This window comes from Castor canadensis, chromosome 2 (assembly GCF_047511655.1).
Source record: "Castor canadensis chromosome 2, mCasCan1.hap1v2, whole genome shotgun sequence".
Classification (NCBI taxonomy): Eukaryota; Metazoa; Chordata; class Mammalia; order Rodentia; family Castoridae; genus Castor; species Castor canadensis.
Genome location: NC_133387.1, coordinates 166,985,706 through 167,129,021, shown reverse-complemented (window position 1 = coordinate 167,129,021; position 143,316 = coordinate 166,985,706). Strand labels below are relative to the sequence as shown.

At 43.0% G+C, this 143,316-nt stretch overlaps 2 protein-coding genes, 2 non-coding genes and 1 pseudogene across 10 annotated transcripts; 2 read left to right on the top strand and 3 right to left on the bottom strand.

Annotated features, from left to right (window-relative positions):
- Positions 1 to 17,821: 17,821 nt before the first annotated feature.
- Positions 17,822 to 17,891, bottom strand: LOC141420958 (U4 spliceosomal RNA; annotated as a pseudogene).
- A 5,861-nt stretch (positions 17,892 to 23,752) lies between these two features.
- On the bottom strand, positions 23,753 to 23,825 carry Trnat-agu (transfer RNA threonine (anticodon AGU)). The gene has a single exon. It is a non-coding gene; the product is annotated as a tRNA-Thr (tRNA).
- Positions 23,826 to 25,767: 1,942 nt separating this feature from the next.
- Aplp2 (amyloid beta precursor like protein 2) lies at positions 25,768 to 83,045 on the top strand. 4 transcript variants are annotated; one of them, XM_020166972.2, is made up of 18 exons: positions 25,769 to 25,956; positions 50,909 to 51,082; positions 51,879 to 52,002; positions 57,042 to 57,154; positions 58,019 to 58,215; positions 58,624 to 58,862; positions 59,903 to 60,070; positions 63,286 to 63,416; positions 64,391 to 64,465; positions 66,016 to 66,174; positions 67,408 to 67,536; positions 71,546 to 71,645; positions 73,885 to 74,037; positions 75,503 to 75,538; positions 78,745 to 78,830; positions 79,651 to 79,722; positions 80,298 to 80,453; positions 81,627 to 83,045. In XM_020166972.2, exons 1-18 carry the CDS (start codon positions 25,876 to 25,878, stop codon positions 81,726 to 81,728), a joined length of 2,295 nt encoding a protein of 764 aa, XP_020022561.1. In that variant the 5' UTR covers positions 25,769 to 25,875; the 3' UTR covers positions 81,729 to 83,045. The 4 variants fall into 4 exon arrangements, with proteins under 4 accessions (XP_020022564.1, XP_020022561.1, XP_020022565.1 ...); XM_020166975.2 differs by lacking the exon at positions 59,903 to 60,070 and having other exon boundaries at positions 25,768 to 25,956; XM_020166974.2 differs by lacking the exon at positions 75,503 to 75,538 and having other exon boundaries at positions 25,770 to 25,956.
- LOC141421179 (small nucleolar RNA SNORA76) lies at positions 79,250 to 79,394 on the bottom strand. The gene has a single exon (XR_012445839.1). It is a non-coding gene; the product is annotated as a small nucleolar RNA SNORA76 (small nucleolar RNA).
- A 20,697-nt stretch (positions 83,046 to 103,742) lies between the features above and the next one.
- Positions 103,743 to 140,665, top strand: St14 (ST14 transmembrane serine protease matriptase). 4 transcript variants are annotated; one of them, XM_020166960.2, is made up of 19 exons: positions 103,743 to 104,009; positions 121,870 to 122,029; positions 122,301 to 122,428; positions 122,648 to 122,718; positions 124,038 to 124,195; positions 124,380 to 124,415; positions 124,666 to 124,906; positions 127,022 to 127,161; positions 127,452 to 127,549; positions 129,508 to 129,617; positions 129,715 to 129,845; positions 131,389 to 131,493; positions 131,846 to 131,956; positions 132,065 to 132,178; positions 132,432 to 132,554; positions 133,669 to 133,855; positions 138,690 to 138,964; positions 139,750 to 139,886; positions 139,972 to 140,665. In XM_020166960.2, the coding sequence occupies exons 1-19, from the start codon at positions 103,929 to 103,931 to the stop codon at positions 140,131 to 140,133; spliced, it is 2,568 nt and encodes an 855-aa protein (XP_020022549.2). In that variant the 5' UTR covers positions 103,743 to 103,928; the 3' UTR covers positions 140,134 to 140,665. The 4 variants fall into 4 exon arrangements, with proteins under 4 accessions (XP_020022549.2, XP_073922431.1, XP_073922433.1 ...); XM_074066330.1 differs by having other exon boundaries at positions 129,463 to 129,617; XM_074066332.1 differs by lacking the exon at positions 103,743 to 104,009 and adding an exon at positions 104,051 to 104,820 and having other exon boundaries at positions 129,463 to 129,617.
- Positions 140,666 to 143,316: the final 2,651 nt, after the last annotated feature.

Genomic DNA, 143,316 nt, shown 5'->3' with positions numbered 1-143,316 from the left:
TCCTTGGGTTCCATCCCTAGCGCTGAAAAAAATAAATGAAAAGAAATATTATGTTGCCACAACAAATGGAAAATCAGTACCACATGTCGTAAGTAAAATATAATGTGAAAAGAAGGACAAAGAACTAAATAGTCTTGTTTGTAGATAGACATTGCTGCCTTAGGAAAGGGGGCTCTCTCTAAGTGGAGACAAAAAGTGTCTGGGTGACTGAAACTAGCACAAGGGAGAATTTCTCTTTGATATCATTATGACTGGGGACAGGGATGCAAGACTAAGAACAAAGAAGGTTTCTGTGCTCTCACCTTCTGCACAGGGCTGAAAACAATTGGGCCATGATACCTCCTTAGGGCTTATCATGGGGCAACTGAACCTGCTTCTGTTGCTTTTTCATAGAACACCATAAAGCAGATGCCTGGAGATGACTAGGAGAAGGCTAGGTCCTGGCTCATCAGGCTTGGTCAGGCTCCAGGTAGCATGACTTGGCAGTTCAGAGCTAAGAGCAGCAACGAGAAGAAAGACAAGTGCAGGTAGAGTGGCTCAAGTGGTAGAGCGACTGCCTAGCATAAGGCCCTGATTTCAAGTGCCAGTACCGCCAAAAAAAAAAAAAAAGAGAGAGAGAAAGACCCTGTTCTCTGGACTGGAGACAGTGTGCCTCAGGGGAGCCCCGTGTGTGCCCCTGGAGTTTGGATATGTATGTGACCCTAGTTGTAGGCTCTGGGAATGGAAGTTGAGTCGGCACTAGGCCGACTCTCCAGAGCAGGGAGCTACACTGAAGGACTAGCCCTGCACTAATGTGACCATCTGTACTTGGATGCCTGTGGACAAGGGAGCATCAGGAGCTGGTGAGAGCCTTGCAGGCAGGAGAGGTTGCACAGCATCTTTCTTGGAAGAGAAAAACATTTATGGAGGTGCATTTGTTCCCATTCCCTGGAGGAGAAAGGAACCTACAGGGATGGGACAGGCATAAGGCAAACATTAATTTGGATATAAGATTACAGTCTTAAACTAGGAGCTAGAGTGTTTTCCTATCCTATGTTTTCTTCTTAGCACTATTGATACTACTACCACCAATAATAATAGTAATAAATTAGACTGGCTTTTTCTTATAACTAAAAGTGATCAGACATTTATGGCCTCTGCTCAGGGCATAGTCGAGGAAAATTTACATTTTCTCAAGTAACTGACTTCCCAAGCATATGGGAAGTATTGACAGTGAGAGAATAGTCTTTGCTTCTCTGGCTAAGGGAAAGCCTGACGTGGCAGAAGTGACAATGAAAGAAAAAAGCATTTCATTTGGTTCTTTACTTGATTCAGACTGTTCGATAAACTGGGTAGAGAAGGACTAGAACCATTTCAAAAAATCTCACTTTCATACACGGCTTTTCAACTAATATCCATCTCTGAAGTGTCTAAAGTTATCTTTGGTGCCTTCTGTATTCTGGCAGACTCTGCTCTAGGTGACACGAAATCTATTCTCAGTCCCACCCTCCAACCCTGGGGCTGTCAACAGGGACACTGAAAGATGTGTGGCCAGAGGACATCTGTGTGTTTCTCCTCTCAGTTTTCGTAAACCTTGGTCTATCTTTTCCAAACTGTGGACATCCAGGGAAAAATTTAGTAATCCCACAAATCTGACCAAATGACTGTTTTCTCTTCATTTATTTTTTTCTTCTGTTTTCCACATTTGCTCTACTTTTCTTCCCTCTTACTCATTTCTTTTCTTCTTCTTTTATGATGGTACTGGGGTTTGAACTCAGGGCGTTGTCCTTGCAAAGCAGGCACTCTACCACTTGAGACACATCTCCAGTCCCTTTTGCTCTGGTTATTTTGGAGATGGGGGGTCTCACAAACTATTTGCCAGGCTGGCCTTAACCCTTGATCCTCCCCATCTCAGGCCATGATTACAGTTGTGGGCCACCAGTGCCTGGCTTACTCATTTCTTTTTTTGAGACAAGGTCTTGCTGTGTTGCTCAGGCAGGCTTGAGCTCTTGAATTCAAACCATACCTTCTACCTCAGCCTCCGGATGCATCACCATGCTGGGCCCTTGTCATTTCTTGACCCAGGCCTTTCTTTGATATGCAAGGACAATTCTGTCCAGCATTTTTGATCTCCATTGGAAGCTCATAGTGGAAAGGAAGACCCTTGACTAACCCAACTCAGGGCTTGAGCTTTCCAAGGCACTGTGGAAGTAGGTACGCAGGGATGCAAATACCACCTGAAGAGGTCAAGGTGTGGCTTCAGAGTCTGCCTCTTGGTCTTACTATGTTGCCTAAATGGGCCTCATCACTGTGCTTAACTAAGTTCCTAAACTTCTTGCACAATATTTCCTTATCTAAGTGGGACTAATAATAACTGCTTTCCAGGGTTGTTGTGATGCTCCAGTGATGTAATCTGAAAACACACACCATAGGGAGTTTTTAATTTAAAAATGTTTGGTTTTTCTTCCTGATGCTAGGGATCCAACATGCTAGACAAATGTTCTAGCACTAAGCTATATCCCCCGACCCCAACAGAGTTCTATAAAAATATTCCTTTTATTATTGTGGTAGTAGTTTTTGATGGAGCACCTTTTCCAAGATAAATTTTCTAATTCAGACATGTATATGTGTTTCAATGTTTCTCAGAAATATAAATGAAAAGGGTAGTTTGCAAAACCACATGCAATATAAGCTTTTTGGCTACAATCCCACCTATTGTAAAGGCCAGCCTGGGCTACATAGTGAGACCCTCATCTCAAAACAAAAAAACACAAAAGTCACCATAACCCACATTTGATCCTTCACTGGGAAATTTAAAACTATGGAAAACATGTGTTTTACATATTGCTAATGAATGTATGCATATGTAAGAGAGGTATTTAAAATGAGTGGGAAAATATTTCTAAATTCATTCCAGCAATTGCTCCTAGGGAGGAAGGGGCCATTGGCTCTAGCGATCATGTTTTATTTCAGAGAGAGAGAGAGAGAGAGAGAGAGAGAGAGAGAGAGAGAACAGGTTGAAGACAATAATAACTACCACAACCTAAAATAGCAAATAACCAGTACCATCACTTTTTGGTATATGTAGCTGGTATCTTTTTAATTCATTTATACATGCAAATGTAGCTGAAGAATAATTGTATAACTTTATTTTGGGAAACTTAGGTTGCTTGCTGGCAGCTGGGTTGGATTGCCTTCAGCCGAGGTGTCAAACAGCAGCTTTCATACAAACAAAGCCATTCCTGCCCCCTTTCATTATTGAAGCTTCTGGCTCATAAACCTGCCCTTTACAAAAGATCTGCTGTGTAGCATGTAAATATTTAATTTAATCCACATCCACTTAGGCCTGCCTGGTGTTTGTTTTTCATTTATATTTCACCATGTTATATAACACCAAATTAGTCTGCCAATTCACTCCATTCCATTTATAAAAGAAAGGAAAAAATCAGAATAATCTGTTGGTGGTGTATAGATTTCAGCTGTTTGGGTGATCAATTACATTTTTCCTTTTTATCAACTCGGTTTGTGATTGTATATAATGTGTTTCTCCTTTTACCTTGTACCTTTACTTTGGGTACAAACTCAAGGTCAAAGTTAAATTTTGAATTTGCAATGATTCAAGAAATCTGGGTATGGTGTCTGATACCTGGAAACATCACCTGAAAGTATAGAACCGTCCTGTCCAATATGGTAGCCAATAGCTGCAAGTGGTCATTTAAGTTTAAATTCATCAAAACAGCTGCTGGGGGTGTAGCACAGTGGCAGAGTGTGCTTCCTGGCATGCCCAAGGCTTTGGCTTCATCCCCCGCACTCCAAGATAAATAAATAAAATTTCAAATGTGTCACACAAGACACATTTCCTCTTCTTTTTTGGGGGGGGGATGTGGTGGTGGGATTGTTCCTGGGGCCTTGAGCATGCTCCCCCATGTGCTCCACCCCTGAGCACAGATGTGCCCACACAAGGCACATTTCCAGTGCTCAGTGGTGACATGTGGCCAGTGGCTCTGGTTGGTAGCACAGAAACAGAACATGTACCTGTTTCTATTGGATAATGCCAGCTTGCAATTAGGTGGCGGCAGCCATGGTCATTTTCGGCACTGTTCAAATTTCCCACTTTCATCTTCCTGGCTTTGAAATCTTCCACAGGGCAACTGTGGCCAAGGAAACAGCAGGTGAGAAGTGATGAAGGTACAGCTTATCAAAGGCCCCTCTGCTCCTCCCTAGAGTCTATTTTGTACTTTGATTTTGTGGTGGTGTGGGGAATCTAGCACACAGCTTAGGACCTGGAGCATGCTAGGTAAGTGCTCTAACTCTGAGCTGCACCACCAGCCCTTTGAATTCTGAATTTTGATCTTTTCCAGGCTAGTAATAGATGGCATGATCTTGTCTTGTGCCTCTGGGCAGCTCCCCATCAGCCAGCCCGGATGCCAGGAGGGGAAACAGCCAACACTACAGTTTACCCTGCTGCTAAGCTAGGGTGTTCTGTAAGCTGGGTATATTAAACGTGTTCTTCTGTTGGGTACTGGTGGCTCACACCTGTAAGTTTAGCTACTTGGGAGGCGGAGATCAGGAGGATAGTGGTTCAAAGCCAGCCTGGGCAAATAGTTCATCAGACCCTACCTGGAACATGCTCAACACAAAAAAGGGCTGCTGCAGTGGCTCACATGATAGATGATCTGCTTAGCAAACCTGAAGCCCTGAGTTCACCCCATTACCACCAAAACAAAAACGTAAACGTTTTTTTCTTTTTGAGACAGGGTCTCATCTGTGGCCCAGGCTGGCCTCAAACCCATTATCCTCCTGCCTCAGTTTCCCAAGTGCTGGGATTACAGATATGCACCACCATGCCCACTTTTAAATGTATTTTGATTTACGATTTTTTTTTGCAACGTTTTTTTTTTGAACCTGGGGTGTCACACATGCTAGGCAAGCATATTGCCACTAACTGAGCTATACCTGAAACCCTGTCTTATGTTTTCAACTTACAAAGACCTATGGGGACATAACTCCATCATAAGTCAGGAGCATCTGTAGTTCCTTCTTGGAAAGAACACTATTGGTAATTTATAAATGCAGAGTATGGAAAGTAGGAAATTAGCCAGTAAGTACAGGGCTCTTTAAGTGGACGCAGCTCAGAATGCGTTCTACTTTACAAAGGACAAATTCTCCTAAAAGATAGGATAATTAGATTTAACAATTACTAAGCTTTGCATAAAGAAAAAAAACCAGCAAATGAAATTTCTGGTGAAAATACCTTTCCAAAACTCAGGAGGGGTTGGGTTATTGCTCCTTGGTAGGGGGCTTGCTTAGCGTGTGCAAGGCCCTGTGTTCAACTTCCAGCACCTAACAAAACCAAGCACAATGCATGAGGCTTCTCTTATGATTCTCTCCAGTGTTTTTGTGATCTTGTTGCTTTCCTTCTTTCTCTGGATTTTTCTATTTGGCTTTTACAGTGGTAGGCTCTGTACTATTCTAGAATGACTCAATACACCATTTAAACCTTAAATCACCCATTTTATTAGAACACCTATAAAGTATTTATCATTTCAATTAATAAAAGTATGTCCTTTGCAATAATTGCCTTGGGCCACAGCACAAAGTTAAAAATGCTCAGGAAGTTATGTAAAACTATAAAAGCCTTCAGCAGATGACAAATGTGTGCTTTAGGCATTAAGCCATTTCAAATAATTTGAAAGCTGCTTTCACAAAATACACTCATATGGAGAGGTCAGCTGAAGAAGGAAACGGCTCAGCTCTGCAAGAATCCCAGCCGAGGCTTCACTGGAGTGGAATGAGCAGGCAGTTATGTAAACAAGGTTGTCCAGGGTGAGGCCTGTGCAGTTTTCTTTTCTCTTCCCTAGATGGAACTTGGGGACTGAAAGTATATGTGTCCTCCCAGATCTCAGAGGGCTGCAGTGCTGCAGAGGGAGAAGGCTGTCACTGGGTAACCAAATCCCAAACCACTGAGGTCTAACAGACATGGTCAACGCTTAACAATTCTCCCTTGAAGCAATGGCAGCTTGTACACCCCTCCAAGACAGCTTTGGCCTCAAACTCTTGGAGTTTCGAAGGTAAAGGAAATGAATTTGATTTATTTTTATTTGAGCTAACGTCTTCCTTTGAATGGTAAGCAAGTATTAGCATGGTGTGCTGTCACCATTGGTCCCTGGTGGACTCTCTAGGGGCCAATCATCACTCCAAGCTCCTCATCTTTGCCTCTTTGGATTAACAGTAATGAGCTCACATAGAGGATCTGAGAAGATGCTGATTTTAATCAGCCATACAGAGTTACTAGTTACAAATAACCTTGCTTGTTGTTGAATATATTATTTAGGGAAATGCTTAGATCACTGAATAAGAATAGTTGCATGCTTTAAATAAATAAATTTTTAAAAAGCATATTCCTGGGTTCTACCTAAAACCCAGTGAAACAGAATCTTTATAGAGAGGTGCCGGGAATCTGAATTTTAATAAGTTTTCTCTGTGATTCTTCGGCACATTAAAATCTAACATCCAATAGATGGAAAACAAAAAAAAAGTTTTATATGCTTTTTACTATGAAAACAATCAAGTCATAAATTCAGTAAAATCTCTGCGTCAGAATAAAGAAAAATTGATAATTGTATAATACCTCAGGGCTGAAAGAAGAAGAAAGAGAAGGTGAAGAAGAATTTTAAAGGTATTAGTACTTCTGAGGAATTCAGTGACCAGGGAAGCCTTTGATGATACACCTCTTGTTTTGCAAGCTAGCATCAGTTTCCAACATTGTATCTTATAGGTTGCAAGTTATCCCAGTGGTTAGAGAGCTCATCTAGCACACTCAAAGCTCTGGGTTCAGTTCCCAACATCACACCAAAAATAATAAATAAAAACATGTGTTGAGATCATCAATCAGTAAGTGCTTCTCTCATTATTTCCATTTCTCATGTGTAAAATGAAAACAGAAATTTATCTTATGTACTACACAATGTTTTTATTTATTCATTTATTTTTGGTTTGCAGAAGGATTTTTTTTTTATTGTTGTGTTGGGTGGGGGTACATTGTGGCATTTACAAAAGTTCTTACAATGCATCAAATTTATCATACTTGAATTTACCCCCTCCATCATTCTCCTTTATCCCCCCTCCTCCCATTTCTGGAAGAGTTTCAACAGGTCTCATTTTTCCATTTACATCCATGTGTACACATTATTTGCACCATGTTCACCCTCCTTCGATGTCTCCCCACATCCTTCCCCTCTCCCACTGGTGCCAACCTCCCAGACGGGACCTGTTCCGCCCTCCTGTTCTCTGATTTTTACTACTCGGTTTTTATAAAGATAGATCAAATAAGATAACATGGGAAAGTGCTTTATAATCATTAAATCCAATTCAATATTCTCCTTTGCAAATGAGGGCCATGTCTTTGAATCATGAGTGAACTGTGCTGTGGCACGATCCATTCATTGTTGCAGTTGAGTTAACTGTTGTAATTTACACCAACTGTGGAGACATTCAGATAAGTTACTGAGGGCTCTTCAGGACTGGAGACACAATTTAAAGCCTTATCCTTCTCACCATTCTTCTTCATGTTGTTTCTTTTCTTTTTTATCATTCATCTAAAATTATCTATTTGTTTTTCTTTTCTTTGTGGGACTACAGTTTGTGATTGCAAAGCAGGCTCTTACCACTTGAGTCACACCTTCAGTCCTCTTTGTTTCTCTTAAATTCTTAAATAAGTGATATATTTAAAAGAATAAGAAAGCATATAAAGCTATAAAATAGATATCACTTTCTCCCTCTATGACTGATCCATCTAGCTCCCACCTACCCATTAGAGGCAATCACTGATATAGATTTCATGCTTAATGAAATGCTTAATACTTTCAGTTCTCAAAATGTATAGCACTCCTTTTTTTTTTTTTTTTTTTTTTGTGGTCTTAGGAGCTGAACCAGGACCTCAAGCATGCTAGGCAAGAGCTCTACCACTGAGCTACATCCCTTTGTCCATCTTTACTTTTTTTTTTTAAATAAGAGTTTCACTATGTAGCTCAGGCTGACCTCAATTCATTGTGATCCTCCCGTATCAAGCCTCCCCAGTGCTGGAATTATAGGCGTGTACCACCACACTTGGCTCTCTCTTTTTACTTTTAAACATGATAGAAGTATACTACATACAAGTTCTACATCTCACTTGATTTAGTTAGCAATGTATCCCAGAGACCTTTCCATAACAGAACATAAAGATTCCTCAATCTCTTTTTTCTTTTTGGTTTTTCGAGATAGGGTCTCACTACATAGCTCAGCCTTGCTTGGAACTGGCCGTGTAGGCCCAAGCTGCCTCAAATTCTAGACCCTCCTGCTTCCAGTCTTCTGAGTGCTGGGATTACAGGTGTGCACCACCACACCTGGCTCTTCAATCTTTTTTATAGCTGCAGTGAATCCATTGTATAGATGTGCCATCATTCATTTAACCAGTCTCTTGTTAGTGAACTTTAGATGAATTCCAGTCTTTGGGTATTATAGGTGGTAGCATAACAAATAAACTTGAGCTTTCATTATTTCCCATTTGTGTGAGTAAATCTGTACAAGAAGTTCCATGTGGCTTATTTTCTAGCTGTTGAATGTGTTGGGACTATTCCCAAGTTCTGCACATCTTTCTTTTATTAGGGAAACAAAAATTGTACTCAGTATTATATGAAAAATCTTTCCAGTGCTGAACATAGCAGGACCATGTTCCTTTCTTCTTGCTCTTGTGAAGCAGATATATGCTAGAATTGTAAACCTTTTTAAAAATAGCCTAACAACTGTTCCAAAAAGTAAAGTTTATTAAAAACAATGATCTAGCATGGGTGATAAATATTAAATATCTGAGAACCATAATTTCCAATTATTTTGCTGATACTTAGTTTTAGATTTCTTTTAGTCTTTAGCACATGTTATTTGTTTTGGTTTCCATCTTAATGGAAGTATTTGATTAAGGCCAAAGCTGCCTAATACACAATAATGAAAGTGATTATAAACAGGGAATGGAATAGGAAAATAACACTTAGTTGTCCAGAATTCATGGTGGTTAAATGTTCTGACTTTAAATGTATCATCTCATTATCAGATCTGTAAATGAGTTTTAGCTTTAGAAAATGAAATCACCATGCAATACAGATTATTTTTGGTCCAAAATTTGGTAGGTATAACCTGTCAGCATTTAAGGGGTCAACAACTGCTTCAGAGTTTACAATTTTTTTTTTAATTGGTGGTACTGGGGCTTGAACTCAGGGCCTTGAGGTTGCTAAGCAGGCGCTCTATTACTTAAGCCACTCTGCCAGCCCTTCAGTTTTCTTCAATCTTGATGAATACTCAGTGATTCAAAGTGACTTAGCAGTAAGCCAGAAATCATTACTAACTCTAAGGAAGTTTTTTTTTTTATTGTTTTATTATTCATATGTGCATACAAGGCTTGGATCATTTCTCCCCCCTGCCCCCACCCCCTCCATTACCACCCACTCCACCCCCTCCCTCTCCCCCCCACCCCCTCAATACCCAGCAGAAACTATTTTGCCCTTATCTCTAATTTTGTTGAAGAAAGAGTATAAGCAATAATAGGAAGGAACAAGTGTTTTTGCTGGTTGAGATAAGGATAGCTATACAGGGAGTTGACTCACATTAATTTCCTGTGTGTGTGTGTTACATTCTAGGTTAACTCTTTTTGATCTCACCTTTTCTCTAGTTCCTGGTCCCCTTTTCCTATTGGCCTCAGTAGCTTTTAAGGTATCTGCTTTAGTTTCTCTGCGTTAAGGGCAACAAATGCTAGCTAATTTTTTAGGTGTCTTACCTATCCTCACCCCTTCCTTGTGTGCTCTCGCTTTATCATGTGATCAAAGTTCAATCCCCTTGTTGTGTTTGCCCTTGATCTAATGTCCACATATGAGGGAGAACATACGATTTTTGGTCTTTTGGGCCAGGCTAACCTCACTCTGAATGATGTTCTCCAATTCCATCCATTTACCAGCGAATGATAACATTTCGTTCTTCATGGCTGCATAAAATCTAAGGAAGTTTTGAAGTATTTATTGAATGTACACAAAACATATGGCATTGAATTTGTTTTTGGCAAAAAGTAGACCTCACATAATACAGAGCCACAAAGCAGCCGCTAAAGTTCACTTTCATGAATTGTCTCACAATGATTTTCTGTAGGTCTCGCTGTCTATTCCTTCCTTTCCTCACTTTCAAATGCCCTTTTACCAGGGTTGCTCAAGCAGAGGTAAAACAGACTTAAAAAAAAAAAATCTGTCCTTGCAGCTCCTCAAGGAATAAAGAGGGTGATTGGGTTGAGAAACTAAGACAGAGACCTTGGACAACCCATAAGTACATGGATGGCTGAGAGCTGACTTGTTTTCATCAGACATTGCTACACTGAAATTGGGACTGGCACATAACTAACTGTGTGACAGAAAACAACAGACGTCAGGATCAAACATCCTAGAAACTTTTGTAAAGAAGCAAGCATATTGGCGTACAGATGAAGAATTAGGTGCAAACTGATTCTTGACCTGTTCTTGAAGGCAGAAGTCCTTAAATCTGTGGGCCCCATACTCTTTGTCACTGTAAATTCCACCTCATAGATCCTGAAAGCTTCAACCTTAATCTCTCTAGGGCAGCAGCCAAGAGCCAAAGAATTAAAACAACCACTGGAATAATAACTTCTTGCAAGAAAGGGCTATTGCGCCATACATCAGCCTTTATGACTTGAAAAGTGTTACAATCTTTTTATTTGTTGACATGAACTTGATCTTGTGATATTTAAGTGTCACTTATCCTCACCTAATATTTCAGCTGTGCCTTATAGTTTTTTACAGCACTTCCATGCAAGTAAATTCTATCAGATTTGCATATATCATCAAAGAGGGATTTTTTTAAAAAAACAAGTATGCATTTTTAAATTACTTGCATTAGCTGGGTGCTAGTGTTTCATGCTTATAAATCCAGCTACTCAGGAGGCAGAAATCGGGAGGATTGTGGTTTGAAGTCAGCCCAGGCAAATAGTTTGCAAGACCCTATCTCAAAAAAAATCCATCATACACACACACAAAAAGAGTTGGTGGAGTGGGTCAAGTGATAGAGTGCCTGCCAAGCAAGTGTGAGGCCCTGAGTTCAAACCCTAGTACTGCAAAAAAAAAAAATTACTTGTATTAAATATTCATTTCTCCCTCTTGACACCTCCTCCTATAAAGACAAACTGTTACTCTTCTGTCAGCCCTAAAAACTATTATTTATTTATCATTTTTGCAGTACTGAGGTTTGAACTCAGGGCCTACACCCTGAGCTACTCCACAGCCCTTTTTTGTGAGGTGTTTTTTCGAGATAGGGTCTTGCATACTATTTGCCCGGGCTGGCTTCGAACCATGATCCTCCTGATCTCTGCCTCCAGAGTAGCTAGGATTATAGGAATGAGCTACCAGTGCCAGGCTTATTTAAATTTAAAAAAAAATTTTTTTTGTGGTACTGGGGTTTGAACTCAGAGCCTCATACTCTAAGAGGCAGGCAGAAGCTCTACCACTTGAGCCACTCCACCAGCCCCTACCACCCCTAAATATTTTTAGTATGCATCTCAAAGGGGAAAACAATATTTTATTCTATAACTATAACACATTATCTCATCTAACAAATTTTTAAAAAACCTCTAAAATTGAGTCTTAAATGGGGGAGGGGAATAAAGGAGAATGGTGGAGGGGGTGAATTCAATTACAATATATTTGACATATTGTAAGAACTTTTGTAAATGCCACAGTGTACCCCAACCCAGCACAATTTAAAAAAAAAAGACAAGTCTGTATAATTTAGAGTATGAATAGCACCAGAGTTATCAGTTTTCTGAAAAGATCTGGAGCAAATGTGGAGGTTCCGAGATTAGTAATATCTGAAGGCACAACGTGGTATTAGTCACCCCTTGGTGACGAGTGCCTTGTCTAATTTGCAACTCACCCAAATACAGTGAAACATTGCTTACTGCAGTAGGTCTGGACACAGCTCAAGTCCTCTGCAGCCTTCATCACGTAAAATGTACTGAGGGATTTCAATGCTGATGTTAGAGTATGTTTCTGGACTGATGGATGCAGAACTCTTTTTAATCTCAAAATAGTACAGGCATCATCAAAAGTCCCTGCAGGGCAGGCATCCAGGGGCTACTTTGAATGCTGCTGACTGTGCTTCTAAGGAGGCGAGCCAGAAAGTGTGACCCGGAACCAGTTCTCCTAAGAAATCAAGAGACAGAGCCACATACAGGGCCCTGCAGAGTTTGGATACAGGTCGCCATTCAAGAATAAAACTACTGAGGTTTAGAACTGCTGTTTTTCAAGTAGCCATCTGCAGAAATAATGGTATTGTGGGTGAAAATGCACGAAACACTCACTTCCAACAAATCGACAGCAAAGTATTTGATGGCATTTAGCAGCCTGTGTCTGGTCTAGCAGTAAAGGAAACAGTTCTGGAAAGAGGTAGACAAATTATGTAGTCTAAGCCTCAGAGAGTATAAAATCAAGAGCTAAGTTTTCAATTTCTCAGAAACTTAGACATTGGAAAGGAATTCCCCAAGTATCTAGTGTGAGTATTTGGGTCTCCTGAAATCTGTAACTTCTTGTTGGGTTCTGTTTATCTTCTAGTTCTCCAAGGCAATCCCTGAATCTCTTTTGAGTTTAGCTACCTTGAGATAGTTTGTTTTGTGACAGGGTCTCATTACATAGCTCAGGCTGGTCTCAAACTTGTGATCATCTTGCTCAGCATCCCAAGTGCTGGGATTACAGGCATGTGCCACCACACCTGCCTCCAAAGCATAATTTTTAATGCCAGAAAATAGAAACACCTGAATGCCCATCAACTGCTAAGGGAAAATTTTAATGTGGTATACACATAGAATGTTATTTGGCAATAAAAAGTGTGAAATGCACAGGAGGTGTGGCTCAGCAGCAGAACTCTTGCTTAGCATGTGCAAGGCCCTGGGTTCCAGTATGGTTGTGGGTATGAAACATTGATATATAGCTGGGCACTGGTGGGTCATGCCTGTAATCCAGGCTACTCAGGAGGCAGAGATCTGGAGGACTGTGGTTTAAAGCCAGCCCAGGCAAATAGTCTGCGAGACCCTATCTCAAAAAAACCCCATCACGCACACAAAAAAAGGGCTGGTGGAGTGGCTCAAGGTGTAGGCCCTGAGTTCAAACCCCAAACTGCAAAAAAAAAAAAAAAAGTATATATATATATATATGATTCAGTGGGTTTTAGTATATTCACAATTATATAGTCATTACTCCCAATCGATTTTAGAACATTTTCATCACCCCAATAAGAAGCCCTGTGCCAGCTGGGCACTGTTGGCTCATGCCTGTAATCCTAGCTACTTGGGAGGCTGAGATCAGGAGGATTTTAGTCTAGGTCAGCCCAGGCAAACAGTTCTCGAGACTGGAGGTGTGACTCAAGCAGTAGAGTGCCTGCTTTGCAAGCCCTGAGTTCAAACACCAGTCCCACCACCCCCCTCAAAAGAGAAGCCCATTAGCAATTTCCCAACAATCCCTCTCCTCCCAATCTTAGGCAAACAATAATTTACAGATTTGCCTTTTCTAAACATTTCATATAAATGGAATTATAGAATATGTGGTCTTTGTCATAAAGCATAATGTATCATATATCAGTATTTTGTTGTTGTTGTTTTGTGCTAGCCCTTTCTTGTGAAGGGTTTTTTGAGATAGGGTCTCTTGAACTATTTGCCTGGGCTGGCTTCGAACAATGATCCTCCTAATCTCTGCCTCTTGAGTAGCTAGGATTACAGGCATGAGTCATCAGTGCCTGGCTCACTAAATCATATACTTTAAATGTGTGAGTTGTGTGATATGTGAACTATATCTCAATAAAGCTGTTATCTAAAAAATAAAACAAAAACAAGACAAAGACAAAAACAAGCTAGGAATAGACCTTGGGGTCCCCAACCACCTCTTAGCCTGTGAGGCTTTGCCTCAGAAGCTGCAGGGCTTACTCTCTGACAGTTTAAATAAAACCAATGAACAAATACTGCCAATATAAACCAAAGAAGACATGTTGGCCCTTCCTACACTCTAATCTCAATTTTCAAAGGAATCTAAAGCTGAGGATTTCCATCAAATCTACTTGATCAGCATACATTAAATGACCACAGAATAATAAATAGGGAACCAGGGGGCTGGCAGAGTGGCTGTAGTGGTAAGAGTGCCTGCCTTGCAAGTATGAGTTCAAAACCTAGTACCACCAAAAAAAAAAAAAGGTAACTAGGACTGGGATGTAGTTCAGTGGTAGAACACTTACCTAACAAGTAAAGAACTAAAACCAAGAATGCCAGAAAGAACATTTGAAAAAGAGGAAAGATGAAATGAAATGTGTGGTTAACCTGGCAGTAAGGGCCACACTACCTCAGTAATCAGCACAATCTGTTGCCTATTTAGCACCCTTTCCCTAATTTACTGGCCTTATTTGATTTTCATTTAACTACCCACCCCTCCCCAACACTGACCCACCTCCAATTCCTGAGAGGTCCTGGATGGCTTAAGATATATTAAGATACATTTTTTTTTCACTCTCTTCTCCCACCCCTCCCCTGGTTATTGATTCAGGGTTAGGTGTGTGCTCTAAGTTGTTGAACCAGAGAATCTCAGGACTCTTGTTTGGAAGGTAGGGTAGAAGCTGTCTTTGTGTGGATATAGACTAGGACCTGAAACTGCAGCAAAGGACTCACTGTCAGCCTGCTGGTGAAGGTGCTACCTCAGGAGGAACAAGAGAATCAGAGACCTGAGCTGATGTTCTGACTGGAACCAGGCCTGGTCTCTACCCTTTCATGCTTATTTAGACTTTTCCACTTAGAAAATGGATACCATTCTTGTTCAAATCAGTTTGAGTAGACCTTTCTATTATTTATAGCCAAAAGGGCTGTCTACAATTCTGTTGAATTCATTCCAAATGAGTAATTATCTAGTAATATGCTTAAGACAATGTCTGGAATGTAGGAAGTTCTAATAAGAGTTATAATTATTATTATTGATAGAAGTTTTAGTATTTTAAAATGGAGTTTATAATGACTACCCTATCTACTTAACAAGGTATTGTTAATAAAGAAAAACAGAAGAAGTGAACCATTACTCCCTACATTATAAAAGTAATACAGGAAGGTGGTGCCAGTGGCTCACACCTCTAATCCTAGCTACTTAAGAGGTTGAGATGGAGAGGATCACAATTTGAGGCCAGCCTGGGCAAATAGTTCATGAGATACCATCTCCAAAAATTAACCAGAGCAAAATGGACTGGAAGTGCCACTTAAGTGATAGAGTGTCTGCTTTGCAAGTATGAGGCCCTGAGTTCAAACACCAATCTCACCAAAAAAAAGAAAAAGAAAAAAAAAGCAATACATATCCATTATAGAAAATTTGGAAAACACAGAAATATATTAAGACTGAAGCAATTATTTATAATCCCACTATCCAGAAAAATTATATGTTGGTTTATCTTCTTTTTTTCTCTTTATTTATTTACTTTAAATACATAATTGAAATTATTCTATATATGAAATTTACATATGATTTTTAAAAATTTATCATATCCCAAATGCATGTTTCATCATTTATTCTCATTTTGGATTATTTTCCTAAAATGAGTCCTGGAAGTGAAATAAGTGATCCTTACAGGGTTCTTATGAAATGAGATAATGGATATGAAAGAAATTTTAAAACTGAGAAGCACTATACAAATATGAACTATTACTGTAATACTGTTATCCCTTCCCCCAAACCTGCTCCACCAACTCAACCAGCCAATCACAACTGCCGACTGTCCTGTGCTGAGCACTTGACTATGTGCTGAGCTAAACACGTAAGCACTTTCTCCATTACTATACTTAGCCTTTATTAGACCTTGCTGAAAGGTGGTATTGCCCTATTTTACAAAGAGAATAGTGACCTTTGATGAAGACAGAGTACCTAAGGGCACACATCCAGAAATGACATAGCCAGGATCTAAGCCCTGAACTGGGCTGACTCTGAAGTTCATGGTGTTATCTGCCCTCCCACTCTGCCTTCTGAGAGGGCTGTACCCCTGAGCTACACCCCCAGCCCTCACATTTCTTTTGCATCCTTCAAGACATGGAGCAGGGCAGTTTGTAACCCTCTTGCCACTCACATGACTACTTTCTCTGGCCTGGTTCAGGCTTGTATGTGGTTTTTCCTAGATTGTTCAATCTCCCCTGCTCTGGCCCATCTTTAATCTGTCCCCTAATCTTTCTAAAATGGACATCTGCCTGTCATTTAGTGGTTTCCTACAGCCATCAAAATAAATGACATTTTTGTCCCTCAGGATTCCTTTTTCTCTCCTGTTGTCTCATGCAGGGACATGCTGCTTCCACGTCAATGCTAGTATAGGTGACTTTGTGCTCAGTTTTGGGTTCTGGATTTTAGTAAGTTGGAAAGTATATGGAGATAAAAGGATGATCTGCACATCTGGAAATAATATCACAAGCAAATGGTCAAAGACGTGAGTATATTTACAGGAAAGAAAAGACTGAGATATGTGACAGAGATTTGCTCAATAGAAAGACAATATTTCCAGCCAATGGAGCTGTGAGTTTCTCCATCCTTCCATTATGGATATTGTAGCTTTAATATATATTATATATAGTTAATATATATAACTGAGATAATATATAATATATATTTATACATAGTTATATATAACCATAATTCATATACATACATATATATGAGATGTCTCTCTGTGTTGCCCAGGACAGTCTCAGACTTTTGGGTTCAAGTGATTCTCCTTTCTCAGCCTCCCCAGTAGTTGGAACTATAGGTATATGTCACCAAATCCAGTTCCATTGTGGATAACATAGAAAGGCCTTCTGCACAGAGTAGAAAAAATGACCCAAATACCTTCAAACTGTTTGAGTTGGGGTATCAAACAATTGAGTTATTTCACATCAGCTTTTCTGAAAACCATCTGTAACATAGAAATCACCAATAATAAGAACATATAGGCAGTTCCTGGGACTGTGGATTTTAATTATCACTTCGTATTTCCTGCACTGAAGGCAGAAGAAATCATTCCAAGAAAGACCAAGCAAGAGCACTGAAAAAATGAGGCATTACTACAGACACCTGAGAAATAAGCACATCAGGAAGGTAACGAAAGCAGAAGAAATGGAATGGCTTCTTTCAAATAAAATTTAGGAAGAGCAGTGGAGGAAGGAAGCCAACTGGGTGGGCTCACACATTTGTTTGCAGCCAGCAGCAGTTTTCTGCAGAATTACTGGGAGTTAAGTCCAGGGCCACTCTTCTGTCCCAGTCTCTTCCGTGGCCCCAGGGACCCCTGCATTCTCACTCACAATTGTCCTTACAAAACCTGTTTGCTTCAGGCCTGGAAACACTTTACCAGTATATGCATAGTGTGTGTAAAAGGGTTTTGTTTTTGAGTATATGACTTCAAACATCCCTACATACCTAGATTATACCTAGATTCTAATCAGTTCAAGCAATATTATCTTTGAAAACAAACAATATTTACATGCATACTCTAGGGCCTTCAATTTTGGGGGCTATGCATTGATATTTCTGTCTACTTGCTTGATAAATCCTTGTTTTAGTTCAGCAGGAGTTAGAAGATAAGCTTTGTGAATTAAAATCTTTAAATCTTAATTATCTATTCATGTGGTAAAGTATGACTCATGGAAAATTAAACCTGTTCTGTTTAAGCACTTCCCTGAGAAGTGATTACACCTGCTCAGCCTCAGAGACAGAAGCCTTCTAAGCAGGAGAGGAAGATGGGACAGCTAGATAACTTTCTAACTCCTGAGTCGCATTTTTAATTAGCAATTATCACACCTCAGAGAAACCTCATTGGCTGTGATTGTGTCACTGTGCAAAGCTATGAGTCACATTTTTATAGTGGCTTCTGTTTATTATTAGAAGTGTGATCCTACAGAATATCACAAAGTCATGTCAAAATAGAAGCAAAAAGAATAGCAAACCATTGATACACTTTTGTGTGTTTGTTGAGGGACTTAATAGACTATTTTCTGATGAATCATAACCAGAACAGGTAGCATCTTGGAAGAGATGATGGTATTTGTTAGGTCTGCTCGCTGAAGAACCACTTAAACCTTCATTCCCTACAAGTGGTTTTTATTCTTAGGAAGAAATGACTAATGACCAAGTTCCATGGTTTCCAAGTTCAGTGATCCTTTCTTAGTCCTTGTACTACTTGGCTTTTTCTAGTTTTTGACTCTAGAAATAAATATTGATTAAACAGATTCATAATATAAATGTGATAAATATTGATTAAATAAGCCGGGCAGCAGAGGCTCACGCCTGTACTCCTAGCTACTCAGAAGGCAGAGATCAGGAGGATCAAGGTTTGAAGCCAGCTGGGCAAATAGTTCTGTGAGACCCTATCTCGAAAAACCCTTCACAAAAATAGGGCTGGTGGAGTGGCTCAAGGTAAAGGCCCTGAGTTCAAGCCCCAGTACTAAATATATATATATATTGATTAAATAGAAACATAGCACAGCCTTCTGGATTCTTTCTACCTTTCTTCTTACAGTCCATACTGGTTATCTTATGGATTTAACTAACAACCTTTGGGTAGGTAACTCCCCCATTCTAATCTTGATCCCAGTCTTTCTCACACCTTTTCCCAAGTAATTCCCAAGCATGTCACACTGGAGATATGGGTGGAATATCATATCTCTACTTTTCTCTCATCTCCAAAGTCTTCATTTTACCTATGACTACAAATGACATCCTCATCTCCATTCTCTTGGGCACCAGGTTTAGACATTTGAGGTTCTTTTTATTCTCCTCCCTCCTTTCCACTGGCTCCCCAGGCAAGTGACTGCTGGAGATGATAGATTTCACCTTTGGACTTGTTTCCTTTCCAGTCTGACTGCATGTCTCTCAGATCTGCCCATATTTACACTTTCCCCAGGATCCCAGTAGACACCTCCCTGCCTCCAGGCTCTCCTTCATTCTTCATAGCTATCACTTTCATTCTTGCCTAAAGGTCAACTCTAATTATGTTCTTATCTATGCCTTCTTTAGGGAAACCCACCAACCATCCTATCTTAGCTGTGTTAAAAAACTCTCTTTGTTCTTTCCTGACACTGCTTATGCACATCTTGTAGCTGTTCCCAGAGGTACCATCTTCTTTCTTTTCTCTTCTTTCTTTCTCTTACAATCAGTATGCACTATTTTATTCAATAAAAGTTGAACAAAATTCCTTCTCTGCACTGGCATTTTAATTTGGTGTCTTCAACTGAAGCCTTTTCCCTTTTTTTTTTTTTTTTTTTTTTTTTTGGTGGGACTGGGGTTTGCACTCACAAAAAAGACGTCTACCACTTCAGCCACACCTCCAGTCCATTTTGCTCTGGTTATTTTGGAGATGGAATCTCTGGAACTACAGCCCGGTCTGTTCTCACAATGCAATCCTCCTGATCTCAGCCTCCTAGGTAGTAAGGATTATAGGTGTGAGCCACTGGTGCCCAGCTGCCTTTTCTTATTTTTAATACAATTGAAGGATTTTTTTCCTTCCACTTTTCATGTCTAGCAGTTTTACATGGGTCCCTTTCAACTTAAACAAAACTGTATCACAGAATTACGTGATTGCTCAAAATAGTGTAAAAAATGCTGTCATTTCCTGACTCACTCAAGAACTAGGTCCTTCATCTCAATTCTAAAATCCATACCCTCTCACAATAAATACATTGTTTAGGTTCCCACAACTCTCTCCACAGTCACATATACATTCCTGACTCCAAATCTCACGTTCATCAGTAGACTTTCATTTTGGCATACATATTCTAGAACACAGGAAGAAGAACCAAGGTCTCATTGGTAAACAGAAATAAGCAGTTTCAAACACCAACCTAGGAAGTAAGAGAGAAAATCTCAATTACACAGAAGGATTTCCGGGGTTCCTTAGGGATTACAAAAGGTCTCATTTGTTTCCTCTTACTTTACCAGTGGGAACATACAAGATGTGTCTGATCACTGTCACTTTTTAAAATCCTGGACCTGGAGCCACTGCTGGAATTTAAGACGCTTACATGGCAAGAGTCCAAAAAAATCTCCAAATTAATGCCAGTTCCACATAAAATTGTATTTGTCTCCTAAGCACCCCAATGGCCTTGCTAGATTTTACTCCAATAAAACTCTGTAAATCAGGAATATCTGCATATACCAACCTTCTTTTCTGTAAATCATTTCTACCATGAAAGGAGAGTAAGGTCCTTGCCATTTTCCTCTGTTTGCTTTTTGTTTTGTTTGTTTCTTTCTTTTTGGGGCAGTACTTGAGATTGACCAGAGTTTTTCCTGGGGATGCTGTCTGACACTGCAGGCTATACCTCCATCTCCAGCAGGAATTACATCTTTTTGTCCCAGCAGCCTTGGTCTTACCGGTTTCTGAGGGAGACTTTGTTGCTTTCCAGAGAAGCAAGGTGAGGCTCCTGGAATTGCTCTAGCTCTCCACACACCAATTCAGAGAAATGCGCCTAAGCAAGTGGTTCTGTAGGAAACCATACACTGGCAATCCTTATCTGTGCCATTTCCCATCTTCTGGGGTTTCCCTGAGTTCTCCTCCCAGCCTTGGTGGTCAGTGGAGGTCACAGCACAACTGAGGCTGAGCTCCTAACGGAGCCTCTCCCTGCTGGGTAGCTACAAGGGAGTCTCATCTCTTTTCTGATCCTTGCCTGAGAACCTCAGCACTAAAGAAATCAACTTTCTTTCCCCCGCCCCCCATACCTGAAAAACTTCAGTTTTCCTCTTAGGCCATTTGTGACTTTTCACCTCATGCTATACCTATGCAGGCTCAAGTTTTCTCCTCTCTGCCAGACTGTAAAGCTGATTCAGTTATACATTCATTCAACACTTTTTTTTTTTTTGGTGCTGAGGATGGAACCCAGGGCCTTATACCTGCTAAGCCCATGATGGTACCCAGTTATACTTCCAGCCCAGAAATATAAGTATATATATATATATATATATATATATATATATATATATATATATATATTTGTGTGTGTGTGTGTGTGTGTGGTACTGGGGCTGGAATTCAGAGCTCACACCCTGAGCCACTCCATCAGCCCTTTTTTGTGACGGGTTTTTTGAGATAGGGTCTTGTGAACTATTTGCCCAGGATGGCTTCTAACCACCATCCTCCTCAGTAGGTAGGATTACAGGTGCTCAGTTCAGAAATATTTTTTGAATTCCTATTAAACACAACTACTATGCTAGATTGGGAGGTAGTTCTTTTCAAGGAATTCAATGGGCCAGGCATGGTGTCCCACGCTTGTAATCCCACCTACTCAGGAGGCAGAGATTTGGAGGATCTTGGTTTGAGGCCAGCCTGGGAAAAAAGTTAGTAAGACCCTATCTCAACAAACAAGACAGATGTGGTGGTCTGCATCTGTAATTCCAACTACTGGGTGGCATAGGCATCCAGTTAAATTAAGGCAGGAAAATCAAGGTCAAAGCCAGCCCCGGGCAAAAATGGGAGATCTGATCTGAAAAAATTAAGCAAAAACCAACCAAACAAGAAAGCTGGGGACAATGGCTCAAGAGGTACAGTACCTATCCAGCAAGTGCAAGGTCCTAAGTTCAAACACCAGTACTACCACCACCAAAAAATAAATTAAAAAACAAAAAGGGACTCATGGTAAAAATAAATGATTAATATTTAGTTTGCAAATAATGTGATAGAGTTGCTCACAGAATGTCCTGAGAAACACAAAGGAGTTTTCAAAACTCAACCTAGAACAAGGAGAGGAAGAGCAGAAAATTCCCATGAGCAGATGACACCTGAACCAAGTCCTACACTGAACAGAGAAGAGGTGCTCTGGGTAGAAGGAAACAGCTGTTTCAAGGCACTTACTTAACTGATTCACATTTGTTTCCCTTACTGCAAAGATTCCAACACCTGTGTTAAACCAGGACCATCCTGTTCTGATTTATAATGAGAAAAACAAGGGCAATGTAGGGAGGTGTCAAAATGTTACATTTCATCCAAACTTTAAATTTCAAAATCATGATCATTCTTACTTTTTTTAATTGTTAACTGCTCTTTCTTTAATGAAATGGTTATTATAATATGGTTGTGTCTTAGTTTATAATTTTAAAAGTTTTTTTTTTGAAGGGTCTTGTTGTATTGTCCAGGCTTCCCTGAAGTGTGGGCTCAAGTGATCCTCTGGCCTTAGCTTTCTGAGTAATTAGGACTACAGGTACACAGGATACGAGTCTTAATGCTTTACCGGAGAAAAACTAAGAAAAATGGTAATTTTAAGTTAGTTGTTCCAATTAAAAATGTTTTTCCTTGTCCATAATATCCAAGAATTGAGCAACCACTACTGTAATGCAGTGGTTCTCATAAGAACTAGCAGGCTGGGGATGTAGCCAAATGATAGAGTACTTGCCTACTATGTATGCTTAAGGCCCTGGGTTCAATCACCAACACTACCAAAAAAAAAAAAAAGTATTAGTGGATTAGGGTTACCTAAAGAGCTTTAAAACTATATGCATAGGGCTGGAGGTGTGCCTGCCTAGCAAATAAGTGTGAAGCACTGAGTTCAAACCCCAGTACTGGCAAAAATACACACACACATTTGTGTATACATGTATATGTCTATTCATATACCAATTCTCTTAGAGCACCCCAGCCTTAGAGGTTTAGAATTTCTGAGGTTAGGGCTCTTTTTAATAAGCTCCTTAGCTGATTCTGAAAAGCACCCTGAACTAGGGACAACTATCCTAGCCAGCTTATTCCCTACCCCACTCCAATCCATACGTGTTGGGGATTAACACATGGGAATGTGAACTTTGCTTTTTTTTTTTTCTCTCGAACAAAGAGATGTGCATACCATAAGTACACACAAAAGATAAAACTGTTTTAGGAGAAAGTCTGACTCAACACAGTAGAAGAAAAAGGAGGTTGTTTTAAGGACTTTTACTTTCGTGCATAAAAACTAATTCTATGAAAACATAGAACTCTTAACCCTTGGTCACTGACATAAACATATTTGGGGTCAGGAAGATTTTTTTTTTGGTAGGACTCTGGTTTCAACTCAGGGATTCATGCTTGCAAAGCAGGCTCTCTACCCCTTGGACCACAACTCCAGTCCCATAAACGTATTTGGGATGAAAAATTATTGTTTGAGAATTGCAAGACTAGGTACATTCCCCACAGTGTCATTTAAAAAAAAGTGAGTAAGATTGTTAAGTCCAGAACACTGATGAATGGGGCAACCAACTCTTTATTATTAATCCTTCAGCAACCTGAAAAATGCAAATAAACTTCTTCCAGGACCTACCAAATTTTAAATTAAATCATTTTAATCTAAATCCACTTAAATCATTTTCCTGTATTTCCTATCTCCTCATGTTATCTTAGAGGTCAGTTCCCAAAGCATCCAGGCCACTGCTCTGAACTCAAGACAATTCCACTTGCTTTTCTCAGAGCATTTAGATTCATAGAAATTTAGAGGTTTCTGAGTTCAAGTCCCTGATTTTGTGGTTGAGGAAACAAGCCCTCGCAAGACTCCAAAACAGAACTGAGTTTTCCAGCCACGTGCTACGATTTTCATATAAACCTTCATAGAGTTGCACTTGGTAATGCATTGCGTCACCTCTTCCACCCCTAGGTTTGTCTCTTCATGCTTTCCAGTTCTGTACATCCATTTTTCATTGAATCACATAAGTTGATGAAATGAGATAGGTTTTAAATTTCTTTTTTGTTTTGTTTTTGGCAGTACTGGGGTTTGAACTCAGGGCCTCATGCTTACTAGGCAGGCGCTCTACCACTTGAACCATTCTGCCAGCTTTGAAATCCATAATTAGCCGAGAAGTAAATTCCAAGCAATGAAGGAACTTGCCCATTGTTACCCAACTGTATTAGTCAGCTCCAGCTTCTGTAACAAATATTTATATGCAAGGTGGCTTAAATAACAGGATTTTATGTCTCACAGTTCTGAAGGCTGGGAAGTCCAAGATCAAAGTCACACTTTGATTCTTCAGCCATAGTCCACTTCCTGGCCTGCAGATGGCTGCCACTTTTTGCAAATCTTTCACATGGAGAAGAAAAGAGAGGGAGGAAGGGAGGCAGGACAGAAGCAGAAGGAGAGAAAGGGTAGGAAAAGAGGGAGAAAAAGGAAAAGATATATATATATATATAGAGAGAGAGAGAGAGAGAGAGAGAGAGAGAGAGGGAGAGAAGGAGGGGAATTCTCTAGTGCCCTTGTCTTTGTCTCTTCTTACAAGGGCACTAATGTCATCATAAGTCCTGCCCCATGGCCTCATCTAAGCCTAAATGTCAGGACATTTGTTCAATATACAAATTTTTTTTGGGGGGGGGGCAAAATTCAGAACTAAACTCAGGTCAGTTCCAGAACTAGGATCGCTGGGGTGCAGAACACCGGACAAGCATTTGTTGAGGCCTCCACTGTGAGGAGTGAGTGAGGCTGCAGCATGCCACACTCAAGTCTTGTCAGTGGTATAGTAGGTCTGGAACCAACTGGAGAGCAAGAGCCATAGAGGGAAACGGCCCTCTGAACATTCTGAAGAGGAAGTGACATCTACACTAACAGAAGAAGAGCGAGAATGTTTCCAAGAGTAGGACACTGAAGGCATGGAACAGTGTCAGAAAGGGCTGGGTAAAATGGGAAGGTGCCGCCGTCTTTGGAGAATGAGGCAAAGCCAGTTTAACCACAGGGAACCGTTCACGTAGGCGTGTGGCGCAGAATCGGGCTGGAAAAACCCCTGGCTTCTTTTCACCTTCCCACTCTGTGGACCTTTTTCGTGGAGACAGGGACCCTGTTTTGTATTTAGGTTGAACCCAAAGAAACCAGTCCATGTCTCTGCAGAAGGTGGTTTATAAATCACAAGCTACTTCCAGACAAAGCCAGGGAGCCCTCTTTGATGGCAAGGCTGTGGTGCCAGTTGTGAAATGGGCAGCAGAACGCTTTCCCAGAGAGTGGAAATGCAGTGGAGCGAGAAAACAGAGAAAGGAGATCTCTTGCTAGTGAAGAGGAAAGAAACCAGGGGGTGCTTTCCTAAAACACAGGAGCTTTCAACTCAGTGGTTCTTGCATCACTGGTCTCCCAGGGCCGCAGCTATCTCGGGCTTGGCGGCCTCTAGGAAGGTTCAGGACCAGAGGTCAACAGCGTGGAAACACCGCCGGGTTCAGGGGCGAGGAAAGGGCGCTCGGGAGGGGGGGCGCGCCCCGTGCAGGTGTATGGACAGCAGGAAGGCTGCCTGTTTTAGTCCTTCTCCTGCCTCGGGGGACAGCCCTCAGTAAACAGCCCTGGACTCCAAACAATTCATCCTGCTTTTAATAAGACCATCTTCAGAACCCAAAAGAGGGCGGTACCCAAAGGAATCTGCAAAATACCCCGCAGGGGAGGGGGAGCGGAGTGTGCCAGAAACATCAGAGGCTGCAGGCCGATGGACCAGTGCCATGCAGACTGATAACCGCGCAGGTACTTCCGCCCCCACCGAGCAGCGGCTCCGCGGTCCACCCCGCGCACACCCCCGCGCCTCGCGGCCGCAGGGTCCAAAGCGGGGGCGGGATCGTCCGCGGCCGGGGGCGGGGCCGGGCGGGGGCGCACGGCTGGGCCAGCGGGAGGAGTAGGCTACTCCGTGCTCTGATTGGCTCTGGCCTGAGCAAGGGGCGGTGACTTAGAGCAGTTGTATGAACCAGCATTGGGCGTCGCAAAAGGAGGGCGTGGTTTTGTGAAGTCAGTTCCGGTTGGTGTAAAACCCCCGGGGCGGCGGCGAACGGGCTTCAGATGCTTCTGGGTCGCGGTGGGAAAAACGCTGCGATCCCAGTGAGTGAGCTTGGCAGCCCAGCGCTAGAGCGACTCGGCGAGGGATGGCGGCCACGGGCAAACTACTAATCCTGTTCCTGCTCGGACTCACGGCGCCTGCTGCGGCGCTGGCGGGCTACATAGAGGTAAGGACCAGCGAGCGTCGGAGCGCGGTCTCCTCCGGCCGCCCGGGGGGAGCGCGGCCTGCGGCCCGCGGGGGTCTATGGCTGGCAGGCTGGGGGCGCGGCGCGGAGGGGTCCGGGGCTGCGGCCGGGCTGGCGCACCCTCCCCCGCCCGTCGGCGCACCCTCCCCTGCTTGGCGCAGTGCTTAGCACTGGAGGTCGGGCTGTCTCTGCCGCCGCAGAGGCCAAATGAAAGGCGTCGGGGCTGCGGGTCGCGGGGGGCGTCGGGTCGCCTCGGTCACCCAACCCCCATCCCTCCCGCGGCGCCGCCTCATCCTCCGGGGACCCCGCGTCGCCTGGGCGCCCGCCCCGCCCTCCCCCGGGACAATGCGCGCCTCTGCCGTGCGCCCTGCGGCCCCGCGGGCGTTCGGGGCGCTTGCTGCCCGCCGGGATCCGCGCCACGGCTCCCTCCAGGGCGGCCCGCGCAGACCCCAGACTTCCTCCTGCGGGGCCGGGCCTGTGCCCCTTGGCTCCCACCTGCCCCCGGCTGTGTAGCCAGGTGGCCGTGTTGCGGGGAGGCAGCCGTGGCTCTGGCCCTTGGCGAGTGGCCGTCATGTCCAAAAAGCCAGCAGTGGGGTTCCCTGGTCCTTCCGCCGCCCCAGAGCGGGTGCCTTCGCGCTGGCTGCGGGCTGTGGTTGGGAGTTCCTACCGGGGCCCTTCACCCAGGCTTAATAAATCCGGGAAAGGCGTCTCCGGTGTTCACTTTGGCCCTTGTGTCGGGGGGCGTTCAGTCGACAGGGCAGGTGCCCCGAATACGGCCTCTCGATCACACTCTCCGGGCGTCAGACCCCCGCGAGCGCCCCGCATCCCAGGGGTTGAACCTGTAAATATCTCGGGCGGGGGCGGCCCGGCTCCCCGGCGGTTGGCGGGAGTTGAGGCGGCTGGAAAAGGCTCGGTGGCCTGAGTCGGTGGGGGCCGGCTCGTGTTGCGACAGCTCTGCACCCTGTCGTCTGTCGCCGAGGGAGCCGTGGGACCTTATTTTTACTAGTCTTCTCGAAATAGTGCTTGCACTGGTGACCTGGAATGAGTGTTTCGGGTGTAGTTTATTTCTTGTGCCCATTCGCTATATTTAAAATTGCTTCTGCGTATTAAGCTGTTTTTCTGGGAGAGGCGAGACTGGATGTGATTAAGTAGGCATTGCCTGAGAACTTTCTAACAGAAACCTCGACTTAGAATGCGTTCAGTTCTCCAGAACGTGTAAAAAGAAATCTAAGGAGGAAAAGAAACCTCTGGTGGAACGGCTTTGTATTCATTCTCCGAGGGGGAAAAGGGAGTTGGGTTTTAAGTTGAAAGAGTTAATGTTTCTATATGCGGGCTTTTAAATTAAGCTTAGTCTCCGCACGGTTGAGTAGGGCTGTGTCTGTGACCTCTGATAAGCAGATCACAGATACAGCTGCAGAGGTAGGATAGGAAGAGAAGGGGGGAAAGGATTTTGTACCTAAGATGGAATTTAACTAATGGATCAGGGTGTCAGAAACCATTGTTCGCAGTTTTACTTCACTTCCTAGTGTTATGAGAAACTTCACGCACTGGTGAATTCACAATAAAGGAATTACCTATTTTAAAGACTGTATTAACACATATGCTTATATAGAGAGAAAGAATAACTATCAGAATTAGTTGTGGATTACATTTGATTGTTAGCCACACGCTGTTCTTTTTTTTATTATTTTTATAAGAGTATCTTTTTTATTATTAGCATATTATAGTTGTACAGGGGAAACATTGTGACACACAAATGCTTACACTGTATCTTAATTAGATTCACACCATCCATCTTTCTTCTTTATCCCCCCACCCTTCTTAGAACAATTTCAACAGGTTTCATTTCTGTTTCCATACATGAATACAAAATACTTCCACCACATTCACCATCCCTTTTCACTCTTTCCTTATGCACTCCCCCTTCCACTGGTACCTACCCCTGGACAGAACCTGTTTTATCTTCCTGTCCTTCGTTTATTGAAAAAGAACATTTTTGCTAGTATATGAAAGCAATACAAGGAGGTTCATTATGACATTTCCATACATACATATTTTATACCTTAAAATGGATCATTGCCTCCATTATTATACCTCCTATCCTATTTCCCTTCTTATTGTGACTTTCCAACAGGTTTCAATGTTCCATATGCATATTTGCATAGAAAGTACATCAGCCACATTCACCCTCTTTCTTCATTTACTCTCCCCCTCCCACTGATGCCCTTCCCTTAACATGACTTCCTTTACATTTCTGACCATCATTGTTTAGGTGATCTGACCATCATTGTTTAGGTGACTGTTGTTCAGTGAGAATTTTGCATTGGTATTTTACCTGTAAATATGTGTCAGTCTACCCCCTCAACTACTTTTCCTCACTCTTTTCCACCTATCCTGTGTTGTTCAAGTTTTCAGTGTGTTTCCTTGTGTCCTGTTCCTATATAGATCTGTTTCATTATTATTTACTTTTCATAATTCTTTCCTTCTCCCTTAGTCCCACATTTGGAAAAATGATCTGTATAACTTTATATGAACATACAATGTTTGTATTTGTATTGGGTCTACCTTCCACATTAAAGAGAAAACATGACACCTTTGTCTTTCTGAACCTGGTTTACTTCCCTTAATATGATGTTCTCCAGTTCCATCCACTGTACATAAATACCATTTTCTTAATCTATTCATCACTTATAGAGCACCTTGGCTATTTCTGTAGCTTGACTATTGTGAATAATGCTGCAATAACCTTGGGCCACACGCTGTTCAATTGAAGTCTGGCTAAACAAAGAAGTAAACATTTCTGCAAAATGCTTTTAAAATGCTATTTTATGATAAGTCCTATTCTTTGAAACTATATTTTTGTCCACACTAAGTTATTTTTTTCAAGTGGTATTTCCTTTCGTCAACTAGCAGAATTTTTTTTACAGTATGTAATTTGATTTTGTTATTTGCTGTCAGGCAAAGGATTGCTCTTAAGCCTTAATTTAGATGAGAATGACCCCTAAATCAGGATGTATTTGGGAAGGCCCTGATTAAGATTAGCCAAAGGGATTCTGGCCAAATCCTGTCAAGTTGCTTGGCACAGAACTATTGACTGGAGAATCTTTAGCATTGACTAAATTAATCTCTTGCACCTGTTGTTTAAAAAAAAAACTCACCTACTGAGGGTCACTTCCGCTCTTAAATCCCAGAGGAGTTCAGTGTTCATGTTCCCATTTATGAATCATAAAACAATATTTGTGCCAAAACCCTACACTGTATATAATGGATTTTTGAGATTCAAAACTTGAATGTGTTCTGCCACATCTGAAAGAAGGCCATCTGATTGCCAGTTTTCAGAAAACTCAAATTAAGCCCAAATTAAGGCATAACAACTGAGGCAAGATAGAGAAGGCTTTGTGTTGGTATTTCTGAAAGATTGGGGGGTGGGGAAGGGGAACTACACCTGGGAGAGGTACTTGGGTCATGATTCTGTCATAACTGTGTCTGTGTTTTACAGTCTGTTCATAGTAGGATTAAATTTCATCAATCAAATTAGAGGGAATTTGTTGTGTTCCCATCTAGAGCTGGGCTGTTCCACATGGCTGTTGTGCTTACTGTGTGCCTGAGGAATGGGTTTTCATTTCATTTAATTTTAGCTAATGTAAGTTTACATTGAAAAACAGTGATGGGAAAATTTAACTAAGTAGAAATAGTTAATATTTAATGAGGGAGGGGATAAAGGAGAATGGTGGAGGGGGTGAATTCAAGTATGAAATATTTGATATATTGTAAGAACTTTTGTAAATGCCACAATGAACACCTATTCAGCACAACAATTGAAAAAAAATAATGTTTATATATTTGAGCTTTTAGATTATTTTAGGTCAAGTTTAGACCAAGTATTTCCTATGAAAAATTAGCTTCTAAATTGAGATGTACTGTAAGGTGTAAAACACATACCAAATTTTGAAGATTTAGTATGAAAAATTATAAAAGATCTCAATTTTTGATGACATGAAAGAGATAGTTTGGATATTTGGCTTTAAAATAAAATGCATGAATTTCACCTGTTTCTTTCACTCTGGTGTGGCTACTGGGAAACTTGATACTGTGTGGCTCACATACTTCTGTTGGACAGTGCTGGCTTCAGGTTTTGCTTACAGTTGGTCTTTTATGTGTTGTTAGCACAATTTTTATGTTGTTGTATTTTTCCCAGTAAAGTTTAGTTTGAAGTTAGTCTGGCATAATCTTAAGCTTTTTTTTTTTTCTTTAAAGGACAATTTTCAATATGTTAATTTTTTCCTTATTAACTTTTTCAGTTAAAATTTTTTTTATTTAGAAATAACTTCAAGCTTACAAATAATGCCAAAATTGTGCAAATAGTTCTTGTAGCACTTATCTTCATTCACTATTAACATTTCTCATATTCACAATTTGCTTTCACGGGCTGGGAATATAGCTCAGGGTTGCTAGTGTACTGGTCTTGGGTTCAGTCCCCAGCACTGTCTGCTCTACCCCCCAAAAAATTGCAGTATCTTTGAGCCTACTATCATTATTGTATTTTTTGCTGAACTATTTGAAAATAACTTACATTTATTATACCCTTTACCCTCAAAAACTTTAGCATGTGTTTCCCAGGAACCAAGGATATTCTCTCACATAACCTTGGACAATTGTCAACCTAAGGAAATTTAACATTGATAGAATACTTTCATGGAATCTTCTGTATATACATCCTTTTGTCACTTGACATAGCAGCATCCTTTATAAGCATTTGTAAGCATAGTTATTTTTAAAGTTAACAAGCTTTTGAATTTGTTGCTTAATTTCAGTAATATGTGAAAGGTTATTTATTGTATTTTCTTACTATAAAAATCAGATTTTTATGTTGTTTTGAAAGTAGGAAATCAAAACAATTTTTTCAAGATTCTTTGTATTTACTCTTTCTGAATATTTCAAGCATTCACACTTGTTTGAGACAGAGTCTACAAACTACATTGTATATATTGCTTAGGCTGGCTTTCAATTTGTGATCTTCCTGCCTCATCTTTTCTAGTTGTGGGATTGCAGGCATGTTTCCCCATTCAGCTGGCATTTTGTTATTGTTGTTGTTTTGGTGGTACTGGGGTTTGTACTCAGGGCTTTATGCTTGCTAGGCATGCGCTCTACCACTTGAGCCACATCTCCAGTTTGACATTTTCTTTTTAAAATAACAGAACAATGGGCCTGCCTAGCAAGTACAAGGCTCTGAGTTCAACCTTTGCCCAAAACCCTCCAAAACTCAAAAAAAAAAAAAAAAAGTAATGTATACTCACTGTAAGAAAAAATTTGAAATGCAAATAATAAATGAAAAATGACCTGAAATCATATCATCTAGGGAAATCTCACTGTAAACACTTTGGTGGTATATATCCTTTTAGATTTATTATATGCAGAGATTTTGTAAAAATGTTAAAACTGTATATTGAAGCTGGTACCTAACAGCTATTATTTTGAATTGTCATAAAGTGAACTTCTGAAAGAAAAGAACTGTTTTCTATGTGACAAAAGGTGAGGGTCAATCTTCCTACAGTAATTTCAGTTGCTATGGAGAGCCAATTGAGAGAGAATTCTAAATTGCCAGTAATTCAATTTTGGTGAGTTGTTTTTTAGTGAGATAAACTAGATTACTTTGAAACTTAATTAGATTTAGTGTACTGTACCTTGGTTAATGGGCTAAGATGAAAAGTAGAACATGTGGGTGCATTCAGATAGAAATGGGTTCCAATCTTGTATTAAGTACAACTAATAATTACTTTTGCTATAGGAATTTTTCTACATAACCATCATGAAGTATTTTATTCTTTTGCTGTGCTGGGGATTGATCCCAGGACCATACACAAGTACTGTATCACTGAACTACCCCTCCAGCTGAAGTTTTTTTATGTTTTAATAAGGTGTTCTTAAACATAACTGTGATTTGTTTTTTTAAAATAGAAAGCTGATCTCATTTGCTATTCATTTGGCTAGTATTAACCCACCATGTGGTTCTAGGCAAAACGGTGCAGTAATAAACATGGGTAGTGCTTTTCACTCTACAAAATCCTTTTGCGGATGATGCTTGTTTTCAGAAGTTTCCTAGATGACTAATGTGCAAGTAGAGAAAACTCAGAGCAGTCCCTGACAGTCTGATGAAGTAAGTATTTTTTGTGGGGGAGCTGAGGACAGAACCGAGGGCCTTACCCAGGCTAGACAAGTGCGTTAGGACTTAGGAACATCCCTAACCCCACCTAAAAAGGGAGCCAGCAGAGGCCAAGGGTTGAAGGTCACAAAGCTTAGCCAGGGATGAATCCGTTCAACCAGTCTAAGTCAAGTCCACTGCCCTTTCTTTCTGTTGGGTAACCAATGCTTACTCTTTGGTTGCAGATTTCTTTTCACTCATGTCTATTTATCTTTCCCATTGCTAAAAACTTTAAAAGAATATTTTATTTGAAAGGAAGTAATTTCATACAAATTGTAATACCATGAACCAATATATACCAGACTTAACAATGATTCTCTGGAGGATGTAATTACAAAGGACTTTGCCATTTTATATGTTCCACTGATTTAAAAAATTTTTGTCTTTTGGTATGATGTGCAAGTTCTCCTTAGTAAGCTTGTTTCACTCTTGTATTCTGACAAAAACATTTTAAAAATTATCCTCTGTGGGAAGTTTTATCAAAATCAGGGTATGGCATTACTTGAAAGAAAAAAGGCTGCTGGCACTGGATTTATTTTTTAGTCATTGGCCAGGGATCAGTGTGGTTGCGGCAAGGTTGAGGTCTAGAAAAAGTTAGTTTGGATTGGTCACCCTACATATGGTTGGTTAATTGAGCAACTTGCTGCCACCTTGCTACTCTGTCTTCCTCAGACTAACTTCTTCAGTGATTGCAGAGGGCCTACTCTAAGGTGGTGATGTCCAGAGGAAGAAGAGATGGTCTCCTTGTGTGTACTCTTTTAAGAGTGAAGAAACCTTTCTCAAAGTCCACCATCACAAAATCCCTTAAGTGTCACTGGCCAGAATTGTACTGTGCTCTTGTAGGCAAAGCCAGGCTCTGTAGGAGGCAGGGTCTTTCCCCAATAGCCTTAGATTCTTAATCTGCTTTTTGAAGCAGGTGGCAAGGAGGAGGAGCTTGCATGCAGCCTTGAATGAACTTGGGCTTTGTTTGAAAAGAGGACTGTGGATATTGGTGATAGCAACCCAGTGTTTGCTGCATCCGGCATTTGGGAAGTTACATAGCTCAGCTGGCTGGAAGAGAAAGAAGTCATTTCTTCTTACCTGAATTACCTCTGGGTTAAAAGTTAGCTATTGAAATTGAGGGGTTGGAGGAGCTTCTCACACAGTGCATGTGTTAGATCACTGCACTTCATTTTGAAGGGATAACACTATTCAGAACAAAATGACTGGAAGAATATAAAATTTGACTTGGATGAACTATAAAAGAGTTATTTAGCCTACAGGAGAAAAAAATGGGGGATTTAGCAGTGATGATGAAGAACATGGATATTTTTAAATATTTTATCCTTCTCTCTGGAAGGCTAAACTGGACTCAAGAGTCCAGAGTGCTCGCAATTACACCATGGAACCCACAAAGGGTTTGGCCACTTGAGCCACACCTCCAGCTTTTTTGTTTTGTTTTGTAGGCACTTGGGTTTGAACTCAGTGCCTCACGTTTGCTAGGCAGGCACTCTACCATTTGAGCGACTCCACCAGCCCCTCAGGAACGCTAAACTAACTTGACAAGGCAGAAGCAAGATTTTTACCTGGAGAGATGAGCTGATAGGCCTATGAGTATCTTTAACATAGTATGGTTAAATATCTCAAAAAAAAAAAAAAACTTATAGTCAGTGTCCAATATTGTTTAGTCTTAAAACACTTGCCAACACTTGGCAAGCAGAGGCAGGAAGATTAAAACTTAAAGGCCAGCCTGGGCACATAGTGAGACCCTATCTCAAAACCAAAACCAAACCAAATCAAACAAAAACACACATACACAGAAATAAAACATTACAAATAAAGACTGCTTTTGAACTTTGCAAAAGTAACTCTTGCCTTGAGTTGGGACTTTAGCGTTCCCACTCATGCTTTGTGAAACTTGCTCAGGCTTTTATTAGAGTTGTAGTAAATAATTTGTTTATCAACGAGGAGTGTTAATTATCTGAGCATACTGCGATGATTTCAGAAGATAAGAATGTGAAGATGCTGGAACTGAAAATCAAGAAAGTCCCTTACACACCACAGTCTAAGCACCCTGGCTGTCCTCCCTACTCAACATGGAACGAGCCCTTGAATATTTTTGAACTTTTTAAAATCTAAATGATACAAAAGAAAATAGCTCAGTTTATTTTCCATAAATCAAACATTTGTTTAATCACCACCAAGGTCAAGAAGGAGGACATGGCCAGTACTCCTTTCTGTCCGCCATAAGTAACTATTACCACAACTTTTATGTGAATCACCTCTTGCCTTTATAGTTTTACCATCCAGATTTCCTAAGTAAACACGAGTTTTCCCTTTCTTTTTTTAACTTTGTGTAAATGGAGTCCTACAGTATGTATTCTTGTCTGGTCTGTCTCACTAAACTTGTTCTCCAGAGTTGTTTGTATTAAATATAGCTGTGGTTTGTTTCTTTCCTTTGCTGTATTGTTTGAACAAACTACAACTTGTTCTGTCAGGACATTTGAGTTCTTCAGTTTGAGGTTATTAAGACAATGCTCTTCTCTATAGTTGGCCTTTTCACTATTTTCTTGACCCTAGGACCTCTAGCACACTAAGCACATACTGTACTTCTGAACTACTTCCCCAGCCCCTTACTGTTCTTTGTAGTGCTGTCATTTGAAGTTCTGTTTTTTCTATATTGATACCCAACTACCCCATTTATTGTCAAGGCTGTCTTTTTATCAGTTTATCACCTTATTGTAATTTGAGTACCTCTGTGTGTGAATCTCATTTCTCTCTTGAATTCCATGGATTTGTCTATCCTTGCACCAAGTATTGAGGTTTTACATTGACTAGACAAAGCCTTTTTGCCTGGGTTGCCTTCAGTAGTGTTTTGTTTATTCCTTACCCCTTTTTTTCCGGGATAAATTTGGCACATTCCACTAAAAATAGTTACCTGCTGGGTGCTGGTGGCTTACGCCTATAATCCTAGCTAGTCAGGAGGCAGAGATCAGGAGAATCAGGTTCAAAGCCAGCCCGGGCAAATAGTTTGTGAAACCCTATTTTGAAAAACCCTTCACAAAAAGAGAACTGGCGGAGTGGCTCAAAGTGAAGGCCCTGCATACAAGCCCCAGTACTGCAAAAACAAAACAAAACAAAACAAAGAACAAAACAGCTACCTGTTGGAATGTTGATTGGGATTGTGTTGGATTTATAGTTCAATTGGGGAAAATAGGTGTTTTCTAAGACTGGGTTTTCCAATCCAGAAAAGTAGCATATACCTTTGTTTAGGTCCCCTCTACACTCATTATTTTATAACTTTCTGAATAGAGATCTTATACATCAGATTTACTCAGGTATTTGATCTTTTCTAATGCTGCTGGAGATGGCATCTTTAAGATATTTTTATTGGTTGGTGGTGATAGTTTGTATGGTTGTAAAAATGCTGTTGACACTTTAATATTTTCTTGTATCCATCAACCTTGTTAAGTTTGTCTACTACTTACCTGTAACTTTTAATTTTCCTTAGTATATTCTGCCTGTGATTTGACTGTTTTCTTTCCATTTAATCCTTGTAGCTTTTTTTTTTTCTTGCTTTATTGCATTGGCTAAGACTCTAGTAAAATGTTTTATGTAGGGATACAGCTTGAGATGGCATAATATCTTTGTCTAACTCCTGGTCTCAGAGGGAAAATTTATGTTTAACACTTAATGGTATTTGCAGATGTCACCTTCTTTTGTCAGGTAAGAAAGCTCTTGCTTTTAGTTTACCAGAGATTTTTTTTATTATGAATGAATGTTTTTTTAATACCTTTTCCCCAACTATGATTATATAATTTTTCTCTTCAATTTTTTTTGTGTGTGTGTTTGTGTTGCTGAGAATTGAACTCAGTGCCTTGTCCATGCTGGACAAGTGTTCTGCAACTGAGTTTATACCCCCTAGCTCTGTCTTTAATTTGATAATACAATATGTAAGCAACTTGTCATTCCTGAAATGAACCTAACTTTGTTACTGGATTTGGTTTACTGAAATTTCATTCAGTAGCTTTGCTGCTGTGCCCAAAAGTGGGGTTGACTTGTAATTAATTTTTCTCTTCTGTAATATACTTGTCAGGTTTCTTTCAAAGTTTCTGGTCTCAAGAGTTTTAGTGAAAGGAACATTCATTGCCTTTTTTCTATTCTCTAGAATAGTTAATTTTAAGATTGGCATTATGTTTTTCTAAAATATTTGAACAAAAATTTGCTAATGAAATTACCTGCAATTTTCTTAGTGTAAGCTTTTTTTTTCTTTTTGGTGGTGCTGGAGTTTGAACTTGGTCTCACACTTACTGGATGGGTACTCTACCACTTGAGCCACACTCCTAGTGTTTTATTTTGTTTTGTTTTTGAGACAGGGTCTTGATATGTAGTCCAGACTGGTTTTGAACTGGAAATCCTCTTGCATCTGCCTCCCTAGTGCTAGGTTTACAGGCATGAACCACAATAAATGGTGTCAAATTGTGTTAACTAGTAATTTTCTTTTGATTTTGACAAGATTCATGGGGAATAGAATCTTTCATCATTTTACAAATCATATTCTATTCCAATATTGAATATTGTAAGTAACTTACTGGAGTAAGCTGTCACTATAGTTGTCACTCCTTTGAAGGTAATGTGTCCCTTTTTTTCTGGCTACTTGTATGGTTTTCATTTTGAATCTTGTTTTTAGCAACTTTACTATTGCATACTATTACATACATTTTTAAAAAATCTGTTCTGCTTGTGGAGATCTTTGAATCTGTAGTCTGATTTCTTTCATCATTTTTAGAAAGTGTATCTATTTAAATATTTCTGCTTAATTCTCTTTTCTAGTAGGACTTCAAAAAATATTTCAAGACATTGACATTGTATCCTCTTTCTCCTTCCCTTGTTTGGTGATTTTCTTTTGACACATCTTTCTGCTTACTGACAAATTGTTCAGCTATATTCAGTCTACTATTGAGTCCATCAGTTGAATTGTTTCAAGTTTTGTGGTTTTCAATTTTATAATTAAAAATTTTTTTCCCACTAGATCAACAACTGCAATTCTCATTCTTGTCTTTTGTATTTTTTAATGTGGTAGAAATAGTTGAAAATTCTATGTGTAAAATTCTGGAATCTGGTTATCATTTCTGCTGGGTTGTCATTCATGTGATTTTGTCTAATGGTTTGTCAAGTTATTTTTGATCGTGTATCAGACATTTTATTTATACGGATACCCATAGATTAATTTGAGGCCTAGGCTAACGGTATGCTCCAGAGACCATTTTCATTTGCTTCTGGAGCTTGAGGACACTAGCAATCTAGAATCATACCCTAAATTCATGGATTGGGTTGATGGAAGCTGAGTACAGTCTCTGTGAGGTCCTGTCAATTTCTTGTTTACCTTACTAATTCAGTCTGCTTTTGGGTATCATCTCTGAACCTTTATATTTCAAGTGTACTCCCTTTCTCTTTTCTCCCTTCAGCCCTAGATTCCAGGCTATTTCTCTTTATAGTCCTTTCATGTTGTCAAAAGTACTGCTAAGCTCCTCTTCAGAATCTTTTAACTTGTACAGAGAGAAAAAGCCCCACAAGTCAAGCTCATCTCCCTGAGCCCTCATCCTCTCCTAAGTAGTAGTTGGCCATGACTGGACATTAATACCCTAAAAATTAAATATTTGCTGGGCTGGCCTCAAATTTGCAATCCTAATGGCCCCAACTTCCCAAGTGCTGGGAATATAGCAGTGTACCACTGTGCCCAGCTTACATAACATCTTAACTTTCATCTGTTATTTAGGTTATTTTCATATCTCTTTTGTTTTTTGGAGCTGAACATTTAACCCAGGGGGTTGTGCTTGCTACACCAGCGCTCTGCCACTGAGCTACTTCTGTTTTCACATCTTGGTTATTGTAATTCTGTGATGAGTAAGGGAGTGCATATATCTCTTAGAGATCGTGATTTCATTTCCTTTGAGTATATACCCAGAAGTAGGATTGCAGGGTCATGAGGTAATTCTATGTTTTAATTTTTGAGTATTTGTCAAACTGTTGTACACAGCGGCTGTACATTTTATACCCCTCCCCATCAGTGTGTAAGGGTTTCAGTTTCTTTACATCCTTGCCAATAAGTCTTTCCCCTCAAAGTTACTACTTTGATAGTAGCCATCCTAATGGCATGGAGCAGTATCTTATGGTTTTACTTTGCATTTCCCTAGTGATGAGTGATGTTGAGCATATTTTCATGTTGACCATTTGTATATTTTTTTTGGAGAAATGTTCTTTCAACTCACCCCCTCCTCTTTTTTTTTGTGGTATGGAGAATTGAACTCAGGACCTTGCACTTACAAGGCAAGTGCTCTACTACTTGAGCCATGCCTCTCTCATTTTGCATTTTCACAGAGACTTGTGCTTTTGCCTGCATTGGCCTCAGGCCACTATCCTCCTATCTCCATCTCTGAATAGCTGAGCTTACAGATGTGCACCGCCATTACTGGCATTCTTTGTTTTTTAATTGATTGGTTTTGGTTGTTGAGTTGTAGTACCTTATATATTCTAGATATTAATCACGTATTTGAGTTGTCTTTTTACTCTCTCAATGGTGTCCTTTGATGAACAAAATTTTTACTTTTGTTATCTGTGGTTTTTATGTCAGTCTAGGATATCATTGTCACGAGGCTTTCCCCCCATGATTCTGAAGAGGTTTTTGTTTCTTTTTTTGTTGTGTTTTGTTTTGTGGTTCTGGAGTTTGAACTCAGGGCCTCTGCTTGCTAGGCCTCAGGTCTCTTTGGCTTAGTTATTTTTCAGATAGGTTCTCAGGGATTTTACCCTGGCTGCACTGAACTACCGTCCTCTCAGTCTGGTGGATGATGCAGCTGGGATTGCAGGCGTGAGCCGCCACACTAGACTGATTCGTAAGAGTTTTACAGTTTTAGCTCTTAAGGTCTTGTTCCGTCATTTTGAGTTCATTTTTACAGATGGTTTAAGGAAGGGTCCAATTTCATTTTTCTGCAGGTTGCTATCCAGTGTTCTTAGCACCATTTGTTGAAGTATCTGTCTTTTACATTGCATGGTTTTGACAATCTTGTCAAAATCAGTTGGCTGTATATGAGGGTTATTTCTGAGCTACCTATTCTATGTCTTTGTGCCATTACTGTTTCTTTGGTTTTTGAGTCAGGATCTTGCTAGGTAACCCAAGCTGGCCTCAAACTCTCAAGCCTCCTGCCCTTTTTTTGGTTACACCATTTTGATTGCTGTTCTTCTCTCAAGATTGTGAGATTCCATATATGCACATGGGATGCGATGTCCTTTTCTGCTTCTGAAGAAAATTCTGTTGGGATTTTGGTAGGGGTTATATTGAAACTGTAAGTTGCTTTGGGTAGTATTGTCATCTTAATTGTATTAAGGTTTCCGGTTCTCGCAGTGCCAAAAAGCTTTGTTTATTTATTTATTCATTTATTTTGGTGTTGGTTTGAACCTAAGGCCTCATGAATGCTAAGTGCACACTCTACCATTGAACTGCATCTCCAGTCCAAATGCTAAGATCTTTAACACTAATTATTATAATAAAATTTGTAATTGACACAATACAATCAATTTTAGTTCATGCTATGCCTTTTGGCTATTAGTATTTGGCGAATTTTATATTAACTGCCAACCCTCAGCACTGTGGTGCATGTTACATAATCTAAAGTTAAGGTAGAAAATCTGCAGCCTTTGGACCAAATGTGGCCTGTCCCTGTGTTTTGTTTTATTTTGTCCTCACCATGTTGGATTTCATTGTATTTTAAATTCAAAGTGCAAGGAATGAGTTTTAATGTAAAAATACCTCTCCAGGTTTTGAAGAAATGGGCAGAGCTGACAGTAAGTTTCCTTTATTTCGTGAAGAGACTGGTGTCTTCAAGGAGTCAGTGTGTGTTGCCACTTTTGTCTTAGATCCCCATCTACTCTGGTCTCTGTGTGCTATGTATAGGCAGGTGAGTTTTCAACACTTGTTGAAAAGGAAGGTAAGGGAAAGTTGAAGTGATCTCTTGAAATATTTTCCATAGTCCCCCTTATCTGCAAGGAATATGTTCCAAGACCCTTAGTAGATGTCCAAAACTGTGTAACTCTGAGCCCTATATACACTGTTTTTTCCTCTACCTGTTTGTAATAAAGCTTATAGATTAGCTACAGTAAGAAATTATCAATAAGAATAATAAAACAAAATTTTAACATTGCACTGCAATTAAAGTTATGAGTGTAGTTTCTTGATGTCTCATTAGTACCATACTTCCCTTGTGATGAGATGATGTGTAAGGTAAACATTTTATGTCTTCTCTTTGACATGCTTGAGTACCAGCATCACTACTGTTAAAAAAAAAATAAGGGTTGGGGGAACACAGAGTTATGGCAGTGCAGTAATCAGTTTGATAACTGGTTTAGCAGACTGGCAGCATTCACAGTGTGAATACAACAGAAAAGGGGTGATCCGTGTTCCACGGGGAGCGGAATGAGATTTCATCCTATGGTTCACAGTGGTACACAGTTCAAAACTTAGGAGTTTTATTTTAGAATTTTCCCCTTAATATTTTAGGCCACAGATTATTTTAGGGTAACTGAAACCATGAAAACAAAACCCCAAATACTTTTTATTCATGGCAATTTCTTTTCTCTTAACTCTTCTTTCTATTTTTTATCTTTTTTTGTGGGGCTGGGCATTGCCCAGGACCTTGCATATGCTAGGTAAGTGCTTAACTACTGAGCTACACTCTCAGCCCCATGACAAAATTTTAAGTGAACTAAAAATCGTATTTCATAGCAGAATCTTTGATCAATTGACTAGGCTCTACCCTTCCTCTGTCTCCTTTTCAAGAGGATTTTTGCTCAGTGATTTTTCTTATAGCAATCTTTTCTCCCTTCTCTCTTTCATACTAATTACTAATTTTTTAGTTTTGGGGTTTTTTTTTTTTTTTTTGGCAGAACTGGGGTTTGAATTCAGGACTTTGTGCTTGCTAAGCAGGCATTCTACAGCTTGAGCCATGCCTCCAACTCTACACTAGCTATTTAAAAAATGATTATTTGAATCTTTGTTAGCTTATTCAGGATCCACATTAATAAGTATCCTGCTGGGATATTGTTTTGAAAGATTAATCTTGTGAATTGATATAGGCCATTGAAACCAAATGCTGGTTAGTGTTGCTTTTAAACAATAGAAATAATCAGGACAGATTAAAAGCAGATAAAAATATTGCACTTAAAAGATTAAATACAAAGCACAGACTCAAACCTGATAAACTCCTTGTCTAGCAAAGTCATTATAGATACTTTTATGGTTGTATGCTGTGCATGTTTGTGTACCAGGCCTACTGGGTAAGATGAAGTTGTCACAGTCACAGGGATGTATGAAGCATGTTACAGAACATGTGGTGCCCATCTGGACAGATTAGAAATGAATGCCAGAATGTCGTTTTTTATTTTTATCTTTTTTGGTGCTGGGGACAAAGTGTATCATGTTGGTAAAGTGTGTATTTCAGAATACCAGAAATTGGGAAGATAGAAAAAGAAAATAGGCCTACACAAAGGATTAGGAATCAGATTGACTTTAGAGTTATCAACAGCGCCAGAAGTGAGAAGACCTTAAGTTGTCAGGGAAAATACTGTCTAACCTACAGTTTAGTGCTTATGCAAGTTACCAAAAAGGGGGTACATAAAATAAAAACTGTTTCGAGATCTGTCATGTTTGAAATTTACCGTGCATATGTCGTTTCTGAGGAAGCTGTGAGCATCTAAAACTGGAAGTAAGTCAAGAAAGAGGAAATGGTCAGGAAACAAGAGAAAAGGGGAAAGAATTTTCAGAACAGATGACTCAGGCCCAGAAAATAATGGGTCTAGATGAAGCAGGGAGTTGGAAGTCTGGAAGAAGGTTGTCTTCAATAAAGAAGGAAGTGAAACCAGCAGATCCTACTGCATTTGCACTGTGGGCAGTTCATAGGTCTTTTTGAAAATTTCAGGGAGAGTCAGCAAGCAGATAAAAGATACAGTTACTAACTAACTCTTAGGGGACAATTTCTAAGAAAGGAATTGTCATCACGGTGCTTATGTATGCTGTGATGGAAATAGGGAGTATTGATTTAGCCAACGGGGCAACCAAGGGAATGGGTGTAGTGTGTATAGTTTAAGAATTAAAACCTTTTTGATAGAAAAACAGTTTTTTTAATAGAAAGTTGATAATGTCTGGATTAAAAAAGATACAGAAATACAGCATGTTGGATAGAAATGTGGAGGTAAACAGCAGATGGAAGTCCTGACAGTGAAGGAAGTATTGCTTCCGAGGAGTGTGCTGGTGTTTTGTTGGGGGCTGTTCTTAGAGAATGCTGTTCCTGCCTTGTATTATGTGGCTTTTCAAACTGTATGTGAAGTCACACGGCAAAGATTAAAATTTTAAACGTGGAGACATGCCATCCTGTGTAAGTTTTTCTCATTTGTCATTCTCTGTGGGTCTGCTTATGTACAGACTAGTACAGTGTTGATGATTTAGAAAATCACTGTTGGTTGATGTTAGAGCTCAGGCTTTAGAGTCAGTCACTTGGATATAAATGATTACCTACTATATTTTAGGCACTATTGCAGATATAGAGGTTAGAAAATAGGAACTTACATTCCAATGGTGAGAGATGGGCACTCAGGTAAATGAATAGGTTGTTGCCTCAGGTTGCTTGAGGGAAATAAAACCTGGATTGTGTTGGGGAGGCTCATTAGAAAGGGTCTGAGGGTGAGAACATACCTGGGTAGGGAAAGGGAGGTGTGTGTGTGTGTGTGTGTGTGTGTGTGTGTGGTGTCCTGGACGGGAGATACGTGACTTGGGCACCAGATGCTCAGGGTGAAATTGGAATAGGTGGGATGATACAGATGAACAGAAGCTGCTGTGTTAGGCATTCAGGGCCATGCCAGCTGCTTTGAATGCCATGGAACGGAAGAGTAGTGAGTTCTGACTTGAGGTGACTCAGCGCTGGGTGGAGTCTGGATCCTGGAGGGAAAGAGCTGATCCGGTTTTTTTGGAGGGGGGGCGGGCACTTGATGAACAGAAGTGCTGTTGTACTTTCCACTGTGTTGGGTGTGTATTCACATGTTTACATCCTGATTTGGTCTTTTTGAGTATAGTTGTCCTCCTGTCCTTTATGCATTTATTTTGTAGTTAGATGGCTTGAACCCAGGAAGGCTAATTAATTAATGGCCAGTGCAGCAAGCAGTAAACATACTGACTTGTGGAGTGTACCAGCTTCATTACTTTATTTTTTTAAATTGCTGATAATTACAATAATGCATATGGGCATGAGTCCAAGACAGGAAGAATTATTGTCTGCAAGCAGATCTGGTGCGAGCTGATAATGTAGTCTATTTACTTTTAAACTTAAATGCTACATAAATCATAGGAAAGATGTCTTTTGACTTGCTTTGAACTTGAAAAAGGTGAAGCACTTTCATTTTTCTTATTTTATGGTTTTAATGAACATTAGAAGTTAAAGTGATTTGCTATATGAAGATTGGTATCTGAATATTGCTTGCCCCTAGTAAAATGTTTAGTAGAATAACTGTTTAGAAATTGCCATTTGTATTATAAAATGTGAATTTCCCCCCCCCCTTGTAAAAGTCATTTTGGCAAATTGCCCTCTTTTCTAGTTACAAAGATACAGACCTTTAGAAATAAAGAGCTAACTTGATGTTTCCAGTGTTTGTTCTCCATAGAATAGTAAAGCTGTGGAGAAAGTTTTGTATAGATAAGATTGCTATTGCTTAATGTTATAAAAACAGACTACTTATTTACTATTGCTATCATCTTTGAAAAACATTTAAATAACAAGGTGGAAAGAAGAGAGTTTTAGAATTCAGATCAGTCATTCTCAAGAGAGGATCATTAGCAGATCTGTCTTGGCAGTGCTGGAGGTTGAACCCACCCACGCACATGCTATTTAGCAAATAAATACCTAAGTAGTACTGACCAAGGAGTTCAAAGGTTAAGCCCAAGTTCACACTATTTAGATCATCGTATATTAATGCTCAAGTCTCCTGGCATCCTGACGTCTGCAGTTAGCATGCCAAAGTATGATAGATTGCTTTGTTATGGAATCATAGTGGAATATAATTCAGTGACGAAGCTGCCTTTGTGTTGTAGGTTTCTCATTTATTATGAAAACTAAAATTTGGGTGTTTATATTGCACAAAAATAAAAACAGTGGTCAAGAGCAATTAAACAACTTCCTTGCGGTTAACATAGCTAGTAACTAGATGGAATGTCCACCAGGAAAACTGATTTAAAGGAGTAATTTATAGTGCTCTTTGGACCACAGAAGTGTCTCAGTAGTAACTGCAGATTCATCTTGACCTCATCTTGAGCCAGCTGGAAGGAGGACCAGAGCCAGGATACCAGCAATTCCTGGTGATTTTCTTTTAAATGGTAGGGCTGTATTAAATTATTCATGTAAGTATTTGGGGACTGAATTCCCTCAAAATGAAATAATATGGAGCATTAATGCAACCTGTTTCATCCATGTCCAGATTTAATAGGTAAAGAAGGAATGCACAGTCTTTTAAACCTATTTTGTGCTATCCTGCATTTTGGAAGGATGGCTTGCAGGGAGAGAGATCATATGCTCTTATTGCAGCCAGAGAGAATTAAATCTTCAGGATCCAGCCCAAAGGTATTGATGCTCCTTCTGTGTATTAATTTAATCCCTACAGTGGCCTGAGAGGAATAGATATGTTAATAACCCTTTTTTATGCATGGAGAAATTAAAAGCATGATGATAATAATAATGCCACCAACACTGGTAAAGCTCTCTCTATATGACAAGCACTATTGCATATACTTTGTCATCATTTGAATAGAGGAAAAAGGCTTGGGGGAAGGTTAGGTGACCTGGTGAAGTACCACAATGAGTAGTCATTGTTGGAGCTGGAACTCAGTCATGGTTTGTCTGTTGTTAAAACCACGTGCTTAAGCCAGCACATCATGCACTTCCTCTGAGGCACAGAGTGCAGTGAGAAGACTGGTCAAGGCAAATCCCTAGTGGCTCCATATCCCTGGAAATAGTTTCTTAGTGGCAATTGGGAATAAACACAGAAACCAGTGAAGAACTCATTCATGAGAATTTTAATGAACACTGATCTGCATCTTATTGTACATAAGAACATTTTATGCATTCGTATATTTGCAAGAACTTCCTTTGTAAAAGATTTTTAGCTCTCATCTCACACACATAGTGAAAGATCTGTATTAAATCGTGGTGCTTGGACTTTCACCAGTGTAATCCAGATGGACAAATTACTGTGTTTCTTTAAAAAGCCTTGGAGATGGGCTAAACTGTTTTCAATCTGGGAAAGATACCTCATTTATACTTTAATATTTAATGCTCCAGGGGTTATTTGTATACATTACTGCGTCTGAAAATAATATCTAACAGACGGTGTGCATCAGCGTAAGAATAGTGGTCCTTAACGCTTGGACTTTTCCTCCCACACTTAATTTACCAGTTTCTAATTAGAATTAAGTTCAAATATAAATAAAGGCCAAGAATTTTCAATTAGTGTAGTGCAGAGTGGCATTTAAAAATATGATCAGGCTTTCTTCATGTTGCCACTAAAACCAGAATACTTTTAACAAGAACCCTGTTGTTTTTCTCAAGTAGTATGGGTTGAATCATTTGAAGCCTGGAATTTTTTTAAAATTCAAAGCTTCCATTCTACTGCTGAAGAAGATACTTTGAAGGTTCTAAACTGTACTCACTCTTTTGACAGAAACTAAAGTGGAATTTCTGTATGCTAAGCTCTGAGTCAGAATTTTGATAGCCCTCCCATTGCAGGGAAATAAAATGTAATGTAAGTACATCTAGGGCTTTACCACATTAGGATGTATGCCTGTGTTTTTGGAGTAAATATAATATGCTTCAAGTATTGAGCCTGCTTTGATTATCCTTACTAGTTGCTCTCTTGCTCTCTTGACACTTTTTTTTTGGTGCTGGGGATTGAACCCAGGGTTTTACTCATGCTGTACAGCTGTCTACCACTGACCTCCCCCCCCCAACAAGCAACTTTATTTTGAACTGATTTAAATAAAAGTTGCAAAGATACTGCAGATACTTCTATTAATGTTAACAGTTTACATAACCCACAAAGCAGTTATCAAAACCAGAAGATTTGCATTGGCACAGTTTATGCAAATAATTGCTTCAGTTTTTCTTTTCCTGTTTCAGATTTCTGTCCAGGCTCCCATATTCCATTTATTTCATTACTGTTTAGTCTTTTCCAATCAGTAACAGTTTCTCTTTTTTTCCTAATCAGTATTATGTTGTTGCTGATAAAGTTCACAACAGTGTCTGATGGGAATCTTCAGGGAGACACTTTGTGTATGTTAAGAACAGGATTTAATTTACCTTGTTCAGTTAAGCAAATCTTTGGTGCAGTGTTTGTGGGCAAAGATTTAAGTCGTTAAATAACTTATGAATCATGAAATATCATTTAGTACTTGAACAAACAAGAATGAAAATGGTATATAGGCTTTTCACATTTTTAATATTGTCATTTTACTGACTTTTTCTTTAAAAAGGCCTTTGAGTTAAGAGTTATGTCTTTTGTGGACAATAGCCTACAAGTGGTAACTACATGCTGCAAATGCCTGCTACATTCTGTTTATTAGGAGTAGAACTGTGTTGACTTGTCTTTGCAGGGTGGCCCTTTCTATCTGAGGAAACATGATTCTCCTGGTGGTAGGACAAAACCCTGCCCTTTGGAAGATGGGCTGGTGGAGTGGCTCAAGTGGTAGAGTGCCTGCCTAGCAATCATGAAGCTGAGTTCAAACCTCAGTTTGAACAACAACAAAAAACCCTGGGGTTTGATCCGGGATAGTAGCTTTAGTGAGGAAAGAAATAACTGAGCTCTCGTGCTAGCTTTGGGGTGGGAGAGCTACATTGGTCCTGAGCAGCTCTGCAAAAACAGGTAAGGCTTAGGTGGCGCCAGGAGCTACAACTCTGGAAGTGATGATTAAAGGACCTGAAATATCGTAGGTTCAGATTTAGATTTATTATATTTACATATTTATTGCTTTAAGCCATTTCAGAGTTTCAACTAAGTTATTAGAAGCACTTTTTTACCAATTTGAATTTCTGTCCTTAGATAGCTAAACTCTTCCCTGAGCCAAATTAATAAAATGGAATTTCTTATTAAGAATGAATTATTAAGTAAAGTGGAAGCACTGGCTAGGAGAGTAATTGATGGTTTGTTTTCAAAGCCTTAAAAGTGCTGTACTGTGCATAGATCACAAGGACCTCCTTAAGTGCCAACACATGGAGCGTTAATTTTCTTTCATAGAGGATTCCAGGTTCACAGGATATCAGAAGTGCTGACTTGGCAGTGAAATCCCATTTGTAACATGTTAGATTAGGAAACAGGATTGATTTATATGTTGATGTAATGGATCGAGGCACATGTGTGCGGAAGAAAATGGAGAGCGCATTAAATAAGAACATTTCAAAGTAAAGAAGTACAAACATTATAGAAAAAAATGATCCTATCACACACTAGGTAAGGTTGGGTATGTTTGATTAGTTTATCTTGAAGCCTGGCCCACAGAGGCTTTTTATATTTCAGATACCTTCTTGAGAGTCTCATGACCACAAGGATTAATCTTTCTGAACCCAGAAGTGAATCACCATAGCCTATTAGCTGTCTGGATTGATTCCAGTTACTCTCCTTTTTCTTGGTGGGAACTGATGTGAGGATCTGTTGCTGCTTTGCTCCTCTTCCTGTTGCTTTAACCTCTGGTATTTTAGATTCTCTTTAGGGAAGGTAATGTTGACCATCTCAGCACGGAGATCAAATGCACTTACACTGATGTATTGACCTCCGTGGTTGACCCATAAACTGAGCATTTATACAGTAGGAACTCTTGTGGTCTTGTAGCCAACAACCATAATGAGTAACATGTGGAACATAATCTTTGGTGCTGATAAATGGCTGCTTGCACTAAAATTGACCATTCCAAGGCTGTGGCTTGGTGAGCTTACCTAACTAATAGACTGTTTCTTACCTGTGTTGATTTTTGGGATTTAAGGGGTGAAATACTCCTCTCCCCCATCCTATTTGCTTAGTAAATATTTGTTAATGTATACTATTTGTTAATGTATACAAGGCCACAGAGTTGAGAAAACATTGCTCAGAATTTTTCAGATTTAACTATGATAGTACATTTGTAGTGGATTTAGGAAATATGTTCCTTCTGACCTGTCCATTTGACTTTCTCTTTTTTTTGTTTTTTTTTATCATGTCTTCTTAGATTTTTTTGTTGTTGGGGATTGAACCCAGGGCCTCATGCATGCTAGGCAAATGCTGTTCCACTGAACTACGTCCCAGCCCTGTATTTCTTTATTCATTTCTATCTGGGCTTTTGAAGTAGGAAGCAAAGAATAGGGGAAGAGCAAAGTGCCCCTGAGGTTTTTTTTGCCTTTATCACTATTTTCCTTTGTGTTATAATCCAAGAATCTAGCCACAACGATTAGATAAGGGTCTTGAAAAAAAGAGGCCTTTGGGTACAAATTTTGAGATTTTACTATGAAAATGAAACATGTTTGTCTTGTGCATCCTTTATATTTTTTAATAATTTGTTTGAATCACACACTATTAGATATTATTTATAAATGTGTGTTCCTTTCTCCAGGTATCTTTAAATGTTTTTCCTTCTTTAGAGGAGTCAGGAATTCACATCAGTCTCTATGTAGATCACATGCAGCTTTACTGAAGGCATAGGGTCTTTCTCCATTAACAAATGACTATGTAAAATTGATGTAGCGAGACTATAATCACCTTTAGTTAATAAAGGTGTTACTTATTTGTTGGATTTAATTGAGGTGTTTTCCAGCAACAGTTTCATTCTAAGTTAACTCTCTGTGACACAAGTGTTTCTTCTTCCTTCTCTTGAACTAGTAGAAAACAGGCTGATTTTAATAGGCTCCATTCTATTTTATTAGTAGTTATTGATGTTTATTTCTTACTATGTCTGACTTATAAATAATAGTTTATAGATGTATAGGAAAAAACTATGACGTATAGGGTTTGGTATACTCTGATTCCAGGGATCTCTACAGGACACCTGAACACTAGATGCACAGATACTTGTGCTCTTCCAGGGCACAGTGTTTTGTAAGAACCTTACCACTCTTGCTCCTAAATGCTATTTCTTGTCTAGAATTTCTCAGCTGTTAATAGTTAATATTGGGTCACAAAACGAGGATACTGACCAACGAACAACTTTACGGAATAGTTGATTATTTCCACCCAATATAACATAAAATTGTCCCGAAATCTTCCTCCCACCATCACCTCTCTTTTTTTTCTTTGTTGTTTTTCCTCTCCTCTCTCCAGATGGGGTCTCGTTTTATTGCCCACACTGGCCCCAAACTCCTGGATTCACATGACCCTCCCGCCTCAGCCTCCAAATTGGGTGAGAGCATATTTCTCTGCACCTGGCTCACGAAATCCCTTTCTGTGTTTTGTTTCCATGAAGGATGCCACCATATACTGTCTATTGCAAACTGAGACAGCCACCTTTGTCTTACTGAGATAATCCACTTAAAAAGAAAGATTGATCTTGGCTCCCAGTTTTGGAAGTTTCAGTTCATTGAGGTTCAGTTTGGCTGTGTCTTTTGGGTGGACCTGTGGTGAACACGACAGGGGAGTGCATGGCACTTCAAACTGTTTACCTCATGGTGGCCAGGAAGCAAAGAGGATGAGGAAAGGGGATTGAGATCCCAATAACTTCTCCAAGGGCATGACCCTTTTCTTCCCCAGTGGACTTTTCCATTAGGCCCTACTTCCCAGTAATGCCACAGGGAACATTGAAGATCCAAACTATCACACAAGCCAAACTGGACTTTCCTCTTTCTCTTTATTCATATCTGATCTGTCATCGAGTCTTGCCCTTTTTTTTCTCTTATCTCTTGAATCTCTCTCTACCACACCATCATAGCCTAAGCTGCCATTATCCTTCTCTTGGATGGAGTACTTCCAGCTTCCTGAGCCATTTCCCGGTGCATATTCTTACAGCCTTTCAGTCCATTCTTTACCTTGAGACCAGAAGAAACATCAGAGCTACATCTTGAACATAGTAACTTTGTGTTTAAAATCTCTAACATTCCAGTGATAGAGACTGAGATTCTTTTGGTCTACAAACTGTCTAGACTTGTCTCTGCTTCTCCATCCTTTCTCTACCTCACTGTCTACATTCTGTCATCACGATTGCCCAAAGCTCTGAGCAAGCCCTCAGGAGGCTTCCTTGATCATCTGCCTAACTTGGCATTAGACTGAAAGAATGGAACCAAGACACTGGTTACCCTTGTGTCCTAAGCATATATAGCACGTTGCTTTGCAAAATATTTTTTCATTAAAAAGTTTTCATTATATGAATGAATTAATTAAAATATTGGAATGTTAGCCATTCTCTACTTTGATTTGGTATGTGAAGGAAGGAATAGATTTGCTTGTATCAAGATACATGGCAGTCAGGCTATAGGTTCTTGATTAGAAGAATGCAAGATGAGGAATAGAGGTTAGATTTCCAGTTAACCTTTAACTTGTCCGAAGGTCATTTTTTAATTCTGGCCCACCTACTGGGATAAGAATTTGTTTATGATGACACAAATAGTTGATAAAGATTATTGGCTGATGAGTTCTGTCACAGCCATTGAATGACTGTCATTCTGCCAGCTTGTTTGGAATAAACCTGGAATTTTTTCCCTTTGGTAGGCTCTTGCAGCCAATGCTGGAACAGGATTTGCTGTTGCTGAGCCTCAAATTGCAATGCTTTGTGGAAAGTTAAATATGCATGTGAACATTCAGACTGGGAAATGGGAACCTGACCCAACAGGCACCAAGAGCTGTTTTGGGACAAAAGAAGAAGTTCTTCAATACTGTCAGGAGGTAAGATTATTGCCAGGGTTGGGTCTGTTTACCTTGGGAGTAGATATTCTGTCATTCTTTTCTTTTGATCCAAGACCAAGATGCTAATAACTGGTATCCCAGGCCTTTTGTTTCTAAATGTATAGTGTAATTGAGATCTCCCAAAGGGTTGGCCTATTTGTGCTGTGAGCTCTCAGTTCCAGAAGGAATACTACAGAAGCTTGACAAGTGGTGTAGAATCCCAGCCTGATTCTTTTGTTTTCCCATCTGTCTTGGGAAGATGGAAAGCAAAATATGTCATGTGTATTTTACTTGCTGATAGAAAGCCACCAGTATTATAAATGGCCATGTCATGACTGATTGAACTTACCTTTTGGTTCAAGAACAAAAGAATATATTTTTAACTTCTTATCAAGATTAACATATAGGATCAGGGGTGAAGTATTATTCTATAATTTCATTAACATATACTCCCATAGACTTGTCTCTTAAATGTTTTAGTTCACAAACTCAGCAACTTACACATACCCAGTAAGCAACATTGATACCTAGTCAGATTTGTTTGGGTTGAAATCCTTCTTTAACTTGTCTTTAAATACAGATTCTTTTTAAAAATAAAATGCATGAAAGCAATTAGAAAACTACCCCTGTCAAGAATCTTGACATCTGCAATTAGAACCAGGGATTGCAGAGTAGAGCTTCAGGTTTATGTAGGATAAGGGTGGAGGGGCTGAGTAAACTTGCGTAATTATCCTTAATTGAAAGTGATTGTCTTCCTGCAGGTTGATTTATTTTGTGTGGGCATTTTCTTTAACAGATGTATCCAGGTCTACAGATCACAAATGTGATGGAAGCAAACCAGCCAGTCAATATTGACAGTTGGTGCCGAAGGGACAAAAAACAATGCAAGAGTCACATTGTTATACCTTTCAAGTGTCTTGGTGAGTGTTCTTGGTTGCTTTTCAGAAAGTGCCCCTCCCCCCTTACATTTATTTAATTTTCTGTGGCTCAGTGATGTATCTATATCTGTTAAGATGAATTTATTGGGAGACTATCTCCTGTTGGTGATAAACTCCTTAGTGTTACTAACTCTGACTCTTTCATTGTGGATGTCCTTCTGTCTTGGATGATGAGCTTTTTCTGGGGGTACTGAGTAGAAGTTTTGCCTTCAGAGCACTCCAGCTTTGCTTCCCATTAATAGTTTGAAATTAATGCTGACAGAGACAGTAAAGAAGGGGTACTAAAGAAAGCAGCCCATGGCTAGAGGAGTAGCTCAAGTGGCAGAGTGCCTGCCTAGCAAATGCAAGGCCAAAGGTTTAAACCCCAGTTTCACCAAAAAAAAAAAAAAGAACGCCCAAGGAAGAGGGTCTTCTCTTTCCCATAGTTCATCCTACACCCATTTGCACTGTTAGACCAGACTGCTGGCAGTGTTCCGGGAGGAAGAAAAGTGACTCAGCAGCATGTGGACAGGTGCCAGGGCCAGATGCTATGGGATCTGCTATTCCGAGGAGCTTGGGGCTTAACCAGGTGTTACAACTCCATTGCTAGTGTTAACATTTGGAGCCTGCTTGAATAAAACTGTGACAGTGTATTACTCAAATAGGGTTGTTGCTTAATGAATGTAGTCATCTTAACTATTCCTTGGCCAACATACCTGAATTGTACTCACATGTCTGCAGTCTGGGTGATTCAGGAACAGATTTTGTCAGAGATGTTTAAAATGGCAAAACAATCAATTTTAGATGATCTATGATAGCATTAATACAGATAAAGCATTAATGTAGACATCCTGAGTAGTTCTGTAGATATAATTTGAGCCATTAACTAAACTTATTCCCATCTCTTTCTGCATTAAAACCTTCCTTAAACTAGACAACAGCAAAATGGAATGTTACTTTTTTAGTTTCACCTATAGTACGGAAGGAGGTGGCTGCATAACGGGAAGAAACTAGCATGTGAAGAACAGAATTTAAAATCTACAGCAATTAACTTTGCTTTAAAAGCATTTGGGAGGGGGAAGGGACATTTGTATGCTTAACACTAGTACCTTCAAATTGAGCATCTTTCAGTCATGTGAAACTTGTTGAAAATTGTGTATGATGTGGTTTAAGGCTGATTTTTCACTTCCATTTGACTCTGAAAATCTGAAGTTTCCTTATTCTCTATAAAATTCTCAAACTGCAAATGAAACAATTTTTTTGTGGGGGCAAGGGCACTGCTATGGATTGAACCCAGGGCCTTAGCATGCCAGTTTTCTACTACTGAGCTACAGCCTCAGAGCAAGAGATTATTTTTGAACATTTTTAGACAATAGATAGAAAGACAGAAAGTACTTGAAATAGCTTCTTTTGCATCCATCCTCCTAATACTTTGCAGCCTAACCTTCCTCTTCCTATTTGTTCTTGTTGCTTGTTAGCTCTTCTATGCACATGAACATTTGAATGAGACCTGGGAGATCCCTGTGATTCTTCTGTTATCCTATATCTGCTCACATTTTCAAGTCAGCCTGATTTGTACCTCTTAAATATGGCTTATATCCACAATTCACAAACTGTGAATGATTCACAAACTGCACATAGGCACCCTAGGGTGATAGAGCAAACTCTAAGGGTATCATATGCAAGGGGAACCTTGTAACATCTATCAAATGTACAAACTACTAGCTGGAAAGTGTTCAGAATTTCAGAATTTTGTACCTTTCAGTGACCTTATACCTTTATCAAGCTGTGTTTTCAGTGATTCCTGTGATAAAAGCAAATATCCCATGAAAATCCATGTAGAAAAAGGAATGAGCATCATAATGTTGAGTTTGATTGCAGTGTGGAGAGAGTTAAGCATGCGGTAAGGTGACAGACCACAAATATTAAGTAGTTGTTAGACTTAACTATTTAGGGTTTTAAAGTTTTTTGGCTTAGGGGTGTTAGGAAAACATTACTGAAACATTCTGGGTGTTGAGATTCAAGAAAATTTGTGGATCTCTGGTTTGTATCTTCTTTCATCAGGTTCCCACTGCTGTAGTTCAACCTTTTGTCCCTTGTCTAGCCTGTAACAGCAGCCTCCATGCATGTCTCTCAGTTCTGTTGTCCCATCTATTCCCCTTGGTGATCTAAGGTGAAGATCAATTTAGGTCTCTCCTGTGTATAAAATGGTTTAGTATCTCTTCTTTACCCAAAAAGTCATGTTAAGCTCCTTAACCTGGCTTAAAAACTCCACAGTCTAATGACTCTTGTTTAGCCCTGCCCTGTTACCTACCATTCTCTGCTCCGTGCTTCACACTCCATCGGCATCAAACTCCTTGGGTTTGTCTCTATTTTTTTTTGATTTATGCATTTTTGAGAGCAATACAACAAAAGTTTACATTGTATTAGGAATTGTGTGATGTCAACTTGTGTTACTGTTGATAATTTTTATTAGCTGGCTAAGATGTCGTCTACATTTGTTTATTGTATTATGCACTCACTGTCTAGTGGAGATACCTTTATTCTGGTTCCTGTGTCCTTTTAACATGTCTCTATCATTCTTTTTAAGGATTTGATTTCTGGTTTAAAAAAACAAAAAAAAATCCAGGTCCGTCCTGTATTTCCCCTATTCCACCTATGGAATTGGTATTTGGAAACCAAGATCTGGTTGTTAGGTGTGCTTACTCCTGCCTAGGATATTACTGCTTCTAGGCCCACTCAGTAAGCTGAGCTAATAAACATGTATATATTACATCTACAGGCACAAATCTGCATTTCCATATTTGACTCTGTTATTCTGAAGGGAATTTGGGCAACTCTAAAAAGGCTTTAAAACATGGAAGGCTGCCATGGCCCTGCTGGAGTGAGGTAGTATGAAAGGAAAACTGACTCTCAGGGAGTTTATACAGGTTGGAAAGAAATCATAACTGCAGCTAATCTGAAGTCAGTGTAGGTTAGGTTTTGCTGTATTGTCCCATTCAGTAGCAAAAGCAGTATAGCTTTATGTAGTAATTTAGAAAATTATGGCAATTATATTGTATTATAAGTAGTTAAGTTGAAGATTTTAAAGTGAGACCAAACCATTTTCAGTGTTCTGTAAAACTGACAGCTACCGATCTGCCCAGATAAGTTTTCCCCATAGAAGCATCTGATAATTGGACAAAACATAGCAATGAAATGATAGAACAGATGCTAAGATTGAAATGTGTTTCCTCTTTCAGTTTACTTTTTGGGGAAGAGTTTACTTATCAATAAAAGAAGTTTGGGGGTTGGCAGAGTGTCTCAAGCAATAAGAGCACCTGCCTAGCAAGCATGAGGTCCTGAGTTCAAACCCCAGTGCTACCAAAACATAAATAAATGCAGTGAGGACAGGTAATAAAAATAGTGATTTCCAATTTATCATTTAGTTAACCATGATTAACATTTTGGTACATATGTGAGACTATTTTAACTTAGGATACATGTGGAAATGTATATACTTAAAATTTTTTTCTAAATTTCTTTTTCTAAATGGGATCATACTACATAATTCTTTTTAAAGTTGACATCGGGCATATATTATGTTGCTACTGTTAGGGGTACACTCGTCTTGGAATAAGAGACAAACCTTTTTTTTTTTTTTTGGGGGTACTGGGGCTTGAACTCAGGGCCTTCACCTTGAGCTACTCCGCCAGCCCTATTTTTGTGAAGGGTTTTTCCAGATAGGGTCTTGTGAACTATTTGCCCAAGCTGGCTTTGAACTCATCTCTGACTCCTGAGTATCCAGGATTACAGGTGGGAGTCATTGGTGCCCTGCTCAAACTTAACCGTAAGAAGTTAACCAGCTTGAAGGACAGGGTTTAGGGGTATGGGGTATGTTTATTGCTTTAATTTGTTGAATGATTTTTAAAAGTTATCAAACCATCATGGAAAACTCATGGTAAATAGAGACATACACTGTATTTTTCATGACCCCATGGGTGCTCTGTTGTATGTAGGTCCTATCATCTAACTGATTCCCTCTTAATGGATATTTAAGTTAATTTCTTTATGTTAGTGACACTATAACACATGTCTTTGTTTACTTGCTTTTTTACTTCCTTAGAGTATATTTTTAGAATTGGAATTTTTAAAACATTGTCTTTTTATTTATTTATGTATTTATTTAGACAGTACAGTTCACTTCTAAACACTTCAGCTTGCTTCTAAGAGCAACAGCAATGGTGATACAATTATACTTTAGAAATTTCCTGACATGTTCAAATAGGTGCCTATATAGCTTTCTTTTAAAGAGGATCACACATTGTATTTGATCTAAAACAGTTCCTCAGTCTTTCTTTTTTTTTAATCTTTAATGACAGTATTTTTTAAGAGTCCAGGACATTACTATTTACAATGGTTAGATTCAAATGATACATTTTGGCAGAAATACTTCATAGGTGATATTGACCTGTGGTTCCTAGAACATTGCATGTGTCAGTTTGTCTGGTATCAGTGATGTTAACTTGGTCCCCTGGTTAGGGTAGTTTTGCCAGAGTTTCCCATTGTAAAGGCACCCTTGCTCCTTTGAAGTTAATCATTTATTGATGATTCTTACCAGAATCAATTTCAGTGTCAGTTTGTCTAAAGTAAGATTCATCTATACTTCGTAGAGCGCTCAGTTTTAATTTACTGAGCATTTTGTTATTGGAACAAGTGTGGGCCCAAATAGGGAAGTCAGAGGCTAGGAATATTGTTCATGTGAGCTCAGAGGTCATGAGGAGTATATTTCAGGTAGTCATGGAGGGGGATTCGCTTCATGTCTCCCCAGTTGTGTGATGCTATAGCCCCTGCAAGGAAGTGTACTCAGGGAAACATTAGGAAAGTTCCTGACTGGTGTCTCTGATGGAATGGTAAGGTTCTTGTGGTGCCTACATCTACTTAAGAACATTTGAAGCTGCTCTATATGCCTGACTATGTAATTGTCATGATAATCTAGTGAAGGTTGTTTTTGCCTTGAGTCATAATTGAATATGCTTCTGACATGGATTCTTTTTTTCTAGTGGGGGAATTTGTAAGTGATGTTCTTCTAGTTCCAGAAAAATGTCAGTTTTTCCACAAAGAGAGGATGGATGTGTGCGAGAATCACCAACACTGGCACATTGTAGTCAAAGAGGTAAGAGAATGGATGGGAAGAAGTCAAGTGTTGCATATATTGGAAGAGAAGATGACATTGGTCTTCAAACCTCACCATGCCTTTCACTTATTTTATTTAATTCTGTTTTTTGGGGTAGATGTTTTCCTAGGGAAGTACAGCACAGATAGTCCAGCTCCTAAAGTTAAAGCTATTATGGCACTGGGGTTAAGAGGTAGCACAGTTGTTTAGCATGTGCAAGGCTCTGGGTTCCATTCCTAGTATTATTGAAAAGAAAGGAAGGAGGGAGGAAGAAAAGAATGAAAAGGAGGGAAGGAAGAAAGGAAATGAAACTTTAGTGACTTTTCTCACTTCATTTGGGCTGGGGTGCTCAGTAATGGAGTGTTTGCTTAAGTGTGTGTAATGGCCTGGGTTTGGACTTGAGCAGGATAAAGAAAAAGATAATAGAGGCAGTTGAACAAGAGTACTGTATGCTGTCTCAGGGCTCCCAAGAAAGCATCCTGGACTCTAAGGACCATGTAAATAATAGCCAACTCTTGAAAACCTGGACCTGGACTTGCAGACTGACAGGCGTGGGTGTCATTTCATTCTTACAGTAGTAGAAATTAGCACTGATCACATTTAACTGGTGTTGACAATTACCAGAAAAAACTTCTTAATTTTTTTTTTTTTAAGTTTGGGCTTTCAATGTTTTTGGCTTAGGTGATGTTTTAAGAAAAATTTATAAATCTTCTTAAATAATAGCATCATAACTTTTTGTCAGAAAAGTTGTGTGTCCATAAGAAAAAGCATAACTTAGTGATTTAATAAGGGTTTCTTTTGGATAAAACTAGGAATCAGAGAGTCTTTGGATTATGTTCTGATGTAGGCTGTGGGTTTCTTTAGGCATGTCTGACTCAGGGAATGACCTTATATAGCTACGGCATGCTGCTACCCTGTGGAGTAGACCAGTTCCATGGCACTGAATATGTGTGCTGCCCTCAGACAAAGATTATTGATTCTGTTGACTCTACTGTGTCTAAAGAAGAGGAGGAAGAGGAGGAAGAGGATGATGAAGAGGAAGACTATGATAATTATAAAAGGTAAATGCTTGTCATAAACTTTGAAATAATTTTTCCTATTTGTTAGCCCATCTATGAAAATGGCTGTTAGTTTCTCACTGCTGAAACAATGTGGACAACTCCACATTGTGATGCTGGAGTCAATTAAGGCTGCATTTTATTCTGCCATACCTGATCACATGAGAACGTGTGACTTTTGTGTCTCTATTGTTCAGGGCCACATTATTTTCTGCAGGTTAATGCAGTCTGCTCACTAACTCTTCCCTTTTGCTGATGTAACTGGGCTGAGGGCCTTAGTGGCACAGTATATGTTAGTTGAGCTTATTTCCTGTCTCTGTTTTTGTGTTTCAGAATGGGCAGTCGTAGTTTTGTGCATAGGAACTGGCGTTAACCTTCTTTCTTTCTTTCTTTTTAAATTGTGACTTTCAGTGAATTTCCTACTGAAACAGATTTGGAAGACTTCACAGAAGCAACTGTAGACGGTGATGATGATGATGATGATGATGACGACGACGACGATGACAATGATGATGAAGGGGAGGAGGTGGTGGAAGACCGCGATTATTACTATGACACTTTTAAAGGAGATGACTACAATGAGGAGAACCCAACTGAACCCAGCAGCGAGGGCAGTATTTCAGATAAGGAAATTGCTCACGATGTTAAAGGTAACCTAGTGCAAAGCCATGGCTTAAAAATTCACTTGGTTCTTAAATACTTAGAATTTGTACTACATTCATCATTCATCACAGGTAAGTGTTAGAAGGAAAGGCTTTGTGCTGAAGGAGAATCCAGCTCTCCAGGGCAGTGGTGGAGCCCTTGTAGCAGTGAGCAGGGAGGCACGTCCAGGAGACATGCAGATTTGAACCAGAGAAACAGTTTGTATTATAAGGATTTAATTAAACAATAAAAGACAACATAGTCCTCCCTTCAGCAGGATTCTTCCACATCCAGTCTGAACTGCTCTCTCCTCCCAAGGGGAGCTCCTCTCTTCAGTACTACTTAAGCGCCAGCTTTCTAGAATGGAATAACTTTCTCTCAGTTTTTTTCCCCCCTTGATTGTATTCTAGTCTATATTCCAGGTGTTTGTAGCTAGTAGGGCAAAATTGAACGATCCTGTCAATCAAAAAAGGAAAAGGTTGTGATAGTTGCAGAGCCATTTACACATAGCCTCTCCTGATAGTATATTTCAAGCCAATTAAGATGACGATTTGAAGAATTATTTAGGGCCCAACCAAGAGGAAACTATTTAACCTGTATAGAAATTTATGGTTCACCTTGGAGAACTTGAAAAATGGGAAGGCTAATTCTTACCGGGTGCACAGTCTTTGCTAGGGGTATCACCACTTAAAATGAGCTTTCCACTTGCAGTTGACTCCTTTGGTCTTTGAAACCACCAAAATAGCCAAATCAGGCAACTTTCTCTACTGCACAGATCAGAAATGTGAGGAGCCATGAGACAAGGAATTCCTTTATGTCAACCTATGTTATCAAGCTAGACTTGATGCCAAAAAAAATAGTAATAATTGTTGCTAAATGTCTTCATCACATGGAAAGTGACTGTCCACAGAACGCCTGACCTGTGTTGGTGAGTTAGGTTAGCCAGAGCCTTCAGGTCCAGTTGTTCCTGCCATGGCCAGCCTGTATCACTGTGAAGCATTTGAAGCACTGCCTCTGCCCTGCTGATACTCTGACCATTTTTACACAGCTGTCTGCTCCCAGGAGGCGATGACGGGGCCCTGCCGGGCTGTGATGCCTCGTTGGTACTTCGACCTCTCCAAGGGAAAGTGCGTGCGCTTTATATATGGCGGCTGCGGCGGCAACAGGAACAATTTTGAGTCTGAGGATTATTGTATGGCTGTGTGTAAAGCGATGAGTAAGTCCCGCCTTGTGCTGGCCCTGTGCAGCAGCGCTGTCCTGTCCAGCGTTCTGTCTCTCCCGGCTGTCCTTGTGACTACATCTGTGTCGTGTTTCCACCGACTCAGGTGTTTGCTGTCAGTCGTTTCCCCTCATCTTTGTGCTTTTAGACTGAGGCTTTGCTTTCCTGTTGGCAGTTGTGAGCTCAGTTTTCGTGTCCCGTGCATCCTGTGTGTCTGCTGATGGTTGTTGGTGGTAGTGTGTTTGGTGATAGTGTGTGCCTTTCCTGGTGCAGTGGGTAGCCTAGTCCAGGGTCTTTTCTGATTGGCCTCGGGGTCTGAAGGCTACAAGGGTACCTCAGTATCTGTTGGGAAGGCAGCTGAGCCCTGGGCTGTCTGGTCAAAAGACACCAAAGGGTAACAAGATAGCCATGAGTTCTGTACATGCTCATGGCCCAGACGTTATCTCTTCTTTGACCTACCTTGTCACTGACCCCTGTGCTACAAAACCTGTCAGAACACTCAACTCTTGGAAGGAGTGACAATAGTTTACTTATGGGATTCCAGAATTGAAATATGCACTCTGAGGAGGAGCTCTGCAGTCTCCAAGATGTCATGACTGTTTCTCCAGTATTTGGCAACACTGAATCACACAGGAATTTAGGAAGTGAGGGAATTGGAGTTTGTGTGTTGTTTTGGTCTCAGAAAGTGCATTGCTTCCATTGAGATGGGTGTATGTTAAACATATGTGAGAAAAGAACTTTTCCTTTTTTTCATGGTTACTTCTTTCCTTTTAAAGACCCTGTCTGTCTTACCTTGCATTAATAACCATGTGTTAAGAAAATCCTTAGGTCAAGCATTTTTCCTTGGTTCTTGCTCTGGAATTCATCAAAATAATGAGTTGCTTCCTGTTTCTGATATTTGCTTTTTTGGGTTTTGACTATAGCTTCTGATAGCTTTTCATTCAGGTACCTTCTTCCTTCTTCAAAAGAGGTTTAAAATCTTAATCTAATATGGCACGATTTCAGTCTTCCACTCCAGCTTCTCCACCAGGGAAATGCTGTTTTTATTTGATGGATTTGAAAAGGTAAAAGAGAATTTGGTGCATTATCTTTATTTGTTCAGGAAAGATTTAGAGATAGATATTATTGTGATATTTACTACTTTGTAAAGGTACTCAAACTAATTATCAACAAAAAACTGTTCTGAGTTGAAGCTTGAGGAATTGGGGCCCTTTAAAGAAACCACATCTCTACCCAGGAATCAGCTACATCGTGCTTTGAGACACGGTGAATGGCAGTTCTGTAAAATGGTTTCCTTTGACATAGGGGAGATTGCTGAGGAGAAGCATTGTGTTTAGGTATTTGCAGGGACCCTGGCTGGAGGGCTGGATTGTGTAGAAGCATCATGTTTCCAGTGGTCACATTTGTGTTCCTCTTTAAAAGGTACTGGGGCCAGTGGATGTGATGTGCTGGCTTCATGAGCTGTTGTGATTCTACTCTGAGCTCTTCTTGGCTTTTGAAGTAATACTCTAGGCTTGCTGTCCTGTTCCTCTTTTGTTCCCAGGGAATATGGAAGCACATTGTGTTTTGTATTACTGTCCATCCAGAGATATGCACTGTCCATAGCACATGAAGGTTCATGCTGCAGACGTGTTGCTGATGACCATGTGCATACTGGCACAGATGATCTTGAAACTCTCCCTCTCCAAACATTGAGTCTCTTGGGGAATGTGATTTGCTAAGCAATAGATACTGATTCAAGTAATCTGGAAGTTAGATATCGAGATCCTTTTAAACTTATGTATGACTCAAATATTCTTCACGAAGTTTTAGTTTTTAGGTTTATTAAATAAAAAGGAACAAAGAAAAGATGTTCTGATAGAAAAACTTTGGAGTGGCTGGCTAATTTCTAGCCATATTCATAGTTACACAATTGTTCAGTGTATTACAATTATGTCATTCTGAAAATTAGGTGAATTTGTTTCTGAATTTAACAGTAGTTGGATTTTGGTGTTTGTGCTCTACTTGGCTCCAAAATTACGTCATTACGAACTAAGCAAGTTACACATCATTTCTCCTCAGTTTGGGAAATCTCCAGTGAATTAGGCTTATAAGTATTTCCACGAGCGGTCCATAGGTATTTGAGAGTCTTAAGTAGACTTGGCCTCTCCTCAGTCCTTTCCCTTTGGAGGATAAACTCCACTGTATTCATACTGGCCTGGGGCCCATAAGAACTTATGCCTGATCAACAGTGAGGTGCGGGGTGTCATTTCCAGTGGACTTGTGCTCTCAAACCTTTCCAGATCCCTTTGTCAGTGTTATGAATCAAATAAGCCCTAGGTACCTTTACATCAGTGGAAGGTGTCCTTGTCAAGTGTAGAGACTTAGGTCCCCCCTTCCAATTAGTCCTGTTGTTGGAGGTGGGTATACAACTCTTTCAGTGATGCTAAAAACTCCTAATTATATAGCTAGAGGGGGGTGTGTGTGTGTGGGGCTCAAGTGGTAGAGTGCCTAGCAAGCACAAGGGCCTGAGTTCACGCCCCAGTACCAACAAAAAAGAAAACACACACACACACACACACACACACACACACACACACACACACACACATGTATATACATACACACATATACACAGAAAGAGGGAGGGGTTTGGACTTTCTCTATCCAGCCTGTATGTAAAGAATGCTCAATTGAACCAGTTCCTAAAGTAAGTTAAAACCTAAAGATTGCTGTAAGAGAGAAAGGGACTTGAGTAATAAGTTACTTAAAAAGTGGAGATTTTTGTGGAAGTGCCTCTACACTTCGTTAATTTCAGTCCTGGTCACTGTTTAGATTCCATAAGTGACAAACAGTAAGGTAGCTGTATTTTACACTTTCAGGTTTTAAGTACTGAAGGGAAAGTGTAGAAGTAGCTTATCTCTTTTTTTACCCTGCCTGCTGTCCTCAGTAGATGCCTCCTGGGTGCGGAAGATACCAAGGGGTTGAGCTATCAATAAATGCTGCATTAGCATGGACAGACACGGTTGATGGATATGATACAGAGAAGATTGCCCACTGTAATCCAACAAAGTGAAGCCTTGGCAGGCAGCAGCACCCTACCCTTTTGTTTAGCCACAAGACAAATTGAGTCCATCCTGCAGGGCCTGAGCTTGGTTTTCTTCCTAGAGTGTTGTGTAGCTTTAACAGTGTGCCTGACTCCCAAAGAGAATTCCTCTGTAATTTTATTTCAGTTCCCCCAACTCCTCTGCCAACCAATGATGTTGATGTGTATTTCGAGACTTCAGCAGATGATAACGAGCATGCTCGCTTCCAGAAGGCTAAGGAACAGCTGGAAATTCGGCACCGCAACCGAATGGACAGGGTAATCTTGCCGACTTCTTTATCTACATAGTGCTTGGCATTAACTAGCATGGTTATTTGTGGTGTCAGATCAAACCCAGGGCATGCTAGGCAAGCACTCTGAGTCATGTTTTTTTATGGTTGAAGAAAGCGACACATCTCCCTAGACTGTCATGCTAAATGTATAAAAGTTGAGTTTTGAGAGTATCAGTGGAGCTTCCTTCTGAGTGGGTGAGTCCTTTCCCACCCCATCTCTGTGATGCTGTAATTATGTTGTCACATTAGAAATTGCTGAGCAGAAACTATTTTCACTTGTTACTCTTCTGTTTTTTTAATTTTATAAATTTAAAAATTTTTTAAAGAAGTAAACTTTATGTCACTTCTACAAATAGAAGACTAGTATCATTTGCCATGAAACTAAGATAACTAAAAATAGATTAGATGAAGACAAACATGTATCAGTACATTGTAGCTGTATACTATTGGATTGGAAGGTTCTAAATATCAGGGACTTTTCATTTCTTAAAAAGGTTCTAAGTGTAGAGCAGCAGGTACCAAGAGTACAACCTCTTCCTGAACTCACTCAAGATTAAAAGGAGGTTGTCGTAGGAATGCCTTGTTAGGTCTGAGCTGACCCAAGCATCTGCACATCACCTGTGCTGGGATTATCCTTTGGGAAGTGCTCATTTCATTTTTTCTTCATCAGTTCTGAGAAATAGGCATTAATCTCAGTTTTTTGCCAAGGAGACTAAGGCACAGAGACCCAAGCAACTTGCCCAAGGTTATATAACAAAGAGGTCATGGAATAGAGACTTTTTCTAGAGCTAGCTTGAGGCCTAGAATCTTCTGAGTAACACCCTTGAGCTCCTAAGGGATCATATGATTCGGTTTCCTTTTGCACAGTTTCCGATCTTGGATTCAGCGCCTGGCAATATTTTTAGAAAATGAGGAAGTTGTTTCAGAAGATTATTCTGGTGTTTTTGACCTTTGTTCTAGGTAAAGAAGGAATGGGAAGAGGCAGAGCTTCAAGCTAAGAACCTCCCCAAAGCAGAGAGACAGACCCTTATTCAGGTAAGATGCTTTTCCCGGGGACAAAGCATCCAGCTGACCAATTGAAAATACAGTCAGAGCCAAACTCACAGAGAATTTGAATTTGACACCTCCTTTTAGCCAAGGGCTTAAGTTACAAGGAAGTTGTAACTGACCTATTTTTCTTTTTCACCTCTAGTATTGCTCACCTATGGTAGAAGGAAACCAAACCCTCTTCCCAGAGCATACCTAATTCATGCCAGGAAGTAACCTTAGCTCAGCTGCTGTCTGTTAATTCTGCTTTCCTAGCAAAAAGTCCTCTCTCGTCTTTGTTGTTGGACTGTGACTTGTTTTTCTAACATACTGAATTTTTTTATGAGGGGTGACAGAACAAACTATAAGTCAAAATGCAGAAAGCAAAGATCTCTAATACAAGTTCATCTCTTAGTAAAAAATTGAACCTTAAAATCATAGCAACAAAGTACATTTCACTTCCATAGAAGACTTACTAGTATCAGGGATGGCAATTTTATAAGACTGATTGGGCTTTGAAAACCTGATTACATTTATTTATTTATTTATTTTTGTTGACATTTCAGCCCAGGGGTCACACACACTAAGCTTGTGCACTGCTTCTGAGCTATATCCCTAACCCCTCATTACATTTTAATTCAGTTTGTATTTAACTGAATTCTTCCTTGTGATACTGTTTTTTTAGAGGGCCTTTACTTTATCAGTCACTTAGAAAATCTAGTTTTGTTTCCTATACAAGCCAGTGTGTCTTATGCAGGGAAATGTATTTGAACAGCCTTGAGCTGGACCTGTAAGCCTAGCCAGACAGCTCACAGACAGCTTGCCCTTCACAACTTAATTTGTTGTTATTTTCAGTATTGGTGTTTGAACTCAGGACCTTGCACTTGCTAGACAAGCACTTTATCACTTTGAGCCATTCCTTCAGTCCTTTTGTTTTTTTATTTATTTTTTCTTTTGCTTTCTTAGTTTGATTTTCAGATATAGTCTCATACTAACTCTTCCCAGACTGGTCTCAAACTGTATTCTCCTATCTTTACTTCCTGAGTAGCTTGGACCACAGGCATTTTTGAGAATGGGGTGGGTCTGGATAACTTTTGTGTGGGCTGACCTATTTCTACCACGATCTCTCTGCCTCCAGAGTAACTGAGACCCTTCACAACTTTAACAGGTATTATTCAGCATAACCTATGACATAACTGGATTACGCTTCAAAATATATCTTCTGTTGGTCACTTGGTTTCAGGGGTTGGAAGCTGGCACCTTCCTATAACACAAAAAAGGCAATATTTCTTTTACTGTAGTACACATTGAAAAACCAGATATTGGGCTTACAGCAGTATTAATTTCAATTAAGGAAATGTTAAAGAGTCCCTTTAACAATGAACTTGATTTTTTAGGTAAGAAAGTATAAAGCATACCTTGATCCTACCCTGGCTTTACTCTCTGAAACTTCTACTGTCTTGCGTAGACACAGGGCAATGAGAAGCACTGAAGTTTAAGAGTGCTTGCTTACACTTCCTCCATGTGCCATAAGTTACGTATTGTTCCTTCTTTCATAGCATTTCCAGGCTATGGTTAAAGCTTTGGAGAAGGAAGCAGCCAGTGAGAAGCAGCAGCTCGTAGAAACTCACTTGGCTCGAGTGGAAGCCATGCTGAATGACCGCCGACGGATGGCTCTGGAGAATTACCTAGCTGCCCTGCAGTCTGACCCACCTCGGGTGAGTTGTAGTCAGATCCAAGTCATTGATTAGTTATATTCTCAGTTGCCAGCCCTGAAGCCGTATACTTAATGTAATCCCAATGAATGGCATACAGGTTGGTAAAAATTACATTTTTATGACATGTTTTTTGGTGGTTCCAGGGTTTGAACTCAGGGCCTCACACTTGCTAGGCAAGTACTCTACCTCTTGAGCCACACTCCTAGCCATGACAAGTTTTGCAAAATTGAAGGTGTAAGGAACATAGACTAGGAAAGAAAAGATGCTGTATTCTAGTACCTACATGTATGAGCTTAGCATTACATTATTTCATGCTTGTATATGCCATTTGTGATGTGCAAGTGTTTTATACTAGGAAAGCATAACCTCAGGGTACTGGCTGGGAATTAATACAATTCTTGAATTTTCTGTGATGTCCTTAGTTTCAAAGAATGAAAACAACATTTGAAGAAAAGGGAAAGTAATTTATATTGAAACTCTTGTGAGTGGTCTCAACCTTTTCCTTAGCCCTTCACTCTACCCTGCCTTTCTTTGGGGGAATGGAAAGTAGAGGATGGGAGAATATTTGTGCCCTCTTTGAGTAAACTAGTGAAGTCTTCTCTTTGGGGCAACAAAGGCACCTTGGTGGTATTCAGGTGTCAGAGACCAAGCCAGGAAAGAAGTCAGATGGGAGGATGGTGGTGAGCTAGAGAGTCTGGAGAATATTATTTGTTAGGGAGCTAATGTAACATTGGAACTTAGTTCTTGGTATTTTACCCAGAAATATAGTTTGTTTCTTGGCAAGCTAAAAAAAAAAAAACTTTCAGAGCTACATCTTTCTTTTTTGTCAGTTCTGGTGTTTAAACTCAGGACCTTGCACTTGCTAGGCAGGTGCTCTACCACTTGAGCCACATTTCCAGTCCTTTTTTACTCTAGTTATTTTTCAGGTAGGGTCTCATGTTTTTGCCCAGGGCCAACCTCAGACCATGATCCTTCTACCTACAATCTTCCATGTAGTTGGTAACAGGTGTGCACCACAATTGCCTGGCTTATTGAGATGGGGTCTTGCCAACTTTTTGCCAGATCTGGCTTTGAACTGTGAGCCCCTGTTCTCCCCGACCATGCCCAGCCTTACAGCTTTCATTCTTGTGCCTAGGTAGGTTTTACATTCTTGAATGAACTTTTTAAGCTTTTGTTTTCCTTAACTATTTTGAATTCTCTACTCTCTGGTAACACAACCATTCTCTCTTGCAGCCCCATCGAATTCTCCAAGCCTTGCGTCGTTATGTCCGTGCTGAGAATAAAGATCGCCTACATACCATTCGTCATTACCAACATGTGTTGGCTGTTGATCCAGAAAAAGCAGCACAGATGAAATCCCAGGTACACTAGACCCAAATTACTGCCTCGAGTGTTTCTAGTGGGGCGAATGCCTGAATTGATGATAGGACAGCACTGCTGTTTGTGCTTCTTATTAGTTTTTAGAAGGTAGTTTTTGATTTCCCCAAGATGGTATGAATTGGTTGCAATTTTTAAAATACCTTTTCCATACTTTATAGTAACTACTTTGTATTTAAAGTTTCTGAAAATTTAGACATGTGATTATATTGAAGAGATAAGTTAATTTCTAAATCAATTTTTATGTCAGTTTATTTTAATTTAGAATGTCACCAGAATCAATATTTGAAACCTTTTTCTAGGCATCTATATCGAGCAGATCTTTAAAATTGTTGGGCTGGAAGTGTAGCTTGCCAGCATGTGTAAACCCCTGGGTTTAACTCCAGTACTGCAATGCAAAACAAAAATGGTTTCTTCCTGTTTTATACATTATAGTTCTTGTCTAGACAGACATGTTTACATTTCTAGGTTTTGTCCCTTGCTTGGTTCAGCTTTGTTCTTCAATCACCTGTACAGGTTTGTTTCTGGTTCCACTTTCATTTTGGCATTGTCCATCTGAGTTTTACTCTTCTCATGTATTCCTAGAAAATGAACTTGCCTACAGGACTGATAGCTTTGTTTTAAATCAAGAAGTCTAGCAGCTCAGCCTTTGTTAGTTTTCCTAGAAGGTCTTGCAATAACATACTGATAATATTTTATTTCCTTCCACATTTTACAATCTGATTTTACATTTACATGCTGATTATGAATGCCAGTTTACATGGGACATGCTTATATAACATGGGAGGTACTTATACAACATGGGTCCTAAACTCATTGTCCTAGAAACTCACTCTCCCAACTTCTTGTGGCCACATGTTATAATCTTAAGATAATTTTCCAGAGGTCTTACGAATATTGGAGCCAAGTTTTGCTCCATTTATTGGGCAGATGTTTATGTGTCACAGTCTCCTTGCCAAATTCCATAGCAGCATCTGATGACGGAGAATTGAGTCTCTTGAGTACCATTGAGCTGCTTGCAAACTGTTACAAAATTATTGTTATGGTGGTGGTTGTTTGCAGTACTGGAGATTGAACCCAGGGCCTTGTGCCTGCTAGGCAAACACTTAGCCATTGAGCTACATTCCCAGCCCTAAAATTAATCTTATTAATGTAAGATGAATTATTTTCCTTAAATGTACAGAGTTTACATTAGAAGTTGGATGTTGGGGGAATAAAAGAACTTAGGCTCTCGAAGTATGGGAAATGGAAAGGGAATGATTCTGAGGCCCCAGTAGGCATTGGTGTAGGTTGCAGTTAGGTAAGGTTTGCTTCATGCTGGATGGAGTAGAAGAGAGGGAAAGGAATCCTTGAGTACCTCTGAAAAGATGGGGAAAAATGGATATTGTTGGGTTAGTTAGGCCTGTCGGGTCTACTTGATTAAAAAACAAAAACAAAACCTTATTTCCCAAGCTTCTAAGAAATTATATTGTATTTTACCAAAAAATATCCTGTTTTGTGTGGTGATAATAGCAGGGGAGACTTTGGTTGTTGGGTGAATGGGTGGGTGGGTGGGTGGATGGATGGGTGGGTGGGTGGGTATTGTTTGTGGTGCTGGAGTTCAAGCCCAGGGCTTCATGCTTGGTAGGAAAGTGCAACACGTCCTTGCCCTGACTAAGGATCCGTTATTAGTGGATCCCTGTAAGCAAGACTGAGATGTCACACCACGTAAAATGGGAAGTAGAACTCACCCATAATAGAAATCTTTGGGGAGACCCATCTCTCCTGTGATCTGTTTGCTGACTGCCTCTAATTCTAGGAGAGCAGGGCCATTGAACTGCACTGACCTTTTGCCTGTTTCCTATTGTTATTTGAACACTAGAAAGACTTAAGATACTCTACCAATTGTAGGTTGAGTACCCCTTACATAAAATGAGACCAGAAGTATTTCTGATTGGGGATTTCTTTTATTTTATTTTACTTTTTTTGATTTTGGAATATTTACTATATCCATAATGAAATACACTGGGATGGGACACAACAGGAAGTTCATTTCTTTCATGTGCAACTTTAAACACAGCCTGAAAGTATTATTATTATTTTTTTTTTTTTGGCAATACTGGGGTTTGAACTCAGCGTTTTGCACTTGCTAGGCAGGCACTCTACCACTTGAGCAACTCCACCAGCCTTTTTTTGAGTTGGGTATTTTCAGGATAGGGTTTCAAGAACTATTTTCCTGCGCTGGCCTTGAATTGTGATTCTCCTGATCTCAGTCTCCTGAGTAGACAGGATTATAGGGGTGAGCCACCAGTGCTGTCCCCGAAAGTAATTTTATGGAATATTTTAGCTTACTTGTATTTTGACTGTGACCTTCCCATGAATTCAGACATGCAGTTTTCCACTGTGGCATCATGTCAGCATCATGTGTTTCAGATTTTGGAGCATTTCTGATTTTGGAGTAGAGGTACTCAACCTATATACCTTTTAAAATATTTGCTTGCCTGGGTGTAAGTGATATGGTGTGTTTTTGCACCCCCTCATGTATGTAGCTCAAGGGTTACTATAAAGACATTATATTTATTCAGTCTTTTTTTTTGTGGTCCTGGGAGTTTGAACTCAGGGCCTCATACTTGCTAGGCAGGCACTCTACCACTTGAGCCACTCCACCAGCCCCTATAAAGATAGTAATTTCCACTATTCCATCCTGTGGTTTTTGTCCTCCCCTGGGTATGTGAAGCACCCTCTCTAACATGGTTCCTTAATTCATCGAAGGAAGTAAAATAGTATCAACACATGCTGAGACAGTGGGTAGTACCATTACATTTTTCCCCAAGGCAGTCACTCTTCTGCTTTTCCATCAGTGTACTTGATTGATAGAATGGCAAATATAAAATTAGGTTGCTTTCATCTTTGCTTTTAAAGGTCAGAGGTGTATCAATCTACAGTAAAAGCACCTTAACATTTAACTTTGTTTTTCATTTTGACCCTTCACATTAATGGCTTTGAATACACACAATCCATTGGCTTCGAGCACCCCCTTTAGGAGAAGCTCAGTGACTGCTAGTCACCAGGCAGGGATGGCTTGGTATACTGCCAATGTGAACTGCAAGAACATGCTTGACTGTGTCACTGGGGCAGATCACCTTTCAGTTCCACCCTGACTAAATACTCTTGGGTGAATAACCTTGGAGCTTTTGCCTTCAGAAGAGGTAGTGAGCGATACAGTAGATAAGTCTTCCTTTAATAGTCATAAAATCAGGTTTATTTGCACCTCAGCATGATTTTTTTAAAGAATAGTAATTTTGTTAAATAGGAATAAACTAATTCTGTTGTTCACAAGACATACTCATTTTAAGCAGTTTCTTCACTAAGCAAAATCCATAAATGGTTGAATGGTCCTATCTTCCCATGAAGTTACTTTTCTGCTAGTGATTTTGATCTGTTTTTATCCTTATTTAATCTTACCAGGGGTAAGAACTAAGTATTGTTGTCAGTAATTGGCCTTGTGTGAATATCAAACCAGTAACTGCCTAGTGAACTTTTTGTTTTGTGTGACTAGGGCTTGAACTCAGGGCTTCCTGCTTGCAAAGCAGGTACTCTACTGCTTGAGCCATACCTCCAGTCCATTTTTGCTCTGGTTATTTCAGAATCTCACAAACTCTTTGCTTGGGCTGGTCTTGAACGTCAGTTCTCTCCATCTCAACCTCCCAAGTAGCGAAGATTACAGATATGAGCCACAGATGGCTGACTGAGCATTTTTTAAAATAAAATTTCTTTTGCCTTGGCACTTTCTCTATAAATAAATCTCACATCATCCATTATATGCTGTTCAAACACGTTCTTATACTTAAGTGGTCAGTAAATATGGCGTGGGGATTAATATTTCCTCTCAGGCTACTCTATTGGACTCTAGATACCCTGTGAACTAGACTTTCTGAAAGTGTGTGTGGATGTCCTGCCTCCTGGTTTGGTTGTTTTCAGTGACAGTGTCTCTCCACCATAACTGTGCTTCCAGGTGATGACACATCTTCATGTAATTGAAGAAAGAAGGAATCAAAGCCTCTCTCTGCTCTACAAAGTTCCTTTCGTAGCCCAAGAAATTCAAGAGGAAATTGGTGGGTACTGACCAGAGCAAGGCTGGGTGAGATTTCTTGCTGAGGCTTAGGAGTGATGGCTGGTCAAAATGAGACAAATAGGAGCAAGCAAGGCCAGTGAGGTAAAACATTAGCACATCATGGTTTCAGAAATCTGGAGGCTGTTGGAGCTTACATGACAAAGTCATGGAGTTGCCAAGGACAGACATACTGGCCAGGAGCCACAGAACCTTGAGTTTTGTTGACCTTCACTCTTACTAATGGAAGAAAATATTAGGGTATAAAATTGTAGGAGCTTGGGATTTTTCCTGATACCATTTTTCCCTTAATTGCTGATATATTTCAAGGCACCCTGATTAACACAAATTCCCACCTCCTTTCCCTCTGTCATTCTTCTTTATTCAGTAACTTTTATTAAGTCTACCACTGTGTGTCCCAGAGTAAAATGGTTTACTAGTGGGCAGTATCAACTAGAGTCCCAATTATAGTAGGAGAGAAACACATAATAAAGCAAAAAAACAAGTATCAGATGATTATAAGTAGTGAGTGGAGTCTAATAACCAGGATGGAATGCTGGGGAGTGCTCTACAATAACCTGAGATCCAAATAAGCTTGAGCTATTTATGCAGAGATCATAAAGGAAAACTTGTGGTTAGAGGCCCAAAGTTTAAGTCAAACAGTGAATTTGAGTGGCCACAGTGTGGCTAGAACTTAGCAAGAGGGGAATGGGCCAAAGAAATAGGGGAGGGTTCAGATCGTGAAGTGAAATCAAGGAGTTTGGGTTTTATTCTAGGATAGTGGGAAGCTGTTTAGTGGGCTTTAAGCCTGGGAGTGACTAGATCTGAAGTTTGCTTTACAAGCAAACTTATTTGTTATGCGGGACCAGAGCACCTACCCTTGCAAAACAGGTGCTCTACTGCTACTCCACTCCATCTGCTCTAGTTATTTTGGAGATGGGGGTCTCACAGTCACAGACTACTTGCCCAGACTCGCCTCAGACTGTGATCCTTCCAGTCTCATCCTCCCAAGTAGCTAGGATAATAGGTGTGAGTCACTCCAAATGTAAACTTTAAAAAAAAAAAAAATGCAGCTGCCACATAGAGAGCTGATTAAAATTGAAACTAGCCAGGAAGCCATTATAAAAATCCAAAAGAGATGGTGGTAGTGTGTGCTGAGATGGGAAAGAAAAGGTAAGAGACGTCTGTAGGATGGGTGCAGGGATGTGGTGAGGGTTGGAGTGTAGGTGAGGGAGGAAAAATCACCAAGGGTAATGCTTAGAGTATTATGGCAAGCAGCTAGGGGAATTGACAGCGGTGCCAGTGTTTACTAAAGCGGGAAAGAAAATAGAGAATTCACAGTACAGGCCAAAGTGGGGAGTGCTGTTGGACATTAAGTGGAGGTCTAAGGAAAACTGTCAGATGAGGTAGAATTTGGGTAGTAGCTACCAGATACAGGTAGCTACTGTATTACTGGATTAAGTGGATGGTTTTTAAAATTGACTTTGGAGGCCAAGAGTCAGTGGGTCACGCCTGTAAGCCTAGCTATTCAGGAGGCAGAGATTAGGAGGATCGAGGTTCAAAGCCAGCTATGGGCAAATAGTTCATGAGACCCTGTCTTGGAAAAAACCCATCATGAAAAAAAGGGCTGGTAAAGTGCTCAGGCAGTAAGAGTGCCAGCCTAGCAAGCATGAGGCCCTGAGTTCAAACCCCAGTGGGTCAAAGGGTATGAAATTGCAATTATGTTGGTTTAGTAAGTTTAGAGCTGGACTACAGATGAGCGCTATAGTTAATATATTGTATGCTGAAAATGAAAATTTGCTGGGAGAGTAGATTTTAAATGTTCTTACCAGTAGAAAATGATTGGGCAGTGAAGGACATGTTAATTTGCATAACTAGTAATCATTTCACCATGTATATCAAAGCATATATCATACATATATACAATTTTTCAAAAACGGACCAAGTGTGATACTAGAGGAGAGCGCTTAACCAAAGAGTGGAGATAAAGGAAGAGGGAGGGGATGCTGGGCTGGAGGTCTGGGGTCCTCCTGCTGGGGCTCTGTGGTGTATGCTAGAGTTAACGGAGGATCTTTGAGCGGGGAGCCAGGAGTGGTTATCTGGGTTGCAGGCTGATGGGACACTCTGAAAGATCTAGAACCCTGGAATGACAACAAGTAGCCTTTCTCAGACTGCTGGTCCTACACATAGACACTAAGTCCTTGTGAAAGTTGCATATCTGGTCTCTGTCCTGTCTTTATCAGATGAGCTCCTTCAGGAACAGCGAGCAGACATGGACCAGTTCACTGCCTCTATCTCAGAGAGCCCAGTGGATGTCCGGGTGAGCTCTGAGGAGAGTGAGGAGATCCTGCCGTTCCATCCTTTCCATCCCTTCCTGCCCTTACCTGAGAATGAAGGTGTGTATGGTCCTCAGTGCCACTGATTGGCCCCAGGGTAGGGGAGAATGAAATTTAAAAACTGGGGATCAGTTTTTTGAAACCAGGTTGAGTTGGGGAGGTTGTTTTCCTGGTGAGAGGCAAGGGAAGAGAAATTGAATTTCCCAAGCACCTGCTGTGTATGGGTGCTATGCTGGGTCCTGCCAAGTAGGTGGCTTTCAGTATCACCAGGAAATCAGAATATTCCTCTCTGTTTAGAGATGATTACTTCAAGCCCACTACTCTTCTTGCTTGTGTGATCACCCTTACACATGGGAGCCATTTTGAAAGGTTAAAGAAGATCTTTATGTTACATTTTCATAACAGTCTTGGGAGATAGATAGCGGAAGAGCTAAAGAGGTGCCTGTTCTGGGTATGAACCTATGTCCTTTGATTCCTAGTCAGATATGCTTTCCTTTGGTCTATTGCTGGTTTCCAGTGTCTAAAAGTGACTCTAAAAATCATGAGTCTGCACCAGACATAAACAAGCTGGTGCCCTGAGACAAGTATGTGTAATCATATTCTGTTTACTGCTACTGCTAATGCTTTTGGTAATGGTAAAAATGGCCCATAGCTATGGAGTTCTGAGTATGGGCCAGTTTTAGTTAAGCATTTGGTTTGGATGCTTTTCAGTCAATCCTCAGAATAATCCTTTAAGATAGGTACTGTTCGTGTCCCTGTTTGGGAATTCTGAGGTTTAAATAGGTTAACTACTTGCCCAGGCTCATGTAGCTCAGCTTATAGGTGGAGAGTCAGGATTTGAACCCAACCAGATAGAATCCTGCAGGCCTTGAGGTATACTCACATACCTCTGAGCAGATGCAGTGCTAGATCTGAGGCTTGGGGGTGCTAAACTGGGAGCAGCAAGGAGGTCCATGCACTTAGCTTTCAGACCTTGACAGAAACTTTTACTTACCACAGAGGCACAAACTCAGTGCAGTTGACCGTCCAGTAATACGTTAGGGACTGTGAAAGAGGTGTCATTCCAGTCCTAACCCTGATCTTACAAATTCCAAACCCCTGTGGGGCTGCAGGGTGGTTGTGCATGGACAGCTTCTCTATGCTTGTTTGGGATTGAAGCATCTTGGGCATAGCTCAACTAGGACCTTGTCTCTTTTGTCAGCAAACCACAGTCAATACTACCTTCATATGTTGCTATTTTTCTGAGAAAAATAATTTTGTGAGACAAAATGATTTGGTACTCTCCCAAAATTTCTCTTAAGAGGCCTGAGTCAGATCTACCACTTTTTTCTCTCATCAAGGATGCCTCCCTGTGATTTGCTGTAGATCTTACTGCTGGTTTGGTTATGGGATACTTCAGGCATGGTTTTAAGGAAAAATGCCTTTTGTTCACAGAAAATCTAAGACAGAAAGTTTGAAAGAAACCATTTTCTTTCTTAATCTACTTTTGTGCTATTTTGTTTTTTATTCTTTTCCTTTCTGCTAGACACTCAGCCGGAATTGTACCACCCAATGAAAAAAGGTTGGTTTGTCAAAGATGTTCCCTTTAAGACCATTCCTTTTCACTTCCCTAGTGTGTTGGAAGTTTCATTTTATGTTTCATACCATCAATCTGAGTTTCCCACCTCATTTCTTCAGCCATGGTTGCAAGTAGAGCCAGAGTAGCCCTACCTCTGTGTTACTAACAAGCTTACCTGGCTTTTCAGCACTCATCCCAGTTTCAGTAACATTGGTTACTGTGTGGCCATCCTAAGCTGGGGTGTCCAGAGAACATACAGTAGCCCAGATACTTACTTAAATCCTTTTAATCTAGGTAGAGTTTTAAAAACTATATTCAGTTTAATAGGTTGACTTTAAACTGCTCATTTATATAAGAATATGCCTCATTTATAGTTAGGTGGAATCTTTTCCTCGTCTCTCTTGTTTTTTTCGCTGTTATTCCCACTTACCTCTTTTCCCCTTCTTTTTAGTTATCCTTGCCATCTGTGTCTCTTGTCTCATGGTCCCTGAGTTGTAGCGTCCCTCAAACTTGAGAAGCTGATGAATGAAACAGGTGGAGACTAGTGAACTTTGTTTTCAAAGACAATGAACATTATAGAAAGCACTGTGCTGAATGCCTTGTGACCTTGATCTTATTTAACCCGCTGTGGTTAATCCTGCCAGCGGGGCAGTATTTTTAGCTCTGTGTTACAGTTTAGGTAGTTGAGGAAGCCTCCGATTGTATGACTTGCTTCAAGTCCATGAGTTTAAGAAGTGGAGGCTCTGGAGTCTGAATCCAGGTCTCTGTCCTTAGAACCTATGGTGTTTTTACTGCCTGAGTTGCCAGTGTCAGCTGTAGTATGACCCAGATGATTGGATAGTCCTTTTTCTTGAATCATTGAAAATAAGGGCAAACAGTCATGTTCTTAACATATCTTATGAGCCTGCTCTTTGGGCTTTGGCAGACTGATGTTGATGGACCAAGCCATGTTCCCTGGCTCAGAATTTGGTTTCTGGTTTATACCACATTTAGTTCTCAGAATACAAAAGTGTGATTTAAATCTTTGGATGATCACTTACATGTAAATGCTTTGTTTTGTTCTACTTGTGGGTGCCTCTTCTTGTAGATCACTGTGCTCACTTTCAACTGCACATCTGTTGATGTGCTGCTTACAGATAAGCATGAAATTTCTAGCTGAGAATGTAGTTGAGTGGTATAGTGCTTGCCTAGCATGTGCAGGGTCCTGGGTTCAATACCCAGTACTGCAGAATCAAACAAGAAAGATAAAATTTCTGGAATTTTAGCTAGTTTTTTTGACTTCACACACTATTAATGTGTTAGTTAATTTAACCGTTAACTTTTGGTCTCTGTAAGTCACGTGTTTGTGCATTTTGTAACACTAAAGTGGTTTTGGTCAGTGTTTACAAAACATGGATTATACCATCAAAAAAGTATTTGAACAGTCTGGGCCTCTACTGAGTTGGCTCAGAACCACCTTACTTTTTGAAGAGGCTAATTGCCCTTATGTCCTTTAAAATTTTGAAGAGGAGGAGAGAATAGACTGGGGGGGGTGGGGGAAGGAGCTCAGAATTAGAATGTATTGGGCTTGGTCATAAGTGTTCTTGCTGAGGCAATACCCTTCCAGATTCCTCTTTCTCAGATAGTCAGTGAGCAGAATTGCTCTTTCACTGGCATTTTAACTAGAATCAACTCATGCAATTCTTTTTGAAGTGAAAGCTTTAGAAAAAACTGCATCACTTTTGGCTGCAGTGTAATACATTAATGAATTAGCTAGCCTGCAAGCTCAGCAGCTGAGAGGCTGTGATTAATTGCTCCTGTTGCTCTGTGTTAAGAGCCAGTCTAGTTGTGATTGGAAAGCTTTGCTGTGGCTGGGCCTGGTGTCATTACCTGCCTTTGACAACTCCAGGGGACAGCAGTGCTGTGGTAAACTCAGACTGGAATCTACTCACGCACAGGTAGTTACTACCTTAGAATGTTGAGTAGGTTATCAAATTGATCTTTTATAAAGTGTCAAGTCATAGATGTGTATAGAACTATATGTATTGTTATTAATAAGAAACTTAAGCTGAAAATCATATGATTTGAAGCTAAAAATAAAAAGAATTGCCCCTCCTTTCCTTTCTCTGGGTCTATGCTGGTTCCAGTCAGTCATACTTCATATTTGGATGCTATTGTTCCAAGTACCACACATAAGTGACATGGGCTAGGGCCATGTCTGTTCTTTGAAACAGGAGAGTGGTTGTTAGTTTTGCAGTACTAGGTTTTGAACTCAAGACCTCACGCTTGCTAAGCAGGCATCCTGCCACTCACCAGACCTGTTTTGTGTTGGGTATTTTTGAGATAGGATCTCATGAACTATTTGCTTGGGCTGACTTTGGACCTCGGTCCTCCTGATCACTGCCTCCTGAGTAGCTAGGATTACAGGTGTGAGCCACCAGCGCTCAGCAAGAGAGTGGGTATTCTTGCTCCGTGTAGGGAAAGGTAACCTTCCACCTTGGTATTAGAATTCTCCCTGTTGATGGACTGCTTTCTTCCTGCTCATTCTTTACTGACCATTTAGTATGTGACCATTGAGGATCTAATCTCTGAGAGGAATATGTGCCAATGGGAGACAAAGAGGTGGTTGGTAATTATAAACTGTGATTTTTTTAAGTGCTACAACCTGGGAGTACCTCCCAAGAGGAGCTGAAGCTTGAAATGCAAATAGGAGGACTGAGCTTGGAGAGAGTATTTGAGGCAGACAGGATTGCCTGTGGGTTAACTGTCATGCTCAAGATACACATCCGGAGCACTGCTGGGTGATAATCTTCTGTCTGTACAGGAGGACCTGGGTGCTGAAGAGCTGGGCTGTGGGATAGCAAGTGCTACTTAATAGGACAACACATATAAGCGTGTTAGTGTTTTCCATGCTAGACTGCTCTTGAATTCAGCTTCTCTCTATCTTATGATGAATATTCTCCCCAAAGGCTTGCATTTCCATTTTTCCAAGAGGGAGGAGACAAGCATTCTGTCGTTCATTATACCCATTGGTCCTCTGAAAATGCCTGTATCATTCATCCTTAGAGAGCACAGTGCATCTTCAAACTTGGGAACCCAGTAGCATAATGAGTTGTGGGGGAGGCATTCAGTGAGGGGCTCCCTGGCTTTCAGGCAGGAGTTTGCTGCTTCTATGACATTGGCCAGAGATAGGCTGCCTAGAAGCTCAGCTATGATCTCTCTTCACACAGGGTCTGGAGTGAGCGAGCAAGATGGAGGACTGATTGGTGCAGAAGAGAAAGTGATTAACAGTAAGAATAAAGTGGATGAAAATATGGTGAGCACATTCTCCTTCTGCATAGCACATTTCCTTTTGAGATTGACTAGAGCAAGTAGTGAGTGCTTCTAGGAGCACATCTGTGTGCCTGTCTTCATGTGGTAGGAGATGAGAGCTTCAGCTGCTCCCATAGACTGACTGTGCTGCTTAGCATCTGCAGGTGTGAGGGACTAGTGACGTCTCTTTCTGCAGTACATTTCCTCCTCACAGCAGGAAAATACATTTGCAACTGAAGTTGCGAATAACATCAGAGGCGATTTTCAAGTAAGGAGAGATTTAATAACCTGAAAATAAAATGAAGGTGGGCTTGGTTCTCTACCCCCTTGTATATAAACTGTTTCCTATCATTTATTTCTTGAGTTTGATGGGGGTTTTTCTTTTTCTTTTCTCTTTCCTTTTTTTTTTTTTTTTTTTTTTTACCATGTTGCTTACACTTAAAAGGACCACTTTCGATTGGCAGGCAATCCCTGTTATGTGTGAGCAACTGCTCTGGTACTGTAGCTGAGTTTGATGTTTTAACTTTGGCTTTATAACCTGTCCTGAGCTAAGTCTCCACACAGTTACCTAAAGGAAAATGCAGGTGTAAACCACCATTAGATCATTTCCCGACACAGGATTTTTGCCTTCCCACTTGTACCTTTAGGGAGGTTGGTGAGTGGATTTGAATGAATGTGACAGAACTGACTGGTTAGTAGGTATCCATCAGGTGACTGCTTCTAACAGTTGCTAAGTGCAGTAGAAAAGAAGCGATGGTATTTATACTGAATTTCCCCCATATATACCTAGTTTCTAGGTGCTGAAATTTTCATGACTCTTTCAGGTCATTGATGAGACTCTGGATGTTAAGGAAATGATCTTCAATGCTGAGAGAGTTGGAAGTCTTGATGAGCCGGTAGGTGTTTAGTTCTAGAACCTAATGCCAGGTTTCATGTTAGTCTTACTGTTTCTCCTTCTGAAAGTGAGAGATATCTGGTGTTCGCCATATTAAGGGTCCATCATCCTCACAGTTTTGGGTAAGAAAACTAAAATGAAAAATCTCCATGGAACTGGGTGCTAGTGGCTCACGCCTATAGTCCTAGCTACTCAGGAGGATCACTGTTTGCCCAGGCAAATAGGTCATGAGACGCTATCTCAAAAATATCCAATACAAAAAAGGGCTGGAGGTGTGGCTTAACTGGTAGAGTGTCTGCCTAGCAAGCATGATGCCCTGACCTCAAACCCCAGTACTGCCCAAAAAAAAGAAAGAGAGGGGGAAGAGGGAGAGGGATGGAGGGAGAGAAGGGGAAAGGAAGGAAAAGAAAGAAAAAGAAACTCCATGGAGATTGGAAGGGTGACCTGCAAAGCAGGATGTTGTGCTGTCTTAGGTTTTAGAACCCGCTTTTAAAAATGAATGGTATTCTTTCAGTTACCTGCCTCACAATTGCCAGATGGCCACTGAGACTTTATTCTCTGTCTGCTTTATTTTAGGAATCTGTGGGACCTCTGAGGGAGAACTTCAGTCTGAGCAGCAGTGCCCTTATTGGCCTGCTGGTCATTGCAGTGGCCATTGCCACAGTCATCGTTGTCAGCCTGGTGATGCTGAGGAAGAGGCAGTATGGCACTATCAGCCATGGGGTTGTGGAGGTGAGGAGTGGGGTTGTGGAGGTGAGGAGTGGGCTTTCTTCTGCCTTAGCCTGAGCTGGTAAGGGTTTGCTCTGTGCTTGCCACCAGGATGGGGCGGCAGGGAGTGAGGTTGGGAACTGTATGAAATTGGAAGATCTTAACTTCTTGAGGCCTGGACTTACTGCCATATTAATTACACAGCCCACTGGATTGTTAGGTCACATTTTGGGAAGTCAGCTATAACTAAATTATGTTGATCCTGTTTAAGGGCGTTGCCTTTCAGCATTAATTTTGGTTTTAACTGTGAATATCAGAAAGTCGTAAGAGCATTTTACACTTCAGAAAGTGAAAATTTTCTGGAGTATTTTCTTCCTGCCATTCCTTGTTTTAGGTGTGTTAGATTTAAGAATGAAGGACTGTCACTGCTCTTCCTTTTGTGTGTCCATATACATACCTGTGTGTGTTCTTGCATGTGTGGTGTAAGGGATGGAACTCAGGACCTTGGGTGTGCTAGCGAGTGCTCTACCATTGTACTGTACTCCCAGCCCCTCCCCTCTTTTTTAATGGGGGGAAAGCAACAGGAAATTTGAGAAACAAGGCAAGCAATTTCTGTTCTATCTTTTGTTAATTTATAATTGTATCTGTTTGTCACTCATTTTTTAGTGCATGGTGAGAAATGTCCAGTGTCCTGATTTTTGAATATAAATACAATAAGGAATATAATATGCTCTGGAAGATTAGTTCAGAGGCAAGTCAAAGTAGTTTGGCTTTATCTCCTGCTGGAGCCTGGCTTACCTGTAGGGTTTCAGAGCTGGAAAAGACCAGGAATCATCTCTCCCCTTTCCTTATAGCATAGCTGAGTGTGACCTGACTCACCTGCTATCCCCAGAACTAAGTAGCAGAAACTGAAACTAGCTTGTCACTGTGGCACTAGGAAACCCAGTGGGCTGTTTTCTCCCCCTTGCTTAAACTTTCAGGACTCCAGTTTGAGAAGGAAGCATGACCTCTTCGACCCCCTTCTTTTCTTTCTCCTCCTCCCATGTTCATTAGCTCTTGTTTGGCTTATCCAGTAGAATGGGATTCTGGGCTGCTTTGGATCCTCACAGGATTGTGCAGCAAGCAGTTCAGTCTTCTGACACCCTGTGCGGGCCTCTTCCATCACACAGCAGTGACCTGCGATCTTTGTTCCTCCAGGTTGACCCAATGCTCACCCCAGAAGAGCGTCACTTGAACAAGATGCAGAGCCATGGCTATGAAAATCCGACGTACAAGTATCTGGAGCAGATGCAGGTCTAAGTGCAGAAAGCATGCGCACCCTGGCCGCAGCAGTGGCGCATCTTGGACCAACTGCTGACCACTAGTTGCCACTGGAAGGTCTCATCTTATGTCCTGACCTCCTGGGTCATTAAGACTATAAAGTACTACTGTAGGATTGCAATTTCCATTCTTTTAAATGGGTGAAAAATGTTAATATAACAATATATGATATATAAACCTTAAATGAAAAAAAATGATCTATTGCACATATCTGATGGATGTAGTTTTCTTTTTTAAATTAATCAGAAATCTCACTTCTATTATATTGTCTCACACATACCTGCTCTATATAAATGGAAAATGTTGATTTTTTAATGGAAGACTGTGTATGCAGGCTGTTTGCTCCGGTTACATTGTGTAAGTCAACTCTGTAGGCTCATTCACTGTCCTGGTTTTTATTACAAAAAGAAAAAAAAAAGCAGTATTCCCTTTTGAAACATTGAGAAAGTTGCTGAGAAACTAAGTGAAGTAGGGAACAGTAATTGATATGGAAGAAATTATTCTAAAGGACCAGCTTTGTGGAAGTGTCCTGCGTTTCCAGTGCTGGGTACCTTGGTGTCTTGTACAAGCCCTTTCGCAAGGGGATCAAGGCATTTTTGTTCCCGCATTTTCCATAGAGCCGAATGCGTATAGATGAGGGTGTCCACTGCTGCTTTCCTTCTAAATCCAGTTCTTCCACAACTAGCCTGTAGTTTGTATATGGCATTCTTCCACTGTGTTGTTTACTTACTGTAGCTTCTTACTCACTTCCCCTTCGAAAATATGTCCAAATGTGCAGTCTCTTCCTCTTAGGACATCTCCCTCCAAGGCACTGACTCTCAGCTGTCGCTTTGTACCTTCACTTCTATCCCCTCTCCTCTCACCAGCCTCTTTGCCGTTCACTCCGAGAAGGCCACAATAGTAGGGCCCAGGTGAGCCTGGGGAGGCTTGTTGATATAGAAGGAAAATGTTTGTGGTTATACCCAAAATTGGATCTGTAGACCCTGTGGGAAGCTTTGAAGATTTTTGGTTCCTTCACACAAGTCTTTGTAATGCTTGTATCATTGATGTTGATGCTCACAGCTTTTTGGTTTTGTTTTTTTTTTTCCCCCTTTAATCTGAAGGTTCTGGTAACCTTGGTATATTTTTTTCTATGACTTTTGTTGTTGTTGTTGTTTTCCTTCTTCCTCTCCTTTGGCCCTATCTATGTCTTGTCCCACTATGCACAGGTTGAACTTCACCTACAGACTCCTTAATATGATCTGTGGAGAATGTACAGAGTTTAAACACATTAATAAATACTTTATCTTCCACCGACATGTGTTGTTTAATTGACCTTACCACTGATCTGTGATGATCTTTATTCTTTGCCTTTGGGGACAGTAACTATCTTCCTTCTGTGAAGAATTACTGGGCTGTATTACAGAGGCTGAAACAAGTGTCAATCAGGTCTTGGCGTTTAGGCTCCAGTTACATATCTCATTAAGAAAAATAAACTGGGTTTGGTAGCACATGTCCATAATCCCAGCACTTCGGAAGTTGAGATAGATGGATCTCAAGTTCGAGGCCAGCCCTGGCTACATAGTGAGGCCCTGCCTCAAAAAAAAAAAAAAGGAAAATCTTAGGGCATTTATCTGGAAAAATTTAAGTGAGACTTCCAATACTTAGTAATACGAGATTTTTTTTTCTTGACATAGGAAACTAGGGCTTATGGCTGAATTTTCAGAGAAATGTACAGCCTCCATTTCTGAGTTTCTTAAATAACCTGCCACTAGGAGGCCCTGTCTTCTCATTGAAGGGGATGTTACTGCTTACGTGGCTTTGTGCTTAGTGTGATTTTCACTCAAGTCTTTTTTTAATGCACTACTCTGTGAGAGTAAATTCAACGGTTGATCTTATAGTCCTCTCCCTAATTTACTGTAATGTAATTTAAATATATGAAATCATGATCAAGGTAATTTGTGGAAGAGGTGTACACACCTGAGTGTTCATTCCTAGACCTTGGAATAGGGAGTAAGCAGTTTATGAGCCTCTAGCCAGGGAGCATGTTGGACAAGCCTAAAAACACAACACTCGTTCTTCATAACAATCAGCACTTCCCCAGCCACCTCTCCTTCCCGCACTGACCACTCAGGTTGTTGCCAGGAAAGTAATGAAAAGGGAACTTTATATCTGAAGCGAATGTCTGCCAGTCACTTGACCCTTTATATGATCTGGGAATGATCTTATTACAAATGTAACAGACCAGATTCATTTATTTTAGTGCCTTCCATCGGCTTGCCACTCTCCAAGCAGTGTCTAGCTTAATCATCTCAGCCTTGGGAGGTGTATCATGGGCCTTTCTGTCTCACAGAATGCTGAGGTCTTCCAAACACGGCTCCATTGGAGTCCCTCCCTATATCACTCCTGCAAGGTGGTAGTCCCTGAAGGTTGCACTAGAAAACTGGCTTCTGTTCATCAGTAGTATCCAACTAGTCAGCCCTAAAGACTTTTATGCATTACCAGCAGTGGTTTCTGCTTTTACATGCATCACCCAAATGGGTCAACACAGATGCACCCAGAGTTGCATCAGAATATAGGAGTTCTAGCAGCCAGCCTACGTGTAATCCTTCAACCTGCATGGATTTGCTTTGCATTCAACAGAGTTACAGATTCATCTAATCGAATTCTCAGATTATAGAGGTGAATGTGTCTATGGTAGCCATATGGTGATTAGATTTTGTAAGGAAACACCCACGGAAATGTAAGGCAGGAATTGTGCGTCAGCCTCACCCTTAAACTGGCTCCACTCTGCTCCCTGGCAGCACAGTCCCCTCATGGGTACTGACAGAAACTTACTCATCTCCCAGTTTCTGCCTGGGTGACTCAGCTTGACCTCTGGGGAATGTGGCTCTACCCACCCTGCTCTGAGCCTTAGGTGCTGGCTGCTGGCTTAGTGCAAAGGTCCTCCTACCTGCCCGTCTGCTCTCAGTTGCAAATCAGCCCTGCAGCTGAAGTCTGAGCCAGCCCTAGGAGTCCAAGGATCTGCTCTGGTTTCAGTTGCTGTGACAACTGATACTCTTATTTTAGGAGACATAGTTTAGGCTGTAATGAGTCCCTATGATTTCAGGAGATCCAGGAGTCCACTCTCATAAGAACATACTGTCTTAGCATTTCTCATGGGAAATCACCCACACAAACAAAATGGATAGGAGGAAGTAGAAGGGACCTCTCGTCTTTCACTGTTGAAACATAAGATCACCTGCTAGTGGCAGAGCCTAAGTCTTTACTTATGAGCAATGGGCTCTTTTTCTGAGACAAAGGGCAAAGTAGTCCTTATAAAATAAAGAGATCAGTCTTGCCTTGTTACCTATAAAGTAGGTAGTAGGGAAGTCATTTCTGTTCCGTCCCTGTGGGTTCTTAGTTTTAGCATCTTTTAACCACAGGCTTAGTTACTGCAATCTGCGGTAGAGCACCGCAAATATCTGGAGAAGTGATCTAAGTTGTTTTCCCCTAGAATTCTTGAAATGGGTGGGACATAATTTCTTGGGGAATCTGCTAGAATCCTGTAGAGCTCAACCCAGATCCAGTTGAACTTCAACGTTGAAATAGTACCACTCTTTGCTAAGAAGTGGCTCTACCACTTGAGCCAGTCCACCAGCCTCATTTGCGTTCTCATTTGCACGTGCTCTCTCTCAAGTCTGCTGATAATTTAGATTTCCTAGGTAATGTCCATTTTCTTCCTAAGATACGACATTTTATTTAGTTGTCACTAGGCTCCTCTGGACTGCCAGTTTCTCAGCCTTTCCTAATTTTGATGTTCTTGACAGTTTTGAGGAATCCTGGTCAGGCATTTTGTAGCATGTCCCACTGTTGGGACATCTCTGATGTTTTTCTCATGGATCCCTGAGATTATATCATACTGACTTAAAAAAAATTTTTTGTGCTTCTAGGGAGCCTCAGGTGCTCCAAGACCAGTCCTGGGGTTGTGTTTTATTGAAGGAAGACCACAGATGTCACGGCTCCTCATCACATGTGGAAAGTACACAGCACCAACATGGCTTATCACTGCTGATGTTGACCTTGATCACCTGGCTAAGGTGACAAGGTCAGATTTATTTACTTTAAAGTTACTTTTACTCTTCCCCCCATACTGTCTTCTTTGGAAAGACATCACTGTGTGATGTCTAAAGTAAGAGTTGAGCACTTCCTGTTAGGTTTTGGATCTTAAATGTTGCCCAAGGGCCCATGTGTTAAATGCTTGGTCTCCAGCCTGTGGCATAATTGGGAGGCAATGGAACCTTTAGGAGCTGAGTGGAAGGAGGTTAGCTCCCTTGAAAGGGATGTAGGATCCCAGCCCCTTCTCTTTCTCTCTCTGCTTCCTGGCTGCCATGAAGCGAACAGACCTCCTCCACCACGAACTTCCCACCGTCAATGGTGTCTTGTCTCACTGCAGTGCCAAGACACCATGGACTGAAACGATGAGCAAAAATAAACCTTTCCTCCTCTTGTTTATCTCCAGTATTTTGTCACGGTGATGGGATGCTAGCTAACACACTCCTTTATCTCTTTTTTTTTTTAATTCTTTTTTGACACTTGAAACAGAGTGATTAGAAAGTCTGGTTCTAAGATCAGTTTGTTGCAGTGCTATACGTAATGATTGCCAAAGCTGAAAGAGTTCTAAATTGTGATGGTTCCAGGGGAGTACACATGTGAAAACTTAGATTGAACACATAAACATTTTGTATGTCAGTTATACCTCAATAAAGCTGTTTTTTAAAAGTTCAGAAGAGACACCTCATAAAAATAGAAGGGGAGAGGTGCACCATTCATTGCAGTGCTTACTCTAATATGATAGTATGTTTTCAGTCCTACCTATCAGTTCTGTTTCAACTGTCTGTTAGGTGAGACAGTGCTTTTGACAACAAGATTACCTGGTAATGTAACCTTTCCAGGCATCTATGTTCAGATGTCTTCAGCACGAAGTCAGCAAATTGGAAGAAGCATCTTTCAGTTTAAAAAAACAAAACTGTAGTAAGTTCAACAACACTTTAATACTTAGCCATAAGATGAATCTGTGTAACATATAGTGTTTTCTTGGTCAGTTCCACTCCAACATAGGCAAGCTGGGTGCACACTTGCAGCCCCAGGTGTCTGAACAAGAGAGTCACTTGGGTCCAGGAGTTGGAGACCAGCCTGGGCAACACAACTGACTTCATCTCAATAATAATCAATAATAATATGGTGGAGATTCTACCATATTAAAGTTCTTGAGTCTTATGAAAACACATTTTTAGCTTATTGTGCTCTTCGGATTCCAACATGGGCTAGCACCAGGATTTTACCTGAAATACCTCTTCAATCCATTAGCATGACATCGACCTGGATTGTTTTTAGTAGATTTTTCCCATGAGATACAAATAAAATTTAAGAGATGGTGATAATAAAAGCTGGAATTCTTTGGCCAAACTACCTGTTCTTTTTCTAATGACCCCTCACAAGGGAGATGGCCTCAAGTAGGTTATCTACTGTTTTGTGCCTTAGTTTCTCCACCTGAAAAGTGGGGGTGGTGATAGTACCCACTTCATTGGGTTAGGAGCAAGTTACTATAGGTAAAACAACTACACATAGCTTGCTACCCAGTGTAGAGTAAATGCTCAATAAATGTTGGATATTATTTTTTCATGTGTGGCACTGGAATTTGAAGTCAGGGCTTTGCACTTGCAAAGCAGGTACTTTACTGCTTGAGTCACACTTCCAGTCCATTTTGCTTTGTTGTCCAGGCTGACCTCGAACACTTGGGCTCAAGCAGTCTACCTGTCTCAGTCTCCCCTGAATGGCTGAAACTACAGGAGCACTCCACCATGCCAGCTCTTCTTGACTTGTTTTGATGGCTGCCCTCTGTCACTCACCTCTAAATTCAGCAGCTCTTGAGAACTCATTCCAAAATATTCTTGTTCTCCCTCTCTATTCTCTCTCTCTCTCTCTCTCTCTCTCTGTCTCTCCTTCCAGATCTTTATTAGGTGACTGCACCTAATTAGATCTCAGCTAATCCTATTATTTGGTAGTATTGATGTTTGAACTCAGGGCCTCATGCTTGCTAGGCAGGCTGTCTACCACCTGAGCCACTCTGCCAGCTTCTAGTTATTTTGGAGATATGGTCTCCTGAGCTATTTGCCCAGACTGGCCTCAAACCACGATCCTCCTCATTTCAGTCTCCCAGGTAGCTAGGCTCACCTACCTGGGGTGTGAACCAGCAGTGCCCGGTGTTATTATTATTGTTGTTGTTAATTATTATTATTGCTATTATTAGACACTGGATTTCTCTATGTTGCCCAGGCTGGCCTCCAACTCCTGGGCTCCAGCGATTCCTGCCTCATCCTCTTGAGTAGATGGTAATATAGTATGCACCATTGTACCAGGGTTGGCATTATTTTTATTATTTATTTATTATTTATTTATTTATTTTTGGTGAGACTGGGGTTTGAATTCAGGGTTTCACACTTGCAAAGGGCAGGTACTCTACCAGTTGAGCCATACCTCCAGACTGGTATTATTTGTAAATGTTGAGTTCTCCAGTATATAGAGGCTCACTCAAAAAAGTAGTGTTTATGTATTTAATGGTCAGAAAATTAGCAAATATCTTGAGCTGAGCTATCATAGGAACGTCTGTCCCTTCATATCTTCTATACTCTTTATGTTGTTGTCTTTTTGAGATGGGGTTTCACTGTATAGTTTAACTTGGCCTCAAACTCACTATGTAGCCCAGACTGTCCTTGAACTTGTGGTTCTCCTTCCTCAGGCTCCCAAGTGCTGGAAATATAGATACGCACTACAATACCCAGTGGTTATCCTCTTAATACCTGTTTTTCTTCCCTGCTTCTTCAAATCTGTACATCTTCCAACAGTGTTTACTGACAGAATGTATTATAGTGTTGCCATATTGCTTTCTATATATTATGTCAGTTGTTACTGTGGCAGGATAAAGTGATTCCGCCAGGGTTTATGACTTTTCATCTTTGTCTTTTACTTAAGAAACCTCGAGGACTGGTAGTAATAGTTCAAGTGATAGAGCACCTGCCTGGCAAGTACCAGGCCTTGAGTTCAAACCCCAGTACCAAAACAAAAAAAAAAAAACCTCAAACTTTTTTGTGAATTACTCAATTAAATATTGACTTTTAAGCACTGAAAAAATTATAGTGATCTTCACATCATGGACACTTAATTTTTAAGTGTCACTAATCACATTGAACTCATTATTAGTTAATACCTCAAGATCCAAAATAGAGTGAAGGTCATTACTAGCAGTATAGTAGTCTCCTTTTACCTGCAGGGGATAAATTCCAAGATGCCCACCCCCAAAGGGTGCTTGAACCTTCGGATAATACCAAACCATATACACACATGCATGTCTTTTCCCCTATATATATACATACCTATTGCCATAGCTTGGAACTTCATGTCCCCCAGAGGCCAATGTGTGGTAATACTAGGGAGCGGTGGGTCCGTTAAGAGGTGGGGCCTACATCATCAGCAACACCACCAACAACAGGTGTTGGCGAGGATGCGGGGAAAAAGGAACCCTCTTACACTGTTGGTGGGAATGTAGACTAGTACAACCACTCTGGAAAAAAATTTGGAGGCTACTTAAAAAGCTGGACATCGATCTACCATTTGATCCAGCAATACCACTCTTGGGGATATACCCAAAAGACTGTTACTCCAGAGGCACCTGCACACCCATGTTTATTGCGGCACTATTCACAATAGCCAAGTTATGGAAACAGCCAAGATGCCCCAGCACTGACGAATGGATTAAGAAAATGTGGTATCTATACACAATGGAATTTTATGCAGCCATGAAGAAGAACGAAATGTTATCATTCGCTGGTAAATGGATGGAATTGGAGAACATCATTCTGAGTGAGGTTAGCCTGGCTCAAAAGACCAAAAATCATATGTTCTCCCTCATATGTGGACATTAGATCAAGGGCAAACACAACAAGGGGATTGGACTATGAGCACATGATAAAAGCAAGAGCACACAAGGGAGGGGTGAGGATAGGTAAGACACCTAAAAAACTAGCTAGCATTTGTTGCCCTTAATGCAGAGAAACTAAAGCAGATACCTTAAAGCAACTGAGGCCAATAGGAAAAGGGGAACAGGTACTAGAGAAAAGGTTAGATCAAAAAGAATTAACCTAGAAGGTAACACCCACGCACAGGAAATCAATGTGAGTCAATGCCCTGTATAGCTATCCTTATCTCAACCAGCAAAACCCCTTGTTCCTTCCTATTATTGCTTATACTCTCTCTACAACAAAATTAGAGATAAGGGCAAAATAGTTTCTGCTGGGTATTGAGGGGGGGAGCGGGAGGGGGTGGAGTGGGTGGTAAGGGAGGGGGTGGGGGCAGGGGGGAGAAATAAACCAAGCCTTGTATGCACATATGAATAATAAAAGAAAAATGAAAAAAAAAAAAAAAAAAGAGGTGGGGCCTATTGAGAGGTCCTTAGGTCATTGGGGGTAGGCCCTAGAAGGGAATATTGGGATTTTTTTTTTCTTTTTCTGTCTTTCACTTCCTGGCTGGCCATAAGGTGAACAGTTTTACTCTACCATGCACTGCCCACCATGCTATATCACCTTGCCACAGGCCCCAAAGCAATAGGGCTAATCTGTCATGAACTGGAACTCCTAAAACTGTGAGCTAAAATAATCTTTATAAGTTGATTGTCTTTAAGTATTTGTTACAATAATGGAAGGCTGACTACACACCATGATAAAGTTTAATTTATAAATTAGGTACAATAAGATTAACAATAACTAGTAATAAAATAGAACATTATAATACTTTTCTATAGTAAAAGTTATGTGAATGTGGTCTCTCACTCAAAATATCTTACTGTACCATACTCACTTTCCCTATGCTGTGAGATGATCCAATGCTTATGTGATCAGGTTATGTGAGGTGAATGACAGAGGCTCTGTGACATAGTGTTTGGCTACCGTGCAAGGGCTACTTGAACACAAGCATCATGATACCCTGACAACTGCCCTGATAACTGACACGCTACTAAATAACCAACAGGCAAGTAGTAGCACACACAGCATAGAGACTGTGGATGAAGCTATGACTCATGTACTAGGTGGGATGGAGCAGGATGGCTTGGAACTTCATCATGCTACTCAGAATGGCATCCAATTTAAATCATGACTTACTTAGTTCTGGAATTTTCCACTTAATGTTTTTAAACCACAATTGACCAAGGACAGCTGAAACTTCAGAAAGTAAAACTGGAGAATGGGGGCTATTGTAGAGATAAATCCATGGCCTCAATAACTTTTTTTTGCCCACTTTTTATGAGATGATAACTTTTCACCTGAACACTGAGCTCAGCATGTAAGCAAATGAGTCAGTGGACTTTGATTTTGATTAAATCCCATGTGGCACCATAAGTTAGGGTGTAGCTGGCCCATAGCCTTCCATATTAGATGCAAGGAGGTATGAACTTAGAGGTGTTGATGATGTGGACAGGACAGGGAAGTCAGAATAACAGTAGTGAATAAATAGCCCAGGGTAAAATGCATTTACAGAAAGATTCTGAGAACACATTCCCAGACTAACATTTCAGTTGTGTTAGTCAGCTTACTATTACTGTGACAAATACCTGACATAAACAACTTAGAAGAAGGAAAGGTTTATCTTGATTCACTGTTGTTTCAGTCCATGGTTGCTTGGCACGATGCTGCTACATCATGACAGAAGTGCGAGGCATAGGAGGCCTGTTTACCTCCTGGCAATTTGGCAGTGAGAGAAGAAAGGGCTGGGATCCCAATATCCCCTTCAAGGGCACATCCCCAGTAGCCTAACTTCCTCCCACTAGGCTCCGCCTCCTAAGAGTTCCATCACTCCCAACAGCACCACTAGCTGGAACCAAACCTGCAACACATGGGCCTCTGGGAACATTCGAGATCCAAACTAGAGCAGTGTGCATCTGCATTTGTGTACTTGATGAACAGTCAGTGTCTCCAGAGCAGCCCTCTTAGAACTGGAGAATTTCCATCATATGAGTCTGTGGCAACAACGCAGAAGCCAGAAGTCAGCTTCTCAGCTTTCTTATAGAGAGGGCATAAACATGTAAGTTAGGATCTAAAGAGATGCACTCGCAAGTCTACCTTATTCAGAAGGGAACAAAGAAAGGACACGGGCACTCAGGGTAAAGGACATCTGTAACATCCAGCTGTCCGGGCAGCCATGGCATTGTGACTGGTGTCCAGATCTGGGCACTGAGGTACAAACTGTAGTGGTTTCCTCATTGGCAGGAGCAGGGGCTTCCCATGCAGCCTGCTGTGTGACTGGGGCCTTGCTCCTGATTCTGCCCTTCCCTCTTGCCTTTCTGGCCCTCCTAGACATTGCAAGTCTCTTAGGATCTTTTAATAATCACCCTCACTTTTTTGCCACAGTTTAGCTGGAATGTTTTGTTGTGTTAGCTGGCAAGTTGACAAAAAAGACTCCATCAAAGACAAATCCATGGAGCTCTACTGGGAAAATTGTTCCTTGTGCTTTTAATTTTTTTTAATAATGTTTAAAAAAGCAATGTGAGAACTGGAGTCTCAGTGTGAGAAAAAGAAAATACAGATGTAAGACAGAGTAAGTTAAGTCAATACCATATTGTCCTTGATTACAATTGGAAGTATAAATAGGAACATGACAGGTATGTTGTTCTTCCAAGAATTGTAGTGTTCTGGGATTAGGAGTGTCGCTCTGAGGCAGAGCACTTGCCTAGCATGCAGGAGGCCCAGGGTTTGATCCCTTAGCACCTCAATTAAAAAAAAAAAAAAAAAAAACCCTAAAAGCTCAAGAACCAATGACCAAGTAGTGAAGAATAGCCCCTGTGACTAGACTATGATCTTGAAATCTGATTGTTTGCTAAATGACTTCAAAGTGTCCCGAAGAAACAGCCAATTGCATGTGTGGAGCCATGTTCAAGACGATTATAAAACGTCATACTAGAAAGCAAAAAGCCAATTAATGCTGACTAGGATGAGGTCATAGGACTCACAGTTGACTTAAAGAGACAAAGGGGACGCTTTAAATATCAGTATGCAAAAAAAAAGTGGAAATGAACCAAAACACATAAAATATGTTTAGGTCCCCAATGTGCACAATAATACAAAAGCAAACAAGACTTGGGGTGAAGCTCAGTGGTGGATTGCTTGCCTGGCACATGGGAGGCTCTGGGTTTAAGCCCCAGCACTGAAAAAAAAAAAAGAAAAGGAAAAAAAATTGGTCTGCAATAGTTTGAACATGAAATGAAGTGGCCCCACGGGCCTATGTGTCAAAGGCTTGGTCTCAGGGTTGGTTCTGTTGGGAGGTGGAGGAAATTTTAAGAGGTGGAACCCAGCAGGTGTCTTCCAATCATTGGGGGTGTATCCTTGGAGCAGACCGTGTTCTCTCTTTTTTTCTCTTTCATTCCTGAATATGAGGTAAGCAGTTCTGCTCCATCATAGGCTCCCACCATGATGTATTTGTACAGCCACAGGCCCAAAACCAACCATGTACTGAAACCTTAAGCCAAAATAAATCTATCTTCTTTTTAAGTTAATTATTTTGGGTCTTTTTTATCATAGCAACAGAAAGCTGAATGACACCCTGAAAGAAGTTAAGGAATTAACTATTTTCAACCAGATAACTGAAGGGAAAAAAAGACTTGGGCAATTATTTTTCCTTTCTTCTATTAACATTATCACTAGGTAACCAAACAGATGAAGAGAAATCTGTTTCTAGAAGTATTCCAACAAGTACATAAACAAGGAATAGTAAATTGGAGACATCATTATTTTCATTTTCTAGTGAATTTAGCATTCAAGCATATAAAGCAAGAGAAAGCCAGGTAAGTGTGTCATGTTGAAAAACTTGCCACCCCCCACCATGAAATAATTTCCCTCCAAAAAGAAAGCAAACCTTTATACTGCTGAAGTTTCTAGACACAACCATTTGCAGGGCATACAGAGAGCCAGGGAGCCCACTAACAAGACTCCATGAGCATATAACCAGCATAATCCTGACTGTGGTGAAGCCTGTCTAGCAAATTGCCTGGAATGTTCAGTAAAGAAGAGAGTGTTAAAAAAGATTACGTGGGGCCAAGTGTGATGGAACACAGCTATAATCCCAATACTCAGAAGGCAGAGCCAGGAGAGTCTCAAATTTGAGGCCAGTCTGGGCTACAGTGAGACCCTGTCTCAAAAAGAAAAAAAAAAAATGGAGTGAGAACCTATAGGTTAGAAGAGAGGAAAACAACATTTAAAATTTTAAATAGAACAGAGCAAACAAAAAGCAGACCAGGGTTGGGAGTGTAGTTCAGTGGCAGAGCACTTGCCTACCATGCCCTGGATTCATCTCTGGACACACACACACATACACACAACGGCAGGCCAAAGGTAAACTGTAGTGTGTAGACATTAGATCTAGGTGATAAAAACTATATAAAGAAAACCAGAGAAGTCATCACCACAGAAATAAGCAAAGTGGTTTCTCTTAGGAAAGGAGGGATGGGTTGGGAGATGGGGTGAGATCAGCAAGGGTCTGCAGGTTGAGCCCAACCCTAATCTCAAAATCCAAAATATGAAACTTTTTGGGTGCTAACATGATGTCATGAGTGGAAAATTCCACACCTGTGTGGATTGCAGTCAAAATTCAGTGTATTAAAAAAAACCCTAAAATTTAGTGTATAAAATTCAGACTATGACTATAAGGTACACACAAAACATAAATGGATTCTGTGTTTAGACTTGGGTCCCATCCCAAAGATATCTTGTTACATACATGCAAATATTCCAAAATCCAAGAAAATCCAAAACATTCCTGGCCCCAGGCATTTCAGATAACAGTGAATCAATCTGTATTTCCCCTTATGGTTAACCATAATGAGGGTTCTGCCTTATAATAATCCAGTAAATGGATGTAATATTTGCTTTATGCTATATTCTTTATTTGCACTATATTTATCAATAAGAAATTAAGTGCTAACAGAAAACCAGAAAGCACTTACTTACAGTTTTCACTAATTCATTTAGTCTTTCATTTTATTTATTGACTGATTGATTGAGGTACTGGAGATTGATCCCAGGGTCTCACATTTGCTAGGCAAATACTTTACCATATGAACTATGTCTCCAGCTCTTTTGTTTTTATTTTGTTTTTGAGATAGGGTCTTGCTAACTTTGTCTGGTCTGGTCTTGAACTTGTGATCCTCCTGCCTCCACCTCCCAAGTAGCTGTAATTATAGGAGTCATTTAGTCTTTAAATAATTTAACAATGACTCATGGAATGTGTGCTGCAGAAACTCACAGATACTGATCCTCGCCTTCCAGAACTTTCTGTTTTGAAAGGGTAGCGACAGGATGCATTTGCCTTTCCCTGTAATCCCAATGGATTAGAGTTGGGCTGGGCACATGGCTCAGTGGTAGAGTGCTTGCCTATCATACAGGAAGCCCTGAGTTTGATAGCCAGCACCACAAAACAAATTGGAATTGGAATGGAGCAACGTGGATGAAGGAGAGCTTACAGAGTCTTTGTATTCTTCAGGGAGGAAATAGTGGTGGCTTGGAACAGAGGGATGGCAGAAAGGAGAAGAGTAGGTAGATTCCAAACATATTTTGGAGGTAGAACTAACAGATTGGTGATTTGTTTGTATGTTGGTTGTGGCTGGGTGAGATAAGTAAAGGAAGAGGTCAGTGATGTCTTCTAGAATTGGTTGACTGAATGGATGATGAAGCTACTTACTAAGATGGCTGGATCCAAAGTAACATAAATGATAAAACAAAAACAAAAAAGCCACACAGTAATGTAAATGAGATGGCTATCATAGCTCTCAGATCTGCTATTCTCCTGTAAAAGGAGTGACTCATCCTCTCTCCCAGGTTTCTAGAGCTTTCGTCTTTTATCTCAGAGTTAAATGAGTGTCTTGCCTATGGAAGGCACTCATGCTATTATTTGAATGCTATATACATGCAATCCACTTACTGCAAATTCAGATGAAGAGAAAGAGACATCTGCCAACACCCTTCCCTAGGATCACTGTGCTATTTCAATGTATTGAGTCCACTCAATGCATAACAGGGGGCGTATAGGCCTATGTTATTATAATCCATCTGACATAATCCTCATAAAATTATGATGTCCTTTTGTTTCTAAATTGTAAGTGAAGAAACCCAACAGCGGACAGCCTGAGCAAACGCTTAATGTTCTGATTTTTAGCTTCACACTGTCATCGTTCATCCTGTCTTGTACCATTTTGAAAGCCCTTATGTATAGCAGGGAAAATTGAAACATACTATACTTTAAGGTGTGTAGCATTTTGGGGAATATGAAATTGATTACACCTGGACAAAGTTTCACAGCTGTGATGTTCTAGTTGAACTTGGATCTCAATAGAAAGAGGCAAGGTGGTTATGGTGAGTGGGGAAAGGGCTGCAGGCAAATGGAGCAGTTTAAAGCAGGGGCTGTTCAGGAAAAAGGCAGAATTTACCACAAGGATACTAAACAACTGGTACTTAGAAAGTGCATTTTTAGACTTCCGGGTAAGATGGCAGAAGATTACATGCTTCCCCCATGTGACCCTGTGAACAAGAAGAGTAACAAAGGACAGACTGTATTCTGAAGAGAAAGGGAGAAGAAGAGCATCAGGAAGAAAAAAAGAGGTGGCAGGCTTGAAGAAACAGAAAGGTGACACAGAAAAATAGGAACTAGCCCACAGTTCCAACCCCAGTTCACTGGAGGAAAGGGAAGCCGAAGTTATAACAAGGTAAGCCAGGTAGCCATGGTGACAACAGACTGGCAGTCCTAGATTCAGGTTAAACCCACAGTTCTCACCAAGCTTAAATCCAGGGCAGGAATTTGATGTGACAATGACTCCTGTGTGACAAGCCAGCACTGGAGAAATCCATGTTGACGTACCCCTGTTTTGCAGTTCTATAGCCAGGCACCGTCTTGAGAGGGGCCTATTGGTTGAGAATGAGTAATTTTGGAGACCTGACAAGGAACACTTGCAAGCCAGGGAGCTTGGAGACATCCTTCCACAGCATCTGGGTGAGAGACAGCTACAAGAGGCAGCTGTGGAGAGGGCAGGATTGGACACATACTGCTGAGAAGTTCAAGCAGCAGGGAGCTCAGGCCTCGAAGGGTACCATGGTCAATGGCTGTGCCTTCTGTGGAAAAGAATAAGTGCCATTACTAGTGGATCACTTCAGAGTCTAAGAGCTTCCAGCCTGAGCCCATGGCCAGCAGATTGCTTGTCCTCCAGAGCTCCTCCTTACCACATGTGGTTTCCTGCCAGAACTGATAACTCTGAACCCAGGACTGGAGATGGGACACTCAATTTCTGCAGCCTCTTTCCTCCCACATGGTGGCTTATTGGTGGGTGGGATCTGAAAGCAATGAAGCCAGCAGGCAGAGTATCAGGTTCTCTCAGTTCTTTCCCTCCAGTGAAGATCTCAGTGCTCTGATTCCCCTACTCACTGGTGCACTTGGGGGACGCTGTTGGGCTCGGACACCCCTGGGTGCACAAACTGCGGGTCTCTAGTGCTAGTGGGAACCTGCTTGACAGGCTGCAAAAGCTCACTGGGGACAGAAATGGCTCTAGGAATGCAAAGAAGGGATGCTTCTAAAATGAATGCAGCCCTGAAGCTGACAACTGACCATTGATTACCACAGCCCTCAGCCCACAAAAGCACCAGCCTGAACAGTGTTGGTTGTTGTTGTTATGGTGGTGGTTTTTGTCCTTTCTGAGTGGAACTGGGAATTGAGCTCTCAAGAGAAGACTTCACCAAGAAGAGCCCTGAATAAAAGCAGAAGAGTTAGCCATCCTAACAGACACACAAATCACAACGTAGAAAAATAACAAATATGGGAAAGCAAGGGAACATGACTCCAAAAGTTTACAACTCTTCAATACCTTCATCCAAAGACATTGAAATTCCCAACAAAGGATTCAAAAGTCTAGTTTTAAAAATTATTAGCAATCAAGAGGACTGATGAATTAAGTAAAAAAGTTAATTCATGATCTGGATGAGAAAGTTAGCAACTTGAATGAGAAACTCAACAACTTGAATAAGAAATTTAGCAAGATAGAGATTCTGAAAAACAAAATTTAAAGCCCAAGTGTAAATATTGGAAATTAAAATATAACACCTCAATGCAAAGCATCACCATAGATTAAGAAGGAATATCAGAGATTGAAGACTAGGTTAAGGAATTATTACATTCAGATAGTGATATACAAACAAACAGTCACGATAGGATAGCCACATAAAAAAATAATAAAATACTTAGGAACAAACCTAACCAACTTGACAAAAGACCTTTGCAATGAAAATTACAAACACTGAAGAAAGAAACTGAGGAAGACACTAGAAGACAGAAAGACTTTCCTTGTTCATGGATCACCAGCATTGGTATTGTGAAAATAGCCATATTACCAAGAGCAAACTACAGACTCATTGCAATCATATCGAAATTCCAGTGACATTCTTCACAGAGCAAGAAAAAAACAATCCCAGTACTCATATGGAAGCATGAAAAGACCAAGAATAATCAAAGCAACCTTGAGCAATAAGAGCGATGTCATAGTAATGCAAAAAACCCTGCACTAGCACACTTAGACACGTAAACAAATGGAATAGAATAGAAGACGTAGAAATAACTCCGCTCTGCTACAGTTGCCTGATTCTCAACAAAGTTTCCAAAAACCTACACTGGTCTTTACCAAATAGTGCTGGGAAAACTGGATATCCACAGGTAGAAGACTGAAACTTGATCCTTATCTCTCACCCTATACAAATATCAATTCAAAATGGATCAAGGACCTCAATGTAAGATCTGAAAGTTTAAAAAGGCATGGAAAACACTTGGAGATATTAGGCATAGACTACTATTTTCTGAATGGGACTCCAGTAGCTCAGGAAGTGATAGCAAGAATTAACAAATGGTATTGCATCAAATTAAAAAACTTCTGCACAGCACCAGAGTGAAGAGACAGAATGAGAATATCTTTGCCAGCTATACATCTGATAGGAATTAATATCCAGAATATATAAAGAACTCAAAAAATTAAATACCAAAAGAACAAATAATCCACATAACAAATGGACACATGAATTGAACAGACAACTTAAAAGAAGAAGAAATGGCCAATAAATACATGAAAAAATGCACAACAGCTTTAACCATCAGAAAACTGCCAATCAAAACCGCATCAGGATTCTATCTTACACATCTCATCATCAAAAAAACAAGCAGCAGCTAAGGCTGATGAGCTTGCAGGGGGGATGTAAATTAGTGCAGCCACTGAAAATCAGTATGGAGAGTCCTCAGAAGAACTATAAATGGAACTGCTACAGGATCCTGCTGTACCATTCCTAGGTGTATACAGGAAGGAATATAAGTCAGCATACAATAGAGGCACCTGCTCACTCGCGTGTATTGCAGCACTACTCACAAGAGCCAAGTGATGGAACCAGCCCAGGTGCCCTTCAGTGGATAAAGAAAATGAATGGATAAAGAAAATGTGGTATATATTTATATACAATGACATTTTATTCAGCCATAAAAATGAACAAAATTATGTCATTTGCAGGAAAATGGATGGAACTGGAGATCATCATGTTAAGTAAAATAAGCCAGACCTGGAAGGACAAATATTGCATGTTTTCTGTCATATGTATAATGTAGATTAAAAAAAAAAAGACATAAGAGCAGAAGGGAGAGTATTTGGGAGGAGGAAGGAGACCAACCATGAGGAGGACACGAGAGGGTGATGGCAGGGTGAATGTGATCAAAGTACATTATATACAAGTATGAAAATGTCATAATGAAACCATACACAGTAGGCATCAAATAAAAAAACCCTTGTCATTCAAGGAGATTTAGACATTCGTGGATGCGTAACTGACTCATTCCACTTAATTTTGCTTGCTCTAAACCTCCCCGCACTTCTTGCTGTCTGTACCTTCCTCTTTCTGGAAGGATATGAGTTCCCTGAAGGCCCCTGCTCTCATGGTCTGGAATGGTCACTGAGCTCTGGTGATTTTAAATCAGCCAGGTCTACATGAACAGCCCTGCCCTGTCTCACATCACCACCAGCTGGCACGGCTCCTTTAGCCTGGAGTCAGGTCCATATAGGTGTACCTTCTATGCAGCCCTGGCCCCACAACACGGGAGCTAGCTGGAGAGACCCTTGAGGGTCCCAGGGACCCAGATGTGACTTTCCAAGAAGTCAGAGTCCTCTGGGAAATAAAAGGGAGAGCGGAGAGGTAGCAGGTTTGGGGTGCAAGTATCAGAGACTGGGAAGGGCTTTGTGGTAAAGGCTGCCTCCTTTGGTGACTTACCCTTGTGTGGCAGGCCTCACAGGCCTCAGGCTGAAAGCTAGTTTTTATTAGTGTTTTTGTGAGGCAGGAGCTCACTATGTAGTCCAGGCTGGTCTCCAACTCGTAAACCTTCTGCTTTAGTTTCCTGAGTACTGGGATTAGAGTTGTGTACCACTGGCCGGGCTGAAACCTGGGTTTAAGTTGGATTTATTCCTCATGAGTGTGAGAACTTGGCCATATACATGTGTGTGTATACGTGTGTGTGTGTATGGATTTTTATATATAGTTATATATGATATGTATAGATATACATGGACATATATACGTATGTGTATATATACACATACATACATAAGAACGTTTTTTTTTGCAGTACTGGGGATCAAACTCAGGCCCTTGCACATGCTAGGCAAATGCTTTATCACTGAGCTATGCTCCCAGCCCTTGGCCGTACTTTGTGTGTGTGTGTGTGTGTGTGTGTGTGTGTGTTAACTGGACTTGAACTCAGGGCCTCGTACTAGGCAAGTGCTTTACCACTTGAGCCATGCCCCTGCCCTTTTTGCTTTAGTTATTTTTCAGATACAGTTTTGGGGTTTTTCCTTGGGCCTGCCTCAGACTATGATCCTCCTACCTGCAGTCTCCCAAGTAGCTGTGATTACAGTTACATTCCACCATGCCTGGCTTATTTGTTGAGAGGAGGGGCCTCATTAACTTTATGCCCTGCTGGCCTCCAATCACGATCCTCCTGATTTCTGCTTCCTGAGTCACTGGGATTATAGGGATAAGCGTCTGGTGTGGTCATATTCTTTAGGCCAGGCTTGGGCTTCTTCAACGACAATTTAGGAACAAAAGCACTTAACTCACATATAATTTTATGAGGATTAAATCTAATGGGTTAGCATCTAGTTACAGTTTGTCCTCTATCACAGGAATGTCATAGAGTGCACATAGGCTGCACTTCATGTGTTGGTGTGACTTATTGATTCTGGCAAGGTCTTGGCAGGTGTCTGTTTCTGTCCAGCTAGATTTGTAGTCAATTCATAGCATGAGAATTGTATTCAAATGATGGCATGAGTGCCTTCCATGGGCGAGACACTCATGTAACTCTGTGAGATAAAAGATGAAGCTCTAGCCACCTGGGAGAGAGGATGAGTCACTCCTTTTACTGCAGAATTCAGGTTTGAGTACCATAGCACCTTCTCACTACGTTGGCTCTGGTTTACTATCAGCATAATTAAAGGCTGTTGTACCATTGGCAATCCAAAGATTAAAGTTATTTTTCAATGTCTCCTATTTGGCTTTGGAGTACTTTATGTGTTAGAAGGTGGCAGATTTATTTTCCCATTTAATAAATTGACAGTTTGCTGTACTAGACCCTGAGGATACCAAGGTCAGTGGGATACAGATTGAAACACAAGGAAAAGGCGATGGATTCTATAATAGAGGTACATAATAATAGGAAAAAGTTCTCATGGTAGAGGTGGAGGAGCAGTCAGGACAGACTAGGTTTGTGGTGATAACAGACAATCACCAACTCTCAGTGCCTCAATATCCATCGTCACTTATGTTGGCAGGGGTCTCTACCTGTTAAATGGAGCCGTTTAGGGCCACAGGTTCACAGAGGGTATTATTATTATTATTAGTAGTAGTAGTAGTAGTATTTAAGAAGACTGGCAAGTCCAGGAAGGAAGTTTAGGGCTTGCTGATTTCAAAGCAGGGATTTTAATTTTGTTCCGAGTATACCTAGGGTAGTAGGCATAGTATGTGCTCGGTAGTGTTGACTGACTCTGCTTATGCAGAGTGGGAACTCTTCATGAAATCTATGCTGGAATAAGAGGGCAGGTTTCCCTACCTGAGGACAGGGTGAGAAGAGTTGTCAAGAGAGAGTGTAGAGAGAAAAGGGAAAAGGATGAAGAGAGAACTTTGGGGATCATGACCTCTAGGAGGCTAGAAAGAGGTGGGCATTTGAAGAAGGGATCAGTCAGTATGGGATGCCACAAATGGTTGAAAGATGTCTCATCTCTGATGACCCACCAGGAGAGCCGGGTACAGGCCACAGCAAAAATGCCTGTCAACAGTGGAGAAAAGGGTGCTTTTGATCACTGAGAAGAGGGAGGTTGCTGGCATGTGGGAGAGGTTGGGTCATGGAAGGCTGGTTGTTTTTGGTTTGGTTTTGGAGAGGTCATAACTGAGATGAAGTCATGTAGCAAGGTGACTAAGGTGAAAGATCCAGTGGAGAGGGTGAAGTCACATGAAGGAGGGAGAGAAAGATGGCTGGCATGGAAGAGCTTGGGTGCAAGGCCTGTCCCCCAGGAGGAAGGGCTGTTATTAAGAGAGTGCAGGTGGAGCGCTGGTGGCTCACGCTTGTAATCCTAGCTACTCAGGAAGCAGAGATCAGGAGGATCATGGTTTGAAGCCAGCCCTGGGCAAATAGTTTGTAAAACCCTATCTCAAAAATACCCAACAGGGCAGGGTGTGGGGGAGAGGGGAAGAGGGGAGAAGGGAAGATTTTAACTGTGAATATCAGAAAGTCGTAAGAGCATTTTACACTTCAGAAAGTGAAAATTTTCTGGAGTATTTTCTTCCTGCCATTCCTTGTTTTAGGTGTGTTAGATTTAAGAATGAAGGACTGTCACTGCTCTTCCTTTTGTGTGTCCATGTACATATCTGTGTGTGTTCTTGCATTTGTGGTGTTGGGGATGGAACTCAGGGCCTTGGGTGTGCTAGCGAGTGCTCTACCATTGTACTGTACTCCCAGCCCCTCCCCTCTTTTTTAATGGGGGGAAAGCAACAGGAAATTTGAGAGACAAGGCAAGCAATTTCTGTTCTATCTTTTGTTAATTTATAATTGTATCTGTTTGTCACTCATTTTTTAGTGCATGGTGAGAAATGTCCAGTGTCCTGATTTTTGAATATAAATACAATAAGGAATATAATATGCTCTGGAAGATTAGTTCAGAGGCAAGTCAAAGTAGTTTGGCTTTATCTCCTGCTGGAGCCTGGCCTACCTGTAGGGTTTCAGAGCTGGAAAAGACCAGGAATCATCTCTCCCCTTTCCTTATAGCATGGCTGAGTGTGACCTGACTCACCTGCTATCCCCAGAACTAAGTAGCAGAAACTGAAACTAGCTTGTCACTGTGGCACTAGGAAACCCAGTGGGCTGTTTTCTCCCCCTTGCTTAAACTTTCAGGACTCCAGTTTGAGAAGGAAGCATGACCTCTTCGACCCCCTTCTTTTCTTTCTCCTCCTCCCGTGTTCATTAGCTCTTGTTTGGCTTATCCAGTAGAATGGGATTCTGGGCTGCTTTGGATCCTCACAGGATTGTGCAGCAAGCAGTTCAGTCTTCTGACACCCTGTGCGGGCCTCTTCCATCACTCCACTGGTGGCGTGGCTCAAGTGGTAGGCGATGAGCTCGAGCACCAGTACCGCAAAAAAAAAAAAAGAGAGCGAGAGAGCGAGTGGGAGAAGGAGCTTTGGTTGCAGCGTCCTTACAGACCAATCCAAATCAAGGCATTCCCCTCTCCCACCACCTTCAGGCAGGTGGCCTTTGCTGGAGGGGAGGGACTTCTTCTGGGGGGCGTGGCTGAAGGCGGGGCCCGGGAAAGGTGCTCCGGCGAGCGCGGCCAGCCGGCTGGCGGGGCGGGGCAAAGCCGGGAGGCCACACCCTGAAACTACCTGCGCTGGGAGGAAGAATGAGAGCGAGAGCCACCGCCGCCGGCCGGGCGCGCTGGGCCTGCCCCGGAACTCGGCCCGACCCTCACCCCGCACGCCCCGCGCTCCCCGCGCCCGGCGGGCCATGGGAACCGGCTGCCCGCAGGGACCACGCCTCTGAGACCCACGACCGGTCACTGAGACTATGAGGAGCGATCGCGCCCACAAGGCCGGAGGGGGCCTGAAGGACTTCGACTCGGGACTCAAGTACAGCTCTCGGCAGGAGGTGGGCGAGGACCGGGTGCCAGGCGGGCCGCGGACAGTCCGGCTCCGTGCGCCCCCGGGCTCTGCGCGGGGCTTGGGCTCGGCCAAATCCCTCTCCATTGCCCGTTGGTGGCCCCGGCACTGGGCGCACAGGTGGAATTTCCTGTTTGGCGGGTTCCCGGCCGATCTTTGGTACCAGATCTGCCTCGCGCCGGTCTCCGTGGAGGCGGGAAGTCCCACCATCTCGGAGGCGTCTCGGAAGCGCCTCCCGCCTTCCAGCCCTCTAAGTTCTTTCCCTGACTTGAAAACAGTGCTCTGCGTCGGGCAGTCCGTTACCTTCAGTTATTAATGCTTATCTGAAGGGAATCGGGGCGCGGAGGCTTGGTATTCGAAGGGGACGGAAGGGAGGTTTCCAGTGGGGTTGGAGACTCTCCATCCTCGGCCTCTGCAGGAACTTGTTTTCTTGTCTAAAAGGTGTTTTAGAATCTTTGCAGAGGGCAACTGGATGACCAGAGCTCGGGCGGACACAGAGGGTAGATAGAGCTAAGGACTGCTCCAAAGGGGGATGCCGTCCCTTGGGAAGGTGTATGGACAGGGGTGGGGGAGCACGTGTCTCCAGCCTTTTGGAAGATCCTGAAGCAGGAAACTCTTCACGGGCTGGAAGAACAGGAGAGATCTCTCGAAAGATCTCAAAAACATTACCTATTATTGTACGGAGTTGGGAGGGTGTGGTAAGTCGCCCGATTGAAGGACACACCTAAGTGGCCGTGCCCAGGTGGGACTAGCAGCCAGGCTTCTCTCTACCAGCACGATCCCAGGTTTCCTGGAAGGCGGTGAGTGGGAACTGGGCGGCAGGGCTGTTTGGTTAGGGAAGTTTGCACCTTTGCAAATGATTGGCCCCTCCTTTCTCACTGCCCTCCTGGGCTCCCATGTCAGACCAGAGTTGGGACCTCTCTCAAATCCATTCCTTTTCTTAATCAGTGCCCCGATTTAGGGAGCTTGCAAAAGACCAGATTCTGGTGGCACCCACAACGCCCCCCACCTCCCATAGTGACTGAGCTGGGTACTGTTGTTTCCTCCACTTTCCACCCGCCAGTGGCCAGAGCTCCTGGCTGTGCCTCTGCCCCTCTGTGAGGCGCCTTCTCTTCCTTTCTGTAATTGGGGTGTTTGTGAACCCTTGATAATTGCCTGCTTGGAGCTCTAGACTCCTGCCTCTTCAGCACGCAGCCTGCTGTCTGGTGGTTGTTATTTCCGGCTGTTTCACTCCCCTCCCTCCAGGTTTGCCCTCCCTTGACACTGGGAAGAGGGTCTTTTGGAGTCTGGGCCCAGCCTCCTCTCTGGGCCCTCTCCTGGAGTGCACAAGCTTCCTCCCCCATGGGGGCAGCGCCCACTCTTCCCTGGGCTCCTGGTTGCTGACTTGTCTTGCCAACTGTAAGTCCTCCCTCAGCCCCCCCCCCCAGTGGTCCCTGTCCATTTCATTTGCTGTGATGCTCCTCTGTTCTTCAAGGTGTTGGGTTGTTCCTTCTTTCAGTTGTGCCATTTTTCTTCACATGGCTCATTCTGTCTTTTCTCCTGCCAAGCTCCATTGGGTCAGACACTGTGTGTGTGTGTGTGTGTGTGTGTGTGTGTGTGTGTGTGTGTGTGTGTGTTTGGGGAGGGGGTTAGTGAGGAGGTAGGTGTGGCTCTCAACCAATCTGATGTGCTTGTTTCCTTTAAAGAACTTAGTCTTGGGAGTGATGTGGAAAAGTTTGATGTGGGCCAGTGTGTGTGTGGAAGGAAGTAGCCTCACTTTCATTTCTCCCTCCCTGCCCCCCATCCCTTGTTGCAGGGACTGTGTCTGGAGATTGTGTGCAGTCTGTTTGTGAGTGAGCAGGGGTGTGTGTGTGTGTGTTTGTGTGTGTGTGTTAGAGTGCAGGTGTTCGGATGCCAGTTGTCATGGCTGTTAATGAGTACTGGGAAGCCTGCCTCACTGCACGGCCAAATCCTGTTGAATATTCAGTGGTGGCTATGAAGCTGCTTTGAGATACATAAACAGTTAAGTCTCGATTTCCATAGGTAACACTCTCCCTCTTGCCATAGGGAGACTGAGGTTGGGAAATCAGATGCTGTGGGGTCAAAATCAGGTGTCTGGGAACTAGGCTGTCCAACCCCAGCTATTCAGAGCTGTCTGTTTGTTAATTGGTCAAACATTCACTCATTCATTCAGTCATTCATTTGCATAACACATTTACTAAGTACCCATGGACTGAGCATGGGCCAGGTTCTAGGAGATTGCTGTGAGACAGGTTCCAGTCATGCAGTCAGTGCCTTTAGGGCCACACCATGGAGTTACCTTTAGTGTCATGAGTATTAGGTTCTGGATTAGTCAGGGTGGGCACTGAGGAGACCTCTGTCTAACCCAAGTTAGGCAGAAAGTGCCAGGGCAGGCAAATTGGGCTGGAGACATCTGTGATGTGGTGGCAGGAGCAGGCAGCAGAGCCAAGGCTCAGCACTGCTCAGTACTATCTAGCCATGTTACCTAATCTTGGTTAGACTCAGTTTTTCTGTCTGTAAAATGGGATGACATATCTGTTCCAGGTTTGTTGCAAAGATTCAAAGGGATACTTGACACAAAAGCCCTTTGTGAGTCACAGTGCAGTGTCCAGATCATCCAGTTTGAGTTTTTGAGTTGGCAAGGCCTTGAGACTAACAGGAAGGTGATATATTACTGGGACGTTAGTCGGGAGGCCAAGAAACCTAGTTGCTGGCAAGGCCCTGACTTTACAGAACACCTGGAAGTGCTCCAAGGAGTGTTAGGGAATCACACCCCAGCCATCAACAGTCTAGACCCTCTTCCTGTTCTCTTCTGGTTTTCATTTCCCTCCCTTTCCCTGGAATGTTGTTGTTTTGGTGGTGGTAGCTGGAGTTTGAACTCAGGTCCTCGCATTTGCTAGGCAGGCGCTCTACTGCTTGAGCCACATCACCAACCTGAGAAAGATCCTTCATTGAAAAAATGAGGGGCAGCTATGCATTCCTTTCTCCCTCTCATCCCCTCCCCTTTCTCTTCTATCCCCTCCCCCTCCCCCAGGAAAAATGTGCAAATCTTCTTCCTTGTTCTCTCAAGCATGTGTGCAAGTCTGAGGGTGAGGGGTGGGGCAGTAGCAGTGGGAGTCTGGAAGTGCTTATACAGGGGGCAACTCAGGTGCTGGAATGAAGGGAAAGCCTGCCTTCCCCAGGGGGCTTTAGAGACCCTTCCCTCCACTGCGGTCCTGGGAGTCCAGCCTCCAGTCTCATGTAGGAGTCTGGAGACCTGAGGCAGAAGAGAGGACTGCTCTTGCTCTGAGCAAGAAGGCCAGTCACCTACTGCCAGCAGGAGTCATCAAAAGTGTGTCTGCTCAAGCCAGCATGGTGGCTAAGGTGTCATGTTGTCACAGGCTGCAGAAGGAGAACCAGGCTTACTCTCTCCCTGAACCTGGCCACTGTGGCCAGTGGCCTTTGTTCCTCAGAGCGCTGTGGTACTGGAGTTTTCCTGTTGTCTGTTCCTTCTCTGGTCTGTGGTTTTGTCCAGAAAGTCTGTTCTTGGAACAGGAAGGAGGATGTTACAGGATCCCCAGGAAATCCAGGTCCCAGAGATGTTGTTGCTCCCAGTGTCGTGCACACTGTCTGGAGCACGAGTGAGCTGTTGCCCTCCTCGGGTTCAGTACAGTGGTCCTGTGATGTCTGAAGCAGGTTGGTACCAGGACCCCTTGTGGATACCCAAATCCAGTGCTCAAGTCCCTTACATGATGTGGCAAAAGACAGCCACGCATTGCTTAACAACAGGGATGCATTCTGAGACCTTTGTCATTAGGCGGCCTCAGTGCGCGAACCTGTATAGTGTAGTCTGCCACAAACCTAGTTTGTGAAACTAGGTCCCTTGTTGACTGAAATGTTGTCCTGTGGTGCATGACACATAATCTTTGCACATCCTTCTGTGTACTTTAAGTCACCTAAATTGCTTATAATGTGTAATACAATATAAATAGTTGTTATACTGTGTTACTGATGGAATAATGACAAGAAGAAAGTCTACACCTGTTCAGCACAGAGGCCATTTTTATTTATTTATTTGTTTTTATTTGTCATTATTATTTTTTTGCAGTGCCTCGTGCATGTTAGGCAGGTGCTGTACCACTGAGCTACACCCTTCAGCCCCATAATTTAAAAAGCAAACATTTTTTGCATTCTTAGTTCGATCCTCAGATGCAGAGCCCCCAGACACGGTGGGGCAATTGCTGTTGTTGTTATTACCCTTGTACACATGAGGGAAATGGGGCAGAGAGAGGCTGAGTAACTTGCCCAAGGTCACAGCAAAGCAGTGGTGATATCTAGGTTGGGACCCAGTGTGTCTGGCTCAGCAGTACCCTACCTGAACTGTGACGTGCACAGCAGGACTCTCAGCCCAGTGGGCTCTGGAAGGATGGATTACTAAGGGTAAGAATGGTTCATTTCAGTAAGAAACTAGATGGATTTTGGGATGTTTCAGAGATGCCTGGAGGAAAGTTTTTTTGTTTTGTTTTGTTTTGGTGTCACTGGGGTTTGAACTCAGGGCCTCACACTTGCTAGGCAGGTGCTCTAGCACTTGAGCCACTCCACCAGCCCTTGGGGCTAAGTTTTAAAAGCGATTTCATAGCACTGAGATGAGGATGGAAACTTCTGGGCTTGCCAGCATTCTCACCCTGGAGGGCAGGGGTGAAAGGTGTTTGACTTTGGCTCAGCGCTTATGTGCAATAATTGTCCTTTTCTTTTCTTTGCTTTTGTTTGTTTGTTTGTATTGCTGGGGATGGAACCCAGGTCCTTGCATACACTAGGTAAGTGCTCTATTACTGAGTTACACCTCCAACCCTTGTTAAGAACTTTTCCAGAAGCAGGTTCCCACCAAAAATTCTGTATTGGGTGCTTGTACTTTCTGAGTTTGTCCATTTTGTTGGAGCATAGTAATATATCTGGGTTTTCTTTGGATTCCTTGTGATATGATAGCTGTTCAGAATCTCAGATCCTTTGTCTCTCTGTGGCCGCCACTAGTGATGCTGGAGGTGGTGGTAGTGATTGGGAAAAGGCAGAGAAGGATACGAGAGTACTTTTACCTTTCCCTAAATGTGTGTCCATCAGTCCAACCTGGGAAAAAATGTCTGGTTTATAGATGAGAATACTGAGGCTTAAAGGGCGTGTGTAAATGGCCAAAGACAGTAGGTGTTAGAACAAGAACTCAAACCTTGATTGGTGTGACTTCAAAGCCCACAGGCTTAACCACAATGCTATTATAAAACTGTATTCCAACGGCGATGGTGTTTGATGGATGCATCGCCCCAGCGACATCCCAGAACACAATTATTAGACAGAGAGTTGTGATCATATAAAAGAAGTGGTGATCACCAGGCGCCAACGCAAGTGCACCTGAGTGGTTTCACTCTAAACTTGTCTGGTTTCTCTTTTAATAAGGTTACTTAGCTGGGAGGTCAGGAGCACAGCTGGAGGTGGATTTCAACAAGGTCTTCAGCAAAGGTAGCTTTATTTGTTATGGCCATGATTAAAAATCATGGTGGAAAATTTAAACAAATCAGGTCATTTTCATTTCTTCCACCTTGTTCTCCCCTGTACTAGATTCTTGCATTTTGTCTAGTGTATTGTTGTTCACAGGCCATGTGTGCTTGACTGCTGAGCACAGGACTGGGGGCTGGAGGGCTTCAGGCCTGTTGTAGGCTTGTATCTGACTGAGCAGCTGTGCCCAAGAAGGTCCCTCCAGGTGGTAGCCTCAGGCTGCTCCTCACTTCCTCCTGGGTTCTGTGCCATTTCCTCTTTGGTAATAACTCAGATAAGGGACTTGGGGCATTTGCTTATTGGCTTTGTGGATGACGCTGAGCTGGGAGGGAAAGGCCAATCCTTTGGATGTTTTAGTTATGAGTCAGAAAGAGCTGGGCAGCTTGTATGCTAGCAACCTTGGACAGAAGTGTCCAGCCAGGTCAGGGGTGCTGTGCAGATGAGCACATCACCCTCAGTGACAGAAATCACTTCCCTCCTGTGGACATGGCACGGAGCTGGCTCCATCACAGAGTATCTAGAACTTACTAAGGGCTGGGCTTGTAATGAGGCTGCCCAAAATCTAAAGAAGTTATTTTCGTAGATTTTTTAATTTGGCTATACTTTAAAAGTTATTAAAGGGCTAATATATTATATATGTAAAGGAAATTTGGCCAACTCAGATAAGAATTTTTTAAAACTAGGGGAAGCACTCATGGATAGGCATTGTAAGAATTTGATATTGCCAATGTATGTGCCTTAAAAAAAAGTTTTTGTTTGTTTGTGATTATAAAACTTAAGCAACATTTTTGCCTAAGCAAAAATAGAAATGTACACTACAAAATGTCCAGATCAGAAAGTGAAATTCTCTCCCCTAGATTTTAATCCCCACAAGTAGTGCTGTAGTTTGGATTATAAGTGTCCCCCGAAGACTCACGGGTCAAAGGCTTGGTTCCCAGCCTGGCTCTAATTGGGAAGTGGTGGAAACCTTTAAAGGTGGGGCTCAGTAGGAGGTCTTTAGGTTATGGGGGCCTCAGAGGGGATTTTGGGACCCTGGTCTCTTCTTTTGCCTTTTCATGTCTCTAGCATGAGGTGAACAGCTTTGCTTTGCCACATGTTGCCACCATGATGTCCCACTACAGGCCCAAAGCAATGGGGCCAATTTGTCATGGAGTTTGAAACCTCCGAAACTGTGAGGCAAAATAAACCTTTCCTGTTTATAAGTTGATTATCTCAGTCATTTCATAACTGTAGTGGAAAGCCAAACAGTTTGGCTGACATTATTTCACAAGATATTAATTTATATGTGTACATATGTTCTCTCTCAAGTGGAATTATAATGAAATCCATTCTTCAGGCAAAGACATGTTGTAACCAATTAATTCCTCAAACATGTATTAAGTTTTTTTCTTTTTTTTTTGGTGGTGGTGGTGGTGGTACTGGGGTTTGAACTCAGGACCTCGTGCTTGCTCTCTTCTAGTCCTTTTTGCATTGGTTATTTTTGAGACAGGGTCTCACTTTATGCCTGGGACCAGCCTGGACTAGATCCTCCTATTTGTGCTTCCTTGAATAGGTGACAAGCGAGTGCCACCTCATCCAGGTTGAGATGGGATCTCTCAAACTTTTTGTCCGGGCTGGCCTTGAATCTCAATCCTCTTGATATCTCTACTTCCTAAGTAGCTATGATTATAGGCTTGAGCCACCACACCCCGATTGAAGAAAACATTTTTCATTGATGCATAAGCTTTCACCAAGTGATTATATCATTCATTCTTATTCTGACTTTCTTTTGATTGCCCGTGTGTTGTAGTCGAATGCATCACTGGATAATTAATGGAGACATAGCAATCAGGATGAAGGAAGTAACAGCAGCAGCCCCCATGGAGGCCACTCCACCAGGCCTCATGAGGGTTATGCAGCTGGATTTAGATTATATTCACAGGAATACGACTAATGAATGGGGAGGTTAAACCAGATCACCAGGGGCTAGGAAACATTTTGTTTGAGATTGGAGGAATTGAGCATGGCTAGCCAGAAGAAACAGACCCAGAGTGCATGAGATCAAGGTGGTATTTCCGGGACTGCCCTGAGCAGGATAAATTGGACAGGTTCTCTTGCACTGTCAACTAGTGCAGAGGTCAGTGTGATGCCTTTGTACTGCTTGCTAATATTGGCGCTCAATGAAAAAACAGTTCCCCTAGAAAAGATGACTTGGGGAGGGTGGGAGGTAAGATGCCCTCTAAAATCTGTCCTGCTCAGGTACCAACAGTGGAGCCCTGTAGTTCTCCCTTCCTTTCTCCAGAGATTCGGTGTAATTATGGACCTAGGGCCTCCAGGACCCTCCCCAAGGGGCGGGGCCTCCCTCTTTGTATCTTCTCTCCTTTTGCTCAGACCACTTCTTAGATCTGTAGCTCAGTTAGGGGCCTGGGAGCCACTGAAGGGGTGTTTCAGAATCTAGACTATTCGGAGGCTACAGGACAGCCTGGAGCTTCTCCAGTGACTTCTGCAGATTCCTTAGTCCCTCAAAGCAGGAACACTGCGGAACCTACGCACCACAGAATATTACTCAACCATAAAAAAGAACATCAATGATCTGTTGATAGGCACAATGGCTTGAATGACTTTCCAGGGGACTTTGCACAGTGAATAAAGTCAACAGTCCCTAAATCCAACATGCTGTATGATTTATTTATACAGTGTTTTTGAAACAACCCACAGTTAGAACTGGCAGAGATTAGGGGTTGCAGGATGAAAGGGCGTGGGGGACAGGAAGGAGGTGGGTGTGGTTATAAAAGGTAACAGGAGGGATCCTTGCATTGGAGTTGTTCAGTCTTGACTGACGGTGGATACGGGAACTATATGGCGTGGAACATAATAACACATGCACACACGGACCCACATGTGAGTACAAGACAGGAAATCTGAATAAGATCTGTGGATTACTTCAATGTCATGTCATGTCAATGTCACTGTCATTGGTAACACAGTTTTATGAGATGTTACCATTGGGGCAACTGGGAAAAGGGTACAAAGGAGCTTTCAGTATTATTTCTTAAACTTTTGTAGGAATCTATAATTAGCTCAGTAAAAAATTTCAATAATAAAAAAAGGCACTAGCTATGAAGTCAGAATGTGGGGTCAGTAAAAAGTCAAGAAAATGAATGAGAAAAGTTCCACAATTCTGGTCACACCTCTCATTTCTCTTGTTAGTTTCAGGTGGGTCTGCCTAGTTCTGCTGCTGCATGTAGTGACTTGAGGCAGGAGGAAGATAGGGTGGTTGGGCTAGAAATAGGGTCTTTAGCAAATAAGAATGGGGTTGATGTGAACTTTGTAGGTTCTGGAAGCTGGAGATAGAATTTTCTGGTTGGAATTAGCTAAAGAGGTTGATCCGGGGGTTGGCAGGGCTGAACTAAGAAGCCAGGAGAGGAAAAGACCAGGCAGAATCTAGTCTTGAATGGTAGCCAGCCAGGTCTGATACAGGGACCTTGGGTGGGCCAGAGCCCTGGGGTGCAGACAGCGTATTCTCTCCCCTTCCAGGGGCAGGGAGAGGGGGAGACAGGAGCATCTTGGGGACACAGACCTGGAAGCTGCATGGGCACCTGGCACCTGCCCTGGGTGGCTACCTAAATCTGAATATGGAGAGAGAGAGAGAGAGAAGTCCAATCAATCAACCATTCAACCAACCAGTCAATCATCTAGCATGCTTGAGATCCTAGTTTTGATGCCCAGCACTCCCCTGCTTGAAAGAAAAAGAAAAAAAATTAATCAAGTGCTAACTCTGGGCAAGATACAAGAGATGGAGAGGAAGGGGCAGGAAGGTCTCTGGTGCTCTGAGTCAGGCAGGTGGATTGGGCTGGCCTTGGCTTAGCTCCCCACACCACGTTGGCCTTCTGGGGAGACTTGCCAGCTCTGCTCCAGCTTGCTTGATCTTTGAGGCCAACTTAGACTTGTGCTGTGAAGGTTTTCATTTCTTAGTGTCGGTACTCCAGCTGTTCCCTCCAGGCTGGAGCAGGATTGGGACTGCCTGGCTTTGGGCAGGTGGATGGCCTGTGGGTGGAGAAGTCAAAATCAAAGAGAGACTGTAAGTAGGACCCTGTCATTAGCAGGATTTAGCTAATTATGTTCTATAGCTTCTCCACTTGGAAGGCCATAAGGGGTCATTAACCCAGTTTTAAGAGGAGGAGACTGAGGCACAGTGACAGTATTTGCCCCCCAGGGCTCAGCGTTCCCACCCCACCTCACTAAAAGGAAAGAAGAGACCTGCGATATGTGTTCTTGGGTAGGTGGTGTCTTGTGGCACCGACGTGTGGCTCCTCCTATCCTGAGACTATGTGGGCAGTCCTCACTGGGAAGGGAACAGATCATAAGCACGAAACCTGCAGGAGCCAGTTACTCACTGGCAAAGAGCCATGGCGTTTCTCTGTGTTGACATGGACAGAGCCAGGCCTGGGGACTTCCCTTTATGGTCTAATAAGCTATGGAGACTTTTGGCTTACTTTCTTCAGTGGGAGTCTTGGCCTTGGGTCAGTTTTCTGTTCCCCTGATGGGCGTTGGTTACACCTTTATAGAATATTCTGAATCCTTCTTGGGTCCTAGAGCCCTACTCATTTCCCAGGCCATCTCTGTCTGGTGGGGAAGCTGAGGATAGTGACAGGGACAGAGGGCAAGGGTGAAAGGATTGAGAAGCAAAATGGCAAAAGAATTTGTAGACTTCTCTCCAGCTGGCCAGTCCCAAGGCTGGCTGAGTGTTCTCCCTGGAGGAGGAGTTGGGAGTGTATGTTTCCGAGGAAACTGATGACAGCCAGGGGACTTTTGGGATGATGCTCTAACTTATTGTGGGAGGGTCCCCAGGGCAGGAAGTAAAGCCCAATCCCACACAGGTACCTTGCATCCCAGATGGTTGCTTAAAATAGGCAGGCTGGGACTGGTTGCTCTGGCAGCCGCCTCTCCTGGTGATGGGAAGTAGGTCAACCGGGCTGCCTGGGAACTGGAAAGGTAGGTGGAATTTCTGTCATGGCTTCCTAAGATTGACCTGGGCACTAGTTACAGACTTCCACATTCCAGGCCTTTCCTCTGACCCATATAGCAGAGTCTTCAGAGAAAGGGCTCGGGACTCTGGGCGCTGAACAAACACTGTGTTTGCTTATTTTTTATTGTCTTTTTCACAACCAGACAAGTCTGGTGTGATCAATGGCAACTGTAGCCTCTCATGGTTCCATCCTTCCTCCATCTCTCCTGCCCCGCCCCACCTTCAGGTCCTTGCACTTGCTAGGCAGGTGCACTACCACTTAAGCCACCCTGCTAGTCCTTGCTTTTGTTGTTTGCCTGGGCTGTGGTGCTTCACTGTAGCTGGGGTGACAGGCACACGCCAGTGGTTGAGATGGTCTTGTGAACGTCCCCCCACATTGGGCTTGAACTGCAATCCTCCTGATCTTTGCCTTCTAAGTAGCAAGGATTACAGGCTTGAGCCACTGCACCCAGCTTCATGGGCTTTTTTGTTTTTGTTTTGGGCTGTCTAGGGAGTGAACCTAGGGCCTGGAGCTTGCTAGGCAGGTGCTCCACTACTTGAGCCAGGCCCCCAGCCCTCTGTTATGGGCTTCTTGAACCTGGCTTCTCAGAGATCAGTTGCCTTGGATTAGCGAGTGGTGAGTTGGTAAGCGAGAGGGAGGCTTCCAGCCTGGGCCTTTGTGAGCAATCAAGTGTCTTCTAGATTAGCCCTTGGACTTTGAGGGTGGCTGGTCGGGTGATATCCTGGCCTTAGGAGCCTGCTGCTTTCTATATAGCTTCTGTAGTTTACCTGTGGCTGCTTGTTTAACTGGAGGCAGCCTGCGTAAGTTGGCCCCTTCTGGCTGGAGACCAGTCCCTTGCATGTGGATGGCTGTTCCTGGGGCAGTGGTGTGGGTTCAGATGGACCAGCCCCCTGGCTCTGCTCAGCTGACTTGAAGTCCTGGGCTCTGGTTTCTGAGGATGAGGGAGTTAAGACCCAGTAACGTGGTCTATAGACATTTGTGACCATGAATCCCTGGGGCAGAATCCGACCCACATGTCTGTCATGGTAGAAAGTCGCGTGGGCTTTTTTGGCTTTCCAGTACACATAAAAGTTGTGTTCATTACCCTAGACTGTCTTTTTTTTTTTTTTTGATGGCACTGGTGTTTGAACTCAGAGCCTTATGCTTGTTAGGCAGGCACTCTTACTGCTTGAGGTACTCTGTTAGCCCTTTTTTGTGGTGAGTTTTTTGAGATAGGGTCTTACAAACTATTTGCTCAGGGTTGGCTTTGAACCTCGATCCTCCTGATCTTTGCCTCCTGAGTTGCTAGGATTACAGGTGTGAGCCACTGGTGCCCACACTCTATACTGTCTCTTGAGTGTGTGACACCATTATATCAAAACAAACAAACAAACAAACTCAATGTATATATTTTAAATACTCTTGCTGAAAAATACTAACTGATCATCAGAGCTGTTGGAAAAATGGTGCCCAGACTTGCTCCATTGTAGGTGGCCACACTTTCAATTTGTAAATGACACAGTATCTTCGATGTGCAATAAAGTGTGGTGTGCCTGTCATTAGAACTCGACCAAATGGCCTTTTTTCCCCTCCTGTACCCACTGATAACAAATACAACATTCCATTTTGGAGGGCATTCCTCACTCTGTCCTCTGAGTGGCCTCTGGCCATGTGGTGTTTCTGGGGACTCTGGCCAGTATCTGCTAGAGCTGGCTGGTAGGGAGTGGCCAGCCAGGTTATTTCTGCTGGCTTGGCCTTTCTCCCTGAGCAGGAAGATGACTTTGACATGTCATCTTGGAAGCCATAGTAGGTGTTCAATCTCTACTTTCCCTTCTTGCTTGAATAATCACAGGGGTATTTTATGGTTCCCATTCCCCTGGTGGTGTTGATGACATCATAAAATTAAAATCTGTCCCATCTGGTGGGTGGGCACACTGAGTCACTGAATATGCAAGGGAAGAACGTCTGCTGTACATCAGTGATAGTTTGCAGTGGCTCATGAATCCAACCACCCTTGTCCTAGGCTCAGAACACACACCTGTGTCCACAGCTGGTGACATCACCTCTGCCCTTTGACCCTGATCTGCGGCAGCAGAAGCAGGTTTCCACTTGTCACATGATTGTCCTTCTTGGTTCCTCCCAGGGAGTCTTGAGTGACCTCTTAGGTTTCAAGGATTATTCTCTGCCTTCCCAAAAGATCACACCCAACTTACTTAAATGACAAGAACCTTTAAAAAACGAGTCTGCTACGAAGAATTCTTTTTCTCCATCTGCTTTGGTTGGAACCGTGTGGATTTTGCATAATTAGTGTTTTTGCTGTTCATAAGTGTAGATTCACTTAACAGTTGCTTTTTCCTAACAAGGACCATGTTCTGAGCTACCACTGGCAAATTCTTGCTTTGGATGCTGGTCCCAGTGCCAGGAGGATGGAGAGTCTTGGGGAGTTTATGCTGGCAACCAGAAGGGGGTTCCTCTCAGTGGGAGTAGCCTTTGGTTAATTCCAACAGAGTTTTTGTTCAGCATTTAGCTTTTAGCCCTGGTTAATTACTTAAGTAATGGGAGTAGGGTGACCATAAGGCTCTTTCCTATATCACCAAATGCAATATATCTTTTTTGGAGGGGAAGGGAGGGTGAACTCTGATCTTGAGGATCATACACACCACTTGCACTAGTGTGCTTAAATCAACAGAAAATGTGATTTGCACCAGGGCTTCTCCTTTCTTGGGTTTCTGGACCTGACCCCCTCCTCTCCCTCCAGGAAGTTGGATGGCAATCAATAGCAGTAATCTGATCTTATCCCTGCCACCTGCCCTCCAGGTCCTCCCCTTCATTCCTCCAAGGTTGCCCTCAATGCCTATTTCCATCTGTCCTCCTGGAAGCCATTTCTTGCTTTTTTCTTGAAGTGGCCCAGAGCCATGTTGTATTTCGGAGACCCTGGCCAAGACCCAACTGCAGCTGGCAGATAGGAGGAGGGCACCATAATTATGTGGCCTCTGTCTGTGTTTGTGGTGAGTCAGCACCTGCCTTCATAGCACTGTTTTGTATGTGCACCTGCAGAGATGTTTGCTTTTAAGAAAGAAACAGAGCCAAAAGCAGGCACAGGTGTACTTTCTCTTTGGTTGGCTCTGTGGCCATGGACAGGTAAACCAGGGTGGATAGAGGGCTCTGGGATTTCCTCCTTCCTCCCACCTCCTTCCTGCATGGGCTCTGGGGCCTAGCATGCATATTCTGAGTCCTGTGTTGGAGCTGGGAGAGCTTGGCCCTTGTCCTAGCTTTGCTGCTTTACTGACTTCACTAGCTTTGTAACCTTGGGCAGGTCACTCCCTCTGGCTCAGCCTCAGTTTCCTTATCAATAAAATGATGGGGTTATATAGGATGATCTCTATTATGCCTAAAAATGGAGCCAAGAGCTAGGGTTATAAAGGAAGCAGGCTAGTTACTGATTAAACAGTTATTTCTGGATTGAGTAGAGACCCAGAACTCATAATCACTCCCTGAGTTCTGGAAGATGACCACCTTGAGAGGCAGAAAACCACTATCAGTTACTGGATCTGCCACCAAGCACTGTGTGACTTTGCAGAAGCATCACTTCTCTCAGCCTTCTCTGTAAATTAGGGGTAATAGTGCCAGTCTTGATTTGCAGGATTGTTGTGAGGGTCAGGGAAGAAAATAGTTGGGAAATTATTCTGCAACTTGAAAATATATCTAAACAGAATAACCTACAATTTCATGACATTACACATACACCTATCCACAGTCTGTTCAGAGACTGTAGCTGAAACCTTTCTGTTTTCCCATTCTTAAATATGACTAGACAACCAGGAACCATCATACATCTAAAGAAAACTTGCAGTCTGAAGGAAAACAGCAAAGACAAAGTCCAAAGATAAGGTAAAAAAAACCCTAGAGTGTCCTAAGAAAGAGCACGAAGTTAGTACATTCAGAAAACAATAGCTCTGAGTTCAAACTCCAGTACTGCCAAAAATAAAAACAGAAAACAAGGCCAAGTGCTGGTGGCTCATGCCTGTACTCTTTAACTACTTGGGAAGCCGAGATCAAGAGGATCAAGGTTCAAGGCCACCTGGGCATTTCGGAGACCTCATCTCCAAAAAAAAAAACAGAGCAAAATGTGGCTTGAGTGGTAGAGTACCTACTTTGCAAGTGCAAAGCCTGGAATTCTCATTCCAGTCTCATACACACACACACACACACACACACAAGAAGCATTGCTAATGGAATGAAAATATAAGCCACACAGTAGATAAACTTTGAACTTGTGTCCAGAATACATGTAAAGAACTCTTAACACTTAATAATAGAAAACTAAGCAAACCAATAAAAAATAAGCAAAAGGTTTGAAGAGACCCTTCACTGAAAAAGATAGGTGAGTGCTGTCCCACTGAGCGACATCTCCAGCCCTAGGCTCAGGTTTTACAGATGAAGGGGGTGAGACCAGGAAATGGATTGTTAGAAATCCCTAAACTCTCACTTCCGCCCAAGCAAAAAGACATCTCCCCTTCCAAAGCCCCTTAGTGGATGGGAAGAATAGTTGAAAAGAACTAAATCAGACAACATCTAGACTTGAAGACACCGACTCAGAGGAAGGCTATAGAGTGGAAAGAAAGTTTCTTCTCTCTTCCTGAACGCTAGTGCTGGGTTTAAGTCACTCCAGTCAGGAGATTAGAAGATTGTATATTCTCTGGGACAATTAAGCCCTGCCATTTAGAATGATCCACACAGCCCAACTGTTGGGAGTGCCCAGCACAAAAAAAAAAAAAAAAAAAAAAAAAAATCTGTCTGGCCAAGGTCTTGTGCTATACAGTGGCATGTGCACACAGGTTCTCCATAGCCTTCAGACCTCATTCCTAAAAATGAGTGGGCAGCCAGGAATCCTCAGGCACCTATGGAAAGCCTTCAACATAGAAGAGAAAGAGTCTCAGAAGAAATACAAAGAGGAGAAGATTTTGTATCCACGAAACATACAAGATGCTGCAAAAGAGGAAAAGTCAGAGAACAAGAAAACGCTTGTTATTAAAATTTTGTTAGCAAAAATCAAAAATGTTAACGACAATTTAACAATTCACTCTGAGATGGTGAATACATAGCAAGGGTAGAGGATCGATACAAAAAGAATCAAAGAAAGGCAGACCAAAGAAGATGAAGGAGATATAATCCAAGAAATGAGAAAGTTTCAACAAATGTGCGTGTAGGATTAAGCGTTTTTTATGTTTTTCAGAAGCATGCAAAGTATCAAAAAATTTCCTTCTCAGGAAGCTACTAAGATAAAATAAGCCAAGAAATGAAGACACAGAATTTTAAGAAACAGTCTTCAACACAAGACAAGTATGTAGAACCTTCCAGGATGTTGGTGAAGGAAGGTCAGTATAAGAAAGGACAGGGCTCTAGGAGGAGGCCCCCAGGAAGGAAATGAAATGAGTATTTGACAGACTTTATATGTAAGTTGAGAGGACAATTCCAGAGCTCTTAAGGGTTATATGTAAAGACTTGGGTGTATATTAAATCCAAGAAAATGAAAATCTGCAAGAAAAACATTGTATAGGAAGCTTCATAGTGAACATTTTCACAGTCTAATAATGAAAACACAGTATGGATATTATTTCGTTATGTTTTGTTTTATTTTAAGACAGGGTCTTGCTGTGTAGCTCAAGGCTGCTGGAACTCATGGATCTTCTTGCTTCTGCCTCTCCAGGGCTGGGATTACAGATGGTGCCACTATGTCTGACAGGATATGTTGGTTTTTAAAATTTTGCTCTGACAACTATTGGGAGGATGTTGGGAGAGAAAGGGAAGGAAAGATATTAAAATATCCATTATCAAGCTATGAAATCAGCTGATATGTTAAGCAGATAAAGACATAGTGGTACTGCCATATGATTTAGAAACATAGAAATGAATTCCAGAACAAGCATCTTACGTGTGGGGTTGCTTCTGTGCATGGTATTAGGTAAAGGCACAGACATAATCAGTTAGGAAATTAAAATTAGAGATGCAGGCATCCCAAAGTGGCGGGACTAGGTAGAATCTATCACAGGAGTGAGTTAATAGATAATGTGGTGTGAGGTGACCATGAAACTGGGGCAGAAAGCTTGAAAAGTGTTGCATCTGTGGAATTTGGGTGTAAGGCTCTTGCTTCCTTTTTTATTTTCATTTATTTATTTATTTTGATGGTACTGGGGTTTGAACTCAGGACCTCATGCTCGCTAGGCAGGCGCTGTACCACTTGAGCCACTCTGCTAGCCCTTCTTGCTGTCTATAGGTTCCAAGTGCGTAGGAAGCAAACAGCCCCACAGCAGAAGTGCACAGCACCTCTCAGGGATGGAGGGGAGGTTTGCTCATCATCACCTGGGCAAGGACACCCCACCTGCCCCTCTTGGGATTTGCACCCCTTCATCCTGAATACTCTCTGGCAGGGAGGCACTGGAGCAGCTACCCTCTGTTTGCCTGAAGCTTGTTTGTTTGCTTTCGTGCTCCGTCTGCTCATGGGAGTGGATTCCCGTAGCAACCTTGGCCTTCCCACCTGCACTGGGGCTCTTGGACAGAGACCCTGTAGTCAAGCAGAGCAGCGCTGCACACACCCACTGCCTTTTCCTTTTGTCTGGGTAAACATTGGCCTGGCAAGGCTGCTGGAAGGGTGTGCAGTTTCTGTGCTGCCCATGGGCTCTGCCCTGGATGGTGGTGCAAGCAGGGCTGGCCCTAGCAGTCCCCACCGAGGCCCCACAGTGCCCATTATGGGCCTGAGCTGGGTCTCTCTCCCTGTTCCTGAGCATCCACTTGTGTCATCATTCATGACCTTTATTTTGTGTAAATTTTACTTATTTTTTTATGTTTGGTGGAACTGGGATTTGAACTCAGGGCATTGCTCTTGTTAGGCAGCCGCTCTACCATTTGAGCCTCTTCAACCAGCTCTGTTTTGTATTGGGTATTTTTGAGATAGGGTCTTACTATTTGACTGTTTGCCTGGGGCTGACTTTGAACCTTGATCCTCCTGATCTCTGCCTCCTGTGTAGCCAGGATTATAGGTGTAAGCTACCAGTGCCCTGTTCTTTTCACGTAAATTTAGAGAGACAATTGTGAGGCAGACACACTGGATCTGCTGCTGGGACAAAGACCCCTCTCACTTTCCTCTGATTGGGTGGCAGGCTCCACATCTGGATCTGGTTCTGGGCAGAGTGGTCCAGAAATTCAAGGATGAAGACCCCTTCCCCCAGCCCTGGCTTTCCCCCCACGCCAGGCCTCACAGAATGTCACCTTCCTTCCCGAGTGGGGCTGGGAAGTTGGGATGAGAGTTTCTGAGTGCAGTGCATCTCTGTTTAGAACATGAATGGCTATGAGGAGGGTCTGGAGTTCCTGCCGGTGAACAACGCCAAGAATGTGGAGAAGCGGGGCCCCAGGCGCTGGGTGGTGCCGGTGGTCGTGCTGGTCACCTGTCTCTTGATCTCACTCGTGGTTGGCTTGCTGGTGTGGCATTTTCAGTGTGAGTAAGGCTGGGGCTGACTCTGGGGAGGGTGGTGCAGTGGTGGCTGTCCCTCCTCCCTCAGCAGACAGACCTGGGGCCTCTGTACTGGGCGTGAGGAAGAGAATGGGGGTGTTGCAAGGAGGGATCTCTGGGCACCGTCTTCCTGGACTCTTTCTGATGCAGTGATGGGAGCTGGTCAGAGCTGGTCCCTGCTGGCACTCTGTCCCCCAGAACAGCCTTGGGCAGTGGGGAATCAGTGCCATGCTTCTGACATTCTGGCCTCATACAGACCGGGATGTGCGGGTCCAGAAAGTCTTCAATGGTTACCTGAGGATCAAAAACGAGAACTTTTTGGATGCCTATGAGAACTCGAACTCCACCGAGTTTATAAACCTGGCCAACAAGGTGAAGGAGGCGGTGAGTCTGAGAGGCGGAGAGGCAGAGCTCTCCCCTGCTGTCTGCCTGGCACCCCCAGGCAAAGACCACTTCTCATCCTCGCTCCGACTGAGGTCCCTGGGCTGGGGGGTGGCCTATAGGAGGGAGGCCCATGTCCCAGGAGGAGAGGGAGCAATCTGGGCCTGGGGAAGCAGTCATTACTGCCCTTTGGCCTGTCATGAGCCTTGTCCCTTCTCTCAGCTGAAGCTACTATACAGCGAAGTCCCTGTCCTGGGCCCCTACCATAAGAAGTCTGCTGTGACTGCTTTCAGGTGAGTGCTGGGAAAGAGTTTGGGTGGGGTGGTCCCTGGCCTGTCTGGGAATGGGGTCAGTGTGATGTCATGTGTGGGACAAAATGCCTAGGGGCTGGATGATGAAGTGAAGAGTCTAGTTTAGCAAGCCAAGAGCCAAAAACTAAGGGTGAGCACTTGTTCTGTCCTTGTGCAAGTGACAGCACGTGTGACTGCCGATTCCAAGGCAGGGATGGCCATAGCTGTGTTGTGGGATGAAACACGTGGAGTGCTTTGCACAGTGCCTGCAACAGATTCAGGAAGGGTGCTGCTTATTTTTCCAAATTTGGGTTTGAGGGAGTTTGGGTGCCCAGGAAGGCTTCCATGCAAACATACTTAAAAAAAAAAAAAGACTTTATTTCCAAAGCACGTTGTTTCCTGGACTGGGGTTGGAACTCAGGGCCTCACAAATGCTAGGCAAGGTAAGGTCTACCACTCGGTTATACTCCAGTTCTGCCCACCCCTCCTTTGTTTTGAGACAGAGTCTTACTATTTAGCCCAGGCTGGCCTAGAACTCTTGGTCCTATTGCCTCAGCTTCTGTGTGCTGAGATTACAGGTGTGTATCACCATGCCTGGCTTTTTTTTTTTTTTTTTTTGCCTCCAAGTGGATTTGTGAGCTCAAGTGATGGTTCTGCCTCAGCCTTCCGAAAAGCTGGGACTACAGGCTTGAGTCACCATGCCTGACCCCCAAAGTACTTTTTTTTTTCAGTACTAGGGATCGAACCTTAGGCCTAACTTATGCTAAGCAAGTACTCTACTACTGTGTTAACATCCCCAGTCCTTTATTTTACTTAAGTTTGAAACAGGGTCTCACTAAGTTGCCCAGACTGATAATCTGTGGTCCTCCTGCCTCAGCCTCCCCGTAGCTGGGATTACAGGTGTACTTGTTTAGTTGAATCATCAGGAATGTTGGGTAGCAGGCGATGTTCTCATCCTCTTTTCCCAGATCAGAAATCAGATCCAGGAGAGAGAGAGAGGTGGACACTATAGGGACATTGTGTGCCCAAGTTAGTGGCCAAACTCCAGTCCCAGAGTTCTACGCCCGCACTCTTAAACTTGAACCAGTCCCATAATGTGTGTGGTCATGGGTGAGACTGAGAGAGCAGAGGGTAAGGGTGGCACTGTAAGGTGGGTGGGCACCACAGAGAACCTGGGGTGCAGCCTCTGTGTGCACCAAGGCATCCCAGCGAGGCCCTTTGGGCTGGCCCGGGCTGCCGTCTGCCCTGGTGGAGTCGGAGAATGTGGGTGAACATGAGTCCCTGGAGCCCAGCCTACCTCAGGCTTGCCCCCGTCTCCCCAGTGAAGGCAGTGTCATTGCCTACTACTGGTCGGAGTTCAGCATCCCACAGCACCTGGAGGAGGAGGCAGAGCGCGCCATGGCAGAGGAACGTGTGACCACACTGCCACCCAGAGCACGGTCACTGAGCTCCTTTGTGCTGACTTCAGTGGTGGCCTTCCGTGAGTCTGGGACAGGCTAGGGTGGACTTGTGAGGGCCAGCCCGCAGAGGAGAGGGGCTGGGGGACAATGCTCGCAGGCCTGGTGCTCTGGAGAGGGTTTGCTGGCGGGCACTAGCCTTTGGGACAATAAGGAAGCAGAATAAGGCAGTAGATCAGATTAGCAAACACTATTCTTCTTCTTCAGCCTCTGACCCCAGAACGGTACAGAAGACCCAGGACAGTAAGTGTCATGTCCTCCCCGGGTGCAGAAGAGGGAGGGATGGGACCAGATGCTCCTTGAGCCAGGCGGGTCCCCAGAAGTCAGACTTTCCTCCTCTTCTTCCAGTTCCCTCTGAGAAGCCCCCTTCCTTGTCTCCCCCTGGATCCAGGGATTCAGAGGGGGATCAGGCCTAGGGTGCCGCCCCCTGGGTCTCCGGGTTGCTCACCCAGCCCTGGCCCCACCCTTTCCCTCCTTCTTGTCTCCTACACAGACAGCTGCAGTTTCTCTCTGCATGCCCGGGGCAGCGAGCTGACTCGCTTCAGCACGCCTGGCTTTCCCGACAGTCCTTACCCAGCTCGTGCCCGCTGCCAGTGGGTGCTGCGGGGGGACGCTGACTCCGTGCTGAGCCTCACCTTCCGCAGCTTTGACGTCGCGACCTGTGATGGGCACAGCAGTGACCTGGTCACGGTGTATGACACCCTGAGTCCCATGGAGCCCCATGCTGTGGTACAGTGAGTGTCCTGGGGAGCAGCGGTGGGGTCCGGGAGCCTGGATCCCAGCCATTTCTGCTGGGATCAGCCACCTGGACCAATTATAGCGTAGGCCTGGGATGTGGGTTATGACATTTGGCCACAGGTCAGGGGGAAACTTGCCGACAGCAGGGGCAGTGTGGTGTGCTTCTCATCGTGAGTGGCAGTGATGCTCAGAGGTGAGGAGGAGGTGAGGAAGAGGCTCGGGCCCCAGGTGCAAATCCTAACTGTGGGAGGGAAGGCTCAGCCTGCTGCTGTAAAATGCAGGTTTAATTGTCAAGCAGGCATAGTGAGGCCCACAACTCAGGAGGCCATTGCTACTAAAAAGATAGCTTGTTACACAGTTCCCAGTAGGAGGGGACACGGCACCAGACAGCATGCAGGGCCACATGGGAAAGTACCAGAGTTGGTCGAGAGGCAGAGGAGGCGAGGAGAGACTGCAGGAAAGACTGTTTACTGTGGTTTACATAGGACGGAAGGCAGCGCAGGGTGAATAGTTTAGTTTGAATCATTTCAGCAGCTCGGGAGTGTAACTGGCTGGGGTGATGACGACAAGGAAGAGTGGCCCTGCATGAGAGCCTCACAGAGGAGGTGTGTGGGCCTTGGATTGGTTGGTTTGCAGTTGCAAGGTGTACCATTAACCAGCTGTTGGATGTGGCTGACAGGGAGGAGGTGGGGCGGGATGGGGGGGTGAGGGCGCAGTTGTTCCAGGGTCAGCAGGCTGCAGATGTCACAGCCTGAGGATTACACAAATAAAAAGGCATCATTCATACACCTGCTGAGGGGCTGGCTCCAAGATGAGACCCCAGCCAGTCCCCTGTCTGGACAGAGCACACTCTCACACTCGTCAGTGGAGCTGTGATGGGGGGTGGTCAGCCTCTCCCTGATGCAGTGGGGCTAGAGCCTTCTGTCACTCTCTGTGGAAATAGGCACATGTTTCTTGATTAATAATGGGCTAAACTTCAGGCCCAAACCAACCAAGACAGAACCATCTGCTGCCTCAGCCAGGACCTCTCTGAGCACCATTTCTTATCTCTAATTCACTAAGTACAGCAAAGACCTAAAGTCTCCAGTGACCTTACTACCCAGGAATAGCCACTATTAGGGCTTTTTTGTTTGTTTTGTTTTTGGAGGTACTGGGGTTTGAACTCAGAGCCTCATGCTTGCTAGGTAGGTGTTTTACCACTTGAGCCACACTCTCTGCCCCCACTGGTAGATGTTGTGCTGTGTATACATGTGTGTCTTTAGAAATAGGACTATACCATGCATTTGGTTTTGTTACCTGCTCTTTCCAATGCAGTCAGCTGGCTCTTAACTTCACTTTGAATGGTCGCCTCACTAGGCATTGCTTAGAAGCAGGTGGACAGTCATTAGCAGTGTGGGCTCTAAAGCCTGAGTGCCTGAGTTTGAATTCCAGCCACTTATTAACCATGGAATCTGAACCTCTTGTGCCTCAATTTCCTTATCCATGAAATGGGAATAATGGTATCTACTGTGTCAAGCTGTGATAAAGATTATTAATAATAATAATGATAGACAAAAACACCAAGGGGGTGGGCCAGTACTCAGGAGGCTGAAGCAGGAGGATCGTCAGTTCTAGGCCAGCAGGGGCCTAGACCCTATCTGAAAAAAAAGAGTAATTGGGAATCTACCTAGCATTTACTTTTTGAGAGAATGTCTCCTGTGTAGCCCAGGCTGGCCTTGAACTCCCGATCCTCCTGCTTCCTTCTCCCTGAGTGTGGGGATTACAGCTATGTGCCACTGTACCTGTGGCTCTGACATGTTCTTAATAAATATAGTTGTAATTACTACTAATATTATTACTTAACCCGTAATTCACTTAATGAATCTTCTGTAGGCATTTACTGTGTCTGAGGCTTTGCTATTTTAAACAAAGATGAACAGTGTCATCACTGAATCTTCACCAAGCATCTTGATTGGGTAGGGAAGGACTTGCCCCCGTGTCTTTTGAAGCCACCCTTTTGTGCCCAGGCCTAGAGTTAGGAATGCATCCTTGGGCTCCTTCTGCTTGTGGAGTTGGATGTGAGAAACCTGAGTTCTGTCTCCCTCCATAACTCTGTCCCTCTGTCCCCATAGGCTGTGTGGCACCTACCCTCCCTCCTACAATCTGACCTTCCTCTCATCTCAGAATGTCTTCCTTATCACGCTGATAACCAACACGGAGCGGCGACATCCCGGCTTTGAGGCTGTCTTCTTCCAGCTGCCCAAGATGACCAGTAAGAGCTGGCAGGGGTCAGACCTTGTGGGGGGACCTGAGTCCAAGAGGCCACAGGCCTGGCTCTGGTAGGTGACAGAGATTTGAAGGAGGAATCAAAGGGCATCTGGCTAACAGTCCAGGTCAGGGGTCAGGAGCTGCCCTTAAAGCAGTTGGCTTCCAAGCTCCTTGCAGGGGTGTCGGGTGCTCAGGCTGGCAGCTCGAGCTGTCCTCAGAATACAGAGCCCCTCCACTTGCCCTGTAGCTGAGCAGGGCCTTGATCCTCACACTGATTCCTGCCTCTCCTCTCAGGCTGTGGAGGCTCCTTGCGTGAAGCCCGAGGGACCTTTAACAGCCCCTACTATCCAGGCCACTACCCACCCAACATCGACTGCACCTGGAACATTGAGGTAGGAGCTGTGGGGCACGTGCGTGTGAATGAGAGAGAGAGACATGGATGCTGAGCAACCCGAAGAGTCATGTGTGTGAGACCAGCAGGGTTGGAGCCTTCCATCTCAGTGTCAGGCACAGCCTGACTCATGTCCTAACTCCTTGATTGGTGATTAACGGTGGAGCCTTGGGTCAGTTACTTAACTTCTCTGTTCCTTGGCCTGCTCTTGGGTAAAGGGAGAGTGGGGGCATCCTGTCTGAGAAGTACTCTTAGGTGACTTCAGAAAATATGTGTGAAACAGAAAGCATTTGTTAAATAGTGAGACAAGAATGTCATGCTTGTAGGTGCCCCTTGCACCATCCCAATCAGAGGCTTGTTCTTTTTAAAAAAGAAAATGTCAGTGAGAAGGCCAAGCACAGTGGCTCAAATATGTAATCTTAGCTACTTGGGAGGTGGAGATTGGGAGGGTTGAGGTTCTTGGCCAGCCCTGGGGAAAAAGATCCATGTCAACCAATGACTGGTCATGGTGGTAAGCCCCTGCCATCCCAGCTCCTCTAGAAGCAGAAATAAGAGGACTGTGGTTCAGGCTGATCAGGACATAAAGGGAGACCCTATATAACCAAAGCAAAAAGAGCTGGGGGTATGGCTTAAGTGGTAGAGTACATGTCTAACAAGGGGGAAGGCCCTGAGTTCAAACCCCAGTACTGCCATTAAAAAAAAAAATGTTGGTAAAATGTTCCTGCTGGAAAATTCCAGAAATAAATCATAAATTTTAAATTGGTCAATGTTCTGAGTAGCATGATGACGTCTCCTGCCAACCTGCTCCATCCACCAGGATACAAATCATCCCTTTGTCCAGGGTATCCATACTATATGTGCTATCTTCCTGTTAGTCACTTAGTAGCCTTCTTGGTTGTCACATTAACTGTTGTGGCATCACAGTACTTTTGTTCAAGTAACACTTATTTTACTGAATAATGGCCCCAAGTGCAAGAGCAGGGTGCTGGCTATTCGGATACATGGAAGAGAAGCTCTAAAGTGCTTCCTTTAGAGGAAAAAATGGAAGTTTTTAAGGAAAGAAAAAATTATATACTGAAATTGCCAGGACCAGTGGTAAGAATGAACCTTCTGCTTGTGAAATTGTGAAGAAGGAAAACAATTCATTTATATTATAATTTTCTATTTTATTGTTAATCTCTTACTGTGCTTAAATTATCAACTAAACTATATGTACATATAGACAATGCAGTCCAATTTAGCCATATAAAGAATGAAATCTTGTCATTTGTAGCAACATGGAGAGACTGGAGGTCATCATGTTCAGTGGAATGAATATAGCACAGAAAGACAAGTGTCACATGATGTCACTTATATGTGGAATCTAAAACAGTTGGTCTTAGAAGTAGAGTAGAACAGTGATTCCCAGAGGTGGGGAGACTGGGAGGAGGAAGAGAGAGAGAGGTTGGCCATGGGACACTAAGTCAGATAGGAGTATGGGGCTCTGGGATGCTCTTTCACAGCACGGTGACCGTGCATAACAGTGATGTACTGAACATTCCCGAAAGCCAGTAGAAAGAATTTTGAAGATTCTGACCACAAATGATAACTGTTCGAGGAGATAAATATTTAACCTGATTTAAACATTATGAAATTTATACAAGTATCAAACACACATGGTGTCCCAATGATATGAACAATTTTTATATGTTTATGTATCAGTTAAAAATAAATTAAAAAACTTAAATCTCATCTTTTTCAGAGCTATGTATGTATAGGAAAAAACAGTATATATAGGGTTTGGTACTATCTGAGTTATCAAGCATCCACTGGGGTCTTGAACATGTCACTACGGATAAAGGGCGACAACTGTAGTGTGTGTGCCTGCTCCATGTTGCCCCTCCCAGCCATGTTTGTGACATCCTTGGGTTTTAGGAAAGAGGGAAAGCCACCACAGCTCCCAAAACATCTCTCTGTCAGGTGCCCAACAACCTGAATGTGAAGGTACGCTTCAAAATCTTCTATCTTGTGGAGCCCAACACATCACCAGGCACCTGCTTCAAGGATTACGTGGAGATCAACGGGGAGAAGTGAGCCCTGAGGGTGGCTGGAGGTGGGGTGGGTCTGGTCTCCTGCCCCCCGGTGCCCTGGGGAGGTCCCTCCCTCACCCTTGTGCCTCTCCTCTAGGTACTGCGGAGAGAGGTCCCAGTTTGTTGTCACTAGCAACAGCAGTAAGATGACAGTTCGATTCCATTCAGATCACTCCTACACTGACACGGGGTTCCTGGCAGAATACCTCTCCTATGACTCCAAAAACCGTGAGTGGGCACTTTGAGAGGACGGCCTGGCCCTGGATGCGTTATCTGTCCTGTATCTTACCAGCTCTGTGCTTCCTGCCGCCAAGGAACTAGAAAATGAGCCAGGTGCCAGTGGCACCTAGTAACTTGGGAGGCTGAGATCAGGAGGATTGTGGTTCAATACCAGCTTGGGTAAACAGTTCATAGAACTCATCTACAATGATAACCAGTGCAAAATAACTGGAGGTGCAGCTCAAGTGGTAGAGCACCTGCTTTGCAAGCCTAAAGCCCTGAGTTCAAACCCCAGTCCCACCAAAAAACAAAAAACAGAAAAAACTCCCTAGAGAATGCAAGGTCCCTGTCATTCTCAAAGCTTTTTGAAGAAAAATCATTGTGTTAGCTGCATGTATTAAGAAGGCTGACAGCAAATGCTCCTACACACTGTGCCTTCCTGGTCCAATCCCAGTGTGGGGCACCTGGAGCTTGAGGGCTCTCCTCCCCAGAGTTCCAGGGACATCTATCCCTTTGGTTCAGCATCACTGTGACTTTGATATCTATGTTTATCACTGACTTTGAGATCTGTGAAAGGGATGTTAGCACTTTCAGGAATAATAGCCTCATTTTGAAGCATATTAGAATAGCAATTTGTTGACATACACGGTACAGGTTGTCTCCATTGTCTGAAATGCTTGGGAATGAAGTATGTCAGATTTCAGATTTTTCTGAATTTTGGAATATTTGTATATACACAATGAGATATCTTTAGGAGGAAACCCAGGTCTGAACATATAATTCATTAATGTTCTATGTATACCTTACCCATAGCTGGGAGGTAAGTTTTAGTGTACCTGCATTTGACTGTACCCGTCACATGTGGTGTCATGTCAACACGTGAAAAGTGTCTGATTGTGGAGCATTTCTGACTTTGGAGTTTTGGATTAGATACTCAATCTGTAATTTTAAAATTTTGACCCTTCATCATAGAATAACTCTTTAGAAGACATTTTTAAACTCTACTTAGGATGCATATTTAAGTTAAAATTCAAGTGCATGACTTACCAAAAGTCTGATTGCATGAGTGAATATCTTTGATCTAAAAACATACTTGTGACCAAAGTGTACGTGTGCAGGGACAGTGACAAGGGCCTCCTCACTTCTCACAACTTGTCTTCCGCCTGATGATGGTGGGTGTCATACACCTCCCAGTTTCTGAAACACTGGACTTGAATTGGTTATTATAATTGGTTATTATCCCGTCACAGGCCTTGGCCTGGCACACAGGCACCGAATTCAGGGCAGTAGAAGGACTGGGAATGCAGCTAGCCCTTCTGTGTCTGGAGCTCCTGGGCTGTCATCAGCAGTGTCAGGCTGGCTCTGGCCAGCCCTCTAGCACTGGCTGCTGGGGTAGCCCCCTTGTGCCAGGGTTTGGTAGGCCTAGGTGTCTGCTTAGCGCCCCCTCTGTTTTCTGTGGTTGGGGTCCTCAGTGTGGCTGTGAGGGAGGGAGGAGGATGGGCTGGAGGGAGGATGGGAGTCATGGGCTTCAGACCTGCCCTGCACCCTGCAGCGTGTCCTAGGATGTTCATGTGTAACACGGGGCGCTGTATACGCAAGGAACTGCGCTGTGACGGCTGGGTTGACTGCGCAGACTACAGTGATGAGCTTGGCTGCCGTGAGTCCCCAGCGTGACCCCGCTGCCCCTCCTGCCCTCGTTGCTCCCCATGGCCCCACCCCTCCTGCCCTCGCTGTGCCCCAGGGCCGTGTCAGTTGACTCCTAAGGTGGCAGAAATTCATGAGTTGGTGGGCATTTGTCCTCACTCCTCCCCCTCCTCCCCACCCTGGGCAGAGACATCCAGTCCCTTCCCCTCTCTCTGCCATTGGGAATTTAGCTCTGGGTGGCTCTCCAGATGGGAAAGTGTTCCTGGTGGCTCTGACTGCTCAGGCTGCCAGGGAAGCAGGAAGTAGTGAGTTTGGCACCGAGAGTCTGGATCCCCAGCAGCTGCTGCTGCTCTCCCCTGCTCCAGGATGCAACACCACCTACCAGTTCATGTGCAAGAACCAGATGTGCAAGCCCCTCTACTGGGTGTGTGACAGCGTGAACGACTGTGGGGACAACAGTGACGAGTTGAAGTGCAGTGAGTGCCGGGCGGGGGTAGCAGCTGGGGAGGTGGTGGTGGTGGCTGCCTGTTCTCCCCCTTCCCCTTCTCGTGTGTCCCACATTGCTAAAGACTTGCCCTCCCCAGCTTGTCCAACTGGGAACTTCAGATGTCCCAGTGGGAAATGCATCCTGGAGAGCCAGCAGTGTGACGGGGTGGACAACTGTGGGGACGGATCCGATGAGGCCTCGTGTGGCAGTGGTGAGGCCTGGACCTGTCTGTCTAACTGTGGGGGTGGGGGGACTTTCCTGGAGTTGCACTCCAAGGAGGCAGCCAGCAGCCCAGTGTTTATAATCACACGCTTCCTATAAAGTGTGATGAAAGCAGGATGGGGCAGAAAGGACAGTGGGTGTGGGTGTGATGGGTGGGGCAGGCCCGGGTGTGCTGACTCTGGCTTCTGGCCAGGCACCACCAAGGCCTTGATTCCCTTCCCTGTGTCTTCTTCCTTGACCAGTGAGAGTTGTCACTTGCACCAAAAACACCTATCGCTGCCAAAATGGGCTCTGCTTGAGCAAAAGCAACCCTGAGTGTGATGGGCAGAAGGACTGTAGTGATGGCTCAGATGAAAAGGACTGTGGTAAGCAAGGTGGCCTTTTATGGTTGGGCAGGTTGTGCACTGTACAAAGGTACCTGAGGGTGTATCCAGAGGTGGCAATCTTGCTAGCACTTTATTCACCTAGCTCTGGGCCCAAAGAGGGCACATCTGCCTGGGGATGACTTGCCAGCTGGCCCAGAGACATTGTTCCATGGGTAGCCCTGGTCCTGGAGAGGAGCCCAGCAAAGTGCAGGTCATCCACATCAGAGCCTCTGTGGCTCAGCTAGGGCGCTGGCCAAGGTGCTGGCCTGGGGCAGAGGGGGCCCAGCTTTCTCCCTATCTATCTGCACTTTAACTTGCAGCTGCCATGTGTTCCAAAGGCATAGGCCACAGGTTCAGTCGGGGTATGCATGTGCAGCCTTCTGTGCCTTCATTGTCCCCCATCCGTTCGTCCCGATGACAGTGGTGCCCCTCGGTGTTGAACTAGGAAATTTAGTCAAATGACACCCACATCAAATCTGAGCAAAACAACATGTGTCTAGAGCCCCTCACTGCATCAGTACAGCATGGGGGTGAGGGTGTGGGGGGGGTTTGAATTTGAGGGCAGGGAAGAAGGTGGGGTGGGGGAAATCAGAGGGTCTGTGAAGCTTGAAGATGCTTCCAAGGCTGGGCAGTGGCCATGCCTGTTATACTAGCTACTTGGGAGGTAGAGATTGGGAGGATTGCAATTTGAGGACAGCCTGGGCCAAAAAAAAATCAACAAAATTTCCTTTCAATTAATAAACTGAGTATGGTGATGCATATCTGTAATCCCAGCTACATAGGAGGCATAAATAGGAGGATCTCCATCCAGGCCAGCCCTGGGCAAAAATGTGAGACCCTATCCAAAAATTAAAGCATAAAGGGCTTGGGGTATGACTCAATTGGTAGACCACTTACCTAGCAAGTGTGAGGCCCTGAGTTCAAACACCAGTACCAAACCCCAATACTGTGGAGAGGACTGGGAGGGTTCTATGTGCCACCTGGTCCAGCACTGATGTGTATGTTATATGGTTGATTCCCTTAGAATGGGTTCTCACTGTGCCTGGAGTCTATCCCTAGGTGCTGGGTGGCCTCACCTTGACTTGTGGTCTTTTGGCTCTCTGCTACCTTCCAGACTGTGGGCTGCGGTCATTCACCAAGCAGGCTCGGGTCGTTGGTGGCACTGATGCTGACAAGGGCGAGTGGCCGTGGCAGGTGAGCCTCCACGCCTTGGGCCAGGGTCACCTGTGTGGCGCTTCCCTCATCTCTTCCACCTGGCTGATCTCCGCAGCTCACTGCTTTATGGACGAGAGAAATTTCAAGTAGGTCTCTGTGCAGGCCCTGTGTTTCTGATGGCACCAGGGTAGGGTTGTAGAGGGTGGACGGGAGGGATCCTGAGAGGGGCTTAATAACAAATGTTAATAACAATGTCACTTTTCTTATGTGCATGCACTCTGTCAAGCACTGTATGTGTGTCACCCCTAACAAGTTAGACAGGTCTGTTTCTAACTTCATATTATAGAAACTGATACTCAGAGAGGTGAGAACATTTGCTTGAGTTGCACAGTTAAGGATCAGAACCAGACTTGAGCCCAGGCGTGTTGATTCCAAGGCCTGTTTAGTGAGTCTGCCTATCTTGGCTCCTTGAGATTGGTTAAAACTGAGCTGTGGCTTTGTGTTCCAGCTCTGGCTGACAGGTGACCTTAACCTTGGGTTTTCATTGATACTGTTAGGTCTCATCCCTAGAGATGTGAGAACCAAAATGAAAATGTACTTGGGACACTAAATGCTGTTGCCTAGCACACAGTAGGTGCAAGACTGGAAGGAAGGGTCATATTGGTGTCCCAGGACTCAGTGAGGGAGTCCTCCTGGAGTCTGGGAGGTCACAGAATTAGCAGGAACCAGGGGGCTGGCATGGGGCTACAGCTTTTTGTGTCTTGGCTCCTGGCTCTCTGGCCACTGGCCACAGGAAGGAGTCTAAGGACTGGTTGCTCTAAGAAGCAGGCAAGGCATGGGGGCCTTCTAGGAGATTCTCACTGCCAGGAGTGTGGGGCCTTACCCTCCGGAGGCAGCTCAGGAGCAGGCCACTCAGGCTGCCTCAGACACCCTTCTGCAGAGAGGAGAGCAGCAAGAGGCAGGCGAAGGCACAGGCGTTGAGCAGGTACCCAGGTGTGTGTAGCATGGTGTGGGTGGGGGAGACAGCAAACAGCTGGAGGGAGGGGAGCTAGCTCACTGCTTGTGGCTTCCCTGGGTTGTTGACCTGCAGCCTTGTCCAGCCTTGTCATTTTGTCACATTCAACTCTGCCCTAGGCAGGAAGGATTTTCTTTCTTTCTGGGATGATGGGAGCTTACTTAAGAATTTTTTAACATACACTTTTTTATTTCAGAACTTGAAAAAAATCGCAAAGGCGGTTTGGAATTGCAGAGGTGGTTCAGAATTCTGTGTACCTTTCATACAGGATCTCTTGACGTGAACATATGTTCGTCAACATTAAGAAACTATTAGTGTATTCTATTCTATTAACAAAACCTGAGAAGCTGGTGGGGGGCTTATGTGGTAGAGTGCCTGCCTAGCGAGCATAAAGCCTTGAGTTCAAACCCGGTGGGGAGGGGGGCAGAAGGGGCACCTTCAGACTTCACTGAGATTCACCAAGTTTTATGCTGAAGTCCCTCTGTTCCAGGAACCAGGCCAGGTTAGCACATCGTGTTTCCTTGTCCTGTGCCTAGGGTTCTCTGGCTGGTGGCATTCTTTTCCTTGGTCATGGGTGCTGTCGAATGTCCTCCCATGGGGGGTCTGTCTGATGTTTTTCTCGTGATTGGCCTGGGGTTAGGGAATGTCCGGAGATATCTTGCAGGTAAATGACATCACACGACGTGCCACTGCTGTCGTTGCTCATCACCCTTTGGCTGTTGGCTTTGTCCACTAAGACATAACCGCTCTCCCTTTCTATATTCCGCTCTCTGGGCGAGAGTCAGTTTAGAATTTTTCTGTAAGGAAGGTCGTCCCTTCTCTTCCATTTATGTGATCAGTTATTTGTGTGCAGATGGACTTGTATATTTATTTCATACTTTGGGCTGTAATCCAACATCATGACATTTACTTTGCTGTTCAAATTGCTCCAGAATTGATCACAGGTGTTCTTGAGGTTGGTTTCTGTGTCCTGTTGACATGTCCCCATCCTTTCAAGTTTTTTGAGTCACTTCCTCGATTTCTGGCACCATGGGGCACTCTAGGGGTCAGCATGTGTTTTCTCTACCCTCGCCCTAGAATCAGCCATGCATCCAAGCATTGTATTTATCAGGGGGTGGTATTTAGAAGCCAAGACTGGGGAGCTCAGTGTGCTCAATGTTACTGCAGTATCCCTGTTTCTAGGTCACTCAGCAGGTCTAGTCAGGAAATACACGTGTGCTAAGAATTCATGCTGGTTGCTGGTAGAATGTTTCAAGTGGTAGAGCAAGTGTGAGGCCCTGAGTTCAAATCCCAGTACCACAAAAAAAAAAAAATTTACCCCAGACCTTTGTTCAATGCTTTCTCATGTCTTTGCTTCATTGGTTCTTCTTCCATTTCTTTTCTGTTGATCATCAGTTTTACTTCTGCCAACTATCAGTGCAGTTAGGGCTGGGGACACAGCTGAGTGGTGGAGTACATAGTGCTGAGGTTCTGTGCCCAGCACCACACACAACACAACCATAAAGTCAACACCTTTAATACCCATCGCTGTCATCACCACCCAGGAGACAAGTGTGAACAGGACTTGCAGGGTAAGGGACAAAGTGTTACACACACAGGCACAAGTGCGCACACAGTTAAGAGTTCTGCTGGAACCAAGTGCAGGTTACCTTGAGCCCAGCTTGTGGAGTTTAGTGTTCTGCCTGCATGGCCAGGGAGGGTGATTGCTGGGGACACCTTAACAGCAGGGCATTCTAGCCGAGTGTGGAAATGTGAGGGGGTCTATCAGCTGGACCAGTTGGTTCTGACCTTCCAGACAAAGGAGAGTTGTGTATAAAGGCAGGGGTGAAGCGTGAGGGACCTGGAGTGAAGTTACTTCCAACACTTGCAGAGCTGTCAGGCACTCACAGGGCGCTATGGAGAGCTGCCACAGTGTTGTGGTGAAGAGCACAGGCTGCCTACATTCTAATTGTGGCCTATGATTTATTAGCTGGGTGACCTTAGGCAGATTGCATAATCTCTCTGTATCTGAGACCTTATCTTAGAATGGGCAGCCCCGCCTTGTAGGGGTGGTGGATAAAATGATTTCCTGTTTCAGCCCTGAGCAGAGTGCTTGGTTCCGTGTAGACTCTAGCTGAGCTAGTGATTCTTAACTACTGCCCAAGACCAGGTGGACACTGGGAAATTTCAATGGCTCTCCTCTGCGTAGATGTGGTACCTTAAGCAACTGGGTGGGGAGTGTGTCAGTCAACTTTCCGTGACTATGACAAATACCTGAGATAATCAACTCAGAAAGAGGTAAGCGTTATTATTTTTAGCTCGCAGTTTTAGAGGTTCCAGTCTATGATTAGGTGGAATGGGCCTCCGGTACAGGTGTCAGATAGCAATGGTGGGGAGCACGGGTAGAGCAAAACTGTTCCTCAAACAGCCCCAGTATTTATTTTGAAAAATGTTGTAAGCACAGAGGCTGGGAGCAGTGGCTCAATTCTGTAATCCCAGCTGAATGGAAGGTAGAGATTGGGAGAAGTGTGGTTAGAGTCAGCTGAGCAAAAAGTTCACGAGACGCCATCTCAACCAGTGTCTGGGGTGTGTTGGCATAAGCCTGTCATCCCCAGCTACTTGGGAAGCACAAAGAGTAGGACTGTGGTCCAGGCCAACCTGGGCATGAAGCAAGATCCTGTCTCCAAAATAACCAACATGAAAAGGGCTCGCGCTGTGGCTCACATGGTAGAGTGTGAGGCCCTGAGTTCAACCCCTAGTACCACCAAAAGTAAATAAGTAAATAAGTAAATAAATAAATGTTGCAAGCACAGAGTATGGTGAAACAAAAAACTATTAAAGGCTGCGCCTGGTGGTTCATGCCTGTAATCTCAGCTTCTTGGTAAGTACAGATAGTAGGATCTCTGCTAGAGGCTGGCCAGACAATAGCACAAGATCTTATCTGAAAAACTGAAAAAAGTCAAGGACTGCGGGTGTGACTTAAGTGGTAGAGTGCTTGCCTAGCAAGCATAAGACCCTGAGTTCAGTTCCCAGCACTGCCAAAAAACCCAACCAACCAAACAAAAACCAACACAAAAGCACAGTACAGTGAACACCTCGTACCTTTGTCCAGTGTAGATACATTGGTCCCTGTTTGCTCTGGTTTTCTCTTTGCTCATGCACCTAGATTTTTGGGAACCATTTCTGAGTTAGGTGCAGCTTCGGTGGCCCTTTGTTAAGGACATCAGCCTGTAGCCTTCCAGTCTTCTTGCCCCAGGGCTGAAATGAGCCATTTCTCTAAGGAGTCCTGGTTCCTTTTAATGGGGCCGGGTATTTGGAAACCAAGTCCTGGGTGCTGTTGAGAATGTCATTGCTTTCAGGACAGTTTTTTTTTTTTTTTTTGCTGTAGTGGGATTTGAACTCGGGGCCCATGCTTGCTAGGCAGGTGCTCTACCATGGGAAGCACTCCACTATCCCTCGGGCCAATTTTTTAAAACTGTGTGCCTTGAGGCAGGAGGATCTTGAGTTCAAGGCCAGCCTGGGCTATGTAGTGAGACCCTGTTTCAAAACAAAGTTTGAGCTTCCAGTGCCATCTCGGATCACAGTGCATGTCTACAGTTCCTTTTTCCCACGCTGGAGGTTGTCTCTGAGCTGCGTGCGTGCATTGACTTCTCAGCTTTGTCCTCAGTATATAAGATGCAGTTTCAGAACTGCTGCGCCTGCTCCTCTGCCAGCAACCAGCAGCTCAATAGATTTTCCAATTCATTTTGGCCTTAAAGTATGTGCCACCGTGTTCAAAAATTGTTCCGATGAATTTTTGTGTTATTTCTTCTGTGAAAGATCAGATTCATACAATACACATTTTTTGGTAATCAGCTGCTGGTGGCTTTAACCATGGTGAGTAGCCTTTTGAGTCCTCATAGGATCTCAGAGCAGTACCCATGTCCACATGTCCACATGTGTCCTCCCAGTCTCATGACAGCTGTCCTTCTGCTGGCCCCTCCTAGGTACTCTGACTACAAGATGTGGACAGCCTTCCTGGGCCTGCTGGACCAGAGCAATCGCAGTGCCTCCGGGGTGCAGGAGCACCGGCTCAAACGCATTATCACACACCCTTCCTTCAACGACTTCACCTTCGACTACGACATTGCGCTGTTGGAGCTGGAGAAACCGGCGGAGTACAGCACCGTGGTGCGGCCCATCTGCCTGCCTGACACCTCCCATGTCTTCCCTGCTGGCAAGGCCATCTGGGTCACAGGCTGGGGGCATACCACGGAGGGAGGTGAGCTGCAGGCTGAGCCCAGGGATCTCAGAGATCTCAGAGAGCCTGGGGCCTTCCTCTAGGACCACAGTGTCTGCATTTGTAGCCTCTTGGTGTCCAGCCCCGTCTGCACAGAGCACGTGCAGGTTTCTGGGCTCCCCCTGCCTGACAGGATGAGGCTGTCCAGGGTGGAATGGAGGCTTCTAGTAAAAGGAGTGTGGGATTTGTAGGCTGGGCTCTGAATTGAAGGCTTCGCTTTACCACTTAACTATCTGAGCAACCTAGGTGAGTTGCTTAGTCTCTGACCCTGGTTCATCTGCCAGATGAAGAAGTGGTGCTTAATGAATGAGAGGACTGGGTGTCAATACAGTTTGTGACTTGGAAAGGCCATTGAGTTGTGCTTGTGACACTTCCCATTGTGGGAATGAGCTACCTTGTCCCTTCTGTGGGAGGCAGGCTGTTAGTTGGCAAAGGTTAGGTTGAAAAAAAATCCATTAAGATATTAACAGCACATAGAAAGGGAGAAGTCAAAACCTGACTTACAGTTCCACTGTCCTGATGAAACCATGTGGCATTTGGTGGCGCTTTCCAAACGCCCTTTACTGTGGGACCTCTTACCACCAGACAGGTTTAGCATGCGGTCCCCTTAAGCTATGGCTGCATAATATCCCGTCAAGTGGGCTAGCTGTTCCCAAGTCTCGTTGGTAAACTGACTCCTGGAAGAGCATCGATGGACTTTTCCCCACACAGCATGGCTCCCTTAGGAGCTGCTTCCTCCTCTCAGCCCTGTTCTGCCCTCTCCCCAGGCACAGGAGCGCTGATCCTGCAGAAAGGTGAGGTCCGTGTCATTAACCAGACCACCTGCGAGGAGCTGATGCCACAGCAGATCACCCCACGCATGATGTGTGTGGGCTTCCTCGCTGGGGGTGTGGATGCCTGCCAGGTGTGTGAGAGGCCAGAGGAGTGGGGGGGGGGCGGGGGCGGCGCCCTGGGGGGCTGGGGACTCATGCAAGGCTTATTCCACTCAGGGCGACTCCGGGGGCCCGTTGTCCAGCGTGGAGGCAGATGGTCGAATCTTCCAGGCAGGTGTGGTGAGCTGGGGTGATGGCTGCGCCCAAAGGAACAAGCCTGGCGTGTACACGAGGCTTCCTGTATTTCGGGACTGGATCAAAGAACAGACTGGGGTGTAGGGACGAGGGCCACCTTCAGTCACCCCAACATGAACGCTTGTGGGGCCGCCCCGATGTGCACACCTGAAGACTGAGGACAGGACCGCTGACTACATTCCTGCCTCGGCGTCTCCTCTTCTTAGAACCCCGATGTGAACTGCGTCCCCAGGACTCTGACTGTGCCTGGAGAGCCTGTGGCCTCCCTCTACCTCCGAGGCAGGAAGGGAGGAACCCGTGCCAGGGGCCCAGGTGGGGCAGTGATTTGAGGACAGCGCCCTGCTCCAGCCCCAAGCTGGGTGGAGATTTTTTCCTGGACACTGGTTTCCTCTGTCGCTAAGATATAGCAGTCCTGCAGCTTCTGAGACCTCTCCGGTGGAGGTGGAGGGGCTGTGGGGTGTGGGGTCCCAGGGTCATCTCTTCAGGAAATCCAAGCCCAAGGACCCTGGGAAAGACAAGACTAAGACTGGAATTGTACCATCGCCCAGGGCGGGCTCCATGTTTTGTGTGTTTGAGTAAAACACTTTCTTTTTAGATAAATTTTTTTCTTACTGGAGTTGATGGGCTCTCCTTCCTCCTCCTCCCTCCCATCTCAGCTCCATTTACAAGAAACTGGTCTTCAATTCCCCTTGGCATAGACCCTGGTATCGGGTTGAGAGGGGGCCACAGTGCCCTTTCGCCTTCCCCAGGCCACCCAGGGGCTATGTTCTGCCCTCACCTGTAGCTCCTGGTAGTGCCCTGATAAGAGGGCCAGGGAAGAGGAGAGGTGCTAAGCAGTGTTATGAAGACAGGTGACTTTTCCTCATCACTTGTCCCCAACTCAGGTCTCATTCCTAAACAGTGCTGATTCTTATTTGTTGAATGAATAAGTTATAGAAACAAAAGGAAGGAGTTACGGTCTGGTGCAATCTGGGAAGACTTCTTGGGAGAGAGGATGTTTGTTCTGCCTTCCTCATTTTAGCCTAAGTTTGTTCCAGTTGAGGGAGGGAGAAGTTGTTTCTGGAATGAAGATGCATGTGGGCCTGGTGTTGTACTTGCCTAGGAGGATCAAGGTAAGAGGCTGGTCCCAGGCAAAAAGTGTGAGACCCTTTCTAAAACAATGACAAACAAAAAAGGGTTGGTAAAGTGACTCAAGTGGTAGAGTGTTTGCCTAGCAAGCTCAAGGCCCTGAATTCAAGCCCCAGTGCCACCAAAAAAAAAAAAAAAGTCATGTCAAGATTCCTGTGCAAAATTAATCCAGGCTGTAAATGTTACTCCTTTCCTTCTGGTGGGGGGAGAAGAGCTGCTGAGCCAGGCTTCCTGGCATAAAGTAAGCAGGACTCATGGAACACATGTGTCCTACATGTGCCTGAATCTCAGCAGCCAGGCCAGCTACTAGACATGGTTGCCCACACAGTAGAGTCTGGAGAGGTATGCCCAACCTGTGCCACCATGCAGTACCTTGCTGTCTGCCATGGCTGCCACCATCTTGAGAACTCACTGCCCCAGGGTCACCAGAAGACTTTACAGGAAAAGTCCTTTGTTCCCCAGGTGACAGTCTCTCCAGCAACTCTGTTCAGGGTCAATGTCATATCATACTCACTGTTTTCCACCTGGGGAGTGGGTTAAAAATGGAGACAGTTATTCTTCAGATCACTCCACCACCCTCAGGACCCTCTGCAGAGGTCTGGGGTCGTCTGTGACAGTGGCTCTCACTGTGTGGTCCTTGGGAGCTTCAGGATCCCTGGGGAACCCACAGCTTCTCCCAAACCTCCTGAGACAGGAATTCTGAGGGTGGGGGCAGCAGTCTGCTCTGAGAGGCCTTCTGGGGCCTACTGCATGCTGGAGTTTGGGAAGGTTTTTTAACAGCTCTGAGTATGGCCACTTACTAAGGACATCAGTGAGGGCCCCACAGGCCCCTGACTCTCAGGCTGTCCTTGATCCCATGTCCCCTGGCCTGGACTGACAGCCACGTTTGATCCCTGGGAAATCACAGTGAAAGATGAAGTTGCCTCGTCCACATTTCTGAGATGAGAACAAGCTAAGCACTCACATTTGCTCAGGAGCTCACACTTCTCCCTGAGGTTCATTGCTAAATAGCGCTCATGAAGATAAGTCACAGGGTATGGTCACATAGCCAGAGGCCACAAGGGTTGTGCCACCAGGCTGCACACAGCTGCAACAGTATTGTCCTGATGTCCTTCACTAGGGAAGGCTGGGGAGGGACTCGTGGACAAAACTGCTTTGCACGTTTGTGTTTTCAAGAACTCTTAGCTCCAAGCATATGACAGAAAACTCAATTTAATTAGTGCAGGCTACTGTGGTGGTAGTCAAGTCCACTGAGCAGGGCGTGGAATGGATAATACATCCTCAGACCATTACTGTGAGTGAAGGTGGTAACAGCTGGGGGCCCATCACCTTACGCCATGTAGCCAAGGAGGGCTTTTTCCCGTGTGGTTGTGCAGCACAAGTTCCCAAGCCCAAAAGGACCCGTGCTTGGGTCCATGTTCTGCTGTTGCCTTTCATAATCTTTAAAAGAGGGACCCTGCTTTTGTTTTTTTTGCAATGGGTCCCATGAATTGCATAGCTGGCCCTGCAACCTATGCCTGTGGCCATTCTCTGGGCAGCCTAAGGCAGAGCTGTAGGATGAGAACTGGATGGAGGACAGAGGTCGAGCAGGCTGTAAAAGGTGGTGATTGTGGGTGAGGCGTGGAGTCCCATGAAGAGGGGTGGGGGAGAAACAGGCTTTGTGCAGTCTCCTCTTTGCTGCCCCATTGCATGGGGGAGGGTCACCTTAGTGAAATGTCACTCAGGCGAAGCTGGAAGTGAGTGAGGAGGAGGTGGAGGGAGGATAAGGCTGAGGGCTTCTCAGTGCACAGGCAACCTGTGCTCAGCAACCCGGGGAGAGGGCAGTGCTGTGGCTGTTTCCCGTCCCCCTTCCCCACCCCACCACATACACAGTTCAGTGCATGCTGTAGGGTCTTTTCCCCTTGGTCGATTAGATTTTTATGTTGCTGGGAATCTTGAAACCATCCATTTTCTGGTCTTCCCAGACTGCTTGTATCTCCATTAGCCAGAAACAAAAATCACTGAAAAGAAATTTTTTAAAATGTCTTTTATGAAAATCATTGAAAATTTAATGAATGAATTCAGGATCCTGGGTTGTTCTACCGGACATGGGTTTTACAGGATTCACAGCGCAATTTGGATTAGTGAGTGTAGACCTTA

What these genes read in the sequence shown, in the direction of transcription:
- Aplp2 (XM_020166972.2), top strand. Translation starts at nt 25,876, where the DNA reads ATGGCGGCCACGGGCAAACTACTAATCCTGTTCCTGCTCGGACTCACG. An exon ending in ACCGCAACCGAATGGACAGG is followed by an intron (nt 63,417 to 64,390) that starts GTAATCTTGCCG and finishes CCTTTGTTCTAG; the next exon opens with GTAAAGAAGGAATGGGAAGA. An exon ending in CAGCACAGATGAAATCCCAG is followed by an intron (nt 67,537 to 71,545) that starts GTACACTAGACC and finishes CTGTGCTTCCAG; the next exon opens with GTGATGACACATCTTCATGT.
- St14 (XM_074066330.1), top strand. Translation starts at nt 103,929, where the DNA reads ATGAGGAGCGATCGCGCCCACAAGGCCGGAGGGGGCCTGAAGGACTTC. An exon ending in GCTGGTGTGGCATTTTCAGT is followed by an intron (nt 122,030 to 122,300) that starts GTGAGTAAGGCT and finishes GGCCTCATACAG; the next exon opens with ACCGGGATGTGCGGGTCCAG. An exon ending in GGGGCATACCACGGAGGGAG is followed by an intron (nt 138,965 to 139,749) that starts GTGAGCTGCAGG and finishes CCCTCTCCCCAG; the next exon opens with GCACAGGAGCGCTGATCCTG.